The following is a 144,179-nucleotide window of genomic DNA, read 5'->3' as shown; positions in this document are numbered from 1 at the left end:
CAACTTGAACTTACATAGGGTCCCAGATATACTGTAAAGTGGATTGACAACATGGCAGCACAGTGGCGCACAGCAATGTCCCACAAACAGCCGTGGAGTGTGAGTGACCAATTTTATTTGGGTGATTGTTGGCCAGGACACCGGGAGAGAGAAACTCCCTCTCTTTTCGAATAGCGCTGCTATTCTTGAATGGAATGGTTGAGGCCGGGCTGCTGTTTTCATTTAAGAAATGGCTCGATGATGGACTAGGAATAGAAAGACAGTAGGGACGTATTCCAGTAGGCTGAAATCAAATGGGGCCAACAGGCTTCCTTCATCTGACCTCCCATGTGATCCGGTGAAAGGCTCCCACTCATTCAGTAAGACCTCCGGGGATCAGTTTTGTTGCTCTTAAATGAAGACCTTTGGGTTAACTGTTGTCACAATGAGAACAGATGTCACCAGTGACTCACCACCGACCTCAATAGGTTAGTCCAGCAAACACGGCTCGTGCCAAATCCCTTCACTGAGGTCTGGAGGGCACAGGCACAGCTTTGGCCTGGCTCACTGTCCGCATCCTCCAACTCGTCCCACAGCCCAAAACCTGTCATGTCTCAGCCAGCATTGCCTCAGTCCTTACCGCAACTTTATTATTGCAGCAACCAAACCACAATACTTTGCCGAACCTGATGTGTGGCTTAACTTGTAAGGATGTTCCTTGAGACACAGCCAGAGGAGGCAGGTAACAGGTAAGGCTGTCTTGATAACAATCTCCCTTATTAATTACTAGTTTATTTATAGAGTTATTTCCACATAATTGCCTCCAAATACACAGTGGCTCCACTTGATAATAAATCTTGTAATCTGCTTTGAGACTTCCCCCTGATGTGAAAGGTGCTATAGCAAGTGCAATGATTAATTATTATCATTATTATTTACAGGTGATTTATATTCACTTCTGTAAAGCATTTCAAAGACATTTCTTTTTATAATAATAATAATCCTAGCATTTGATATAGCGCCTTATCGCATCTTCTAGCCATATCAAAGCGCTGCACAGGATATACTGTAAAGCGCATTGACTGTATATGAGTGGGCAAACCCCCAATTTTCAGCCTTGAGCACAATAATAATAATAATCCTTGCATTTGATATAGCGCTTTTCATGTCTTCTAGACGTCTCACAGCGCTTCAATGACTTGATATTAATGGTTTCTGGTGATATTAATTACAACCTTGTTATTAATGGTTGTGAATTTCCCATTGTAAGCCGGTCTGCTCTGCCATGAACCAAAGCTGTGTGACAGTCAGTGATGAAGAGATGAAGCTCAATAAAGCCAAGCCCTGATAATGACAATAAGCACTCTGTCCATCCTCGTACACTTATGTACAACCAGGTCCGATTAAATGCTCCAAGACGCTACCACAGGTGAAGGGCCATATATAAATGCAAGTTGTTGTTGTTGTTGCACATTGAAATGACCGAGCTTGGGTCAGGCATTATTGAAAGGCAGGCAATGTAAAATAATAATGTTATAACGACAATCCTTGCACTATATCGATGTCGTGCCTATAACATTGACATGCCTCAAAGCATGGTTAGTTATGTCATGGGATTGACATGGATAACCGTGGGCACTTAGCCCAACCCGCATTTTGGACCCCAATGAAGATAGGTGTGTTCCACGGTTGGCGCTCTTGCATCCTACTTTGGCAAAGCCTCTCCTCCTCCTGTCACGCAACAGGATGCTACCTCATGTGAAAGGCGCTACATAAATGCAAGTCGTCGTTGTTGTGGCATCATGTTGGCCATGTAGGAGGTGGCAACGGACGATGCCAGGAAGGAATTAAAAACAATGCCAGGAAAAGGAGCCCATTAGATCCACAAAACACAAACGCTGTTTTGGAAACACATACAAGACTATCCAGGAGTCTTGATTGATATTAATATGCTCTTCGAGCTTGGCTCTGCACTGTTTATAGTGTCACCCAAACTCCTTGCAACACACTTTCAGCTGATGTTTATTTTCCAAGCAATAATGAGTTTCCACTGTAATGGGATACGGGTGCCTGCAAATACCCATGCCAAATAGAGCAATCAACTACCCCCTTGTATTCGGCAGCACCTGTCAGTGTTGTTGCCTTACCCAGGGCAGGCTTGCTCACCAAATTCCCAGTTGGACCACAGGGCTGTTTGCGTCTGTATAAGAACATAGACTAAGAAAAGAAAGCCCATCAATGTGAGGCAGATGTTCCGAGAGCTGCTGAAAAGCTATCAAGGACACTGACACTCCCTGACCGAACCCAAAGGTCAACAGCCCTCAGGAACACAATCTGAGGCAGTTTCCATTTAAGAGGGAGATTTCCTCGCATTTGATAAGCATCTATAACATTAAAATATCTCAAAGACATTGAATACAATTATGGATGGCACCAACTCCTCCCAGCCCTTCACTGGAGTGTCAACCAACCTTTAAATGCAGTCTACGCCAACTGTATTTTTTAGGAAATATCAAACTGGTTCACATCCAGCAAGCCATAAAGTCAATGGCCAATTTAAACTGGGCATTAGCTAGCCAGGATACAATATTCTTTCTTCCAATCTTATCACAGGATCGCTATAGAAATGTAATTTTGTTGTTGTTGTTTAACATTCACCTGAAGGCTTCAGAAGTCACCGATTCGCATATACAGCAGTCACTCCCTGACTCTTGCCTAGAGCTCTCCCCCCATTCCCTTCTCTCCATCATCAGATGCTGAGCCTTCAGTCACCAAGCTGAATCCTCCAATACCGCTTTGTTCTTTGCCTCCTAAACCATCCTATAACATATAAGAACGGGAGGAGGCCATTCGGCCCATCAAGACTGTTCCGACAGTTTATTAGATCATGACAGATCTCTATAATGCCTTACAACAACAACCACAACAAGATTTAATTTGTATAGCGCCTTTCACATCAGGACGATGTCCCAAACACCTTAATCCCCTCTTCCCCAGTATCTATAGGTGTCAGCCTGGCTCAGTCAATAGCATTCTCACCTCTGAGTCAGAAGGTTGTGAGTTCAAACCCCCATATAAAGACTTTGAACTCCTCTGGACCAGGCTGACAGTGTTGGGGCAGTGATGCATTGTCAGTCACTACAATTCACAGTAAAAAAAAAAGCCGTGAAGCACTTTGAGACGTTCGGTGACGTGATAAGGTGGTATATGAAACACAAGGATTATTATTATATTCTTATTTTCCAATCTCATGTTCCATTTCTTGACATTTTTCAGCATGGAAGGTAAGACGTGGGCACTTTTTACTTTTAGTTAAGCAGAATTGAAGTGTTTATTAAAAAACGATGCTGTGTTTCAAACAATTAAACAAGACTATAAAATACTACTGGAGATGGACTTAAAACTAACAGCTGCTTCAATTTAGAGATGTGATGAGGAGGGGTGCCAAGTCCAAAGAACAATGAGTTCTGAGGTGCAAAAGATTTTCTCAGCACTGACAGAAGGGAAAGTACTGTTGCTCATCGGTCATAATAATCACGTAATAATAACCTTCGCATTTGATTAAGTGTCTTATCGTGTCTTCAAGATATCTCAAAGTGATTCACAGGATTCACTGTGAAGTGTAGTGACTGTGAAGTATAGTGACTGTTTAAGCGCTCTGAGATGCTGCCCTATATCAGGGGCGCTATATAAATGCAAGTTGTTATTGTGTTTTTTGTAGGCGAATATGGCAGCCAACTTGCGCACAGCAATGTGATACAAACAGCCATGAAATGAGTGTCCAATTTTATGTGGAGATTAAATTTGCTAGGACATCGGGAGAAATTCCCCTTTTCTTTTTGAATAGCATCATGGGATCAGGCACAGACCGGGACCTCAGTTTAATGTGTCATTTGAAAGAAGGAACCTCCACCCAGTACTGCATTGAAGGGTCAGTCAACCTGGTCTGGGAGTTCAAAGTCCCTATGTGCGGGCTTCTGATTCAGAGACGTGAGGGCTATCAACTGAGCCAGGCACACCCCGCATTATTACAGAACCATTCGCAGCACAGTCAAAGGCCATTTTGTCCATCATGTCCGAGCTGGCTTTGAAAGTGCGATAGAGCATTGATTTCAAGTAGAGCCAGGCTGACTACAGCGGGTCCTTTCTGATACAGCTCTAATGTCGCCACTGTCTCTATCATCCCCATCTGTATAACCTGTTAACCGATTAATATAGGAAATGAGCCATCTTTCTATCAATCGCTCATTAAACCGGGGCTGAAAGTGGTCCCAAAACAGTCTTTGAAGCCCCTGGGAGAGACCTTGGGATGGTTAGTACAGCCTATGAGACTGACCAGAGGAAGTGAGAAAAATGCATTAGTCGGATAGGCAGCACTATGATCATTCTATAACATAGGAAATGAAGGCTCACATTATGAATGATTTATTACACAGTGCGCCATTAGGTCAACTCAAGTCTTTCATGGCAAGAGACAAGGCAGACCAATGAAGGATCGAGATTCCACCCAGTATCAGCCCGGAAGTCTGTTTTTTTCTTAAAGTTTAATATTAGGTAAAATTCTTAGATTCTTGTAGGGCCAGCCAACTGTCTCCCGAGCTGTAACTCTTCCACTGATTTAAAGTTAAAACTCCAGTGTTTAGATCTGGATCGAAACCACAAAAACAGACAAAATGTACAATGTACGACACTGCATTAGGCCATTCAATTGCGCGTTTGCTCCATCAGATTTGTCCGCGTTGATCCTAACGCCCCGCTCCTTTTCCTCTAATTCCCTGCCTCTGCAGGTGCTAATTTGATTCTCTCTTAAACGCGTAGCAGTCTTGGAATCTCCCGAGGATCAAAATGGGGACCTTGCAACATCTGCACAGCTGAGATGTCAAGAAGTTGCTGGCAAGTGCTAGATGATTGAATAGGCTGATTGCTTAAGTGGAAAGCTACAAGTGTCCTCTTCTGCCATGCACAATGGGATAGTGATTGGCATCTATTTGCTTTGCTGCATCCGCTCTTTTTATACATCGATGCAAATCTGTGAACCGTTTTGCTAATAGGAATCATTACATTTGAATACAGTGCCTTTCTTGTTGGAAGGACGTCTCAAAGCGCTTCATAGGATTTGCTGCGAGTGTTTCATAAGAGAAAGCGGCCGCAAACAGTGAGTGGACAGCAACATCCCGCAAACTGCCTTGAGGTGAACGACCAGTTTGGAATGTCGGCCAGGACGCTGGGAGAAAGCAGCTCCCTTTTCTTTTCAAAAAGTGGCACCGGAGTTGCATCCGAACATGGGGCCGGAAAAATTATTACTGTAAATCACTCTCAACAACATCCGAACAGAATACCAGGTGTTTCTTTACCCAGAGAGTAATTAACACCCGGAACAAGCTACCAGGCAGGGTGCTTGATGCCAGGATTCTGGGATTCATTAGCGTAATGGGAAGACGGTAGATAGATAGGCAGGCAGGCCAACAGGGTGTGTGCAATGGGAGAGGTGAGATAAAATGCGCCAACTGATCTTCTTCATCCGCTCTCTTGTTGCTATCTTGTGATCTCGTAAAGTAACACAAAGCTAACCCGAACCACCCATTAGAAGTCCTTCACTGAATGACTGCCTTGTGTCACTGTGCAGGGCTCTGATCCTGTAACGTAGTGGTTTGCTATCAATCGCTTCAGAACTGGAGATGGGATCCAAGAAATCTAATCCTGTACAAACTAGAACTCCAGCTGCCTGCCCTTTTACTTTAATGGACTGACTATACTGTAGCATAAATTCCCCGAGAACATTCACTTCTTAATGGACTCTGCTGTGGCATGCACCTCGCTGCAGCACACCACTTGGATGCTTTCCAAGCGCTACAATATGTCAGGGGTCTTAGCACTGTGTTGTGTTGTTTTAAACCGAGGTATAAATCTTACATTCAGAGGGGCACATCAGGCGTCGTGAATGGTCACCGGGACGAAATGGGCGAAGCTTTCAGCTGTTAACCAAGTGGGAATCCTGGTCCGTTGTTAATAATATATATCAAAAAAGAAACTAAATTGGAGAGAAACCGAGTGCGTTTGAGATGCCGAGAGTCGCAGAAGTGGCCGTTTGATTGAAGAACAGCCAATTACTAACATGAGGTCAATGGAAAAGCACAGTCTGCTTTCACTTTTATCTGCAGATCTGTTAAGGGGAAGTGAAAAAGCAGATGGCCACAAATCAGACAACTGTACAAGCTAGTTAAACGCACGAGAGTACCACATACTTGGCACCAACAGATCTTCCATTTTTATTTATGGGCTGCGTGAAAGCGTAGAGCCACGAGATAATCGTGATAATTGGGGAATTTGACCTCCGTTTGTCGGAGACCTGTGACAACTGATCGTTTGCTCTGAGGGAATGTCGGCCTCCTGTCCGCGGTTAGGCCCAAACCTCACATTGCTGCACTCTGTATGTGGAGTCCTGTAGCTCAGTGGTAGCTTCTGATGGCTTCGCTACTGATAGAATATATCGGTAGGTAAGGGTACCAAGGGATATGGACCAAAGGCGGGTAAATGGAGTTGAGGTACAGATCGGCCATGATCTAAAGGCTCGAGGGGCTGAGTGGCCTACTCCTGTTCCGATGTTCCTATGAGCAATATATTTTATATCAAAGGGTCATTGTGCATTAGGGAATGCTCCAGTAAATGGCAATGCACATGTGTACCTTAAAAGCTTCTTTAATTGTTGTCAAATAATTTAGTGCATTTTCCCAACCATTGCCATTCCATTGTGCAACCGCATAGCAAAGCGGCTAAATCAAAGGTCCCTGGATGGTTAGCTCTAAGAGGGTAAGGGTGGATTTACGGCTCAGTTCAAAGCAGTAATAAACCAGGGTTAGCTTTACACATCTCTAACCTGAACAGACTGTTCTTGCGATGAATTATTAAACAAAGGGGAAAAGCTTCCACGTTCCTTCCATGCTAACCTGCTCCAGAATTTGAGCATTTTTAGTGTCACTATAACAGAAGGTCACAGCACATTCGGCGCATCGTGTCTGTGCTAGGTCTTTGAAAGAAGCAATTGATTCAATCCCACTTTCCTGTCCACCAATCTGTCACTTCATGGCTGATTTTTGGGTCAACTGCTATGCCCAAATTGGCTGCCGAGTTGGCCTACGAAATACACAGTCACTGCACTTTCACAGTAAATAATTCACGTGAAGTGCTTTGAGACATGTCGGCGAAGTTATAAGGCGTTATATCAAACAAGAGGATTATTATCATTGCGATCTCTCTAGTAAAGTACCAATGCAATGCAACAGTCTGCTCCTTCAAAGCCAATTGGCCACAACTGCTCACAATGTGTTGTTGGTGTCTATTATCTGTTCCAATTGAAGCAATAACCAGTATAATCTCCTTTGATTAGATAAATTGTGATGAAGATAGGAACTAAGTGGTTGTAAATGCTTACAATCTGCCATTTCTTATATTAATCCTTGCTTTTGATACCTACCTCTTAGACCGGACTTCCAGCCATCTTTTCCCCTCCTCATTACCACTCACTCTCAGCCGGAATTGTCAAGTGCTTTGGGATGTCTCCCAACGTGAAATGCACTGTATAAGTGTAAATTTTATTGTAACAGCATCCTCTAATGGAGAATCCTTTGAGTGATCCACTCTTCCATTATCAACCGTCCCGAGATCAACAGTTAGTGCTGTGTACTTGCACTCATTGGCAACTGGACTGGGTCTTCCTAAAGTCAATCAAAATGGGGCCTTACAGCCATCAGACTAAGACGGAATGTTTTTTGGTCAGCCGGATATCTGACACACGTGGATCAGTATTCTTAAGACTATTCCAAACCAACTTGAGAATTCCATGCACCCCACCTACACATGGAAATCCCAGAGACGGGTTGTTAGAATGGAATGCACACCCTCCCCAACCATCCTGCTTACCTAATTCCAGAAAGTATTAGACGCAGGTTGGCAAGAGCCAAGGCTTGCAGACTCCAGAGTGTGCTTTGGGGTAACTGCTGGAGTCTAACCAGTTGAGAGTGAGAGGAAAGATTTATCCTTCCAGCCTATGATTCAACTCCAGCTCCTACACGTGAAATGTCAGTATTGCATCTGCCTACATGACTAAGCCTTGCCTTACCTTCTTTATTTGAGCAAAGCAGGAACATTATGTGATTCAATTGCAACACCCAATAGTGTTGCAATTGATTCACATAATGTTAATTATGAACTTTAAATGAGATACATAGTCTTGATGATGTCTCTCATTTCAAGACCTGAATCATGTCTTTGAATCACTGCCAACACCTGCTCTAGTTGCATTGTTGCTTTACTGGAGAGATGGCAATGATAATAATCCTCTCTTTCAATATAACGCTTGATCACATCGCTGACATGTCTCAAAGCACTTCACGTGAATTTACTGTGAAAGTGCAGTGACAATGCCTCGGTTAAAAAATTGTTCATTCACTTCACGACTGTTTATCGGGCATTGCTGTCCAGAAAAACACAAGTTTCGCAAAATCCTCAACAGTAAAAAGTCCAAATAACTGGAGGGGAACAATTTAGGCTGGAAATAGCATTCGAAATTTAAGAATCTTACCTGGTTTCACGCACTCTGTACAGTGGAAGTGAATAGGGAAATAACTCAATGCATAGAATTCTAAAGTCAGATTAGATGCTGGTAACTGAAGCCAGTTGTATTCATTTTAAACTGTACAGGATCTGCCAATTGTGTGTACCAACCAATTTTAATAAAGGAGCAAAAACAAACAGTTCTTGGTTCCTGCAAAATTAGGTTTTAACCTTTAGACTTGTTTTCCGACCACCCTGGAAATGGCAGCATACACACAGCATATATTCACAGTAAACAGTTTAAAGGTTAATGCGGTTCCTGCAACTGCTCCCCATTCCCGAGCTCAAACCGTTCGCTGCAGAGGAATGGGGAGCATTGGAAAGGAAACAAAACGCTGTTCTAGTCATGAAGTGATCAACATGCATCAATAATAATAATAAATCTTGCATTTGATATAGCGCCTTATCATGTCTTTGAAACGTCTCAAAGCACTTCACAGAATATGCAGTAGAACCTCACTACTCAAGTGACTGGGCAAATGTAACCTACTTAGTGAGGTAACCGGATTACTGAAAAAGGATTGCATAGGACGAACATAGTGTGCTTTAAAATGACATACGATAAACATTCAACGACCATACTTTGCAATCTCACTGAAATAAAGGCATTGTCACATTTAAAACAGATCTTAGGTTTCATTATTCAAAGTTCACATGAGAAGTTAAAATCACACAAAATGTTCATTTCTTGAAGAAAGAGTCCAGTGTTGTTTGTCTGGCTGCTGATTTAACCTGCACTGCCTTGGCCTGCAGCTAAACTTTAGCATCAACCAAAGTCTGCCACACATTGAATCCATGATCAAGGCAAAAGTCCTTCACTTGTCCCAACATACTCAGTGCATCAGCATAAGTGAGAGGCGTCTTTGATGTTGTTGGTTGCTCTTCCTGTTCCTTCTCCTGTGGGTCCTGTTCCTCCACCCACAGTAGCAGCGTCGAGCAACCAGTGCGAGTGACCCGAGGACTCGTGCACTGTGTACGGGTTAGTAGCGGACGGGGGTGTTTGTACCGGAGGACGGTGCCTGTAGTGGCCACAATCAATGACCGTTGTCCTGCATGGTGAGGTGCTCGTTTTACTGAAGCAGCCAGACTACCTTTTAACATAGAAAATGAAAGAGACTGTGAAAATGTTCTTGCAACTGTGAGGTGGCTGGATTACTGAGGTGACCCCAAACCGGGTTTCTACTGTACTGTAAAGTGAATTGACTCTATATTTTGTGGGCGAAATGCGGCAGCCAATTGCGCGCAGCAGCGTCCCACAAACAGTCGTGGATTGAAGTGACCAATTTAGTATTATTACTTTTTTTGAAAGAATTATTACCCCTGGAAAACCAAGTAACAACCACCAATCGACTAACAACCAGGTTCCTACTTACTGCTAGGTAAACAGAGACTTGTGGAGTAAGGAAGCTTGCCCAACATTCTGCCCTGGCGGGAATCAAACCTGTACAGCCAGACTACCTTTTAACATAGAAACTGAAAGAGACTGTCTCACTTGCGAGGCGCGTGCTCCGAGCTACAGGACTCCACGCATTCAATCATCATCATCGTCGTAACAATAACAATAATCTTTGCATTTGATACAGCGCCTTTCACGTCCCATAATCAGACACATTTTCTGGGGGATTGTGGGCTAGGACACCGGGAGAAAGAAACTCCCTTCTCTTTTCAAGTAGCGCCATGAATCTTTAAATTTAACATCCGTCCACCTGTGCGGGCAGCATTTGAGAGCACCTAAAATTTGGGAAGTTCTTAAACACAGCCTTAATTTTGAAAGCCTTTTTTTCCCCCTGCGAAGTTTCCTTTAAGAGCTGCAGAGAAACTGGCTTCAAAGTTCCGACTGACTTCAATAATGTTCCAAATTCTGGGCACTATAAATTGCTGCAAAAAATCTTCACCAAGCTGGAAATTTTCCCTCGCACCCCCCCCCCCCAATCCCCTTCCCCATCGACCATTACATCTCCTCTTTATAATGGGTAATGGCTTTCTAAAAACACACAGCAAAGCTGGTCAGCGGTGTCAGAGATTGGAATAAAACACAATGCAAATCAAAAAGCTTGGAGAAGGGACAGTGTGTCATACATAGGGCTGAATGGACAGCAATAAGCACTCTGCAATTTTGCTTCCTGCTAACTGAATTCCAATAATCTCATAAACTGGACGAAAGGATTAAGTCTATTATTGAACTCCTTTGAGATTTGAGTTAGTCCCTTCACTGCACTTGAGGTTACTTATTGCCTTTGTACAGCCCATCAATGTTAGAGACTCATTTCCAGTTGGCGCACTCTCTCCTGTAGCCACCCATACCCTTTCCGGATGTTTTACGGTAATGTTTGAAAGAGGAAGTGGCAAAGGTCAGCGTGCCAGTGCGTTGGTTCACAACTCTACCCCCCCCCCCCCCCGCCACTTCCTGTGACCCAACTGCTGCCGGACGCTCCCACTGCTCAGCAAACACAGCCCTCATTTACGTTCCTTGGTCCCTTCTGTCGCCACCATTGACCATTCAAACCTTCTGCTTCCCCTGCTCACTAGAAGTGTCTCTGCCTTATCCCCTTGCTGAACAGTCTTCAAATCCTATCTCACTTTGAGATGTCCTCCTGATGTGAAATAACAGTGAGGAGTCATGAGGAAAGTCAATTTAACAGAGACAGCAACAACATGCATTTATATAGCACCCCTCACACACAGGGTAGCGCCCCAGATTCCTCGGATTTGGTTTCACACACTGACCAGTTTCGAGATATGCCAGGGCAGCACCTTGCGATTAGATTCTAACAATCTCTGAATGGATATGGGGTGGGGAGGAAGAGAGAAAGGCGGAAGGACTCTGGGATGGAGTCCCAGCGAGCGGGGGCAGAACGGTTGAAAATCCACAGCAACTAGAAATGGGAAAAAACGGGTGCGATTAGCAATTCCCACGCCTTTTTTGCACGCATTGCAAGTTTGGACGGTGGAGATCCAGACTTTGTTTTTAAGAATCAATATGCTTCACAAATTTGCGATTGCAAGGCTTCACACGCTGGGGTGACAGCAGCGACTACTGAAATACACAGCCCGTCTCTGTCTGCCTCGCTCACTGCAATTTATTCATCCGTACTTTTATACAAGCAAATGGCAGAACTCATCAAACTTTAATGCGCTTCACCGTGAAACATCTCCAACCAGGCAGCGATGGAGGCAGCAGAGTTCGAAGGGTTTCCGTGCTTAGTTCCTCTGGCTTTCTCCTGTTCTTAAGGTGCACCACAGGGATTGACCATCCTGTCCATACAGTGCCACCAGAAAGACTTTCCTTCAGTGTATCAGCCTGGACATTTGGGAACTAGCAGGTTATTTAATGGAAGTAGGGGCAAGAAAGAAGTAGAATTGAACTTTATATTGTCCTTGCCTGACCTCCAAAACGTCTGCACTGTTGTGAAGCAATATTCTGTGTTAAGCGTTAGGTTGCAGTGCGTTGTGGTATTTTAACACCATTTGGACAGAAAGCGTGAGAGATCCACTTGAGTGGTTTATGGGTATAAACCGTGGAATAAGAGTAACAATCCTTGCATTTTATATAGTGCCCTTCCCGTCAGAAGGAGTCTTGAAGCGCGATACGGGGTTCCCTTGCAGGCAATGTATTGGTGAAGGACTGGGAAGCGTTCGGATGGGGAGCAAATGTAACCCAGAGTCACCAGGAGAAAAACTCTCCTTTTACTCTCAAATAATAATATAATAATAATAATCCTTGCATTTGCTACAGTGCCTTATCATGTCTTCGAGAGATCTCAAACGGCTTCACATAATAAAGTGAATTGACTATATTTTATGGGCGAAACCTGGCAGCCAATTGTGCACAGCAGCGTCCCACAAACAGTTGTGGACTGAGTGACCAAATTAGTATTATTTTATTTTCAAGGAATTATTACCCCCGGAAAAGCGATCTGCCAAGTGACAAACATCCGGGTTCCTACTCACTGCTTATGAAGTGTATGGAGTAAGGAAACTTGCCTAACGTTTTGTGCTGCCAGGAATTGAACCCAGGTCCTCTCGCTTGTGAGGCGAGTGTTCTAACCACTAAGCTACAACACTCCAAATAGCCCAGTGGAAGGGGAGACATGAAGTTGGTGGGGGAGGTGGGGAAGGGGTGGTGGGGGGGAGGGAGCGAGAAAGGGGAAGGACTCCCTTAACATCCGCTTGAATCACAAAACAGACCACGGGAGCTATTTTAATAAAGCTTTCACTGCCCTTGTGATGTCAGACTGCTACTTAATGACCCATTCAAGAAGCTATATATAGCTGAAGGATCTCTCCACGTTAATATTTCACGGGTAAAATAAAAGGTTCATCGTGTTTTTAACATTTATCCTGAACTCATCTATGCAGGGGTTGGCTGTCCCTGCACTAAAATACATTGCTTTCCAACATCATAACCTACCACTCAATTCTACGGAATGTGATGAATCAATTGAAATTATTTGCAGTGGATTGTACACGATTCCTTTCCATGACTGAACCGGGTAATTGGCTTTTTACTGGTCTAGACTGCAATAATGCTGCAGCGTTTCTACCCACAGTCAATCCTTCCACCTCATATATTTCTGATCAAATTATTGAGCCATTAAAGTCAAGCTAAGCATATCTCGATTCAGCCACTATTTAAGGAAACCATCAGTCTCGCTCCTAGTTGCCACCAATAAGGTTCTGTTATCTGAAACAAGAAATGTTTAAGTCCCGCAAGCATAAGTTTCATTAAATATGATGAAATAGAGACATATTTGTTCCAAAAGTATCTGTTTTACCGAGTCTATTCACAACCACCCAATCCATTCATCATTGACCATGTGGGGTTGGCCCCATTGTTTGCGCTAACCATGATTGTCACAACTTTGAATGCTACGAATTAGAAGAGATTTGTACATCAGGCCCAAATCTATAGGGTGCTCAGTCCAATGGTCTGGTCAGTCATGATTTAGGAAATGGTTTACTCATTAAAAGATTCCTGGTGCCTTGCTCTGATGGCTCAGTTGGTGAGTTCACTGCGCCAGGATGTACCTCAGTCACAATGGCTGGGAAGGTCACAGATTTGATCCCTGACCTGCTAATCAAAGCAGGGATGGCAGTTTAGAACCACTGCAGTTGGCCTTATTGCCTCCAGGGTGAAGAGAAGGTGGGGGAAGGAAGCACCCAAGGTTTTCTTTGTCGATCGCTATTTGGTGAGCACTGCTGAAATGTGTGGATTTTGGGATAGGATGTGATCGCTACCCTCTGGCTAAGAGTATAAGAATTTGCTGGCAAAAGAAGACCAAGGTCCATCTTTCGCCTTCCACCATCCTAGCAGTCTCTTGACATGTAATGTCCCAAACTATATACCGTATCCCGAGATACTATTTTCTAGCAGGAATCTATCTAATTTATTCTTCAAACAAACAACATTTTCTGCTTCCACCGTCTCCCTAGGGAGCCTGTTCCATATGTTTACTACTCGCTCATTGAAGTAATCTTTCTGCAGGTTTGTTCTGAATTTACCCCCCTTCAATTGCAGGCTGTATCCTCTGGTTCTACTGTTCAGTACAAGATAAAACAATTTAACATGGTCTACATTACCTAGTCCTTTCTTAAAGACCGCAATCATATCGTCCCTCAATGTTCCCTTCGCCAGTGTGAACATGCCCAGTTTATCTAATTGCTCCTTGGAGTCCAATCCCTCCATTCCCTTAATCATTTTAGTTGCCCTTCTCTCTATCCTCTCAGTCGCTTCAATATCCTTTTTATATTGCGGTGACCAGAACTGCACATAGTATTCCAAATGTGATTGCACCAATGATTTATAAAGTGGTGGGATTACCCCAATATTTCGGCTCAATATTACCCTTTTATTCCAGCCTAGAATCTGGTTTGCCTTACTCACTGCTGCCAAGCACTGTTGGGATAGTTTAAGTTTATTATTAATCAGGATCCCCAGGTCCTTTTTATATTCCACACAGATTGTTTTCTTACCATTTAAATAGTAATCCCTTCCTGGATTTTTTGTTCCCATGTGAAGCACTTTGCATTTCTCTATATTAAATTTCACCTGCCATCGATCTGCCCAATTCCCAAGAATGATCAAGTCCTCCTGTAACCTATCCGGCTCATCTTTGCAGTCTACCACCTTCATTAGCTTTGGTTTCCACCTTTCCCTGCGGCTAATATCAATTGCTGGCGCTCACTGCCAAGGTATTGAAGAGCTGCACAGAATGTTCACATGTTAAAGATCCCGTGGCACTACTCGTAAAGAGAAGGGAGTTACTCCGAGTGTCCTGGCTAACAATCCCCCAGATAAATGTGGTCATTCATTGCATGGTCATTCATGAGATGTTGCTGTGTACAAATGGGCTACTGCAAGTGCGAGACACCCGGCTGTCTAAAAAAAGAAAGAAATGCAAGGATTATTTTATTATAATAATGAACTGCAGAATGTTCTCTTTTACTTGTAAATAGACACCCGAAACACATGATTTCTATTTTGCAACATCGGACTTTGGTAGTGGGTTTGTCAAAGTATAGGCCAGTCGTTGGACGCTTGGATTTTGCATAGCCAATGAAATAGGAACAGGAGTCCAATTGCTTGCGTAGACCCATTGATTATGAAAAAAGGCTTTGGACTCCCCGGTGCCAGATTAAGAGGGGAGTGGGGGGTTGGGGGGAATGGGGGGGAAGGGATGGGAGATAGGAGGGCAAAGGGCAACAAGCTCCAACCCTGAGAAAACAGTTACCATCTCACGTGTTGGGCAAGATGAGCATCAGGTATCCTGGGAATGTAAATCTACAGGACGATCTTTACAGTCAGCAATTCCGTCCTGTGTACATTCTGGCAATCGATCAGCGGTGACGACTGTTCAGAAGAGATGTTCCCTGCCCCCAGGGATGGTGCCCATTAACAGGCTTGTTCCATCTGCGTCTAAGCATCTGAGCACTAATGAACTTTGCTTTGAAATGGACAGCGTGAATATCACTCGCAGCCAAAGTGGTTTCTGCTGCCTCTCGCACGACCTTCGGTTCAGGATAATCTCAAAATAGTTAATAATAAAGCCCGTCGTCAGCAAAACATAACGGACATTGCTGTTAACCAGCCCCTGCAACCCGAGTGCCAGTTAATTGGTCTGTATAAGGAATCAATAACTCAGCAGAGTACAAGGACGTAAGAGTTCAGAGAAGTTATGAAATTGCACATTTTAAACAAAGGTCCCTTTTTTTCATTTTAAAAGCGTTGCAATTAACTGTTCCGTGCTTTATAGAGCCCTGAGATACAGTACGTTCCTGAGGTTTATGGTTGTCCACTGTTTGGGTAATGTAGGAGGGAGCCCTGCCCTTTATTTTAGCCAAGCTAGAAAGGCTTGATGTGATCACTGGATGCAAGTTAAACCAATTCATAACTTTGCAACATTTTGATTAGTACTAACACAACACACGCAAGTCTCTGACAGGAAACCCAGGGAGAACACGACTGGATCCACACGTTACACGGCCCCTCCATTTGCCCCACCATCAGTGGATGAGCTTTCAGCCATTCTGCCCCCATTGGCTGAACCTCCTTCACTGAGTCGTCCCTACAACACTCCTCACATTTTAAAGCCTGCTTTAAGACTGATGTCTTTGACTGCGTTTTCGGTCATCTTTCCGCTCCATCCCAACCAATCGGTTTGGGTGCCCAACCAACTGTGTAAAGCTCTTTAATAATAATAATCCTTGCATTCGATAGAGCGCCTTATCACATCATTGCAACGTCTCAAAGTGCTTCACAGAATACGGTATATGGTAAAGTGGATTGACTGTATTTTGTGCGCAAATCATTTAAGCCTTAAATTGTGTTGTATAACAGTACCAGTGCCACCCCTTTCACTGGCCATTCACAATGTGTTAATGGAGTTTACTTTGTGTTATTTCTTAACGTGATTTCTTATAGAGTAAACCCCTCTATCCCCGCTCCACTTTGCTCCACATATGTGCATGGACCAGGAGGGGGATATCGGATATCGGCGATTTTCAAACGTAAAGGTTCCAGTTACACCACGACACGTGTCAGCGCCACCTCTTGAATGCCACAAGTATTGCGATCGGAGACCAAATATTTATTATTAGTAATAATCCTTGCAGTTTATATGGTGTCTTTCACGTAGGGAGGACACCTCTGAGAGCTTCACGATATGTGAGTGTAACGTGTAGCAACTGTATATTTCAACAGCAATGTGCCACAAACAGCCATGGAGTGAACGATCATTTTATCTGAGGGATTGTTAGCCAGGACACTGGGAGAAAGAAACTCCCTTCTTTTTTTGAGTAGTGCCCTGGGATCTTCAACATCCAACTAAACAGACAGACTGGCCTTTGGTTTAACATCTCATCCGAGAGACAGACAACACAAAGCTTACTGCCTCCCAGAGATTGACTCAGTGCCGAAGCTTAAAGCCTGAATTGAGGCTCATAACCTCATAACCTTTGAACACATGAGACCCCACCCTGAGTTTGCAGTCTGGGGAGACCGGCGATGGATTCTACCTGTAGGCTCGGCTCAGCTGGCATCACTCTCGCCTCTGGGGTCAAAAAGGTTCCGGGTTCAAGCCCCCCAAAGTCGGGAGCTGAGTGTTGTCGGAGGTGCCGCCCTCCAGATGAGATGAAACTTTAAACCTGTTTGCCTGTCTGCTTGGTCTTCAGATACATGGTAACGATCCCATATTTTAAGCCTCGAGTTTAAACAGGCTCGGCTGCTTGCGGGACCTTGCCATGTGCAAAATGCCTGCGGCGTTCGTTTGCTTAAAATAAAACCCACAGTCACTACACCTGACAGTAATTAGTTACAAAGCATGTTTCGACGTGATAAGACTGTACGAAAATAAAAATTCCTTCTGTGGTCAGTGGCACAAACAAGGAGTTGCAACCCAAGTCCCAAATTCAGAGGAGATAAGCTCTGCTTTGAATCAAATTACCTCAGGAGCGTCAGTGTATTTTCGGAAGAATCCGTCCCAGACATATTAAGGCTCCAAGTCACACACAACGCTGTGACAACAGGAAACAAGTTACAGCTTGGCAAGAAGATTGCAAGTGGAGCAGCGCCAGAGAGATGCAAGTGGCACCAAACACATTTGCTGTGGTGGCACGGAGGGCAAATGTTTCTATAAATTCCAATGGTCTCACAGACACACAGACGCACACATGCACGCACACGCAAAAAACAACATGCTAAATAAGTCAACAAAGATCATCTAGAACGTCAGCGCTCAAAATACACACGGAGACATTCGCTCGCATCAGGCCTCAAATTCCATCTAGTCTTACCCTACGAGACCATTCTGTCATAAAATGTAAGATCACGCCAGAATCTTTGGTTGTGGGAGGTGGGGGAGTGGGGTAATCTTCAATACTGTCCTCATTTGGAAACCGGTTGTTTTTAAGAACTACGGTGTGGGGCCAGTGGAACAGCTTTCTAATTAAAGCAGGATTCCGTAATTCCGATCCTTAATCCTGATCCGTAATCCTGATTCGATTGAGTTCATCCCGACTGTACTGCACTATGTTATTATATTGGTTAGAGCACTCGCCTCGCAAGCGAGAGGACCCAGGTTAGATTCCCGGGCAGTACAAAACCTTAGACAAGTTGTGTTACTCCACATGCCTCTGTTTACCTAGCAATAGTTGTTAGTTGATTGGCAGATCACTTTCCAGGGGTAATAATCCATTTAAAAAAACATTTTGGACACTCAATCCATGAACGTTTCTGGGACACTGCTCTGTGTAATTGGCTGCCACGTTTCACCCACAAAATACACAGTCAATCCACATTACAGTATATTCTGTGAAGCGCTTTGAGACGCCTCAACGACGTGACAAGGAGCTCTATTAAATGCAAGGATTATTATTATGATGATCAATAGCTGTAAAGTTATCATGATTATTAATAATAATTTGTATAAAATGAAGCATTTGAGTGGTTAAATTATTATTTATATAAAAAAAGAGATTAAATAAAGGTACGAGGTCACCCCAGGTGGAGGGCGATCGGAAAGGACTGTGGTTTATGTCTCTGGGAGTCGGAGCCATACAGCACCAGCCAGAACATGTCCGACTGGGGTGGGTGCCAGGGAATGGTGTTTGATCCGCTGAAGGATGCCAGCAAGTGAAATAAAAAAAGGGACATGATCTATAACTCCATCAAGCGAGTCTGCATGTAAACAAGTGTGTGTATGGGGCGCGGGGGGGTGCGCAGGGGGAGGGGAGGGGCACATTCCTGCTTTGCCTATACACTTTGGATGTGTAAATGTGATGTCGGCTTTTCTTTTAATCTGTTTTCACAGCTGCTCTGGACATTGAGTCTTCTCTACCTTTGGAGGTGGGGAGGGTGAGGGATTTCCAAAACGTTAAAATGCAGAAGGGGAAAAAGGCCACTTAGCCCCATCCCCGTTTCCCCCGCGCTCCCCCCATTTTTTTTTGTCACACTTTGGTTGATATCAGAGGTTACCATGAGCAGTTTTGTGGGTGTCGCAGATTTCTGGAGTGATGAGAGTGAGAAAGAGAGTGTGTGAGTGAGTGAGCAAGTGAAAGAAGTAGAGAAATTGAGAGAGAGTAACTGAAAGAAAGGGAGAAAATACAGATAGAGAGAGAAAGTGAGTGAAAAATTGTGAGGGAAAGTGCGAGAAAGATAGAGAGCGAGTGATTGAGTGAGCGAGTCAGAGAGAAAGATAATAATAACTTTGCATTTGATGTAGTGCCTCATCACGTCTTCGAGACATCTCAAAGCGCTTCACAGAATATACCTCAAAAAGGTCCTGCTTCCAAAGTTAGACTGACTTTATGAATTTTTCTTGCAAATCTGCAGCAATCTTAAACCTTAAGCCTAAGCGATCTCAGGGGTTATTGAAATTTCTGGTCTGAAGTTGCCAATGTGAGAAGGAGATGGAGGAGTCTGGAGACAAGACGAGAGGTTAGTACCTGGTTAATACAAATTATAAATGATCAGAATTTCCCCAAAAAAGAGAGAAAAAAATGCCCCAACTGCTATCTTCGTTCACCAATTATCGGGGGGCAAGGGGGGAAAGAAACAGAAAAGAATTTGGAAGTGGGAGTGGGCACGTTATTTACATTTACAAGCAATTGTCCTTGTCTTTGTGGGCAGGATGATTCTCTCAATTAATTTCAAAGTATTCGTCTAAAAGTTAGGACCACATTTAACAGGAGAAAGACAGTTGGCCCATGTGGAGTCCTGTAGCTCAGTGGTTAGAGCACTCGCTTTGCAAGTGAGAGACCTGAGTTCAATTCCAGGCAGAGGGCGAAACCTTGGGCAAGTTTCCTTACTCCACACAGAGCCTAATAATAATCCCTCCAAAAACAAAAAACAATAATAATTTGGTCATTTTCAATCTACGACTGTTTGTGGGACATTGCTGTGCGCAATTGGCTGCCGCGTTCGCCCACAAATATACAGTCAATTCACTTTACAGCGTGTTCTGTGAAGCACTTTGGGACGTCCTCCCGACGTGAAAAGCGCTATATCAAATGCAAGGATTATTATTATTATTATCGAACCTGCATGTTATGTTATGTTAGGCTGTCGCTCCAACAGCGCTGGGGGGTGCGGGGGAAGCAGCACATTGTCCGAGATGCTTTTCTTTGGGGTGAGATGTTAAACCGTAATCCGTTCTGCGCCCTGTTTGAGTTGGACGTCAAAGATCCCGCGACGCTCCTTGACAAAAGAAGGGAGTTTCTCCCAGTGTCCTGACCACCCAGCCACACAGCTAGATAGCAAGATTGGTCATTCGCTTCGCGGAGTTTGTGGGACGTGGCTGACTACAAAATAGCTGCTGTGTTCCCCTGCAAAAAATAAACGCCATATTCTACACCAAAGCGCTCTGGGACGTCCTCCCGACGTGAAAGTCAACTCGCAAAACGCTTTGAGGGGGAGCTTTTACACGAAAGGCCTGGAGTACGTGTGAGGTTAAAGCCTCGGCTTCGAAAATAACATTCGATGTCGTCACCGGGGCTCGGAGGAAACCATTCTCCTTGACATGAAATTCCTCCCAGTAAACAAGCCAATCGGTGCTTGTAAAGTTGAGCAATGCGGTTTGTAAATGGGAGCAGACACGTGCAGGTATCTCAGGTGAAAAGCTACATCAAAAGCCCTCAGTGTGTATGTGTCGGGGGGGCGGGGAGGTGGGGGGAGGGCAGAAAATAGTCTTCTCATCAAGTCAAAGCATTTCACACAATAAGTTACTTCTTATTAATAAGCGACTGCTGTTATATCAAAATAATAATTTGGTCTCTCGATGTTTACGGGACACGGCTGAGGACAATTGGCTGCTGCGTGAAGCGAGTCAAGTCGCCTTGAAGATGTGATAAAGCGCTATATCAAGCGCAAGGATTATTATTGCAATACAGCTAATCCACAGCAGAAAACATCCACAAACAGCAGAGAGATGAACGGCCGAAGGTTTTTGCCTGGAAAACACGCAGTCGTTACAGCAAAATGCTGTGAAGTGCTTTGAGACGTCCTCTTGTAGTAAAAGGCGCTGTGCCAATTGCGAGGTTTACTATGATTACCAATAGGTAATCTGTTCCCTGTTTGGGAGTTTGGATGAGACACACATATTGGCCAAGACCACAGATTTTACATGTATATAAAAATTCCTTGTGTGCCTTTAAACTATTTGCGCCAGCTTAATAATATGTGTGACTGTATTTGTGGGAAGCAATGCGGTAATGCATTGTGTTTGAGAGATGAATGAGCTGTGTAGGTGGACTCCTGTTCTCTAACAGATTAGTGACGGCACATCACAGGGCTTTGGCTGGCAGTGAGTGGCAATGAAAAAAAAACCTCAAACTTGTTTGAAACTCTTCCAAATGTCAGTGGCGATGGGAGGGTGCGATTAGATCAAGGCGAAGGTGCCTGCGTTTGATGAGTGTTTGCTCCGGGTTGCCACCGTTGATCTGTCTCAACAATGCAGGGTAAGAGCTCAAAGGCATTGGGACTGACTATTAATAGCCTAGCTTTGTGTTCTTACTGTGTCAAGAGAGCGTGAGCTGGACCCCTCTGTGCTCTGGTGCAGCGATCCAACATTGAGCAACACTGTCATTGTAAAAAGCACACAACAACAAGAGTTCGACAATTAATAAAGAGCTTTTCGCTTCAGGAGGATGTCTCAAAGCGCTGCACAGAGCTGGCTGGGAGTCGTAGCGAGTAGTGCGATGTGGGGGGTTTCGGGGGTGGCAGCTGAAAAAGGAGGCAGAGGAGAAACATGACCAAAGCCATTGAAAGCAAAGGTCTTTAGTTGGCCGTTAAGGTGGGGAGAGAGTAGGTGAGGCGGGGAGATGTTCGACCCTACTTTAGCAAATCCCTGCAACCCTCCTGCCTAGTCGCTCCCCTCGACCTGTCTTTATGAATGTTATTTTTATGAATGCGTTAACTCTTTGTAACTCAGAGAGTTACAGATACTGTGAAATTCAACATCCAGTGAAAGCGAGATTTGGTTTCAGAACAAACAAAATGTGCCAATAACATCCGTCTGTTTAACTTTACTCAATCTGAGACTATTTCTGAAAATACTCAACACCCATCAACTGCGAGCTCTGCTTTCCTAAACTCAAGATCTAACTGGTACCCATTTTTGAGAAGGGAATAGAGATGTTGGTGTGGGGGGGGGGTGGGAGGGAATTAGGATGGGTGGATGGAGGCTCATGTGGAGTATACCACAGGTACTGACTAGTTGGGTCAAATGGCATGTTTCCGTGCTTTACAGTGTATGTAATTCTATGCCATACTTGAGTAAAAGCTATTCTTTTTCTTTCAGTCCCATGCTGGGGCTTTATTTTACTCCATCTGTGGGGCTATTTTGCGATATTTCTTAACAAATGTGACAATGCCACCCAGTTACTGTGTTGCCTTCCCACCGCCACACTCAGATTTCCAGAAATAGTGCAAAATTGTTTTCATTGTGGAATCCTGTAGCTCAGTGATTAGACTACTCGCCTCGCAAGTGAGAGATTCTGGGTTCGATTCCCGGCAGGGCGAAATGTTGGGTAAGTTTCCTTACTCCACACACACGCCTCTGTTTACCTAGCAGTAACAAGGAATCCGGTTGTTAGTCGATTGGCAGATCGCTTTTCCGGGGATAATAATTCCTTCCCCCCAAAAAATAATAATAATTTGGTCACTTCAATCCACGACTGTTTATGGGACCCCGCTATACGCAATTGGCTGATGCATTTCGCCCACAAAATATACAGTCATTATCATTATCAGTGTATCCTGTGAAGCGCTTTGAGATGTCTCAAAGACGTGATAAGGCACTATATCAAATGCAAGGATTATTATTATTGTTTCCTCCCCTGGTGTTCCCAGGCTCTGTCTCCACTTGGCATCGTCAGCGAATATAATATGGCATTCCATCAGGAGGACTGAGAGGCCTCAGTGACTGCTGTGATCCCCCGCGTGAGGGGGTGGGGAGGTTTCCAACCCCTGCTGGAGGTTTCCAACCTCTTGAGCTATGCTCAACAGCAACACCCTCCAGGGAAAGGAAAGGATCCAGGAGCTGTTCTTGTGCACCTTCTAGTGACCGATATGCAGAACGACACTCTCAAAGACATTGGGCGCTTGCTTACTTGCTTGTTCCACGCCAGCACCGCAGGAAAGATACACGGAAGAGGCAGGTGAAAAGAGAAAGAGGTGCAATAATTTAAGAGCTCGAGCCGGGATGATGTAGCCAGATGCAATGGAACTTTTAAGTAGAGCAGACATAGCGACAATGATAGCGTGAATGCCCAATCAGATATCACCCGATTATATCAGGTTATATCACTTACAATGGCGTTTGAACTGCAGAATGGTGGGGGGGGGGGGGGGGGATGAAGAGGATGGATAAAATCACATATTACGTTAGATCCTAATTTCTCTTCCCCAGTCGCGACAAGCGAGATGCTATCCTTTGCTGACTGATGTGCGGTTATAAAACAAACAAAACTCGCTACACCGTCTGCGATGGAGAGGCTGATTTGAGTCTTGTTATTTTGCAGACCGAAGTACCAATGGGTACCATAGACATCGAGGCAATTCTCTGCCAGGCCTCCACCCAACAAGCCTCAAATCGGTTCACTACAACAACAACAACTTGCATTTATATAGCGCCCTTCATGTGGGGTAGTGTCCCGGATCGCTTAGGCACTAGGCACAGACCATCAGAATACCCACAGGTTGTTCAGTCCAACTAGTCCATGCCAGGGTTTAAACTCTTTCTCTCTGCACAATGAGACTATACCCTGCATGAGGGGTGCTATATAAATGCAAGTTGTTGTTGTTGCTGTTGTTGTAAACCACATGTTAGACTCCCTCCCGAGCCTCACCCTTTTCAATGTTTTTTTTTGGCCAGCCGGGTGTCTGACACGTCACCACGCTTAAGAATATCCGACCCCAAATCAGAATTCCATGCACCCCACCTACACATGGGAATTCCAGAGAGAGATTGCTTTCAATGGGATTGAGAAAGTAAACCCAGAACAATGCTGTTGGATGCACCAAGACAGCAGAATGAGAGGACGCAGGTTCAGAGTTGCAAAGGGACAATTTCAGGACAGACACCAGGAAGTGTGTCTAGGTCACTGTTGTATTTAACATTCAGATTCCTTCTGGATTGCAAACAACCGTGCATCCCATAGAAATATCTCAACTCATTCCTCAGGAGTCCCAGAGTGTGGAATATATGAATCAGTCCTGATTCTAACTGCTGAACTCCCACATGTGGTACAGGAGGAACATATAGACTGTCGGGCTTCATTCCCTGACCCTTCACATTTACAGTTTATGGTTGAACGAAGGCACATTTAATTTTGCAGACACTTTTTACAGGGCTTCTCTCTGGGGTATTTTAATGGGGAGGACCAGGTGTATACGCTCACGTCATTGCATGTTTAGTCTACCCAACCGAAGAAAAGCACTTGTATCTCGGTGGCATCTTATTCCGCGTGCAGCTAATGGCTGCTGAGTGTAGTGACTGTTTCTGTAAGAAAGCTTAACAGCCAGCACTATCTCACAAACATTCCGGAGAGGAATGATGAAACAATGCAAACTAACTCAAACTGAAGAATTATTATTAATATAATCATCATAGTATTATGCGCTACTGGATCCCACGAAACAGTAACAGCAAGGTCTGACCATTAACTTGACCTGAACCAACCCCCTATAGTTTTGCGTTTACCTACAAACACACAGTCACTTCACAGGGACTTCCTCAGCGATGATGAGACGCTACCACATCAAACATGAGGATTATTATTAGTATCAGTTTGAAACCAGTGTAGCCATATGCGGTTTGAGAATTAATAATTCATACCCTACAGAATTTATATCAGAGAAAATACAACAACAACAACCTGCACTTATACAGCTCATGTCATGTGGGGTAGAGCGTCCTGGAGTGATTGACAGTGGCAGAGTCTGACAACGAGCCAAGGAGAGAGGGAGTGGGGAGGTGAGCGTAGGCATGATCAAAATGGAAGGTCTTTAGGTGGGATTTGAAAGTGGGGAGGGAGGGGGCAAGGCGGACAGATTGCGGGAGAGAGTTCCAGAGTTTCGGGGTGCAGTGGCTGAAGGCACAGCCGCCGATGGTGGAGCGGAGGGGGACGAGGGACAAACAGGAGGCCAGAGCCAGGCGAGCGGAGGCAGCAGGTGATGGAGTGGAGGATAAGCAGATTGGATAGAAAGGGAGGTGCCGGGTTATGAAGGGATTTGAAAATGAGTGAGAGGATCTTGAAATCGATCCATTCGGTAATCGGGATCCAGTGGAGCCTGGCAAGGACTGGTGCGATGGGGGTCCGGAGTTTTGTTCGGGTGAGTAAATAAAAGTAACTACGATTCCCATTAGCCTTGAAAGTTAATTTCTGCTCCGAGTGCCAACTATCTTTGTGAAGTGCTTGGCTGGAAATCCATCCGGACTCCTTCACCACAACATAGTAGAAATTGGAATGAAATGAGACGAGAACAATGGGTGTCTTTTCTGTCTCTTTGTCTTCTCTAAAGAACCAAAGTGGCACTAAGGGGAACACATTGTCCTAACTCCAGAAATTGGGAATGAACTCTGCTCCAGATAGAGGGAGCAGTGGGGGGGGGGGGGGGGTTGGGTGGATGGGAAGAAAATAGTGGTATTCACTGAGGGGGGTCACGTATGGAGAGTGTTTGCACAGCCTCATGAAGTTCGTACTGGACAGGACTCGGTAGAAAAGCGTTGCCCTGAGACTGGTACAAATTTGCTACTCCTCCCACCCCACCCCCTCGCCACCACCATGACCCCTCCCTTCGCACCAACCTCCACCGCAGTGGCCATAAAGATAGAAACATGTGGGAAAGGCAAATACAGTATCACATTGGTGGTGGGATGGGAGGGGAAGATGTGCGCTCCCTTGGTCTGCGGGTGGGCTGGATATAAAGCATGTCTTGCACTGCACCCAAGTTGCGCAACACCTGATCTTGATACCATCACTGGAGCCGAGTCAGAAAAAGATGCCATTCACCAGCGTTGACTTCCCCTGCCTGAGTGAGAGACAGAGCGAGCAACCACAACACTGCCTGTCTTACTGACGTACAGCAACTATAACAACAACAACCAAAACAAAATTACATTTGTATTGGGCCTTTCATGACCGGAAAATGTCACAAGGTGCTTGAAAACTATTGTCTGAATAGCCCCCCGACTCTGAGAAAATAGTCCATTAAAACAGCGATGATTAAAAAGCCCCGGAGATGCCTTTTTTTTGAAAGGAAGAACTATTTGAGTACAATTAAAGGTAATGGTAACCCTTAATAATAGTAATCCTTGCGTTTGATAAAGCGCCTTATCAACTTATTGAGTCATCTCAAAGTGCTTCACAGAATATTCTGTCAAGTGAATTGACTGTGTATTTTGTGGGCGAAACACGGCAAGCAATCGTGCACTGCGGTGTCCCACAAACAGTCGTGGTTTTGAATGAATTCTTAAATAACCCTTGCATTCGGAATCTTCAAGCGCAGTGAGTGCTGAGTTCACCTACAAACCCACAGTCACTATACTTTGCAGTAAAATCCCATGAAGCACTTTGAGACGACATGGCAAAACTCCACATCAAAAGCAAGTATTGCTGTTATTACTCGCCAACCTGGGTCTTTCAGCAAACAGTCCAGTCACTGCCAGCTTTTATCGAGACTGCACGTAAATCTGAGAGCAAGGAGTGTGCGTGAAAGCCAGATTGGAATACAGTGACCCAAAATGATTTGCAGTGAATTATGATAAGAGGCAAAACTGAAGACAAGGGGAGAGATGCACTCAAACAGTTATAACAAAGGCCTGTGAAAGGAATGAACAGTTTGACCTTGATCCCAAACATAATGCTTGTAATTTTCAAGTCGATAAGCACACCATTCCTTTGAATTCGCTTTGCTTTGAGTCTCATTGGTTTTGTTTTCCCCATCCCTCAAGAACACAACTCACCCCCTCCTCCATGTCCTCCAAAATTGGGAGGATCCTCTGGAGGTGTGGGAGGTGGGGTGGGGGGATGTTGGGGTGGGGGGGGCGAAGGAGATGGTTGTGGGGGGGAGAGAGGCGTGGGGGTGGTGGACATAATCCATTCCAGTTGCAGACTATTTAAAGTAGGCTTTATGCCAATTGTTAACATGCCTGAATTATCACGTTGTGTCAAAGTGTTCCTTCAACTTTTAGTTGAAGCCGGGGGGAAGTGGGGGGGGGGGCACGTAAGTGTGGGGAAGAACAAAGAAGGGATTGGGGGTCCAGTGGGTGGGGGAAGTGTGGGGAGGAACACAAAATTTGTTTAAAACCATACTTCCCGTATAATCTAGCTGCAACCAACCCAACATTTAATTTAAATGGAGCTCTCCCGGACTTTTCCCCAATCCTAAATAATAGTAACAAGTAGATTATTACTAATAAGCCTTGCATTTTGATAGCACTTCAACATGTTGAAAGGTCGCAAAGTGTATCGACCATGTGTTTCATCTACAGATGCTTTGAGATGTCTCCTCCCAACCTGCAAGGCGCTATAGAAATATAAATTATACTGTACAAAATATAAAGCTGTTACACTTCACTGTAAGTCCTGTGAAGCACTTTGAGATGTCCTCCCCACGTGAAAGGCACAGTATGAATGTAATTCTGTTGTTGTTGATGTTGTATTTAATTGATTTCTCTACAGTGAACCCGGCAGCCAATTTGTACAACAGCAGTGTCCCCACAAACAGCTACGAAGTGAATGACCAACTTTTTATCTGGGGAATTGTCAGCCAGGACACCCACCAGAAGAGAGAAATTCCCTTTTCTTTCCGAACAGCGCCGCGTGAGATCTTTGACGTCCACCCGAACAGGGCACCTGGGGAACTCAGGTGTAAACTTCTGACGTCTTTCCAAAAAAAACCCTAGAAATGGTGACGGCAGAATTGAAATGATAAATAAAAAGTTTCACTTTTTATTTTTGCACGTTGCAGGTCAAGGGAAGGTTGGTTAGACTATTTTTACATCTCTCTTTAATGAATAACTACACTCACGGAGTTCTTTCGAGATGCACGTGTGCTTTTCTGCCCCCACTCCCCCCTCAAAAAAAATTCTTATCTGGAATACGTGCCACTTGACAAATCGTTATCGTCTCTACATATCACGAGCGGTTAAGTAATAGTGTTTGTTGCTAAAGCTCTCGCTGGGCAGAATAGAACATCGCCTTCCAACCCCCACCCCCGCCAGTCTCTCCAGTCAACCAACGACCAAGGTGATAAGTGAATGCCACAAACTGAACCAAACAAACAGGTCGCTAGCTCCACCAATCTGCTGAAAGGGGAACGGATGGCAAGTGCTGGTCTCGACCAGGCTCAGGAGCAGCCCCGCATCCAATCCATCTCAGCCGTCCCAAACAGGAGACGTTAAACTGTGATCCTCTGTCTGTGGCTGTTCAGGTGCTCGTGCTTCCAAGCGCTCTGAGACCTTAACCCGCGTTTCGACCTTAATACGAAATGCAAGTTGTCGTTGTGGTCGGTGGATGTTAAAGTTCCCACGGCACCCGAAGGAATTTCTCCCGGCGTCCTGGCCGGCAATCACCCAGATAAAAATGGATCGTTCACTGTGTGATTGTCTTGTGCGCAAATTGGCTGCTGGGTTCGCCCACAAAAACGTACAGTTTGAGACATTTTGATGGCGTGATGAGGCGCTGTATCGAATGCAAGGCTTGTTATTGTTATTAATTCTCATTCTGGAGCTGGGACACAATGCAAAGACTTGCTGTGTGTAATTCTATGTTTGTTCACTAGCGTCCAGCCTGAAGCTAGGCATTGGCTTGTGTAATTAAGGTGTAATGACGGAACGTGCTTTGTAATGGTAGGGACATGGTGTCTCCATTAGCGTGAATCATCTGCACTACTTGTGCCCTGAAGAAAGGTGGGGTGGGGGTGGGCGAGTGGGGGGAGGTGGGTGGGGGTGGCGAGAAGAGAGAAACGAGAGGGTGAGGGTGAGGGAAAAAGCAATTAAAAAAAAGGAAATAAAGTAAATTGCAAATAAATGAAGTGGGAGGTCAGAGGTAACCCAGAATAAAAAATTTGGAATAAAAAGTAAAAATAGAATAAAAAACTCCTTGAGGGAAAGGTTGGCCTTCATCCTCAAGTGCTTGAAAGACGCAAGTTTGCATTGAATTAAAAGAACAATTATTTATAAAGGGATATTCCTTTTAAGAGATCGTCGTGTGCCAATCGAGGCTGTTTCTCCCCCACCCAATACACGTTCCGGAGGCCAGTCAGCTCCGAGATGCCACCATCACATTGAGACGTCTCCTAGGTATGCCTAGATGAGCATTTAAATGTGCTTTGAGACATCTAGAAGACGTGAAAAGCGCTATATCAAATGCAAGGATTATTATTATATATAACACCTGCTCCACCCCCACCATCGCCTATCACCATGTAAGGCTTAAGCTCACAGCCTAAGTGAAGCTTCAGAGCCAGGGTTGAGGGTGCTACTACCTACGAAGCCAAGCTGATAAACAGCAGAAGACAAGGAAAATGCAGAGGCCAGGTCACCGTGCCCTCCTCTCCTGCTCCTGCCAGCAGATAGAGAGAGGCTGACGAGCAATATTGTTGGAGCTGTACAGTACTTGAGAAGAAGGACAGCCTTTGGAGTTGGCTCATTAAAAGTCTTGAAGAGGGATTTACTATGGAAGGGATAGAGTGTTTAACAACGCAGTGCATTTAGTCTGTGTTAACACTGTAGGAAACTTGCAGAGCTGAGCAGAAAAGGTAATGATCTACACAGAGCTTCAAAGCTGGGTGTGTTTTTTGGTACAAAAATTCTCCTTATTTAACTCCCCCGTTAAACAGACTGGTGTGTGGGAAGCAAGGTGGGAAGGGGTGTAGCGGCCGTATGGAGGAAGGGAAGGAAATACACTTTCTTGAGCAAGGCATAAAGGTAAAGCACCCTAAGACTTCAATTCAGAGCCCACAGGTAAACAATGACCATAGTGGTCACAACTGTCTACAAACAAGGTCCGTGGATAACAGAGGATTGTGTGGTGCTAGCGATGACTGCCAGGGCCTAGAGAAGTAACAGGTCTCCTTCTTTTTGTGTGTGTGTGTGTGAGAGATAGAACCATTCACCCTATGAAACACACAACCATTTAATTTTTAGTGGAGTTTCCCTCACTTCCTCTATTTCCCCTCCTCTCCCAGCCACCGCTCGCTCTGAGCATCAGCCGGTTGCTGAGGTATGCATCTGGCTTTCACGTTGCGATTTCACGGTGACTGACAACCTGGTATTCCTTTGGCAACTGCAATGAATACTGCCTTTTCTGTTTACTTATTGAAATTCAGGCGGTGACAGTTTCAAGACACCGGTGACCATGAGCGGCACTCAAATAGATAGATAGATAGATAGATAGATAGATAGATAGATAGATAGATAGATAGATAGATAGATAGATAGATAGATAGATAGATAGATAGATAGATAGATAGATAGATAGATAGATAGATAGATAGATAGATAGATAGATAGATAGATAGATAGATAGATAGATAGATAGATAGATAGATAGATAGATAGATAGATAGATAGATAGATAGATAGATAGATAGATAGATAGATAGATAGATAGATAGATAGATAGATAGATAGATAGATAGCTGGCAGGCAGGCAGGTAGGTAGGTAGGTAGGTAGGTAGAGGCCACGGCATCCTGATTTCCCCCCCGCCCCCCCACAAACCTGCAAAGATTCTTGCTAACACATGTAAACACTGTGTGCTGTCAGCTAGCGGGGGATAGGGTTGGGGGAAGAAATTAGTGCTCCATTCCACCCACAAAATACACAAGTCAATCCACCTTGCAGTATATCCTGCAAAGCGCTTTGGGACGTCTCAATGATGTGATAAGGCGCTATATCATGCAAGGATTATTATTATTGTTATCATCTCTGGCCTCCATCCTACAGTCCCTGTGCCTCACCCCCTCCCTTGCCTCCTTCAAGAACCGTCTCAAGACCTCCTCTTCGACCATGCCTTCGGTCACCCTCTCACCTCTATCCTCCCCGTCCTCCACCCCTCCTGATCCCAACCACCAGCTCGGGTGCTGATCCCTGACTGTCCAACATCTTGGGACGTCTTCCTGACGTGAAAGGCGCTGCATAAATATAATTTGCTGTTGTTGTTCTGAGTGAATCGGCTCACACAACAGCAATCTCGCTTTAGAAAATCCACCAATGTGTCATGGACACTCGTTCAGATTCCATTCATGCGGATGCCGCCATGTGACAGGAGAGCAGTGTTTAAGAAACCCCCAGTCTTCTTGGAATGGGATTTCTCTATCACAGCCTATTGTCGCTGGGTGATCGCGGAGGGTCTGTCTGTCAAACCCTCATCCCCACACTCACAAGTATCGAACCCAAACAATCCATCAGTCTCCACTGTTCTTTTGTGAAGTCACCTGGGAATCACTTCAAAGTTGTAATCTCATCTCAATATTAAGACCACCATAAACCACTCAGAGCTTCTCTCTCTCTCTCTCTGTCTGTCTGTCTCTCTCTCTCTCTCAGATCTCCACGCAGCCTGAACTCTGCAGTCAGATTGGGATCCTGGAAGGACGCCAAGGTAAGCTGTATTCTCCAATTGACAATAATTCTCGCATGTAACATCGTTCTCCAATAAATAATAATAATTAATAATAATTCCCGGATATGCCACACCTATCAGACCAAGGTGTGGCAAAGAGTTTCACACGTAATCGCAGTCAAGTGTAGCGACCGTGTATTCGTAGGGAAACACGACAGCCGTATTGCACATATTGCCCCACAGCTATATTGCCCCACGGATATTGAATCACCAAATTTATCTGTGTGGGGTGTGGGTGGGATTGTCAACCAGGACACCAGAAGAAACTCCCTTCTCTTTTCGAAAGCGTTGCAGGATCTTTAACGTCCACCTGCCCACCTGAACGGGCACAGACAGGACTTCAGTTTAGCGTCTCTTGGTAATATATCAAGATTGTGTCTCTTGATAATATATCTCCCCCCCTACCCCAGCCCCCCCCATCCTCGAATACCCGCAACTGCACAGGAGCATCAATCTGGGCTCCGTTAATTTCAAGCTGACAGAAAATCTAATTCAGAATTTGCTTGTGCCGGAGTAAAGGTGCTTGTTCTCTTGCATTTGTTTAAAACACAAGCGTAACATTAGTTAGTGTGTGCCAGGATACTCGATGAGATGGGCACTGTGATTCCTTCGGTGTCGTTCTGTAACCATTTTGTCCGCTTTAGACGTTAGGTTGCATCCGGAATCGGCTGGAAGCCTCCACTAACTCTCTCTTCCCATCGCGCTTTACAGCATTTGCCTGGGTTCCGTTACTTTGTTTTCTCAAAGGATCTAACAGCCTTTTCGACCCAGCTGCTGGTCGGGGTGGGGGTGGTAGGGGGTTGGGGGGTGTTCGTTAACAAGTGCAAGGAAACTCCCGGCGTCAACAACTCGGTGTCCAGCCTCTGCACTGACGCTCAAGTCACCTTTGGCCCAGTTTGAAAGTGGCCGACGAGGAGACTGAGGCTCGGGTTCGCTCCTGCGATGGGAACAAGCTTGCATTTTTCGACCCACTCAACTCACTCCAAGTCTATCTGCAGAAAAAGCAAGCTAAGGGTGTTCGTTCAGCAGTTTCTTGATCTCCGGTGTTAAATGTCAAGCCAGACATTAATTCCCAGCAAACCCCCCACCCCATTGAAAGCAGCTGTAGAAATAAAAGCTTCAGCTCCCAGAAGATGGGTTCATAAGCACAATTCTTTTTAAAGTTATTGAGTGATTCTTTAACCTTACCTGAGTCTAACATGTAAAAATCCTCCCCCCAACCACCCCTGCTCCCCCATACTTCCCCTCACTGCTTTATTCCCCAAGGAAGGTGCAAAATAACAGGCACAATACTGGGTTGCTGTGGTTTACCCCGGAAGCTCAGAGATACTCAAGAGATTTGAACACCTAGTTAATGCTGAGTTATCTGATCTGTCAGGGAAAATGGGAGAGGTGCTACAATTGGCCTCAGTAACCCAGGGACTAGCGGAGGGAGGGAGGGAGGAAGGGAGAGAGAGGGGAATAACCAGTCAGGGATTCTACTCCAGCTCTATAACTTTTAATTCCCCCCCCACCTCCCAACGTTCATCCACAAAATACACAGTCATTCCACTTTACAATACGTCCTGTGAAGCACTTTGAGACGTCTCAATGACGTGACTTTTCTACGTCAAGCGCAAAGGTTATTATTTAGCACAGATACAAGTGGTGAGGAACTAGCATGAGCCATAGGTTGCACAAGGCATAGAACACTTCTCGCAGCTCTCTCTCTCTCTCTCTCTCGCGCGCTCTCTCTTAAGTGCAAAGGAGCCCGAGCGAACTGGCCAGTTCACTCCGGGTATTATTTGACGTGTTGCCCTAGCCCCAGAGTGGGTAGGTATTTTGCTGTAATTCTAGCGCCTGTGAGTCTCCTGTGCCGTGCTCCTTCCCACGAGATGTTCCGCAGCACATTCCCTTTTAGAACTTGTTCGGTGGTTGCTGAGAGAAGCAAGTCAGACCACACAGGCACTCGCCCCTCGGCTGCCGTGAAGCCATTTGACCTGATCAATCATAACCCTCTTGTTAAACAAACTTAAGCCGTATCATGTTCATCCGGCACTGGGACCCTGCAGTGAGGCATTAAACAAATTGGATGCAGAGGGCAACATCCATCAGGAATATCTTGACTTGAGAGAAAACAGAATGTCTCAGATCTATCAAAAAGGGCTTGTTTTATTAATATTAATACCAATGATAAATAATAATAATCATCATCGTCCTTGCATCTGATGTAGCGTCTTATCACATCATCGAGCTGTCCCAAAGTGCTTCAAAAGATATACTGTAAATGAACAATGGAGTGACTGCATTTTGTGGGCAAAACACTGCAGACATTTTGCACACAACCGTGGACTAACGATTAATAGCTCGGGGCCTCAGTCTGTTTGGACCAGTAAGCATTGCTGAATGATGGCGGCTTGAGTTTGATATGGCTGATATGGCTTAAGTTTGTTTAACGAGAGGGTTATGATGGTCAGTTCCAAACCACACCACGGCCATCGTTCCTCCAAATGCCTTACCATCTATTTCCCTCCACAAGCAGGCGATGGAACCAGCACGGACAGAGCCCTGGGACAACCCTTGTTCCCCTAGTTCTCACAAACAGGATTGACCAATTCTGTCTGGAGGTGTGTCAGGACACCAGGAGAAACTCCCATCTCTTATCCCATCTCTGAGCGAGCACACCGGGACCTCGATTTAATGTCTTATCTGAAGGTTGGTACCTCCAACAAAGCAATGCTCTCCCTCCCTCCCTCCCTATCTCTTGCTCTCTCCCCATCAACATTGCATTGGAGACATCAACCCAGACTGTGAGCAAAAATGTTCCTGATATAGAGGGAGGGTGGAGAGGCTTGAATCTACACAATGTCCTGTTACCCCCGTTACAACCATCGTATGTGAGACTACGGAGGAGCTGAAACAAGCTGTCACAGATGCTCTTCGCCTCATCACTGACTCCATCCATGTTACGGAAGACTTGACACTGAACATGGTGATGGATCATTATCTGCCATGAAAATGATGGCCCTCACACTCACACTCACACACACACACATCACACACACCGATCCTCTGGACGTCTAAATACAGTTAAGCGCTTGAACTGAATACAATGAAGCTCTTCTAGTTACAATGATCACCACTCTTCCACATGTTTCAGTTGATGGTCAGTGCACTGTATAAAAGAAAGACATGACGCTAACAGGACTTTGTGGACCCCTCTATACAATCTTCTGACCAGCAGAGCACAACTGACTGCAAAAGATCATTGATTTCAAAAAGCTAAAGAGGGATAGAACTCTAACTTGCATTTATATAGCGCCCCTCACGCAGGATAGCATCCCAGGGCGCTTGATGGGGGTAAGGGAGAAGGTGGGTCGAATAAGAAGGTCGGATAGAGGATAGATGACAGTGAATCATTCGAGAGCAGGCAAGGCAGCATCATAAACATAGCAAGGGCAAGGCTCAAGTGCTTGAAACATGGCATTTGAATCGTGAGAGCACATTCCTGGTTCCTAGGTATCTATTATATTTTTTTACTGCAAGCAGAAATCTGATGTCTAGTGTTGCAGCTTTACAATTCCCAGTGGGGTTCAGGGTCTCAGGAGGGCTTCAGTTTTTATGTAGAGAAAACAAGGGTCAGTGACGTCAAAGAGTGCCTGTTAAAAGTCATTCTGATTAAGCGAATGCATGATAGCAGATCGCATGGCTGGCAAGTGTGTGTGGTGCGGGTGGGTGGGAGGGGGTGGAATAAAGTGTTCTTCACTCTCGTAAACGACTTTTTTGCTATTTTCGTCCGAAATTAAGATACGCTGTGAAATTACTTCAATGATCGAAATATTCACTTTGAGTAGGGGTGGGGTGGGGGGGGAAAGGGGGGGAAAAGAGGAGGTAGAGAAAGTAGGGGTGGGCGGTCGGTGTACATGGGAGTAGATAAACAAGATCAAACACGTACTTTTGAGTTGTAAACAAAGGTTTAGGGTTTTTTACATTGTCTGAGAATGCCGAAACGGAGGTTAGGTTTCTGCAAAAACATTTTCAAGCCAAATTAAATATAATTGTGTTTTCTGCTCAGCGCCTTTGGACTTTGGATTGCTCACTGCCTCAAAACAGACACTGTGCCTTTTTGACCTATGGTGTAATTAAAATTGCCCAAAAGAAAGTATGCCACGTACCTTTCAGGGTGACGGCCCTTAAAGGGGCACCGTCCTCCAAAGAGGGCAGCTAGGAAAGTCGTTGAGGAGCAAAAATCCGAGAGGGATAGTTTGCCATTAAACAGGGAGAGAGGGAGAGGTTGGGGGAGAGGGTGGAGGGGGCAAGGGAGAGGGGAGGTTTGGGGAAGCAGGGCAGGGAGAGGCAAGGGGAGGAGGGGGAGGGCAAAGGGGAGGGCAAGGGGGAGAAGAGAAGGGGCCCGCACATGATGGACACTAGCCTAGGCAAGCTTTTGATTCTGAACTCCTTCCCCACCCACTGGGCAACGTAATGAAGCATTCACGAGCATAATGCAGGGCCGAGCATTAGAGAAACGCCAATAAGCTGGAATCGATGGGTGAGATTCACTGGGAAACTCATGCGGAGATAAAGACAACAACGGCGACAACAACTTGCACTTATATAGCGCCCTTCATGCCAGACGGCGTCTCGGAGCACTTAAAGGCCCAGTCCGGAGGTTACCGGCCCATTATGTCTCTGGCACTAACAGTACAGATCCGAGGACGAGGAGTGCTTGAAGGAGTGCAATGAAGGTCGCCAGAACAAAAGTATTAAAGGAGCATCGGAGTCGGGGTCACCTTACCAGGGTGGTACTGTCCCTTTAAGCCCAAACCACAAGTTGTCCGAGGCAGAAAAGGAGGAACCCTGATCCCTATTGCCCCCCTCGGCTTTGGGGCTGGGAGGAGGAGGTAAGCAAGATTTTTTTTATTTTCATGAGATTCTGTCTCTTCCCCCCCCCACCACCCCCATCATGTCGGAAAACAACAGCACGTTTGAGGGTTGAGTCACATTACAAAGCAAACTTGCGTGTCATTTCACCCGACAGACACAGGAAAAAATCTCTGAGGCTCTGCCAATCAAAGCAATGGTGTTATGCATCAGTGTGGGACAGGAATTCCAACCCAACATTCACCACTGAAGTCCAGCCAAACCACTTAACACAACCACTGAATTTTATGCATCCGAGAAGTCATTCTGACACTAAAAGGAACTGAGGCACAAGAGCTTTGAGACTAAACAAGTCCTTTTCTCCTCTCTCACTCTCTCTTTCTCTTTAATACCAAAGTCTCAACCCATCACAAGGACATTGCCAAAGGTCTTATTTTGCCCAGAAAGGTTTCTCAAGATGTTACTTCTGGATATGAGACGATTGAGTGCGGACTTGATGGAGGCATTTAAGGTTATAAAAGGATTCAAAAGGATTCCAATTGTTGGTTGGTTCAAAACCGGAGGAGGGCATAAATATAAGATAGCCATTAGCAGATTAATAGGGAGTTTAGGAAGAACTTCTTCTCACAGAGGGTGGTAAGAATGTGGAACTCACTGCCGGAAGCTGTGGTAGAAGCAAAAACCATCAACGTATTTAAGAGGAAACTTGATGCCGACACGAGGGATAAGGGAATAGAGGAAGATAGCACAGGCGAATAGGAGGGGTGGGGGCACATGTGGAGTATAAACACTGGCACGGACTATACTTGGGCTGAGTGGCCCATTTCCATGCCGTGTCATTCTATGTAACTGTTATGAAAAAACTATAATAATAATCCTAGCATTTAATACAGCGCCCTATCACATCGTTGAGACGTCTCAAAGCACTTCACAGAATATACTGTAAAATGAATTGACTGTATATTTTTGTGAGAGAAATGCGGCAGCCAATTGTGCACAGCAGCGTCCCACAAACAGTGGTGGATTGAGTGACCCAATTATTAGTGTTTCATTTATTTATTTTGAAGGGATTATTACCCCCGGAAAGCAATCCGCCAATTGACTAACAACCGGGTTCCTATTTACTGCTGGGTAAACAGAGGAAGGAAACTAGTCTATCGAACCCGTGTCCTTTCGCTTGCGAGGCAAGCCCGCCAACTACTACGCTACAGTACTCCACAGTGTAATTAGAGAAGGAGAAAAAGCTGAAATTAATATTGGTGCTAAACGGGAAAGGGCGAAACAGAACAAAGCGACATAACGAATGGCCTCCAGGCGCGATGCACAGTAGCACAATGCATTGTGCAAGAGCCACAAATAAAGACAAACTCGCCTTGTTTGGCTCCAAAGCCAAAACCACTGAAAGACGATCGCTCACTTTGCTCCTGGCACGAAACAGGTCATTTTCAGCACCTGCAAAGTGACCTTTCTCCTGGCACAAAGTGGGGAAGCTGCCTCGCGGTGACATCCGGGAGCTGGTCACGCAATACTCAAAGAGTCCCATAGCACAGTGATTAACTCGCTCGCCTCGCAAGCGAAAGGATCCGGGTTTGATTCCTAGGGGCAGGGCGAATCCTCAGGCAAGTTTCCTTACTCCGCCCGCCTCTGATTACCTAGCGGTAAGTAGGAACCCGGTTGTTCGTCAGATTGGCAGATCGCTTTCCGAGGGTAATAATCCCTCCAAAAAAAAATGGGTCCCTCAATCTGTTTGTGGGACACTGCTGGGCGCAATTGGTTGCTGTGTTTCACCCATAAATTACAGTCAATCTAGAGCTTTGATTCATCTCAACGATTTGATAAATGTCAAATGCAAGTATTATTATTATTACAGTGTTTATTATCCCCTTGTGAACCTCCCTCCACTCAGCAGCCTCCGGCCTGCACCAGGTACCCTGCCAGGCCCATCTCACCATTGGCGGCGGTCGGGCCTTCAGCCTCTCAGCCTCCACCCTTTGGAACTCCATCCCACATTCCTCTTTGACTTCGGCCACCCTCCTACTCTCTCTGCCCTCCACGGTTCCTGATCCCAACCGCCCCCCAACCGCTCGGGTCCTAATCCCTGACTGTTCAGCGCCTTGGGACGTCCTCACGACATGAAAGGCGCTTTACAAATGTCATTTTGTATTGTATTGTTTTATCTTCCAAACGGGAATTCAGTTGACAGGTGATGCTCAGCAGGCAGGACCCAAATAGGCACATTTTATATCTCAGAGTGGAGAGACACCAATAGGTTCACGCTTCTAACTCACATCAGTGCTTATGAAACGCTTTGGGTGGTTTTGTTAAGGTGCTGTATCAAATGCAAGATTATTATTAATAATAATAATAATAATAATATAAGTATATTAAGCAAGATGGAGCAGGTCAGCACATGAGGCAGTTGCTGAGAGAGAGAGAGAGAGAGGAGAGAGGTGAGGAGTGCTCCACTTGTTGTTTCAGGGCAGGAAATCAAACCTTTCAGCTGTATCTCAAGTCAAATACAGCACCTGGGCAATAATAATCATAGAATAGAATCATAGAATTATACAGCACAGAAATCAACCCCACTCCCCCGCGCTCTCCCCATAGCCCTGCAAACTTGTCGACCCCAAATAATTCTCTCTTAAAACGTATTATCAAATCAGCTTCCACCACACCGTCAGGCAATGCATTCCAGATCTGAACAACTCGCTGTGTGAAAAAATTTCTCCTCACTTCCCTTCTGTTTCTTTTAACAACTATTTTAAATCGGTGTCCTCGGGTTACCAATCCACCCACCAGTGGAAATAGTTTCTCCTTGTTCACCTTATCAAGTCCCCTCATAATTTTGAAAACTTCTATTAAGTCTCCTCTTAACCTTCTCTGCTCCAAGGAGAATAATCCTAGCTTCTCTAGTCTCTCCTGATAACTGAAGTCCCTCATTCCTGGTACCATCCTGGTAAACCTTCTTTCCACCCTCTCCAATGCCTTGACATCCTTCCTAAAGTGTGGTGGCCAGAACTGAGCACAATCTCTAGCTGAGGCCTAACCAGTGTTTTATAAACAACAACAAAATTACATTTACATTTCAGCGTCTTTTACGTCGGGAGGATATCCTAAAGCGCTGAACATTCAGGTGTCAGGGGTGGGGTGGTGTAGGGGTGAGGGAAGGCAGAGAGGTGGAGGGCGATCAAAGGCACAGTCGAAGAGAAGGGTCTTGAGACCAGCCTTGAAGGAGGCAAGGGAGGAAGCGAGGTGAAGGGACCGTACGATGGCGTTCCAGAGTGTGGGGTCAGAGAGGCTGAAAGCCCGGCCTCCGATGGTAGGGCGGGTCAGGCGGGAGATATGGAGCAGGATGGAGTCTGCTGAATGGAGGGAGTGGGCAAGTTGGTAGGCAGTCAGCAGGTCAGAGAGATAGGAGGGGGCAAGGCCATGGATGCCCTTGAAAGTGAGGACGAGGATCTTGAACGCGATCCTCTGGGGGATGGGGAGCCAGTGGAGTCAGGCGAGGGTGGGAGTGACAGGAATATAAAGGTTCATCATAACTTCCTGACTTTTGTATTCTATGCCCCTATTTATAAAGCCTAGTATCCCAAATGCATTTTTAACAACTTTATCTACCTGTCCTGCCATCTTCAAAGATTTACTTATGTGAACCCCCAGGTCTCTCTGTTCCTTCACTCCCTTTAAGATTGTACCATCAGCTTATATTGCTCTCCTCAATTCTTTCTCCCAAAAAGGAATCACTTCACATTAAACTTCATCTGCCACATGTCTGCCCATTTTACCAGTCTGTCTATATCCTCTTGCAGTCTGCTACTATCCTCCACACTGTTTATTACTTTTCCTAGCCAGGTATCATCTGCAAAATTGGGTACGCCCTATACCCAAATTCAGATCATTTATATAGATCAAAATAATGATAATAATAATAATCCTTGCATTTGATATAGCGCCTTATCACGTCTTTGAGATGTCTCAAAGCGCTTCACAGAATATATATGTAAAGTGAATTGCCTGAATATATTTTGTTGGTGAAATGCAGCAACGAATTGTGCACAGCAGTGTACCACAAACAGTCGTGGATTGAGTGACCAGTTTATTATTTTTTTCTTAAGGAATTATTATCCCCAGAAAAGCAATCCGCCAATTGGCTAACAACCAGGTTCCTACTTACTACTAAGTAAACAGAGGTGTGTGGAGTAAGGAAACTTGACAATGTTTCGACCTGTCAGGAATCGAACCCAGGTCCTCTCACTTGCAAGGCGAGTTCTCTAACAACTGAACTATAGGACTCCAATAGCCATGAAGAAACCTATAACCTGGAGTTGCGTTTGCAGAACGGGACTCAGACCTGTCTGAGACAAGAGAGGAAAATGTGTGGAGGAAAGGACTTGGTGCGAGGTTGTTTTAAAACAACATCCACTTCTTATCATTTCCTTTTTTAATTATATCCATCAATTCAGAGGTGCGATCTGGTTTCGGCTATTGTACTGCAGGAAATAAGATCAACTGGAGATGATTATATTATTGTTGGTGACTGGCCCGTCAACCGTTGAGCTTTCCAGCTAGCAAGAGAAAACAAGTGGATGAATGATTCATTCTGCCCTGGTGCTAAATTTATGTTTGCCCTCACTGTAGTCTGGAGATAGGAAGCCATGTGCATTGGGACCATGGCTCTTTCACCTCTGACACCTGGCTTGGAATCCCGGAAAGACAGACAATATGAATGCTCGCACACCTCCCTGTGTTGGCAAGGAGGGTGGATGGGAAGAGACAAAAATACGAGTCGCAAACAAATAGGTTCTGAACAGGTTCGTTCCAGTTTCGCGAAGGATTTTCAGAAGGTTTCGACGAGGGCAGAACTTTATTCGCTCTTAAACGGCGACAGTTTGTAGAGACCTTGGCAACAAATCAATACTTTCCTGATGCGAACTCAAGTCAAGACTTCACTCTGCCTGCATGAAGTGAATATCCACATTGCAGTGTAGACCTCACAAAAGCACCCACTTGCTATCAGAAGGCAGGCATGCCAGAGAGAGCAACTGAACCCAACCCACCATCACTGAGGACCACTGAGGCCAATTAGAGTATCCTACCATTGTCCTGGCTCAGCTCAGCTCATTCAACCAGGACTGGGGATTAAACCTCAAGCCTTCTTTGTCGACCCATCCGTGATGGGTTCGGCTGTCTGGTTCCTGAGCCAGGCAAGTCTGTGGTATTCCAGGGCACTGCTGATAACAGGACCATGGCTCAACAGCTAACTCAACACAGACTTGGGATCTTTACCTACTAAACCCATCAGAACCTGATACGAACTTAATGAGCCTAATCAAAGCCTACAATTGTGCCACAAATACATATATATACAAAATATACAATACAACCACATAAATGTCTCAGGAAATGTTTCCAATATTTGAGTACTGTATTCAATGGATATCAGTAAGGTGTCACTGATGGTGCATTAAGCTACTGAGGGACAGAGCTCTGCTGTGCAAAGGCCTGTACAATTCTTAAACTGGCGACTATGTATTGTCAGAGAGAGCTTGAGGCTAAATCACAAGGCTGGGTTGGGATCAAGAAGACCCTTCGGCCCATTTGATCTCATCCCTACCATCTTCCCATCATAGCATCAGGCTGTTTTCATAAACAAGTCCAACATTTTGCCTCTCCCCCTCTACCTTCCACTCGTCTTTAGTGTTGAATGCTCCTACAACTGCTATTGACTTAAGGCAAATGGTATTGAGTCAATGGTCTCCTGTTCCTAAGTTCCTAACAGAACTCAGACAGGAGCTCAGTGTGTCGCTGTTCCTACATTCACCACTAGGGGCTGCCAGATGGCGACAAAGATCTCCTCACCCTCTGAGTTCCTATCCGGGAAAGAGGTGAGAGGAGAGAGATGAGGGGGGAAAGAGAGAGTTTTGGGGTGGGGGCGCGTGGGGGAGAAGAAGTTTCCTCTCTATCAGCTAACTGGACTGTGAAAAAGACCTGTGTGTGTGAGTGTGGGTAATACACTCTTCAAACGACAATATTCAAGTAGTCTTAAGAAAAAAAATAATAAATCCCATCATCACTGGTGCCAAGCCACTTGAGGAAAACAAACAGTGACTCTAATCATGTGCTTAGAGAGAGAGTGAGACTCAAGAGAAAAGGAATAACATTTTAATTCTTAAAATAAATTGCGGGAAGGAAATTGCTGTCGTTCCAAAATTTCTTGTTCGCCTTCGAACAAAAATGTTTGCTCAGAGCTGACTTCCCCCGATCTTGTCAGCTTCTACCTTGCGTGAACTGGAGTCCAGTGCTTTCTGAGGACAAAACTGTTCTCAGGCTCCACTGCTGGGAGAGAAGGATGTGTTGAAGAGTTTGTACAGAAAGCAAACAAATGTCACATGGGCTAGACACGAAGCAGCGTTTGGAACGGAGCAAGCACCTCGCTGCCAGATTGGTGAGGTTGTGTTATGTTAAAGGGGAATGGATTGGATCAACATTTGTGTGTAGTCCTCTGCTCAACACTAAGCACAATACACACAACAATGGCAGGACTCAGTTTCTCTCAACCTCGCACTCCAGGTGGCCAGATTGATCTATTAGTTTGCAAAATCCATCTCTTTTTTTTTGCATTCATCAGGTTTTTAACGTTGGAAAGATTAAAGCGAGTACAAACTGTTTTTTGTCTGCCTGCTTGTTTTTTTATTACATTGTGTTTGTGTGTGTGTGTCTTCCTTAAGCCCAACACAATGCAAAATGGAGGAAGTATTCTGAAAGGCATTCAAGCAATTTCTATTGAGGCTGGAATGTGACTTTTATGTCACAAATACAATCAAAAAAAAGGCAAAGGGTCTTCAACCTTCCTCCTAAACTGATCCAAGTTCCTGATATCAACTTGTAAAAAGGGAATTTCTCTCTCCTGGTGTCCCGGCTAACAATCCCCAGTATAAAAAGCAGTCATTTGCTTCCTGGCAGTTTGTGGGATGTCACTGTGTACAAACTGGCTGCCACGTTCATCTACGTAGTCACTACACATCACAGTCAATACTGTGAAGAGCTTCAAGGCTTTCCAATGACATAAGGTGCCATATCAAATGCAAGGATTATTATTATTATTTATTATTATTAATGCAAATTCTCTGGTCACAAGGAACTTGTTTGACCAAAGCTTTGATGATAATTATTTACCTTGCAACTGATGTAACACCTAATCTCAAAAGATCTCAAAGATAATTGCTTCAAAGTGTTAATGATGTTGCATTTGTAGGCAAACATGGCAACCAATCTGAGCTCAGTAATGTCTCACAAACAGCCGTGAAGTGAATAACCAATTTATCTGGAGGCTGTTGGCCGGGACCAGGAGAAACCTCCTTCACTTTTGGAAGATCAACAGGGAACCTTTAATGTCCGCTTAAACAGCCAGACATTAAAGATCCCACAGCAAAGGGAATAGGTTAGCCCATACATAGATGAACAGACAGAGATGGGAGACTTCACTGTACATTAGGCGATACACCAATTCTGGGATGATTCCTGTAGGATTTAAGTGACAAATTTATCAGACAGTCTTCAAACAGGATGGGGGGGGGGAGTGGTGGGAAGGAGAGGGTAAGACGTCCTGAGCAAAGATAAACAGATTATGAAAACAAGTCTATAAATTAGTCATTCTATTTACTGGCAGAAAAANTAGCCCCTTGTGTTTACGAATGGCAATTATTGGAAATTCGTCATTCAACCAATAAGCAGACCTCGTTTGTGAGGTGCATTAGCCAGGAGTCCTGGGTTGTGTGGACACCAGATGCTGGAAATTCTCGGGTCACGCACTGTTTTTACATTTGTTGACAGAGTATGCACGTGGAGCCCATGTGCACGGGGTCTGGGCATGTAGACTGCGGCAGTGTCACAATTACAGTGATACGGCGGGCAAACAGGCCATTTGGCCCATCTAGTCCGTGCCAATACAATACAAATTACACTTGTATAGCGCCTTTCACATCGGGAGGACGCGCCACTGTTTAAACTCCGCACATTCTACTCTGTTTTCGTCAAAGTAACAAATGACGTTCTCTCTCTCTGTGACGTCCTGTCTCTCTGTGACCAGGGCTCCTTCTGCCTCACCGGTCTCCTGGACAGTCGATCACGCCATCCTCCTCCACTGCCTCTCCTCCCTCATCCATCTTAGTGGGACCTCACTCGCTTGGTTCAAGTCTTACTTAAGAAACCACAAACAATACATCTCAGCCAATGGTTTTTCGTCCCACTTCCACCCGGACACCTACGGGGTATTTCAAGGCTCCATCCTTGACCCCACTTTTTTCCTTATCTACATGCTCCCTCTTGGCGATGTCATCTGCAGACCTGGGGTCAACTTCCACACTTATGTGGATGACATACAAATCTACTTCTCCTCCTTCCAGCACCCAGCAATGTCCCCACAAGCAGCAGACCTTCTATTCACTGTGTGGCCACTTCTGATCATAAAAGCTTCCCATTCCCGGGTTATCACTGTCCCCATAAGAAACCAGCAGAGAAGCAAATGGTTCACCTGATCTTGGAGCAGCACCTTGTCTCTACCTAAGTCAATCCGAGTGAGCTACCAGCGAGATTAGGACTTTACCAGCTTGGACCAAGATACACATTGTGTTGCAAAAATGCTATGCATTCAGACTCTTGACAACAACAACAACAACAAGATTCCATTTATTGAGCACCTTTCACGTCGGGAGGACGTCCCAAGGCGCTGTACAGTTGGGTCAGGACCCGAGCAAGGGGAAATTGGTCAGGGTGAGGGGAGGGAAGGGAGGGAGCGAGGAAGGGGTAGAGAGTCGAGAGGGGAGCTGAAGGCACGGTCAAAGAGAAAGGTCTTGAGACCGGCCTTGAAGGAGGAAAGGGAGGAGGCGGCGAAGGCACTGGGGGATAGAGTTCCAGAGCCTCGGGGCTGAGAGGCTGAAGGCCCGGCCACCGATAGTAGGGCGGTTGGGGCGGGGGATGTGGAGGAGACCGGAGCCAGAGGAACGGAGGGTACGGGCGGGTAGGTAGGGGGATAGTAGGTCGGAGAGGTAGGAGGGAGCAAGGCCGTGAATGGCCTTGTAGGTGAGGGTGAGGATCTTGAATTCGATCCTCTGGGGGATGGGGAGCCAGTGGAGGTGAGCGAGGGTGGGAGTGATGTGGTCGCGAAGCCTGGTGCGGGACAGCACACGAGCTACAGAGTTCTGAATGACCTGCAGCTTGTGGAGGGAGGTGCCGGGAAGGCCGGTGAGGAGAGAGTTCCCATAGTCCAGCCTTGAGGTGATGAAGGCGTGGACCAGAGTTTCAGCAGCGTGAGGGGTGAGGTAGTGCCGTAGTCTGGCGACATTCCGGAGATGATGGAAGGCGGTGCCAGTTGTGGCGCGGATATGGGGGAGAAAGGACAGCTCAGGGTCGAACAGAACCCCGAGGTTCCTGACTGGCTTTGAGAGGTGGAGAGTGCAGCCTTGGATGCTGATGCTGTCAGCGCCTGAGGTGCGGACGCGCTGACGCGAGCCAATCAGGAGGGCCTCAGTTTTGCGTACATTGAGCTGGAGAAAGTTATCTCTCGTCCAGGACTCGATGTAAGATCTAAGACAAGATCTAAGATACACAAGTTGGAGGAGCCACAGTAAGAGACTTGTGGAAGATCTCCAGCATCTATTACTAGTAACAAATGTCTTCACTCTTCAGACCCTTCCAACTTGCTCTGCCATCTGCTGTGGGATGTGTCTCGCTTCAGGACTATTGAAGGGGGAAGAGGGAAAATGTGCTAATCAGCACAAGGAAGGGGTTAAAAAATCCATCCCCGGTGGAGTCTGTAGTGTAGTGGTTGGTGCGCTCACCTCGCAAGCATGAGGACTTGGGTTTCATTCCTGGGCAGCGCGAAACCTTAGGCAAGTTTCCTTACTCCGTTTACCTAGCAGTACGTAGAAACATGGTTGTTAGTCGATTGGCAGATCGCTTTCCAGGGGCAATAATCCTTTCCCAAAAAAAATTTGTCACCATGACTGTTTGTGGAAGCACAATTGACTGCCGCATCTCACCTCCAAAATACAGTCAATTCACCCTACAATATATTCTGTAAATCGCTTTGAAACATCTCAACCATATAAAGCGCTATATCATATATCTTATCGTAATAATCCTTGCATCCTTACGAGCAGTAGTTTTTCTTTTTGGACGTGATGAATTTTTGAGCTCCTCAGGGTGAATAATGTGACTAATGGGAAATGCAACACTTTTTCACACTTGATATCGGTTATAAGCTTAATGCCGTCTTCCTTCCTCCTCCCACCCCACCCCACTCCCAGGCTTATTATAATAATAATAATCCTTGAATTTGCTATAGTGCCTTATCACATCTTTGAGACGTCTCAAAGCGCTTTACAGGATATACTGCAAACGTGTAGTGACTGTATATTTTGTATGTAGCAAATTGCTCCAATTGTTAGACCTACATGCGATGTAAAGTGCCAAAAATGTCCTTTACCCCAACTTCACAAGTGAACCAGCGTGACTGTATATCTCTTACGCCTTCTTGCCTTCCGATCCGAGAGGGGTTTGGCAACTGAGTGAGAATCCGAGTGAGAGCCCTGGATGTGTCACACTTCGACCCTTTGCAAATTCCGCTGCTTCAAAGGTAATTCCAGAGACTCATCCCTGAGTGTTACCTGGGATTTGCTTGTTAGAAATTATTTTTTTAGGAAATTCACAATTTAACCCTCCCAACACTAATCCCCAACACACCCACCCCAGGGAGAAAAATCTTTCATTAGTAATGGACCATATAACCATGAGGGTCAATCCCTGATTCTCTCCACCCACCCACCCTGGTTCTCGCCCGCACGCTATTTAAACACATTCGTGCTGACTGCTCAAAGCCTTTGAAACCTATAGCTGAGAGCTGAATATCCAGAGAAGAAGCAGAGGCGCTGACTGGGGCCATTTCCTGCCTCCATCCAACATGGAACGAAGCACACATGGATATAATCAGGAAGCGATTTGAGCACACCAGGCTCCTGTTTACTATAAAACCAGAAGAAACCATGCGGTCGCTGGGCTGTGACAGAGGCAAAGCCCCAGCAAAGGAGGGGGAAAACTGCCGAGTATCAAAGCAAATAAGCTGCAAGGAAACACCGAGGAAGTTAACAGCCGCTGGTTCTGTTGATGTGAGTTATGACCTGGCTTGGCTGGTGCAAGATGATGGAGAGCTTGGGAATAGCAGCTGAACCTCTGCATCCGTCTTATTAAAGAGAACCTCGATGCCGGAGAGGCACCGAAAGGTATTTAAGGCTTGGTAATTACAAACATCTGGCAATTGGAGTGATGTGACTATCCTGTTGGCACGGACACTGGGAATCACAACTATTCAGGTTTACCATTGAAGAAAGTTTTTCACCCCTCTCTCCCCCCTCCACCCTGCAACCCCCACACCCCACACCCTGCCCTCCCCACACCCCTGTCCCCACCATGACACCAAGTGTCTCATCCGAAGGACAGTACCTCTGGCAACACAGAGCTTCCCCCTCACTGTACCTCCTTCCCCTCTCGCAGTACAATACTGCAGTGAGTATCAGCCTATTCTGTGAGCTCAAAGTCCCGACGTGAGGCTTGAACCACACAAGGTTCTGACTCAAACCGATTGGTGTGAGCGCTACCAACTGAGCTAAGGTCACACCTTAGCAGAAGTACTCCTGAGCAAGGAATCTGACAATCCGACAGTAACTCTGCTTCGAACATTTGTTCTTCGTGAACGACTTTCCTGGCCTGTGGCTGGGAATTCTAACTTAACACAGAATTCTGTTAAGAAACACCATCGCAAAGTAGACTCCATTTGCAGCATATTCTGTGAAGCGCCTTGAGGCGTCTCGGAGATGTGATAAGGCACTATATCAAATGCAATATTATTATTATGTGCACAGCTCAACTGGGAAGCGCCACCCCTTTAAAGGACAGCTCAACAGGAATGTAACGTCACTTTAAGTTAACGTCAGAAGCTTCTCTCTGTTAAGAACAGTTATTGTACTGTTAAGAAGACACTGGTATATTGTTTAGGGTCAAATAGCAGGTCAGAGTACAATTAGTTTTTATTGTCCGAATAAAATGCCCCGGTTAGGCCACAAGGCTCTCTGTAGCCACCAACAGCTGGTCCACATTTTTCTTGCTCTTAATCTTTACAGTAGTGTGTCCCGTGAACCATAGATAGTCTCCAAAGATCACCAACGTGCGCGGCTGCTTTCTGTTCACTATGTAGTTTGTATAGCATTCCAGGCGCTTCACCACCAAAAAGAACAACTTATCAAGTAAGAGATGTTTCCCCCCCCTTCCCTTCCCTCACTCACTCTTTCACTCACTCACTCACTCAATTCCCTTCTTCCCTGGGAGTTGTGGGTGGTCATTTCTGACAAATGCACGGTACAAACCCGTCAGCGTGCACCTAAATGAGAGGAGATCCAAGAAATTGGATGTATTGACTGATTCACTCACTCACTCATCCATAGAATATTGGTTAGCACGCTCGACTCGCGAGCGCGAAGACTCCCGGACGGGGCGAAACCTTAGGCGATTCTCTTTACATCGTTGCGACGTCTCAAAGCGCTTCACAGAATATATTTCAAAGTGGGATGACTGAGTATTTTGTGGACGAAATACGGCAGCCAATCGTGCACAGCGGTTTTGTCCCCACAAACAGTGGTGGATTGAGCGGTAGCCTAACACTGCCAGATAGATTCTTGCCGTTGTAATTCTGGTTTGGGCTCTCGGGGAGAGACCTCGTCTGTCCCACGAGTCCATCCAAGCCTGAGTGCATCCCAAGTTCACGTTTGTAAGAACACACAGTGCAGCTGAATTCGCTGAGTCGCACTAATAGATTTATACTCTTGGCAGGTCCGTACCACTGCAAATGAGCAGAATCATATGGTGAGAAGTGGCAGGAAACGGGCCTTGCTGGTGGCAGGGGAGAAATTCATTTGGAAGGAGAGGAATGCAAAGGTGTATTATTTTTTGTTTGTTTCTCTCCCCTGCTTGAAACACCATTGCAAAAAATGTGTGATGGGTCGCTGTTGTGGCGGGAGAGGGAAAGGTTGGAGCAAGGGAGAGAGTGTGGCTGCAATATATTTAGAAACCTCACATTTTGAGGTCGGATGAGTGTGAGTGTTGTGGCTCACACGAGGGTGGGGATGAGGTGAGCCAGAACCCGACTGAGAATAACACACAGCAAATATGACTTTATTCGTGTGAGTGACTCGTGGTCTCACTCGGGGCAGTGTGGGGGGGTTTCTACCAGACTCCAGCCTCTATAAATAGTTGCCTTTCCATCATTTGTTTGTAATGGGAAACCTATTTTTAGAAGAAAACAAGGCAACTATTCCTATTTTTAGCAATCGGGGGCATAATGACCAAAGCCACAGAACTGTGCAGTCATTGAGTGCTATACTGGTTCTCAGTAAGAGTTTTCCATTGAGTTTCTCCCCTCCTCTGCCCTTTCCTCCCGAATATTTCTGAATATTTTGTTTTATTCCCTTTTAAAGCTTATCTGTAAGAATCCTGCAGTGTAGTGATTAGTGCACTCGCCTCGCAAACAAGAGGACCCCGGGCGGTTGGGGCGAAACCTTAGGCAAGTTTCCTTACTCGACACGCCTCTGTTTACCTAGCAGTAAGCTGGAACTGTGTTGTTAGTCGATTGGCGGATCGCTTTCCCGGAGTAATAATCCCTTCAAAAAAAATAAAAATAAATAATGATTTGGTTACACAATCCACGACTGTTGGTGGGACACTGCTATACACAATTGGCTGCCATGTTTCGCCCACAAAATATACAGTCAATCCAAGGCTCTGGGTGTGTGAGGCAGTGGTGGACTAGTCGATCCTCAAAAGGCCTCAGGATTTTCAGGTAAAATGGGGTGAGTCGGGCGATTTATCATAAACCCTCCACCCATTTAAAAACTTTGTTGGGGTTTAAACTGGAGGGCTGGTGGTGATGATTGGCTATCGTAGCTGTCTGATCATGGAGGGAGGGTGAGCTCTGGGCGATGATTGACTGCTCTGAGCAGTCACTCACCTGAATGTTGGGCTCGGGGTTGGTAGGTATCAGGAGCCGATCAAGGGGGAAGCTCAGGGACCAGTCATGTGGGCACTTGGGAAATTTCCCAATTTCCCATGAAGCCAGTCTAGTTTGCCCCTGGTCTGGAGTGAGGTGTGGGGTTCCGCATGACGAGAGCGGCTGGTTCTCCCCTCACCAACCGTGGGAATTTCCAGGGCTAATTTAGCCTCCCCCCACCCTACCACCCCCATTTGACGACCTATTTCCCCTGTCCCAGAGCGGGTGAGAACGATGCAGTACTCCAAGGCGCTGTTGCGAGGATTAAAGAGTTAAAATAAAGTGGTCAGCGCAGGGTTGGAATTTTCCATCATGAGTGAATGAAGGAAACTTTCCATTCGAGATCCCGCGCATTTCAGAGCAAACGAACAGACAATCTCACTGAAAAAATAACATTAGCTGCAGCGAGAGAGCCATTTCAGAAACCCTCTACCAACACTCTCCCACTCCCTCCCACCCCCCCCCCCCCAACAACAACCCACAGATATAAAGGAGACATCCCTAATGTCAATCTAGTACTTGTATCGTTAATTATTCATATACACAAAGTGAAAGTCTGTGTAACACTTGCACGGAATCTTAGACCAAGGCGCAGTTAACTTTTAATAACCCACCTTCCCTTTCGTCAGTCTCCTTCCTTGGGCAGCTCTGTGCTCATAGCGGGAACAATGAGAGAAAGAGGGAGGGGAAACGTATTCATTATTCATACGCGATAAGGAGGAAAACATTAATAGCCCGGAGGTAAATGTGCCATTACAGTTACTTTGTAGTTCTTGCGCTAAAATCGACTTGTGCCATCAGGTATCTGTAACCTGCCTTCGGGTGAGTAGAGCCTTATTGCTATCGATTTGCCCGGAGATGACAGGCCTGAAATTCCCCCCAGTCTTAGTCTGCGAGATAATGGTCTTAAGCAATGTGGAGACCCATAGAGTAGTGGTTAGTAGGCTCGCTTCACAAGCAAGAGGACCCGGGTTCGATTCCCGGGCGTAGTGAAACCTTAGGCAAGTTTCCCTACTCCACACGCCTCTGTTTACCTATCAGTGAGTAGGAACCCGGTTGTCAGTCAATGGACGGATCACTTTCCTGGGTAATAATGCCACCAAAACAATTTAAAATGTGGTCACTCAACCCATGACTGTTTGTGGGACATCACTTTTGTGCAATTGATGCATTTTGCCCATACAATACACAGTCTTTACACTTTACAATATATCCTGCAAAGCGCCTTGAGATGTCTCAATGATGTGATAAGGGGCTATATAATATGCAAGTGTTATTATTAACTACAAATCGCACCAAATTGTTGAACGTTCTTAAATTCAGTCTTAATTTGGAAACTTTCTTCAGTGGAAAAAAACGGCTTCCAAATTAAGACTGCGTTTAAGATTTTGCACCATCTTCAGTCTTGAGGTAGATGACCTAGCAGACTAGGACTGACTGGAATTTTAGGGCTGAAAGGGCTTTTTGCATCTCAGGATGGGAAAGGGTGGTGGTGGTGGGGGGCGGTGAAGGAAAACAAGTATAATAGCCTTTTCTGATCGGATGGAAACGGCAAAGCAACTTTGCGAGTGAGTCGTTCACCACATCCAAACAGTGGGAGACAGCAATGAAGAGCAAACAGGATAGTGGGTCACATTGCCATATCAGTTGAAATCAGACCCTCAGGAATCCTTCTTCAAGCTTTATGGTGCTCTGTTCAGGCCATACCTGCTGTACTGTACTGAGTACTGTACAATCCTGGTCACCGTGACATAATGGGAGGCTGTCCAGGCCTGAAGCGGTTGTGGCCAACCTTTATGGTCAGCCAACAAAATAAATTTTCTTGATTTAAGCTGTAAATCACTTCTTGATGCCTCCCTGGGCCACTTCTGGCCCGCGGGCCATGGGTTGGCCACCACTGCCATAGAGATTGTGTCGGAGAGAGTATCAAGGCTGATCCCCAGTGTTTTGAGAGAGAATCTAACAGGACTGAGTAGTTATCTTCACCCCTGAAGAGAGATGACTCCAAGGGCACTTTATGGAACAATATATGCTTAACAGGCCCAGAATAATACTTTCACAAACCCCAAGTTGCAGGGTGTAAGGCAACAGGTTCAAGGTTGTCAAGGGCACTATTGGGACAGACACCAGGAAGTGTATCTCTACACAGAGGATAATCAACTGCTTGAGGGAGTTATTATCAGGAATGGATCTAGCAGTCAGGGCACTGAAAATGGTTACAACAGGACAACATTTGCTGGAAGAATGAAATCAAAGGGCCCAGAGGGCATTTTTTATCTGATCCTCTTTGTGCAATCGTGTGTGCTGAAAAAAAACACTAGAGAAAGAAACAAGTCAAAGACAGGGGAAGTGCAAAGAGTGGCAGCTCTGCTTAGAAATTACGCCACAGGTATCTTAATAATAATAGTCCTCGCATTTGATATAGCGCCTTATCACGTCGACGACGCATCTCAAAGCGTTTCACAGAATACACTGTAAAATTATGGCTGTGTATTTTGAGGGAAAAACACGGCAGCCAATTGCGCACAGCAGCGTCCCACAAACAGTTGTGGATTTAGTGACCAAATTATTTTTTTTGGAGGGTTTATTATCCCCAGAAAAGCAATCCGCCAATCGACTAACAACCGGGCTCCTATTTACTTAATCCAGATAATCTTGAAATTCCTGAGATCCATGTCATGAAGCCGACACAATGTACAGTACTTAAACAGAACACTCGGAATTAAAGCAAGAGGATTCGTTTGCCGTAGATTTATAGAATGAGTGACTTTGGTCCGTTTGGGTAAACAAGGCTGCAGATTATATCTCAAACTGTGCATCTGTAGTGAAGGAGCCTTATTGTTGCTCCACGCTGGAGTGTGCTCTGATGGTTATCTTATACTGCGATCTGCAGAGGACAAAGTGAACTCAAATCTAATGTTAAAATTTATCAGTTTACAAGATTATGGGTTGAATCGACTGTTTATATTAAAAGTTCTGTGCATGATGAGAGATTAATCATTTCCTATCTATATTATTTGGCATTTAATATAACTGCTCTCGTTTTAATAACAGAAATTGGCAATATATCAGCAATTTAGATTTGAGAAAACTAAAATGAAAGTTTATAAACTGGGCCTTCATTGTTTTGGCTCAGTTCACCCCAACCACTGCAATACAGCTCATCTACATCTGGCCTGCTCTTCTAAGATACATTCCTGATGTCTTGCACTGCGGCAGGCTCCTGTCAGTGAAGAAGATTCTCATCTCACTCTGTGGAGTCCTGTAGCTTAGTGGTTAGCACACTCGCCTCACAAGCGAGAGAGGACCTGGGTTCAATTCCCGGGCAGGGCGAAACCTTAGGCAAGTTTCCTTTCTCCACACACCTCTGTTTGCCGAGCAGTAAGTAGGAACCTGGTTGTCAGTCGATTGGTGGATCGCTTTTCCGGGAATAATCGCTTAAAAAAAACTAAATAATAATTTGGTCACTCAATCCATGACTGTTTGTGTGATACTGCTGAGCACAATTAACTTGACCCACAAAAATAGTCAATTCACTTTACAGTATACACTGAAGCGCTTTGATAAGGCCCTGTATCAAATGTAAAGATTATTATTATTAGCTCTGTTTCCTTTTCTTATTCCCAGTTGAAAATCGCTCCAGCCCAGCCACGCGGAATAGCCCCTTAGATCATGCATCACCTCTCTCTCTCTCTCCTAATTCTAAAGTGACTTTGAAGTGCAGTCTATAAATATTAATAGTAAATACATTGCAACAGACTGAAAAATGCGAGATACAAAATTGCAGCTTATTCTTCAAGTCAGCTAATGTTTCCCAACAACAACAACCACTTGAATTTCTATAAGACTCTCCACACTGCGTAGCACTTACAATGGGTGAGAAATTCCACCTGGGTCTAGATTTTCTCTATTGTCTTACTATTTCAAAGTGTCCGGTATTTGGCAAATTGTTGAGTCAAGTCTTAATTTCCTAACTAAGAGGTTTTTATCACAAAAATCTTATGTAAAGTCATAAATCCACTCCCCCACCCACTCCGCCTCCTCCCCCTGGTATTCTTTAAGCATTCCAAAAGTGGACAAATGTGATAACACCAACCTTTCACCTAGAATGGAACCCGAGGTTGGATAAGATTTATTTGAATTTCACTCACTCACGTCCAATTTGAAGTGGGAGGACTATTCCACTGGGATGTTTTTTAAAAGTACTTCATCACTTTCTAAATCCATCAATGTTGAAACGTCCAAAATGGACCAAGGTAGCCATTAATAGTGAGCCAAGATCATAAGAACAATTTGGATGAAGAGGGTCCATTGGATCTCATCCTTGCCAGAGTACTCACTCTACCATCAAACTGTTTTCCTAACTACATCTATTGGCAGGGCTCAGATAGACATTCTCAGCCTGGACAACGGCTGGGGCCGCAATCCACCGCATTGTTTACTTGAGACATACGGGTGCTTTGGGAAGAACGAGAATATGGAGTAAAGGCGGGGAAATAGGATTAAAATATCTGCTGCAATCGAGTAAAATGGCAAGGAGAGTTCAGACGAGCCAAATGGCTTACTCCTAAAATTCCTGGTAACCCGTTCCAGCCATTGATTATCCTATCCTCTGAGTAAAGAAAGGACAGACTATAAAGTGAGGCTTGGGTCAGTTCCCAAAACATGTGTACGCACACACACACATATGAAGTTAATCTAGCTCCAAATTATTCATAATCATAATCTAAGCGCTTTGAGATTGAGCCATTTAAAACACAAGGGTTCTGATAAGAGTTTGGTGCAGTATTGCAACAACACAGGGGAAGGAGCTATGTGTCTATCTGTCCTCGGAGTGCACAGTCATCACAGCATTTGTGCGCTGACATTTTTAGCCTACCGGAATATATATTTTTTTCTGCAAAGTATTTCCAAGACAGCTGAAACAGACTGTTCTGGGAATTCTAGAGTCATGAGCTAAAACTGGCAAAAAAATATGAATCATACCGCCTCTCTCTGTTGATGCTCATATTTGGCCAAGGAGAATCATTCTCTGAAATAGACTCAAAGAGAGAAAAAAAAATCATCTTTAAGGTTGCTGAGGTATTGCTCCAATTTCATGGAAAGTTTTCTGGGCACGATGAAAGTGTTCAACTTACAGCAATAGGAATGAATGTCACAGGAAGGCAGTACGTGCTTATCATGTCCAGCATACGACACAAAAGAATAATAATACCCCTTGTATTCGATATAAGAACATAAGAAATGCTAAACGAAGAAAGGTCCATCCAGTTCGCCTTCCACCATCCTGGCAGTCGCAGGCACATGCATATCCCAAACTATAAACTGTATCCCAAGATATTATTTCCTAAAAGCAGTCTATCTCATTTGCTTTTCAAAGAATCAACACTTTCTGCTTCTACCATCTCCCTTGGGAGCCTGTTCCATACATTTACTACACGCTCAGTGAAATAGTGTTTCCACAGATTTGTTTTGAATTCACCCCCTTTAATCGGAGGCCATGTCCTCTGGTTCTAATCATATAGTGCTTTATCACACTATCGAGACATCACAAAGCTCTTCACAGGATTTGCCTGTGAAGTACAGCGCTGTGTATTTAGAGGCTAGCCAATTTGCAGACAGATAATGTCCCACAAACAGCCATGAAGTGAGTGACCAATCTTCTTTGAATTTGTTTTTTAACGTCCACCTGAACCAGCAGACGGTGCCTTGGTTTAACGTCTCACACAAAGGTCGGCATCTCCAACTACGCAGCATATACTCATTCCTTAATACCCTTCTCAACTTATCTATCGATTGCCCTTTTAGACATCTCAATCTACAGCCAAAAAGCCGACTCCTGATTTGCAAAGGTTGCAAATGTTAGACCTGGTGTCACTGTCACAAACTGGTGGAATTCACATTGGCACATGTGAACAACAATAAGAGGCCATTGTCCTGTAGCTCAGTGGTTAGAGCAAGTGAAAGGACATGGGTTTGATTCCTGGGCAGGGCAAAACATCGGGCAATTTTCCTTACCCCTCGCATCTCCGTTTACCTAACTGTAAGTAGGAACCCGGTTGTTGTCACAAACGGCATCTTTCTATCTGTGACCAGGGCTCCCTCTGCCTCCTTGTCCTCCTGGACCTCTCTGCCGCGTTCGACACAGTCGATCACGCCATCCTCCTCCACCGCCTTTCCTCCGTCATCTATCTCAGTGGGACCACACTCGCCTGGTTTGAGTCCTACCTCACAAACCACCAGGAGTACATCTGTACAACCGGCTTCTCCTCCCACTCTCACCCGGTCACCTGCGGGGTACCCCAAAGATCCATCCTTGGCCCCTTCATTTTTCTGATCTATATGCTCCCTCTTGGGGACGTCTCAAAGTCATGATAAGGCGCTACATCAAATGCAAGTTTATTAAATGTAAGGATTATTATTGTTTGCCTCAGTGAAACTTGAACTCTGGCCACAGCACTGTTAAGAGTCATAGAGAGTATTCATGTCAGTTTCGTCATCCCACCCCCCCTGGTTGACTCAGAATAAGCCTCAAAACACATCATCATTGGAAACCCATAACTGAGCCTTCACAGTCACTGACACCCAGCTCCAACGTGTAGCTAACGAGTGAGTCACCGTCACATTCCAGTGGACGCAACAGTTAGTCAATTTTGGATGAGGTGGTGTGTGTGCGTTTGCTGATTCCAGGATGAGTTATGGGCTGAAGTAAGTGCAAACAAGCTGTGTTAATAGGAGAAAAGCACAGCTAATTTTAGCCGTGCCAGACTGTGGTATCTGTTGTACCAACACATCAAACCATACCGGGCAACTGAAGTCATGCAATTAGGCAACAGCAATTACATTGCATCAGTTTAGCTCAGTTGGTGGCACTCTGGATCAGAAGGTTGTGGGTTCAAGCACCTCATTCGTATTTGAGGTTTTACGTCAAGGCTGTTACTCTGGTGCAGCACTAGGGGAGCGCTGCATTGTTGGAGGGTTTATCTTACCACAAGCACCTAGGAAAACACAGAGTGAAGCCATGTTCAAGGAGCCTGCTTAAAAACTTCTGAAAATAACACTGCCAGAGTGGACAACCTGCGCTGTGTCCACCAGCCCCAACTTGGGGCTTGAGCCTACAACCTTCTGAGGCGAGAACGCTACCAACTGAACCAAGCTGAGTGTACCCATTGCTGATACCAAATGCCAACAATAGAAGTGTTTTGTTAGCCATTAATATGACCTAAGGAAATTCACTTGTTGTGACCTGGCTTAAAAAAAATCAAATGAACTTATTTATTATTGGGGACAAATACTTATGTTTCGGCTTCAGGGTTGGTCAAAAAGTCCGACAGTCATCTTTCACCAATTGACCACTTGAACTAGGGAAACGTAAATCACCAAACTGCCAGGGAATTGGGAACATGTCCTCCCACTCGACCACTCATAAAACACCCATATTCTGCTCGCTGGGCCGCGAGACATCAGACACGCAGTCACCACGGGACTGCCAAAAAATTAATAAAGGACAAGAACATTTTGCTCCTCTCCACAAACATGCCACGACATTTTCAAGTCTTAGATCTGCCGTCATTCCACAATATTTCACATCTCCCCAGGGCCTTCTGTAAAGACCTCACAACGGCCCTGTTGGAATATTTGCTACATTAAGTCTTTTGGTGAACCGCCCAACAACTTGCACAAAAGTCTGTTTGTGCCAAATTGGGTGGAGGGAGCGAGAGGGGAGTCTAACTCACAAAGGACAAGAGCATCCATCTTTGACCTGAGAGTCAACTTTTCGTCAGGTTAGCAATCAAAGAATGTTACTCTCTACATGTTATAATGAAATAATATGATACAGAGCCTGTCAAGTCAGGAGAATGCCTCAAAGCACGTCACAGGTATTTTGTAGGTGAACGTTAATCTGTGTCAACCAGTAACACTGGGCAAACAGACTCCTGCCGAAGTGGCTCATTTTTGTCCAAACAAGATTTAATTTCAAGAGTTCTATTTTTACGAGACAAATTGCTCTAGAAATTTTAATTTTTGTATAAAAATTGTAATGAAAATCCAATTTTTTGCGGTGATTATTTTGAACCAGGGTACCCAGAAAAGGGCATTGAGCACAGCGGGGGGTGGATGGGTTTAAAGTTAATGCCATATTTCGGCAGTGTGTTTTTCACGTTACATCATGGAAGAGTACATTGCTGGTTTTCAAGAAACGATTATTCTAAGAGATGTCAAGTAAAAATTCTAGGAAAATGTATTTGTTTGTGATAAAAGGTTGCAAGGGGAAAATTTCTACTGCAGTTTCCCCTGATTTTACCTGTACATCCTTCGCCAGTCAAGGATTATATTTCATCTGAATAGCTACATGTTAAAGAGGTTTTATTTTCTTAGGGCCATGAAAAGGCCTTGCCGTGCCAAAGTACGCATGTGGAAACATTTACTCTTACCCAAATCTACGTTTAGGAAATTCATATTTTGACATCAATGTTAGGGGTTTCTGTATCCTGTTTCATTGAGATTTAAGCTCCCTTTCTTGAGCATGACTGACTGAAGACAATGTATTTTGTCTCGCTCACTTTATTCGTACGCCCGTTTTTCTAAATGACTCGATAATCACAGTCTGAACACCTTTGTTCCACGGTTTATTAGTCTCAACATGTGCTGCTTCCATTGTGGCTTTGGGTATTTTCCAAACAGTTTATAAATTGTTCCTGTGTGCTGGTTCACTTTCTTGGACTTGACTTTCCTGTAAGGAAACCTTCCTGTGCCCCCATAGGAATAATGAAGGGCATGATTGTATCAGTATGAGCATGTCAGGATCTGAAATGACCTTTTAGGTTTAAGCAAAGTGCTGAACAGAGAGAGCGAGAGAGAGCGAGAGAGAGGAATAGGAGTTTTCTATTAACTCCGTGTTTGTGTATGTTTCCACACATTTTCCATTTGATTTCTATGATTTTCCTTTATTCTGTAAATATTACAACCTGGTTCTTGGCTAGACTGTGAGTTGCCTTCTGTGCTATTAAAAAAAAACATGAGTGAACTTCTTGGTGAACAATCTGTGTGTTCTTGAGTATTTGACTAAATGATTGTACTTTTTTGATGAAGCCTGACAGCGTTCACTACTAAATCACCTCCGTCTGTTTCCATATTACTGCCTATGTAATAGGTGCCCAATAAGGTCTTAATAAAAAGAAATTGGCTTCCAACTTTCCGTCAGTGATTTCAGTTGTCGCAACCGTTTCTAACATGAGCAATGCCCTTTGGCCTTGTTTTTCCTTGTTTTTTTTAAAAAAAGAAACACACAAAAAAAAGATTTGCTCCCTAGTGTGAAGGTGGTTCAATTGGTAGGGTTCTTGCCTCAGGGTCAGAAGTTTGTGGGATCAAGCCCCGCTTATGCCATCCTTCGGATGTGACTTTATAATAGTAATAATCCTTGCATTTGATATAGCGCCTTATCATGTCTTCGAGACGTTCTCAAAGCGCTTCACAGAATATTTTGTAGGTGAAGCGTGGCTGCCAATTGCGCACAGCGGTGTCCCATAAACAGTCGTGGATTGAGTGACCAAATTATTATTATTTTTTACCCCTGGAAAAATGATCCGCCAATCGGCTAACAACTTACTTACTGCTAGGTGAACAGAGACGTTAGGAGTAAGGAAACTTGTCCAACATTTTGCCTTGCACGGGAATCGAACCCACATCCTCTCGCCTGCGAGACGAGTGCCCTAACCATTGACTGGACTCCACCTGGGTTTTTAATGAATGAAAATCTCACATTCCATTACTTTTTGATGCCTGTACTGACACGTGAACAAGAAGTACCCACTATGCAGCTCTGTTGGGGAGGCTTTTAATAGGAACTACTTATCTTTGGTCAACCACCGCCTCTGGGGAGGGATAGTGGGGGAGAGAGAGTTCCTTCCCATTTATTATCAGTCAATAAAATGTGTGCACTTTCTTGAAATGACTGGATACCCGATCAACATGAGAACTCCAGGGATCAGACTCGCATTGAACTCTAACTCGCCACAGGTCGCACACATGCTCCCTCTGTGCTCTCTTCCAGCGGGGGATAGGAATAGAATCTCAACACACAATGAACATCAAACAGGCTATTCATCACAAAGTGCCTTAGTTGGAAGTGGAGGGGCCTAACACGCGCTGGTTACAAAGGTACCAAATGGTTCCTCCATCTTGTGAGTTGCAGTCGAAAGACAGTCAAGTTACCGATCATGTGAAGAGAGCAATAACTTCACCCCTTCAAGCACGTGCTTGCACAAAAGGGGAACAGGATTAATCGGCCATTGTGCGAGGATAGCATAAACACAGCTGAAGCAGTTCCGATTGAACACAAGGTTACAAAAATATAATTACAATAATTGCACAAATCACCACTGCTCAGATGGAGCTAATTGGAGCTGTTCACAATGGCTGACTGAGTGATCCTTAAGGATCAATCTGGTGCGTCACGTGAATTTACGGCGACATGTGGACGGATCTTGATTCAGCATCAACTCAGCGTTTGTTTTTGAGTGTGATATTAGCCATTTGATTCGCGTATATTTATTCCTGAATTGCCATTTAATCTTTCCCTGTACTAACCGTGAAAGTCCTTTTATTCACATCTCTCATACGCGAACATTATAAAGCCTACAAAAGGAAACTAAGCACTCTCAAATCTCTGGGTATCGAAATGCAGGGGAAAGTATTTAATACCGCAGAAGAGCTATTGAGAGGGGCATGTTGAGTTGTTCAGCCATGATACAAAGGTGAGACGCTTAATAATGAAAATAAGGTTCAGTGTGCATTCCTTCATCCATCACGGAATAGGCCTGTCAGAATATTTCACATTAAACCCATTTCACTGCATTACCTATCTGTCTGATCTTCTCCTATCCACTTGTCTACTCACCCCCAGCTAAGCTAAACTAAACCAGGCTCTTGCCCCATCACATCTTTCAGCCTCACAGTACCCTCGGTGATCAAGCTTTAGATTCTACTCTTAACCTCTGAAATCCCTCCATCTTGCCCGCCCCTCTCTATCTATCGCCTTGCGTCTATCTCTGGAATTTCCATGTGTAGGTGGGATGCATGGAATTCTCAGCTTGGTTTGGATACTCTTAAGCACTGTGATGGGATTAACGCATGTGTCAGACATCCGGCTGATCAATCCAAAAAAGTCCAGCCTCAAAAGAACATGCCTCTTCTATCTCTGGTTGCCCTATGGCCTTCTCACCTTTCCCCCCTGCTCGGAACTCATCTTTGCAAATCGCTCCGAGACTTTAAGCCAGAGATAGTTTCCCTCTGTGTTTGACATTCTCCCATGCATCCAGCTGGCATTTGATGTGAAGCTCTGCACGTGGGGAGACATTCTCCCTGGAGACGTTCTCTAGATTGCCTCTGCTCCACGTAGCATTTTAGAGCCTCCAAAATTTGGCCAATCCTTAAGATGCAGCTTCAATTTTTAAGCCGTTTTTCTTTCTAGGAGTCTCTTTAAGAACCACGGGGGGGTGTCGGGTGGGAAACATTGAGGCTGATAGATTCTGGAGCTTCGGAAATGCTGCACAAGTGAAGTATTCTAAGTGCTCCAAGACACCGCCCACCATGAAGGGCTCTATAAAAATGCAAGTTGTTGTTGTTAAACTCAGACGCGGGTTCAATCCTGCCACCATCACCCCCCCTTCCCTCCCACTCAGAGCCAAATAGCCCGTAGAGACTGAACGCGAAAGGTCACACATGAAGTATGGCCACTTGGGCCAAATAGTTGGGGAGGGGGCGATGAGCTCCTATGGAATTGCACTCTAATGCCTTTAGGAAAGAGGGGGGTGGAAAGGAAAGAAAATTGGCAGCGCTATAGCACAACACCGCTGCACTCAATTCCCTTGTACCAACAGAACTTTAAGAGCCGACTGTGATCCACTTTTCCCAGAGGTCAGGTTCTTGGAGGCGGCCAGTTACAACTGCACTTCCCAGACTTTCTACTCTCACGCTGATGTGTGTGTGAGTGTGTTTGTGTGTGTGTGTGCGGACGTGAGTGTGTTGCGTGTGTGTGTGTGTGTACTTCTAACACACGTTCACAAAGAAATGAACCAATGGACCCAAGTGGCAATGTATTTTCCGAAGTTGTTCGATATGGATTTTAACATTTGCAGTCGATATTATTCTTGTACTCGAATACACAGCCTTTCGCGTCAGTAGGACGGCTCACAACTGTGAAGTGTAGTGACTGTGTAATCTGAAGGTAAATGCCTTCAAGTCTTGAATGACGATGGGGGGGGGGCAACGAGAGAGATACCCTTGCAGGTATTGGAGACAGTTATATAGATGCAAGGCCTTTCTCCTAGTTTCGTATATATTTATACAAATAAAACAGGAAACATAGCAGTATAAAATGGTCGTCACTCTAGTTTAGGAGAGCCTACTGTAACGTTACAGGAATCAATCATCCCTTTCTCTGTAACTCTAATACAAACTGCAGAATAACGGTTCATCTGGAGGGATTTGGAAGGTTGTAATTAATCATGGACAATGTTGATATCATAATTCATAAAGCATGAAAGTTAGTTCAGGCATTTATAAACAATCGCAGAATTGAGTTACACCCCATAGCTCCTTCTGCACCTTAGCCTGCTGGGCACCTAAACACCGTTACAACAAAACAGTTAAAAGGGGAATGATTTCTGTCTGTGATCACTCCAACTGCAACGCAGGGTCTCTAACTGAGGCAAAAGGAAAGGCTTGTCTTTTCGAGAGGTTTAATAATAATTATAATAATAATAATCATCGAATCACGCTTCTGACACGTCTCAAAGCGCTTTGCAGAATATCCTGTAAAGTGGATTGACTGTGCCTTTTGTGTTTCCGTTTGGGCAATGTGGCGTGCAATAGCAGGGTTTCCCACTCTATACAACGAGCTACATATGACAATCAGAACTCACGACCTTTCCTCCTCCATTCTGAAACCTGTTTAACAGATAACATTAATAAGGCTTGCATTTGATGGAGCGCCTTATCACATTGTTGAGATGTCTCAAGGCAATACAATTGTATTACTACAATACAATTCTGTTCAGCCAGCTATTGTCAAGTGCTTCGGGATGTCCTCCCGATGTGAAAGGCACTATACTGTATAAGTGTAAATTGTATTGTAACATATTAGTGCCATTTGGAACAAGGGGAGCAAACAAATGTGTTAATATTGCATACAGTTGTGCTCCTGTAGAAAAGTCCCCTAACTACCCGCCCGTACCCTCCGTTCCTCTGGCTCCGGTCTGCTCCACATCCCCCGCCCCAACCGCCCTACCATCGGTGGCCGGGCCTTCAGCCTCAGCCCCGAGGCTCTGGAACTCTATCCCCCAATGCCTTCGCCGCCTCCTCCCTTTCCTCCTTCAAGGCCGGTCTCAAGACCTTTCTCTTTGACCGTGCCTTCAGCTCTCCTCTCGACTCTCTACCCCCTCCTCGCTCCCTCCCTTCCCTCCCCTCACCCTGACCATTTCCCCCTTGCTCGGGTCCTGACCCAACTGTACAGCGCCTTGGGACGTCCTCCCGACGTGAAAGGCGCTCAATAAATGGAATCTTGTTGTTGTTGTTGTTGTATATTTGCTACTGGGGTCTTAAGGATGGATGACATTTTCAAAGACCATATTTTGCTTGTTTGCAGTTTCCCGCTCAGGTATATTGCTGTTGGAGGAAAAAGGTCCCGTGAATCATCTTGTTAAGGAATCCCGATAGCAACTGTTCCGTATCAGAGGCTCAACATTTACTCACAAATGTCAAAATTAAGTAAGTAATAGAACGACGGTCGAGATGTACCGAATGAGGAGGTTCCAGGCCCTGGTTTGTGGAGGATTTACCAAGGATGTGATGGGAGTGCAATATCTGGTCTTAGGATCAACGGGCTAGTGAGGAGAACAACAGGTGGATTTCCTACTTCTGATCACTACTCAGTGAGCCTGGATAACACAGAAATGTGTACATGAGAGATGGTGAGTGAGTGAGGGAAAGAATGCGAGGGAGAAAGAGAGAGAAGTGTAAGAGAGAGGCGAGTGAGTGGAGTGGGTGAAAGCAAAGATTCGAAGAAGGGAGGAAGGGAAAAGAGTGAGAAAGAAGAGAGTGACAGAAGTGAGTGTGAGAGGGAGCTCGAGAAAAGGGACCGGGGAAGGGAGTGAGAGAAAAGAGAGTGAAAGAGAGGAGAGAAGAGTGAGAGAATGAGGGAGGGAGGGAGGGAGGGAGGAAGGGAGGGAGTGAGGGAGCGAGGGGGGTGAGAGGGAGCGGACAGATAGACTCTGATGAACATGAATGGGCTTGTGTTCAAACTTTCACAGGCTGCCGTTTACTACCTCTCCTCACAATGCGAAGGGCTTTCACTTGGGGCAAAGGACTAGGTTGCCATTCCCTTCACTGAAGCTGAACCCAGCGTCAACAAGTGGGGTTGGCTGGAGAGGAAGGAGAGAGAAACCTGGGAAAAAATAAACACATGAACTGAACTAATCTTCTCTGACCTTAACTATGTCAAGGCATATACGAACAAACACGAGACAAATGCTGCCAATCCAAATGGAAACTTAAGCTCTTAACACCAGCCAGCGACCAAGCTTTCGAAATTAGATGTATTAGTCTTTTTTATTATTATTTCCAACAAATATTTCAAGTCCCTGTAGAAATGTGACCACAAACATAAAAAAAACGAAATTAACAGATATATTCTTTATGCCCGGAGTATTCAAAAGCACAATTGCTGTATGCATCGAGCTTGTTTCTGAAGTGAAGCCTTTGGAATCACCACAGTGCCTGGCATTCATGACGGATTATTTGGTGGATGTAATGTGGGAAAAGTCCTCCCCGTTAATTTCAGGGATAAAGATTCATGTTACTAGCTGGAAAATCCGTGACATCATGTGTAGTAACATTTAGAGTTGAAAAACAGCATTTCATCCCCCTCCCTCTCTCCCCTCCCCATGTCTATGCCTCTCCCTTTACCCCCACCCCCCTTCCTCCGCCACCAAATTAACTCAGTATTTCCTGGCACAATCAGGGCTGTGTTTCTCCCGGAGTCAATGAGTTACATGGGCCGTCTGCTTTACACAAAAAAGCCAGCAGGTTTCTCTCACCAGCTGGACCGAGCAAAGAAAACAATTATGTAACTGCGTTGAGGGAAGGGGGAAGGAAATACAAGACAGCATAGAGAAAGTGTGCGCGGGGTGGAGGGTTGGGGAGGTGTATGGTGGTAGGGGGAGGGGCGTGTGGTGGAGGGGTTTGTGGGGAGGGGGAGCTGTGGTGAGGGGGTTGTGGGGGTTGGGGGGGGGTGTCTGCTCCTAGCTATGTGTTGGCGTGGGTTAGAGAAAGCCGAGAGGCAAAACAGACAGTCGCTACACTTTACGGTAAATCCCAGGAAGCGCTTTGAGACGCCCTCCTGACGCGAAAAGTGGTGTGTATCAAAGCAAAGGACTATTGGTGTTGGAGATGGATGCGGCAGCCAATGCTGGCTCAGCCAGGAATGACAGGGAGGAAGGAAGGAGCTGTATTTCCGCTTTGATGCCGGTGTCCGTCCAGGAATTGAACCAAACCTGACAGCGGCAGAATGACACTGGTGATCAAACCCACCGGATTTCAAAGGGGAATTTAACCAGTTGTACCCGACACCGTTCTCACACACTCCATTCCAATTCTGACTTGAATGCATTCGCTGGAAACTCAGGAGTAATGTTCACTCACTGGTAGTTGAAATTAAGAATGATGTCGAGGTGCGAGGGAGAAAGAAAAAAGTCCCCTTCGACACGGATCATTCACATTCAATGGTTTAGCAATCTCTAAAGTTATAAACACATTAGATGTCACTGATTGTTAACTCCAGTGTCTCATAAATGTGGCTATTCTTGAATATTTGAGCTGAGGCACTGACCATTCGCAGAGCCATTGAGGGCATCACAACTAAGTCCGTCCTTGCCCCCACTCAACATCTAACCTCTTTCCAACAGAGGCCATTAGGTAGCAAAGCAATCTTCTGTCCAATACGCTCCGGTTGAAAATAGTTTAAGAGGGCTGTCTAGGCCCTAGGGGCAGTGGAGAGGGGAGCAACGAGGCTGGTCTTCAGTGTTAGAAGGTTGAAGAACAATGAGATGAGATAGGGAACTCCAGCTTTAAACAGTGGGTACTCACATATATATATATATGATGCTAAATGGAATAGTCAATTCAAACCAATACTCTAAGGTTTGCCAAAACCAGCAGGGAGAGAGAGAGAGCACAGTTGCGAAAGCTAATTTTAAGACAGGTACCATTCAGAGAATGTATTCAATTTACAGGGGAATCCACAGCTGGAACAGGATACTCGGAAAGGTGGCAAAGACCAGGGCTACTTAATGCTGTTTAAGAAGCTTCTCTTCTAATGTTGTTGCTGTTGTTGATGGGAAGATGATAAAGTGGGGATTCTGGAAGCGAGAAATCGAATATCAAATGAACCGAACGGCCTTGATCATCCGAATCTCTGGTGTGAAGCGAGCAGTGTCGGGCAGTGCATTGTGCTGTGTTGCGTGCTCTAGCCACACAGCAGTGTGATGTGGGACAGTTGCATTGCTCTGTGCTTCAGTGCAGTGTGATATCGCGATGTACGACAGCGTGGTGTATCTGTTACAACATATTTATAAACTAATTTCCCCGAAGCTTCAAATGTACTAGCGAGCTTTTTTTTTNAAAGAGGAGTTTACAAATCCCAAAACGTGGACTGCGAATATTTGCTGAAATCGTGGCTTATATTTGATACGTTTTACATCTGCACGAGGGAAAGCTGAACAGAAGAGGTACGGGGAGAGTTCAGCCGTGGTTTAACACTTCCATTTCCAAACCTCCTTGAAGCTTTCGAAACACAGCGGCCAAGCCAGCTTTTCCATCCCGCAACATCTACAACTGAAATGTCCCTGCGATGTAAAGTTCCAAGACAGATGTTCCAAAGGCAGAGCTTTCATGAGAAAGCATTTGGCAACTTTCTTCTTCAGAGACCCCGAAGGAACATTAAGAATCCACTCTCGTCACAACAATGTCATGCATGAGTGATGACATTACGGACTTGGCACGTCTTTTAAGCTGTTGGATCATCCCCGACTGTTTACGAGGAAGAGTTTGACAAACGCTCTTTCGCAAGGACATTGCTCCTTTAAGCAGAGCCGTTTGTTTTTCCGGGCAACAGACATGGATTCTCACACTCACTCAGCAGGCAAAGAGAGTGTGCGTGTACGTGTGTTTGTGTGTGAGGGTATTTAGTTCATCAGAGCTGTGTGCTTAGGTCTTCCCTGTGCACAACATTGGCCCACAACAAACACAGCTAGTCCAGTTGACACAATTACAACAAATAACACTTCGACAGCAGATTTCTAGTGGAACATCTCAAAAACGGAAGGAGATCCCAAGCTGAGATAAGGTTTTAGCCTGGTTTCGAAAGAGGAGGAAGAGGGAGCCGGGGTGGAGGGATTTTGGGAGAGAGTTCTAGAGAGTGGGAGCAAATTGGCTGAAAGTTCGCCCTGTGGTGGTGGGGCTCAGATGGTGGGGGGGGGGGGGTGCGCTTCAAGCAGCCCAAGGATGGTGGAATGCAGAGTGTTGGTGGAGTGGGGGGCCTGGCAGGGAAGAGGGAGGAGGTTAGTAAGGCCACAGGAGATCACACAGAGATAGGACAAGAGCAAACCACTGGAGGCACTTAATATAATTCCTTCAAAACAAATAAAAATAATTTGGTCATTTAACCACGACTGTTTGTGGGACACTGCTGTGCGCTAAATTTCTGCTGCGTTTCTCCCAAAAAATGTACAGGGTTAATTCACTTTGCAGTAAATTCTGTGAAGCGTTTTGAGACGTCTCGGAGAAGTGATAAGGCACTGCATCAAATGCAGGATTATTATTATTATAAGTGCTTCACAGGATTACTGTAAAGTGTAGTGACTGTGTATTATGCAGGTGGATTTATGGTAATTGTGGTAACATTTTGACCTGATGAGGGATACACCAATTCTGTTTGGAGCACCTCTGTACAAACATGTGCCTTTAAGGATTACCCAGCGAATCCATGTTACCGCCCCAACAAATGGTTCCCAGTGGTGGTACCAGCGAGCCTACATTATCCACTCTTAATCTATTCAGGCTGCTTTTGTTGCCTCGATGGCTGTTAAATTATAAAGCTTCCCACACTACAGAAAAATGTGGGCAGATTTTGTTCCACCGGCTTCCGACAAATGAGCAGCTTAAACATTTTGATTTAATCACGGGACATCGCCTCGACCCGACAGAACTATTCTTTGTGCTCCTTCCCAGACAATATTCAAATCATTCTCAGTGTTATAATTATACGCCACCTCCATTCATGTGCTGAAATGCTGTTGTGCATTTTAATCTGCAGCGGCTTGGGTAACCCACTTCATCGGAGCATTAACTGAGCCTGGAAAAATAGGGTTATTTTCCTTAATGGGGTAAGTGCAAACATGCAAACACTCCCCCCACACCGACCCACACACCCCCCCGCCCCACACACACACACACCCGAGCCATGATCATTAACGTAAGATCTTTACCTCCCTTTCACTGGAGTCTCGTAAGAGCCTTGATCACTTTTTATCTTAAGAGCTCGCATTGAAAATGATTGCAAATGACAGCTGGTTAAATAATAATAATCCTTGCATTTGATATAGTGCCTGTAAATGCCAAAATGTCTCAGAGCGCTTTCCAGGTAATTTCTGTCCTATGTGGTGATTGCATTTTGTAGGCAATCGCAGCAGCCAGTTTGCACATAGCGACGTCCCAGAAAAAGCCACTGGGTATCAGGCCAGGCAGAGCAAAGACATAGAGACTGTCTCTGAACTTTAAACACGCTAGAGGTCGACAACACTAAGAATCTACGAGAAACATGAAATCTTGCAAAACCTCACCAAAAAATCCGAGCTGCCACCCCTTTTGTTGGATCCATGTGTGACTTCCAACACACCGTTTCACACGGATGCGAAGAATGCAACGTTTCAAAGCAGATTGTGTGTGCTAATATCCCAGGCAGCACCTCCCTACTTCCAGGGCGTTAGCTGGCGAGGTTGAACCCGTGTCCTCAACTACCGTAGTCAACCTCCAGCACTGCATTGGACGAGTGTAGTGCTGCAGTTCCTGCTTAGTCAGATATGATAACTCATGCCCCGTCATGAAACGTCACGTTACGCATGTCAGTGCCATACTATTCACTCCCGCCAGCCAATTAACTTGTGATTCAGGATCGAATGCCATGTTATTTAGCATTTTGGCTCCGATGCATTAATACATCACAACACGAGAATGCACTTCCAAGGCCAATGTATACAGGTCGTGAACTCTGCCCAGCACATTTTAGAGAGGAACAACTTGGCTAATTCAGTGGATTTACTCATTTATATTTCCTGCAAGACTTGGAGGGGCAACTGGTCACTGGGAGATGAGATTTTTCCACTCAACTCCTCCTCTTGCAAGCCAAAGTTCCAATAGACTCCAGCAGTTACCCCAATTCACTCTCCAGAGTACCTAAAGTCTGGGCTCTTGCCAACCTGCGCCTAGTACTCTTCGTAATTTAGAGGATGAGTCGCTCGGGGGAAGAGAGTGTGAACTCCATTCCAGACACAGGGACATTTCCAAATGTAGGTGGCATACTTATGTGGAGCTCAGTCTGGTCTGGAAACTCTTAACCACAGTAATGGGTTTCCTCATGTGTTAGACACCAACCAGGCTGTCCAAAACAAAATATTTTCAAGGTCAGTTTAGCGACGATGGTTGATGTCACATTGACCACAGAAATGTGAAATGCCGTCACCTTGTTAACATGTTTAGTCTGTGTGACACTCGAGATGAGTCATTGTAAGTCTACACATATATTTCAAGCATGATATTCCATGTGTTGGTTGTGCTGAGCAAAGTGACTACAATACAATGCAGATTTACATTTATATTGCACCTTTCACGTCGGGAGGATGTCCCAAGGCGCTTAACAGCCCTGGCTTGACAGCAACTATTTTTTCAATAAATAACTAAAAAAAAATAATTCCACAACGCATAAAGGCGAAAGCTGATTCTTTGTTGGAAGAATACATCTGACTATTTAATTCTGGTCAAACAAGTTTACAATTCATTCAACGCCGAAAGAAGGTTTATAAAAGTGACTGGGTGTTTGTTTGGCAATAGAGTAGTTTTGAAATCACCTGAATTAACTTTTCACTCGCCGAAACTTTTACTGTAACTTTAAACCGCTGGGAAAAAAAATCTTAAAGTGCAATACAACATCGTTGAACACAGAAAAACTGGGCAGTAAGACAGGGAACAGCTGGCAAAGCCTACAGGAAAGCTGGGAAACAAGGAAGGATTGAGGCGGAAGGTAAACCCAGTGAAAAATTGACGAGTGAGGGTTAAACACACGAATGAATGATGAGGAATTAACATGGTGAAGATCCGGAGATGTTGGAACAAACACAATGAAGAACTGGAATATGCAATGGTGAAGGATTGGGAATCACATGTCAACTTGATTCAGTTGTTAGCACTGTCACTTCTGAGTGGCTTGTGGGTTCAATTCCAACATCAGGACTTGAACTTAGCACATTGCCGACGGTGGATGAGATGCTAACTCGAGGTCCTGACTGCCTGTTGTACGTACGTTAAAGGCCCCGTGACAGTATTGCAAAAGGGAAGGTTGTTTTTCCTGGTGTCCTGGCCAACAATTAACTTCATAGTTGTTCGTGGGAACCTTGCTGAGAGCAAACTGGCTGCCCCGCTTACCTGCAGAACAGTCACTACACTCGACAGCAATTGCCTGCAAAATGCTTTATGATGTTCTGATGTTAAAAGCGCTGCATCAAATGCATGAGTTACAAGCAAATATGGGGCTGCAGGGATGATACAGAGAGCTTCAGTCAGCTGGGGTTGCAGTGTGGTTCATCACAGGTACACAATACCTAGCCAGGCTGATGCTCTTATCCGATAAACGGGAGGAAATCATTCAGGGCCCTGTTGGAATGTATCAGACATTGGCGGACTGTCAGACCAATTCTGTGCTGTGGGACTGTCTGATTTGAACTTCACATTAATTCCTTTTTTATACGGCCAGAGAGAGAAAATATTATTAATAAATAGTTAATTCATTCAGTCAAACGCAGAGGAATTCTCGTTCCTATCTTTTAATAAAGAAGAAGCTTATTTATGTCCTACCCTCTGCTTGGGCGCGGTGTTTCCTTTCTGTAGTGTCTGAGCCAATGTTAAATTTAATCGATGCTACATTCCAGCTCCTCATGCCATGCAGACCTGACAGAAAGCATGAGGCATTGTGAACCGTCAGTAGATTCACAAAGGATTGCGTGCGACCTGAATCTGAATCATGACTAGTCTGGCCTTCGTGACAAACTCAGGTCTTACACATGGCAGGAAAGGATTGCTGTAAATTTTCCGTAGCTAATGGGAATAATACTGGCAACTGACTCACACTGCTTTCCTTCCTTCCCAGCCAGACATCTCCTTACCTTAATAATAATGATAATCCTTGCATTTGATATAGCGCCTTATCGCGTCTTGGGAGACGTTTGATAGCACTTCACAGAATATACTGCAAAGTGGATTGACTGTGTATTTTGTGGGCGAAACGCGGCAGCCAATTGCGCACAGCAGTGGCCCACAAACAGTCATGGATTGAGTGGCCAAATTATCCTTATTTATTTATTTATTTATTATTATTAAGGTTTCGCCCGGATCAAACCCGATCTTCTCGCTTGCGAGGCGAGCACATTAATCACTATGCTACGGGGACCCACCATACCCTGCCTCTGGAGCTTTCTCTCAGATGTTGGTCTCATCGAGGCAGAAAGGAAGGCACAGAGATCAAACAACAAAACACAAACCAGCATTGTTTGGCTGAGACAGAGGCAAGTTCTACTTCTGCCTATTGTTATCAGTGTGCAATGGAGGAAGCCACAGGCAGCAGACAGACGGATAGGCAGGCACGCAAGCAGACATGTATCTCCTGTCTGTAATTGTGTGGAGAGCGCGGGTGCTACAAAAGGAATGACATTTACCGAAAGATTAATTATAACCAGAAACCCTATTCCAGTCTGTGTGACAGTCTCGCCTTGTCATTTAAAAAGAGGGATTCACACTCGGAGGAGGGACAGATCTGGCGACCTTCCAGAGCAGAACAGAAAGTTGTGAATAATTATTATTATTTTCTAAGAGATTATGATTAATAATATTAATAGTATAATTATTAATAATCCCTTTTTTAAAAAAAGGGTTACTCAATCTAAGACTGGTTGTGGGACACTGCTGTGCGCAATTGGCTGCCGTGTTTCATCCACAATGTTTACAGCATATTCTGTGAAGCTCTTTGACACGTCTCGAAGATGTGATAAGGCGCTGTATCAAATGCAAGGATTAATATTATATGAAAAAAATCCTTAGCCCTGATGCCATTTCTCCCTTTCCCCTCCTCCACCTCGAAACGGGGAGAACATTCTACAGAATTTTTCCAATGCACCAACTACACAACTCAATCGACTGCCAGTGTTCTATCAAATACTGATCTAGACGCGTTGCTTTGACAATCCCTGTCAAAGCAGTTTATTGTCCTGGCTATTCTGAATAAATGCCTGAAAAAACCTCCGTCGGGTCATCTGAGGGCTTGGGCTGCCCTGACTTTGATCATTTGGGTGAAGTTGATCAGACATGTTTATGTTGCAGTCTGGAAGCGGTCTTAAATATTAAACGCATCAGCATACTGCGTTATGGATGGGAAGGTAACAATTCGTTCTCAGCGCTCAGCCTATGGCGCGCTTTTACACTAGCTCAGACAAGTGAGGCAAGTGAGACTCGAGGCTCAGTCTCGGTCAGTCTGTTGGTGGACACAGTGTCCTGGCCTCAACTCGACCGCCCTCCCCGGTAACCCCAGCTGTGGATCACTCTCTGTGCAAAGAAACGTTCTCCTGTAAATTGCGCCTCCCCACACACGACTCTCCCCTCTTTCGCAGACATGTAGCTCTGCCAGGTATCTGGGCACAATAGAGGCTCGTGCCAATGTAACCATACCCCCCCACCCATTCACTCCCACACAAAAGTCAGCGCCATCAGGCTATAATAATAATAATCCTTGCATTTGATATAGCCCCTTATCATGCTGTTGAGACGACTCAAAGCGCTTCACAGATTATACTTCAAAAAGTATTGACTGTGTATTTTGTGGGCAAAATGTTCCTCCTTACAGATAGGTAAAAAGAGGCGTGTGGAGTAAGGAAACTTACTTGTGGAGTCCTGTAGCTCAGTGGTTAGAGCACTTGCTTTGCAAGCGAGAGACCTGAGTTCAATCCCAGGCAGGTCAGGGCGAAACCTTGGGCAAGTTTCCTTACTCCACACAGAGCCTAATAATAATCCCTCCAAAACAAAAAACAATAATAAATTGGTCATTTTCAATCCACGACTGTTTGTGGGACATTGCTGTGCGCAATTGGCTGCCGCGTTCGCCCACAAATATAGTCAATTCACTTTACAGTGTGTTCTGTGAAGCGCTTTGGGACGTCCTCCCGACGTGAAAAGCGCTATATCAAATGCAAGGATTATTATTATTATTAAACTTGCCTAAGGTTTTGCCTTGCCCGGGAATCAAAACTGGGTCATCTCGCTTGCGAGGTGAGCACACTAACCACTAGGCTACAGGTCTCCACGGAGTGGGGGAGGGGATAAAATCTGATTAGAACATTTTCCCTCTTCCCCTTCAATAGTCCTGAAGCGAGACACATCCCTCAGCAGATGGCAGAGCAAGTTGGCAAGCGCCTGAAGAGTGAAGTCATTTGTCACTAGTAATAGGTGATGGAGATCTTCCACAAGTCTCTCACCGTGGCTTCTCCAACTTGTGTATCTTAGATCTTGTCTCTTGTCAAGAGTCCGAATGAATGACCATTTTACAACACTTGCGATGCAAGTGCTCTAACGACGGGATTCCAGGCTTGTAGGGGAGAGGCAACAAATTGTCGACAGGGAAGCAAAGTGAGAAACAACAATAATAATCCTGGCAACCCTCAAAACACCTTCACAAATGAGGTGATTGTATTTCTAGGGAAACGCGGCAGCCAATTTCAGCAAGATCCCAGAAGGTGGCCAATGGCCACGAGGTGACCATTGTGTCTGAGGGATTGTTGGCTGGCCAGGAGAAACTCCACCCTTCTCTTTTCAAATACTCTTACAGGATATTTGATATCCGCCCAGACAGATTTGTCAGGAGCTCGGTTTAAACATCTCATCCGAAGGAAAGTGCCTCCGACAATGCAGCGCTTCCCCCCCAGTGGAGCGTCAATCTGGACTGTGAGCTGGAAGTCCCGCCAAGGACATGAACCCACAACCTTGTGACCCAGAGGCGAGAGTGCTACTGACTGAGCCAAGTAACTTCTAAGCAACGCTGCTGATTCCTTATTAGTTCTTGGCTGTTTTTTCCTTTCGTCCCATGGGATGTGGTGGGTGTGTAGCGAACTTGGAGGAAGCACCGAGATAAGTCACAATAATTAGTCACTCGTCTGCCTCCAAAGGCTCTCCTTTGTAATAAAACGACAGGCTGGATAATGCATTTCAATGTGAAGTGTTGCAAACAGGCAGATCTTATTAAAGTGATCGCATTATTTCATTGAGGGTATTTGCACCTCTGACTTGACTCAGGACATGGGAGCCATAAGGTTCTGACCCAGAGATGAGAGTTCTCCCAAATAAGCCAGGCTAATACTGCCTATCTAGTTATGAGAGCTAAGAAAAAATTACACTCAGCTTCAGTTGAAAAATTTTCCAGTTCAGCTTGGGGAAATATCACCCCAGATGTACGCCAAAGAAACAACAATAAATGGTGCGATTTGGTCCATAGAATAACACAAGGGCATCACGGTAAAATGGATTCACCGCAGAGAGAGGTAGAAAAGCGTCACTTGGTCTGAAAGTGGCGAGGGAATGGCGAGTGATCATTTTGTTTCTTCTGAAGGTCTCAGCGATCATTCATCTCAAGTGCAGGCCATGCTGGGCGCGGGGGTTGGGTGCTACATGCTTACTCAGGCATGTTGGTCACCTGCATATACCACATACAGACGGATTGCAGGCTTTAGTTTTATTTCTCTTCCTTTGGGGGTTTCGGGGCGGGGGGGGGGGGGGGGTGGAAGGGTTTTGCTCTCTCCGCCCGCTACTGGCTCCGCCTTACTTTGAGCTAAAAGAAAGACATCAGCAATAAATCAGGTCGATAGCAGGATTCGACAGGGAAAGCCCCAAGCGACAGCACACAACGCATCCCTCACAGAGCAGCCATCGTCCTATGCATTAGCTTTACAGTAAATCTCAATGCAGTTTGATTAATAGCACCATTGCCGCTAACATTAAACATCTAGCCACCAACTTTGTCACAAAGGCAATGCAGCAGGTAACGCCAGTCATCTCAGTCCATCGGTTACCGTCGGAAGGGGGGGAAAGCTCTCACATGGTCAATAATTGAAAGAGGTCAATAATAAGCGAGAGGACCAGGGTTCGATTCCCAGGCTAGGCAAACCTTAGGCAACTTTGCTTTCTCCGCACGCTTTTGTTTACTGAGCAGTAAGTAGGAACCCGGTCGTTAGTCGATTGGCGGATCGCTTTCTGGGGGTAATAATCCCTTCAAAAAAAAAAATTTGGAACACTCAATTCACGACTATTTGTGGAACACTGTTGAGCACAATTGGCTGCCACGTTTCGCCCACAAAATAGTCAATCCACTTTACAATATATTCTGTGAAACGCTTCGAGACGTCTCAATGATGTGGTAAGGCGCTATATCAAATGCAAGTATTATTATTGGTAAAAATAATTGGTAATAATTATTATTATTGGTAATAATAACCCTGGGGAGATAACATACTGATTGTGGAATGGAGTAGGACCTCCTCCTCCCCACTCACTTGCCACAAAGTGAATTCCCAATCTCAGTCGTGCCACTGAATGCAGAGCAGACGCCCAGGTTAGTTTGCTTCTAGGGATAGGGGAGCCCCCATTCTCTGGTGAAAGGACAAACAACTGGGAGTCACACACACCCTCGCTCACCTTGACCGGCAAGTGACGTTTCGAGACCTGAAGGAGATCCAAAACGAGAAGGAAATACAGTACTTTGAAAACAGGAAATAATTACCCAAGTCACTCAGTAAGCTATTATGGTATCACTCGCCTCACAACCAACAACAAGTTGTAGCAGGGTTTTTGTTAACACATCTTCGAAAAAACAAAGGTGATTCCCTCTTGACATGCGGCAGTATTAAGTTTCACTTGACTGCCCAAGTTGTGACTTCAATGAGTTCATTAAAAACCCAACGATTTATTTAACTGCCTTATAACCATGTTTACAGATTCCCCCTTTAATAAGTTTGTTTTTCCTGCAGTCTTTTGAGAGCAGTCCGGTTTCTCTGCTCATTATTTTCCCCTTGTAAAATCCGACTGTTCCTAGGCTCAAAGGGTTATCAACCGAGGCTGTCTGGTGTCAGAAAACATGTCAGTAGCCTTGCAGGTCCCAGGTCTGTAACGCAACCCATATGGTGCATTTCACTCGTTGTTGTGGTGGTCAGAGCATTGAGAACTGATAAGGGGGAATCCTTTGTAATGAGAAAAGAGCTTTAAAATGATCTATTGGTGTGTGTTTGCGTGTTCCCACGGCAACCCATCAAATCAATCACCTCACAATTACTCCCTGGTCCTTTTGCTCCTAATTACGGGTTGTGGGGAATTCAGGCTGCAGTGGATAATGCGGGCGGTGAAAAATGTCAACAATGTGAAACATGCTTCGGAATCTTTGATATCTAATCATACACTGGGCGGCTGCGTGAGTCAGAGGTAAACTCAGAAAGCTAAATATTCAAAAACAGACTCGGCATTTGAAAGCCTGATTCATTCTGCTGCGCTCCACTGTTCCTCACGCGTGTCAGACCAGGAGCATAGAAACAGGGGGCCATTCAACACTTCCGAGCCTGCTTCACCCAGTTTATGACACCATGGCAGATCTTTTAAACTAATTTCCCTGCCTTTTCTCCATACCCCTTTACCAAATATCCATTTATCTATCTCTCTTTTACAGTTGAGAATGACGCTCCAATACTGTGCTGGAGGAGGGGGGAAATCGCTGTAATTGTCGGACTTGCCCTCCTTGCGGATGAGACGTTAAACCGAGCTCCTGTCTGTTTCTGTTAATGTGGAAATTAAAGATCCTGCGGGAACTTGCTTTCCTAACTTTAGAAAAGCCTCCAGGAGGCAGAGGCCGGTGAAGGCAGCTCAACACGCCCGTTTAAGCAAGCACTAGGCTTTCCTGAGTGCTGTGAGCGAGCAAGCAAAAGAGAGAGGGAGGGAGCACAGCCATCACACAGTACGGAACAAGCGAGGGCAATGGAAGCCTATCGAAAGGAATCGTCTTTTGGCAACCTTGCATGCAGCAGACAACCAAGGCAATTGGCTTTAGGGGGCCGCCTGCTTAAGGCAGTTAAAACTCTATTGGAATATGGCACGAGAGAGGAGCAGGACGGCCGTTTGGAAAGCAGGCAAGTACTTACACTTTGTAGTTTAGATGCCATTTTATTGACTCTCCATCAAAAACACAGTGTACACAGCAACCCAATAAATTCCACGGCAGGCATGATCCTGGTTAGAACGCTTTATTGCCATTCTTTCTCTGCCCCCCCACCACGTTTGGTATACGTTTTTAATAGATTAACCCAGGCTGAGGACGGGGGGGGGGGGGGAGAGGACGGGAAGAGGGCAACAGGGAACACATATATTCCTATGTTGAAGGGCCCCAACATAACGCTGCTCTCTCAATCCTGGTTGATCAATCCTCAGTGATTCGCCTGATAACTGGAAACCAATTAAATGAAGTAACAAACCTGTCTCGGGCCGCTGTGTGACAAGGGCCGCTTGAATTACTTGGTGAAGGACAGCTCTGGCTCAGTAAACATTGCACAAGATAGACAAACGTCCACAGGGGGGTGCCCTTGAGGTGAACTGCATGAGGAAGTCTTAAACCTTACGGGGCTGAAATTCCTTCAAAACACAAGTGTTGTCTGCTTCGTTTAGTGAGAGAACCGGCCCGCTGCAATCTGCAAAACAATCTCCCATTCCGCACCCCCCTCTTAAATTAAGATGTGAAAAACAAAACGTTTTGTCTTAAAGTCCAAACCAGTTGGTGACGTCTCCTCTTCGTGGGTCTGATATATGCTTCTGCCTCTCTTCCTCCATGAACTTCTGTTGGATTTCTTCCATGGAGCCCGGTTCAGGAGTTGGATCCTTTTGAGGGAAGAGATCTGGGAAACTGAAAGTCTGACCCTGGGTCTGAACGAAGAAGTGAAACAAGTAAAATCAACTTGTGTTCCCTGGAAGCATTGAAGGCCATTGAGAGGAGGCCTCATTCAACAACAACAACAAATTACAATTGTATAGCTGGCTCCTTTCATGTTGGGAGGACCTCCCAAGGCGCCCAGCTCTTGCCTTCATAAAATCATAGAATTATATAGCACAGAAGGAGGCCATCATATCTGTACCGGCTATTCAGATGAATCCCACTCCCCCGTGCTCTTACCATAGCCCTGCAAACTTATCCTCCCCAAATAATAACCATGAGCACACACGGTTTGTAGATACACTAGAACCCAGTTTGCTTATCGTGTGGACCCCGACTTTTATTTACTCAAACAATCCAGCGCGCAGATGTAACGTCAGCAACAACAACTTAGATTTATGTGGCGCCCCTCACACAAGGTAGCATCTCGGGAGTGCTTAATAGCGGCATAGCTTGTTGCCGTGCCAAGGAGAGAGGGGAGATGACTGCGGACATGGTTGAAGAGGAAGGCACTTCAGATGCGATGTGAAGACGGGCAAAGAGGGGGCAAGGCGGGAGTTGAAACCTCATGAACCCAGAAGTTGACCATTTTGGCTTCTTGTGTGCCACTGAAGCTGGCTGTCTTTCTGGGCAAAGTATTGGGGGGGAGCTGACCAACAATCTTATCCTGTTATAGCGCTAGTTGAAACTTTACTGTGTAATAACAGGGCTCGACTGTACAGTGCAATTCAGGAATACACTGGACAATTAGCTAAGGGTTCATAGTCAGACAGGGATGTGCTGCTCTCCTGTCTCTGGGGCCTTGGGCATTACATCCCCTTTATATAACAGCCGGAATAGGTTAGTGAATGATGGGATGTTTGGTTTCAAACATGACCAGAATTCTTGTGCGCTGTGGTGGATAGTAATTTTAACCTCTGGGATTTAATTCCAAGCCTTTTATTTTTCCTTCAGGCCCTGCCAAATCTTCACTCACCAAAGACTGTGAAGAATAGAAAGTCAACCACCTTGCAATCTGTCTGAGACCAAGTCTAGCTTGGACAAACTAAGCGTGTTAGTGTTTTCTGCTGTTTTAACATTAATGCTGCGTCCCGCAGCACTGAGACTGGTGCAAAACCACAACAGCTCCATGTGGGGTAAAATAGAGACCAATTCAATGAGTCAAAACCTTACTTTCTCTGGTCAAGCAGGTGTTCAGGGTTTCGTTTCAGTTGAGGGATAAGAAAGCTTTGTCAAGGAGATGCGGAAACAACCAAATTCACGGCCTCAACACAAGAATAAACATACCATGTCATGCCAAGGGCCAGTAGGTCACATATACTGTATATTGTCAATGAAGTTAGCCATTTAGTAATGATAATCAACCATTCGTGCATTTGATGTGGTCAGAACTCTGACAAAAGGTCATGGACTTGAAATGTTAACTCACTTTCTTCTCTCCATAGATGCTGCCTGACCTGTTGAGTGTTCCCAGCAACTTCTGTTTTTATTTCTGATTTCCAGCATCTGCAATATTTTGCCTTTTGTTTTCTGCATATGATATAGTGCCTAGAACGATGACAACTCTCAAAGTGCTTCACAGTTAATTGCTGTCAAGTAACTGAAGGCAAACACAGAGGCCAGTTAACACACACAAGGTCCCGCAAACAGCCATGAAGTGAATGACCAATTTAACTAGCAGACTGTCAGCCAAGGAAGACACCAAACTTCCTTCCCTTTTCAAATGGCCCTAAATAAAATGCAGTGTCAAGGGCGCAATCCTTGAAAGTTAAGAAAAGGTGCAATTCAATTGAAAACTAAGAGTTAAGTGCTAGCTGTTTCTAGGCTGCATCATGCTTTGTCCACCACTTGCTCTGACCTCCTCTTGTATTTGGGTTGTTTTCATGTCGGGGTGGCTCAGAGCCAAAAATTACAAGTTCATCATAGAACAATTAATTCTAGATGCAAATTCCGAATCAATCTTTCCTGCACACATTAATGCTTCAGTAAGAACAGGGGCCGGGGGGGGGGGCGGGGTGGGGGAGCTGGGGTTGGAGGAGAGGAACCAATTTACCCTCCAGCAGGCTTGGTACTAACCCAATGCGTGCAGAATTTCACAAAAAAACAGATCTCTTAAAAGCTAAGACCCGAGAGGTACCCACTAAGGGAGGGAGTGCTTATCCTTATGTAATTGGAAAGCCTAAGGCTGTAGAACAAAAGGCATGCTTTGCACTAAAGGGAAAAGCAATGTCTTCCAATGTATTTCATTACATCCTGTCTGCTCTCACTCCATCACTATCCAACCCCAAATTGGCTGCCCCGTTTGGCCCACAAAATATAGTCAATCCACTTTACAGATTATTCTGTGAAGCACTTTGAGACGTATCAACGATGTGATAAGGCGCTGTATCGAATGTAAGGATTTATTATTATTATGCTTACTGTTGCTTCCCTTCCACCACCCCACCTATCTCTCACGGCTTGTGTAACTTGCATACATAAGAGAGAAGGGAATGGAGGAGTATATGAGAGGGAAATAAGAGGGGTGGAGGCTTCTGTGGAGTATAAATACTGCCATGGACTGGCGGGGGCGACTGGCCCGTTTCCGTGCCTTATCACTCTGCGTACCTCGTACAATTTCAATCAATGCTAAATTCCATGTTTCTTGTCAGCTCTTGCACACCGTACAACTCCTGCACCCGCTTAACAACCGCAGAACCATCAACTTGTTGTGTTTCTGCCTGAAGAATCTGTTGTGGAAAATTGGCTTTGCCGACCGAGCTCTTAATCTCCCAGGCTTTCTCCAAGAGACAGTGATGGGCTGACGCAACAAAAGATAAGGACAGAAATCTCCTTTCATTCTCAGGAGCAACAGGATTAAGGTCTACAAATCAATAGGACAACAGGATCAATAGCTGTCTGCCTGGTTTCCTAAAGCACTTATCAGGCTGAGATAAACAATAGGGCTAAAATTAGATTTCGCAACGAATTGGCTCGAAATGCCAGCGAAAATGATGGATAAATAGGCTCTAAATGGATATTGTTATACTTTTGTATGGTCGGCGGATCCTAGTCTCACACAGCACCATTTTTCTAAGACGGTAATAAGATCAACAGTGACTCTGTGCGACATTTTCTGCACGATATCTCAAGCTACCGATCTGAAGATGCTAACAGGTTTCCGAGTTTGCAGGCAGAGAAGGTGGACTGCAGCCAAGATCACTTGAGGCAACATCAAGCCCAGACCTGCCGTAACGCAAGGGTCCATAGGTTTAAATCTAGTGACACAAAGGACTGCTGGAAGGGGAACAGATGCAGAACATGTTGACTGCAGATTAATCGTAGTTAAAAGATGGTCAACGTTTCCAAGTCAACCGGTAAGCAACAGCTGTGACGGTATTGCTTAGCTGCCCAATTTACAGGTTTAAACCTCAAGAGAACTGTATGTCTGTACTGACGTATAGATTCTGGTAAATGCTCTGCAGATTATTGCTAAATAAACCTGCGGGGATGACATCACCATGGTTTGTTCTTCAGTGCAAGCTTAACACTGGCTTTCAAGGTTCTCCATCCCCTTGTCCCATCCCTACCTCCGCAATCATCTCCAACCTAATCTCCACACGCAAACTCCAGCCTGCTGCACGTCCCTCAGCCCAAGCTCTCAGCCACTAAGTTCCTCGCTTTCTGGAACTCATTCCCAAATCCACTCACACCTCTCTTTCAGGCTTCCAAATCCTTCTATAAAACCTTTACCTCTTTGTTTCCCACCTTGCTCAGTGATCCACGCACCCCTGTAAAGCATATTTAGATGTCGACCGAGGTAAAAGATGCTGCATTAAGTGCAAGCCCATCACACACTGGGGACATGTAAAATCCTCATCCATACATGCAGCACGGCCAAGCCACCCACTGTAAAACTGCCCACATCAACTCCCAAATACACATAATGGACATCAGTCATTTCCAGACAGTAATCTCAATTATAAAGTGTGAAAGAGTGCTGTTAGCTGAACCCCTTGATAAAATGACTGGTAAAGTAATTACTCCCACATGGCCATTATCCTCTTTACGGTAGTTACTCATCCCAGTGAACCCCCCCTTCCCAAGTTATGCAATGCTTATACCAGTCGTGTTTGTCTCACTCACAACCACTGTAATATCTGACTCAGCTCAAAGAATGCAGCAGGGGACGAATGACGCATAACAATACTATCACACTTTCACTCATACGTTCAGGTGTTGGTTAATATAGAATACACAAGGGGATTCAGCAGTTTCCTAATAACAAAACACAAAAAAAGGTCATCGAGTGTTTCAGTCTCTTCCAACCGCCCCCCACCTCCTCTCTCACGTCCCCTCATCAACCAGGTCACCCCCAAAAGGTGGAAGTGTTTTTAAGGAGAGCAATGAAGATGTGGTGTGAATGAGTGCACATCAGCAGTCTGAGAGGCGCCAGATGTTGAAATGGTCTGCGATGTCCAGCTGTACACACAGCCTTGTTCTAACCAGCATGACAGGCTGCACAGAGGAGCTGGGAAACCAAGGGTCAACCAACAGGAGGCTGAAGCAACCGATGGCAGACAGAAGATCAGGGTAGAGAGAACTAGCTGATTTGATGTTAATGTAGATAGACACTCGGGGAGTAAAAATATGAAGGGTTACGGTGGGAAGCCAGATTTAGGGGAGGTTGTAGCATGTGGGTGATGGAACTGTGGTGACACATGCTCAATGACTGGATCCCCTGTTCTTAAATTCTTATTATTTCAGCCAAGATTGCGCAAAGGAGCTGTAATTACCCTCCTAGTGAGACGTTCGTTCAGGGTTGCTGCTCCTGATCTCTATCCAAGAATTCATGTTGGGTTCAGAGAATAGTCTCGTAGAACGCTAGTGCTCAGAAACAGGCCAGTCGGCCTGTCAAGTCTGCTCTGTTGCCCATCTCTGCAACTCCAACCTACACATCTCCTCCTCTTATACATTTTAATTAACATGGAGCTGCACATTTGTGAATTGCATCAGGATTTGGCTATGTTGCAAGATCTCTCTCTTCCCTTTGATCAAATCACTTGACAGAAAGAAATTCCTTCACAAGATGCATACAACGTAAGCTGCTGATCACCTTTCACTGGTTGAATGCAGTTCGTTTCCCCTGAAACAGCCTCATTGTTGAAAGAATAAAGGACATTAAGGATAAATTCTTCCAGCGTGTCAGTGCTACACACCAACTCCAGCTTCTGTTTACCGGGGAGGGTGTTGGTTGTGGACTCTTTCCAAGAACCAAAGAGTGATTTAGAAGCTGAAATATTACCACTGTTGAGAGAAAAATAAAGCTTTGGATTAAAGGTAAAATCTGCATCGCCCAAGATCTGAAATATAAAAGAAGGTGGAATCAGACTTGCTAGTTTGCGATATTTGCAAGAGAGATAGGAAGTGCTAATCTGAACCTCTACAGTTGGTGATCTCTAAAAGCAACAACACAATTATATTTATACCGTGCCTCTCACATCGGAAGGACTTCCAGTTAAGGGTTTGCAGCTAAAGTGAGGAGCCCAGAGGGTGTGAAAAAAAGTCTCGGAGGGCGAAAACGTTAGTTTTTCTTTGCGCTTTGGGGCAAAGAAATCAGGAGCAAAGATCTGGAAGGCAAAGAACCAAATGTAGTAAAATGGTTACGTATTTGCGTCCAAAGCAAAACAGACATGATGAGTTGGGACAAACCAAAGGCCACAATTTGTGCCCCGCAAGTTGGCTGAGCCAGTAAGTCGATTGAGCAATGAAGTTGTAACAGGCGATGCAAATTATATTTCATGGATCTTAATAATATTTATATCATGAGTTAAAAATGAACAGATGAAGAATTAGGTAAAAAAAATTGGCTTGATGGGGTTTCTTTGTGGTTTTGATTTAGTGCAGCTGAAGGCAGTGCAAATGCCAATTAGTCTAGTGTTGTGTCGTGTGGGTGTATTTATATGAATTATGAAAGGAAAAACAGTTCCAGTAATTAGAATGTAATATGATGTCGACAGTGTCTTACAGCATCAACATACAGTGCCAGGGAGCAGTAGGACAGTTCAACTCTTCCCACTCCTTCCAACTTTGCTACACTGCTGAACTCAGATGTAGTAAGAGCAAGAAGAATGGAGAGGGAGGAAGAGAGAGAGAGAGAGAGAGACATGGTGAGAGAGAGACACGGGGAGAGAGAAACATAGAGAGAGAGAGAGAGAGAGAGACAGACAGACACATATATACACACACACACAGAAAGAGAGAGTTCTTTACCGTGGTGCTCTCGGATTGCTATACATCTTGTTGGTGGGCAGCCAACAAAGTACTCTTGTACGCGAGGTAAGTTATCCCATTAGGGGGTAAAGAAAGCTAAAAGAAGAATGTTATCCCTATGAAATATTAAATATATTTCACTGAAATGACGTATGGTGCGAGTCCCATTCGTGTGGGAACTCTGCATTACTATCTTCAATCTACTGTACAACAGATGTGTGAGCACTGCAATGTCACATGCAGAATAAGAAGCATATTGCACACCCTGTTAGGGAAGGTTTCAATTACATGAGTAGATTAGTCAATTATTTTCACAGAAACACATAAAGGCAAAGCAGAAAAACAATGCCATAACCAGTGACATTATTGGTGAGACATTATTATAAACATGATGTTTAGGATATAGACAGAGGGAAAGAACAGGGAAATTGGGATTAATGTAGTTTACTCCATTGAAAAAGCTAAGACTAGATTGGCCAAATGGGCTCAACACAAGACATTATAAGAGTTGGGGTTTGAGCCACATGGGTAAAGTAGATTCATTTGCCCTCATCTTTACCATTAATTCCATTGTCCACCAATACATGCTATCACATCCGGTTTTATTTCTCACCTAAAATACAGCAGCAGTCCGCCAATACTGACAATCTCCATTGAAAAAGTCACCTTAACATTGCCAAAGTTAAAAGCTTCCCCGTGAAGAGACAAAAGTGTCAGCCGTGCAGACATCTCACACGGCTGACCGTAAACAGGGGCAACTGGCAGCTCAAATCTTCATTGCTTAGAGCAATGACTGCTTCAATTGGGTACATGTGACTCAAATGGATTCTCAACCTAGGATTCCCCTGTTCATTTGGGATTTGCCTTAAACAATGCTAGCCTAGACACCAGAAGGGCGTGTGAATAGGTCATCAACAAGCACATCACCTCAGTTTAATGTCTCATCCAAAGGATAGCACCTCCAACAATGAGATCCAGCTCTAACGGTGGGTGACTTTGATGCAAAACTATTTTTTTCACTAGCTGCAGTAGATATTAACAAAGTTGCCTGAATACTGCGTAAATATGGAAAAACATTCGCACTGCCATCCATTGCTGGGGCTGAAATAAGACCAGCGTTTAATAGAAAGCACATGATGGTTGGGGCAATACTGCCACCTGGAGGATAGCATGCCAATGGTCGCAGTGGTGGCCTGGCTGGCTTTGCTTTGCTTCCATTCATCGGCTGAGAGACAAACACGGGGTGCCTGAAAGTGACTCAATGAGTGTCCGGGAAAGCATGCAGAAGCTTTTCCAGTTATGTTTGGATTCCTTCCCCTTTCGGGATGTGCATTGCTTGACTGCACTACGATTCACAAAAATGACAGCCCCATATTTTGCAAGTCTAGCCTCATAACGATGGTCCCTCATTCCCAGTAACATCTGTGTGTACCTACACTGTACTTGCTCCACGGCTCTGAAGTTATTCCTAGAATGATTAATTCTCCTCTGAAATTGTTTCTAGAATGATCAATGTGATTGCAGCCTACCAAATGTCTGCTGTAAGGATTCATTTATCCAGAGAGCTTGTGGTTTCTGAACTGAGGAACAGGTTCATTGTGATTAAAGGTAGTGTGAACTCAGATCCCAGGCTCCACAAACTGGTTACCTCAATACGTATGGTCGGATCAATTTAGCTCTCACTGAGACAGCTCACATGGTTTAATAAAGCAGAGCAACACTGCTAGCAAATCACTAGGATTACTCCACAGCTACAGTCAGGGACAACACATGCATATGAACAACAGAACATTGCTTAATTCTAGGGATTAAAGGGGAATGTTTGAATGTGTAGGCCAAGTACACACCATTCCTAGTATTTGGCATCTTAAAAGCAATCTGCCACATGGAGTGAACACAACTGGCCTGGACTTGCCAAAGAAAGCAAATGCTCCAAGAGATCAAAAAGAGATGTTCAAAACACCCGTGATTGTCCACAAATGGACGGAGGCTCTGTGCCAGTAGCACCCCGCCTATCCGCATGCTGGATAGCCACACGCCCTCGCAGCATTCATATGAAGAAGTAAAGTCGGGTTGCCATGTCAGCAAGACATTTTAGTTGCGCTTCTGCACACTGTTTCAGGGTATACAATTTTACTTAAGGACTACCGGGGGGTGAGATCCAATCCAAGTAAATACTGTATATGGACAGACAGAGAGATACACACACTACACACACAGATACAAGAACTCAAAGACAATTGTACGCACAAAAACACATAGGAATCTGATATCCACAGTGGAAACGTAGCACTCTAAGACATAGTAAGAGGCCATTTGACCCACTATGTTAGTGCCAGTGTTTGCTCCTCCAATGAAACCATCTATCCTAATCGCAATTCCTTGCTCTTGTTCCCTATTCTCTATTCTTCCTATCGAGTGCAGATTCTGTACGGGGCTCGCTACTGTATTCAGTGTGAGGGAACCACATATGCCCTAGTTCCCTGGCTCCACTGTAGGAACTGATGCAGGTCTCCGATCAGGGCAAAGGTTTGTCAATGAAATCTAGGCGGGGTAAGAACAAGCTCCTTACACCTGCAGGACCACTCCAAAGGCTCCTACTGTTAGTCCAAACCTATGACATATCCACCTACATCACAACAAGAATACACAATGTCATTCCCACCACTAGCTTGTTCCGAGAGGCAAGCTTCCATTCAGTTCGTTGCAGATCAAAGCAGGTTTTTCTCCTCAAGAAACAAACCCACCGGAGCCAAAACAAATTACAAAGCCACTGAACACAACAAAGATTTGTTTTAATGCTGTAAGAAAGTTTAGTAGTTAATATAAAACATGTGGGGGTGGGGGGTTTAACAATCTTTATTTGAATGCACAACAATGAATGAGTTTGGCTCCCACACAGCAGCTGTGGGACTGGGCAGGGACACTGTGACATTGCAAAATAATGGGAGCTTGTGTCAGTGTGCACTTTCTTGGTCGGGCAGACTGGAGATTGCATCCAGTGCAATTCGCATAGCGGAGGTCCTGAACAGTCAAAATGCTCCACAGCAGGGTACAGAAGGGGAGTCATTAAAACATACAGATGTACCTAACCGAGGATCAATTCTTTACTTCACTGCAAATCCGGGAAGTCGCAAGTCATGGGAAACACCAAGATTCAAATTACAGAAAGCGAACTGTTTTAAAAGCTGAGCCACTTGGACATAGAGAGCCGAGAGGAGAATGGATACAGGCATCTGTAACTATCAGAAGTTTTGATAAGGTAACTAGCGAGAAATTCTTTCCACTGGTCAGTGAGGTGTTACCTGGAGACTGAACGTTTTATATACAAGTATAGTTGCCAAAATAACAGGCGAAGTGGTCAGAGACAAATCCATAACACAGAGGGTGACTAGGATACAAGAAACACCCTGTCAAAAGCAACCACCACAACAACTTGCATTGATATAGCGCCCTTCGCGCATGATAGCATCTCGGAGTGCTGAACAGTGGGAGGGTTGGACACCAAGCAAGGGAGAAGGAGGCGGTCGGGAGGTGACCATAGGTACAGACGGAGAGGTAGATCTTAAGGTGGCATTTGAAGAGAGCTTGGGGCGAAGTGAAGCAGAGGGATTGAGGCAGGGAGCTCCAGAGGTTAGGTACGTAATGGCTAAAGGCATGGCCACGGGTGGTGGGCTGGAGGGATTGGGGATTGCATTGCATTTTGGCATAATGCATAATAGCTTTCCAAAAGGAATCCGACAAATATGAGAAACAGAAAAACATAAAAACGTGTGGGGAAAGGGGAATGTAAAATTCTGTAAGCCTCCCTATGCATCTGCATGTTTCCCTCTGTGCCTATCAGGCCTCTATACCATCTCTTGCATTGTGATACGAGCGTTGAACCCCATCTCAGAAGGAGTCAGGAACCAGCGGGACAGGTAGAGTCAGAATGCCAATGGAGGGCTTGGTGTTAACCCTGCTCGGTGCAATGCCAGTACGTGAACAGTAAACAATAACAACTTGTATTTATATAGTGTATTTATATAGTAGTTTCCCGGACCGCTTGACAGTGGCAGAGTCTAAGCCCCAAGCCAGGAGGAGAGGGAGAGAGGAGGTGACCGTAAGACCAAAAAGGAAGGTCTTAGGAGAGATTTAAAGGTGGGGAGGGAGGGCGCAAGGCGAATGGATCAAAGTAACGGAGGTGGATGAGGTGCAGCAGCCAATTGCGCACAGCAGTGTTCCCCAAAACAGCCGTGGAGTGAACCCTTATACAGGGAAATTTAGCAAGTAAACCGGATTGATGAGAAGCGTGCACTTACCAATTGAACGTAAGCCACTTTGTAATCAGGACGCTTCACTCTCTGATTCATGTGATTTCTCTTTTTGTTGGTGCCTGGGGAAGCAAGTGTGAAAAGAGAACATGAGCAATGAACAATCTACAGGGTATCACCACAGAATACTGTTACACTCTCTCAATCACTCCTTCCCTCGCTCTGTTTCTTTCTTTCTCTCTCTCAATCTCCCCACCTCTCTTTCTCTCGCTCTCCTTTCTCACACTCACGCACAGGCACACTCTCTCTCCCCTCTTTCGATCACTCTCTTACCCCCTCTCACACTCTCTCTCATAACTCTCTCTCTGCTCTCCCCCTTTATGTGAATCACTCTCTCCCCCTTCTCTCAATCCCCCTCTTCCCTCCCTTTCTGTTGCCCTCCTCTTCCTCTCTCTCTCCCCCACCTCACCTCTCTCAATCTCTCTCTCCCAATCAGCCGCACAATTCACTATCTGCAGCGGGAGGACCCAGTGGTTGCTAAGGGCACGGTAGATAAGGACACACGCTTGTTTTCTCCCAACCGCTGGCTCCTGCCGCTTCCATCGGAGGACACAGGGAGGGAGGGTTGGAATGTTGGAAATGGTCTCAGACTGGATAAAATCACCTGCTGGGCTAGATGCGGCCCGCGGGCCGCCTGTTGGACCACCCCAGTCTGGGTCATTGGGCGTCAAGGACACGGATGGTATGAGCACAAACAATAAACAAAAATCCCACTTCTTGTTGCATTCTGGTGACCTCTGCTGGAAAGTGCAAGCATATACCGGGTGAAGACGAGGAGGGTCGAGATTAAGCCAGCTAACAAGAGGAATACCAGAAGCAATAAAAAACAAAGGGGAGATTATATATCAGAGGTTTGTTCAAATATATGGAATACTTTCCCACAAATAGCTTTGAAGGACAAATTTCTTTTTGGTCAGCCGGTGTCTGACACATGTGGAAACCCATCACCGTCCTTAAAGAGTTTCCAAACCAAGCTGAGAATTCCATGCGTGCAACCTACACATGGAAATTCCAGAGATAGATTGCTGAAGGCTGAATCTATAACAACATCCAAAAGTGAATTGGGCAAATAAACAAAGAAAAATACTTAAAAGGGATGGGATTGGGGCGAGAGGGCTCCAACCAGGGAAGCAAACATCAGCGCATTTCATGGCAAGTCAAACAATAATAATAATCCTTGCATTTGATATAGCTTTTTTCACGTCTTCTAACTATCTCAACACGCTTCACAGAATATACTGTAAAGTGAAATGACTATATTTGTGGGCGAAACACGGCATAATAGCATAAAAATTAAAAAAAATTTTTTAAAAAAAGAAGGCATAAAAATAGCCTCCTTTCTGCACCATAAACCTAGCTGGCTGGTTGAGTGGGCAGTATTCCTGCCTCCAAGTCAAGAGGTTTTTGGGTTCAAGCCTCATGTCAGGACTTTGAGCTTACCTTCTAAGCTGACACTCCATTTCAGTACAGGGGGTGGGGGGGGGGGAGTGGAGACACTGCATTGGCAGAGGTGCCGTCCTTCAAATGAGACATGCCAGATCAATGCCCTTTCTCTCTCGGGCCAGGCAACCGGTTACTTACAGTACTGTATTCGGGTCCTCACGGTGGCCACAGGAACGTCATAAATGCTCTGCAAGTAGTTTTTCACGTCATATTTTGTCATCCTGCAAGGAGATGGGGTAGAAAGAGTGAGCGACGGAGGGGCCTGCAGTCAATGCAATACAATGACAACGTACAGCGCAGAAAAGAACAGCAAACTCTCAGTGCGAGGGCAGATCAGTGTCAATTCATGTCCCAGCAATTCTTTTGATATCTGAGCTTTTTCAGCTCCGACAGATCGTGGATACTATGGGTGGCAATCTATGGGAACTCTCTGGGTGGCTCAGTGTGCTCCTGTTATCAGTATGATGTGGGCTCCCTGACACAGTCAGTCTCCTCTTCCTGCTCTAAAAACATGTTATTTGTAAACTCCGAGATGAAAAGAAAGCTCACTGTTACGTAGCTCACTCAGGGCATCTAGTGACAGAAACCTAGCACTGCAGCATAATGCAGGTGGATAAGAATTTGAATAATGCTAGGCTCTCAATACACACTAATTTATAAAGACTGTCAACAGTGTCTTGTGTCTATGTAAGCAGAACGCATTACACTCATTGCGGTGATGACCTGGATAATCAGTTCAAGTTCCTGCTTACACCCTACTCCTCTACCCACCCTTTTTGCTCAGCTAGCTCCTCCAGCACACAACTCGTCCCTGCCGATCCACCATCGGTGTCCATGTTTTCAACTACTATGCCCTGAGACTCTGGAACTCTGCCTCAATCCCCCGCCTTGTCCCCTTCTTGTCCATCTTCAGATGACACCTGAAAACTCTCTTATTCAACGATAAACATGGTCACAGCCCCTCTCTCCCTGGCTCAGCATAAAACTCTGCCACTGTTAAGCGCTCCGAGATGCTACCCTGCATGAAGGACGCTATATAAATGTGAGTTCAGTTCAGGACTATCCCCTGCCAACTGCACTTACTCAATGGGAATTCTGAACTGCACTGTATCCTCCGGTTGCTCCTTTCCAGGTCTCACGAGGGTCATAAAGAAGTTTGTTCGAAATATTCTAAGTTGAGGGTTTCCAAACTGATATAATGGGTACCTGTGGAACAAAAAGGTTTCAAACGTACAGTAAATCAGACACTATCAGTTCAATTACCTTGGAACATAGCAAATGGTCTGGTCAAAGTTAAAGACAATATTCTTTTTCTTAGTCAACTGGGTGTCTGACACGTGCGGAGACCAATCATCATGCTTAAGGGTCTCCAAACCAGACTGAGAGTTTCACATCCCATTCCAGACACGGAAACTTCCCTGTGTCTTGAATGGGATGCGCACACTCTCCCTGGAGTGATGCACCGTGCTTACCTAATTCCAGAGAGTATTAGTCCCAGCATACAACATACACATACAGGACAACCCCCTAGATAAAATCTCTTGCTTGATTTAAGGCTATTTATGCGGCATTGCTGTGTGCAAATCAGCTACCGCATAAACCTACAAATATACAGTCACTAAACTTTGCAGTGAATCCCGTGAAGCGCTTTGAGGCCTCCTCCTGAGGTGATTGGTGCCATAACAAATGTAAGAATTGTTATATTATTATTATACTAACAAATTATAATATTATTACCATAATAATGTATATTATTGGCTCCCGTGTTTCGCCAACAAAATACAGTCAATTTACTTTAGATTATATTCTGTGAAGTGCTTCCAAGACGTGACAAGGCGCTATATTAAATGCAAGAATTATTATATTTATAAATATATTATTTATTCTTACAATAACAGTAAATCTTGCATTTGATACAGCAACTTACAGCGACATGCCTTCGAGATGTCTCAAAGCACGTCACGGAATATACTGTAAATATGTATTTTGTGGGCGAAACTCAGCAGCCAATTGCGCACAGCGATCTCTTACAAACAGTCGTGGATTGAGTGACTTTTTTTAAGAGATTATTACCCTCCACCGGGAAAAGCGATCCGCCAATCGACTAACAACCGGGTTCCTACCTACTGCTGGGTAAACAGAGGTGCGTGCGTGTAGTAAGGTAACTCGCCTGAGGTTTTGCCCCGGCTGGGAATCGAACCCGGGTCCTCTCGCTTTCGAGGCGAGCGCTCTAACAACGACAACTTGGATTTATATAGCGCCCTCCACGCCGGACGGCATCTCAGAGCGCTTCACAGTAACGGATCCCGGGGCCGAGCCAAGGGGAGTGTGGTGGTGGTGGGGGGGGGGGAAGGTGACCAAAGGCGCGGTCGAAGAGAAAGACCTTCAGCAGAATAGGAAGGCAGGGAGCCAGGCGAGGCGAGGGGAGGGGGGAAGGGAGTTCCAGAGCCTCGGGGCGTAGCGCCTGGAGACACAGCCGCCGAGGCTGGAGCGGAGGACTCGGGGGACGAGGAGGGAGGCCAGACCCGGAGGAACGAACCGATACGACCTATATAACCGCTACGCTCCGGTTCACCGCGCCATTTCAGCTCCAAGGAGACCCCGCTTTACCCCCCCCACCCCCCCCGCCGCGAGGAAAGACAGCCACTGGCTTCGCCCACCACAGAACGCACGGGCGGTACACGTCGCAGCGCGGCCGGCCAAGCGCTCGGCGGCGTCTCCGAGACCTGAGGAGGCCCTGTATCAGAGGCCAGGATTATTATCATTAATTATTATTATTATTATTAATACAGTTGGGGTCTGAGCCGTCACTGGGTGGGTGGGTGGGTGGGTGGGTGGGTTGGCAGTGACCAGGAACACATACCCCCCACACACACACCTCCCCCCCCAGTGGGCAACACAGCTCAGCATTAGTGGCTCAGGGCCTGGCTCAGGGTCAGCCAGAGGTGCCTCTTCCCTCCCTCCCCCCCTCGCTCCCTCCCTCTCTCCCTCCCTCCCTCGCCCCACCCCGCTCCCTCCTTCCCCGGCCTCAGGCAGGGCCTGGTCGCTCACATCACTTTCCGCGCCATTCTTTGGCCTCTTCAGAGCGGCCACCGAGCGACCCTCCCGCGCACCCGCTCGGCGACGAGCAGCTGCTCACACACACACACCCCACAGACACGCACACGCACAGCGACACCGAGCGGCACCAGGGGCTCACTGCACCCGCTCTCTCTCTCACACACACACACACGCACACAGCGACACCCGGCGGCACCAGGGGCTCACTGCACCCCCCACTGGGGCTACAATTGGCCTCAGTGTCCATGGGTCAGGGAGATGTAACAGCCAAGTTTCCTGCTCTAGTTGGCAATGCAGACCTAACCCCCCCCCCCACCACCCCCCACACCCCTCCCCGCCTCGCCCGCCTCGCCCCCTCCTTGTGCGAGGACGGGATTGGGGTTCAGAGGCGAGGACGCCCCTCCGCAGCCGACGCTCACTGGCGACAACTCACACCAGAACAATAATATAGTCAATACACCGGCAACAACTTGCATTTACACAGCGCCCTTCGCGCGGGGTAGGGTCCCCCGGGGGTGTTGACGGTGTGACCCCGAGCCGGGGGGGGGAGGGGGCGGGAGAAGGAGGGAGGGGGGGAGGTGACCGTAAGCGCGATCAAAAAGGAAGGTCTTTAGTCAGCATTTGAAGGTGGGGAGGGAGGGGACGAGGCAGAGGGATCGTGACAGAGAATTCCAGAGTCTCGGGGCGTAGCGGCTGAAGGCACAGCCACCGACGGCGGAGCGGAGCGGAGGGCGCGTGGTGGCGCCGGAGCCAACCGAGCGGAGGCAGCGGGTGGTGGAGTGGGGGAGTAAGCGGGTCGGAGGGGCCGGGGGGGGGGGGCACGAAGGGACTTGGAAAGGAGTGAGAGGATCTCGAAGTGGATCCGTTGGGTGATCGGGAGGCGGTGGGGCCGGCGATGACTGGTGCGACGGGGGTAGGGAGTGTCGTGGGGGTGAGTGTCCGGGGTTGCGGAGTTTTGAATCAATTGGGTTTTGTGTGCGGTGGAGCCGGGGAGACCGGCCAGGAGGCCATTGGAATAGTCCTGATAACTTGTCGCTCCAAGGGTAAAGGTCTCAGTGATGAGGTAGTCAGTGATGAGTGGCGAGTTGGGCATACGGATGAATAAATACGTAAATAAGGTGTGGCTGGGATATTGACAGCATGATGTGACAGTGACAAGTTAAGCCAGGGTCGAGTTATCAGGAGTTACTATCCTTGCATTTGATGCAGCGGCGTCTCATGTCGGAAGAACGCCTCAAAGTGCTTCACGGTTTAGCGTAAGGTCCAGCGACTGCGTGTTTTTGCAGGGCGAACGCAGCAGCCGACTTGTGCACGTCGACCCCACCGCCCCCCCCCCCCCCCCCGACCAATTGGTGAACGACCGATTCTAACCGCCAAGTATCGGGCACAGGTCGACTCAGAATGTGGGAAGGGCTGAGTCTTAAAGAAACATATCACATTGAACCTTTGTGAAATTATGGTTATTTTATTGAATTACAGGCCGAGAGCAACCCGACAGTCAGACTCTTAAATATACGCCTATGTACAGTGTAAAGAATACATACAGTAGTTCAAATACACTACATCAGTCAGCCAGTCTTAACTAAGTGCTTAGAAGCTAAATACAACACTTATAAATAACAAGTGTCCCGAGTATGTGGTTATAGGAGTGGGTTACAATAATAGCAGCATGGGTCACACTGTGCACAGCTAATCTATAATATTAACTCTCAACTAGTAGTTTGTTTTCTTAAATCTTAGCTGTTTTATTGCATGTATACGCTTGTTTTAAGTCAAAGTAAAATGTGACATTGTCAGTGTAATTAAATAGTGGGCCCAGGACAAATCACATAGGGAACTTGACTAGTAACTTCTAGAGGAAATGGAAGTTCGAAGGTGGAATTGGAGTCATATTGCATTCGCAGTTTTTAAATCCTTGTCTTTTTTATTGTTTATTGAAGGGGAAATTAAAAGACCAGGTTAGGAAATACCGGTTGGGTGAAAACATCTTCTTTAATAGTCAACGGAGTAAGAACTAAAAGCAGTGTTCGGATTCGTCAACAAACAAACAAAAAGCTTTGTGTGTCTTGTTTATAATTATAATAATGTTTACATTTGATATCGACCTGCGACATTAAAATGCTGGCTCACAGGATAACTGTCAAGTCGTAATTGTTTGCCTGCAAAACCCACAGTCGCTACGCTTTGCAGTACATCCTGTGAAGCTCTTTGAGACGTCCTCCTGACGTGAAAGGTCACCATACCAAATGCAAGGGTGATTATTATTAAGTGTAGTGACTGTGTATTTGTAGGTAAATGCAACAGCCAATACGTGCAGCAAGGTCAGACAAACTGTTCCTTCCACAAATTGACTCCACTGACTGTTGAGACAGCCCTCCCTCTCTCTCTCCCTTATCTCCTCCCATCCCGACCCCCACAAATAAAAAGATATTGTTAGCTTCACTCAGGAGTGGACCTGGAAACCAGCTACCATCTCACTGCATCCCATTCCTACCCCACCCCAGGCCTTCCTGACCCCTGTTATCTCTTCCGAGAGAGGCAATGACCCAATTAAAGGCAACGTTCTTTTTGCAATGTGCTGTTCGATGGAGGGCATCGATTGGAGTGAACAAGGGAATATGGGGATGCAGAAAGGGGGCCCAGGGAACTGTTCACATGCTGCGGAAAATACATCTTCTGTTTTATCTGCTAGAGGAAAAGGAGTTACTCTTACAACGATCCCTACTGGAGCATACGACGCACACCTAGCGCCTACAGGGGACTAGATTATTACTAGTTACTATTAAGGTTCGTGAAAGGACTAAGAAGCTAGCGTGGGGACAAGTGTGGCCCATTTAACAATGCGATAGGTTTTGTAGGCAAGACGGTGGGGGAGATAGATACACAATCCAGTTTTACAACGTACCGAGTTATGGTAGCGGAGTTCAGTGGGATGTGGAAGGACACTGCGGTTTCAACAGCGCTACTTGGACCGGAAAACTAATTGGCGTCAAGGGAGGGTCTGAACTTTCTCCCCAAACACCCCCCCCCCCGACCCACCCCCAACCCTGCCACCCCAACCCTATCCCTTTCCAATTTACACGCATGCAGAAAATGAGTGGCGTTTTGCTATAGTTTTTTTTTGTACATCTCATTCATTTCCTCTGGAGCATGAAGGCCACGGTGATGGCGAGGGCCAGGCCAGCGATGACTGCCCCTCCCAGGATGTAGGGCTTCATGTTATCGTACGCGCTGCGGGGCTGCCCCTCCGAGCTCTCCTCCTTGCCCTCCTCCTCGGGCTCCGCCTGGGCGTCCGTCGCCTTCTTGCCCTCGGAGGAGGGCTTGGCTGCGGGGGCTTTGGCCGAGTTGTCCGCGGGAGCGGGGGTCTCGCTGGTCAGGGTGGTCTCCGCCAGTGCCGCCGATATCACCGGCTTCTTCACCGACTCGGCTTGTTTGCCCGACGACTCCTTCTTGTCTCCCGCCGCTGAGCTGGCCTTGGAGCTCGCAGGCTTGGGTGATTCCTTACCCTCTGCCTTGGCCCCAGCACCTCGGTTTCTCGTCTCCATCACTGCTCTCTCTCTCTCTCTCTTTCTCTCTGCCTTCCTTACCCGCTCCGACCTCTCTCTCTCTTTCTCTCTCTCTCTCTCTCTGCTCCACCGAGCCTCCAGATGCCTTCGATGGTGTTCAGTCCGGCCTCTGATCCACAAAGGCAAAGCCTCTCGCACGATCGTTTGATCTTCTAACAAATCTTCGTCGCTAATTAAGGAGTCGCCTTTTCAGGTCTGTCTTCGCCTTTCATATTCCACAGTCTCCACCGAAGACCTGCCACAGAGGGCACATAACATAGAGGTCAATGGCTCGATCATTTACCAGATTATTATTATTAATTATTATTATTATTATTATGATGTTGAAATCACTCAACAACTTTCAAAAGGGAATTGGATATGTTCTTGAAAAGGAAACATTTGTAGGGGCATAGGGAATGAACGGGATTGATTGGATGGCTCTTCCAAAGAGCTGGCACAGGCACAATGGGCTGAATGGCCTCCTTCTGTGCTGTACGATTCTATGATTCACTCTGCGGAGGTAATTTCTAAATGGTTTTCAGTGATGGAGGAGCCAGAACAATAACACTGCCATGTTACATATGAATGAATGTCACTTTTCTGAATGTATTTGAGCTTCCTAAAATAGCTACTTTTGCAGGAAGATGATATTTTATTCACCAGGTATTTTGTCAAGCCATTTCTGAATGGTCTTATTAACAGTCCCAGTTGCAGAGATGCTTATAGGAACTATGTTGTTTTATCCTGCCACATACGTATTATTATTATTATTAATTTTTTCTTCAAGGAAAGGAAACCTTCCGAATGGGGGAGAGACATGGGGTGGGGGGAAAGAGAGAGACGGAGAAGGGGAGAGAGAGAAGGAGGAGGGGGGCGTGGAGAGAGGAAGAGAAAGAGAGGGGAGAGCAAGAAGGGGAGAGGGAGAGGGGAGAGAGAGATGGGGGGGTGGTGGAGAGAGGAAGGGCGTGAGGGGGGGAGAGAGAGAGAGAGAGTGGGGTTGAGAGAGGGAGGAGAGATAGAAGGGGAAGAGAGAAAAGCAGGAGGAAAGGGAGTGGGAGATCAAAAGGTAGGGGGAGACAGGAGGGGGAGTGGGGGAAAGAAAGGAGAGAGAGAAGGGGGAGGGAGAGGGTGGGGGGGGGAGAGATTGAGGGGGGGGAGAGAGAGGGAGGGAGAGGGCGAGATATAGAGGGGGAAGGGAGTGGTAGACAGGAGGTGGGGGAGGGGTGGGGAAGAGAAAAGGAGAGAGAGAGAAGGGGGGAGAGAGAGGGGGGGAGAGAAAGAGGGAGGGAGAGGAGGGGACGCGAGAGGGGGTAGGGAGAGAGTCGGGGAGAGAGGAGAGCGCGTGGGAGAGGGGGGGTATAGAGAGAGAGAGAGAGAAGATAGAGAAAAGGGGGAGAGAGAAGAGAGAGGGGGGGGCAGGGAGGAGAGAGAGAGGGGGGAGAGGCGAGTGAGTGGGGGTGCGGGGAGAGAGGGGGGGGGGAGGAAAGGGAGCGGGAGAGGAGAAGCAAGCCTGCCCTTCTGTTGAAGTAAAGTCATTCGATGATGAAGTGGATGCCATGTTAAGACTCAGCAAACGCTGTACCCTGGGGACTGCCAGGCTGCTTGGCTGCCCAGTGAAAGGGAATTAGCTCAATTGATTATACAGGTAAGGAAGCCGATGTGTAACAAGAGAAGCTTTTCCACGAGGCTTCCTTTTCTTTTTTGCAGCACATCCGCTGCTGCTCGTCCGGGGAATTGACAAGCCAACCTTCGAGACGGTTTGCGATTCACATCGATTCCAACGGCAGCTTTCACCCCAGTGAAACGGACGAGAGGACGCCTTTGTTTGTGGGGTTCGCCTGGAGACCCTTCAAGGAAACAGGAGTAGGTTATTCACCCACACTCAAGCCTGTTCCGCCGTTTTATAAGATCATGGTCGATCTGTACCTCGAGTCAAATTACCCGCCCATAATGCCTTGACCTAACAAATATCTATCCACAAGAAGATGCTGGAAATCTGTAATAAAAACAGAAGTTGCTGGGAACATGCAACGGGTCAGGCAGCATCTATGGAGAGAGGAAAATGAGTTATCGTTTCAGGTCCATGACCTTTCATCAGAACTGGGGGGATGTTGGTAGGGATATCTATCCACCTCAGTCTTGAAGCATCCACAGCTTTTTGGAGGGAGAGAGTTCCAGAGTTCCACTACCCTTTGGGTGAAAAACCGCCTCCTGATTTCACTCTGAAATGGCCTGGCTGTAATGTTCAGACTATTCCCCCTTGTTCTGGATTCCCCCACCAGAGGACATAGTTTCTCTGTATCTACTCTATTAAATCCCTTTATTATTTTAAAAATAATAATAATAATATAATGCCTCAATCAGATCACCCCTCAACCTTCTAAATTCAAGGGAATAGAGACCAAGTTTATGTAACCTTCAAGATGGGCTTCAATGACAGGAAACCTTCTCCTTGTCTCTCACGTCCTGGCCGGGCTTTGGATGCAATACCGTACAGTTTCCCTTTACACGGCGCCTGGCACGTCTCCGACCAACATGGGGCCTTTACCCACTCAGCCGTGGTGGTGTGTGGCGCGGGTGGGGGAGAGGAAGGGAGGGGAGTACGTTTCAGCCGTGTGCCTGACCTCCCTCACTGATTTTGGGATGTGGTGAGAGAGAGAGCCAGCCTGCTGCCATGTCTCTGCCAAACGCAACTATTGATCTTACAGCAAAAGATGTCAAGAACCAGCTCCCCCCAGAATTTCTCTCCTCCCCCAAGAGAGATGGAGAAGTGGGGAGAGAGGAAGACATGATAAGGCGTTATACCAAATACAAGGATTATTATTATAATCACGGCACTGACATTGAAGCCCATCTTGACAAACCTCCCCCCCCCCCCCCCCGCTTCCTTTCCCTTCCCCCTCCCCCCCTCCTCCCACCACCCCTTTTTGGTCTATTAAAGCAAATCTCAGGCATAAGTGCGTCAGCATTTCAGAGGGTAAGATTCTGGCCCCAGTGCAGTGCAGTTTTGCTGAGCAAATGTAATTCACGTCCCTCAAACCTCCGCCAAAGCGATTTGGGAGTCACAGCATCCAGCAGCCGGCCTGTCTCCCTCTCCCCATCCCTTTAACACTCCCCATGTTCATCTCCATCACAAGCAAAGCAAAGGCAGATGAGCGATTGATCTGAAAATATCTTTAAATCCCCTCTCCTCCCTCCTGCCTTCCTTCCACACACACATACACACACATGCATATAACCCAGTATTCAAGGTCAGACTGGTGCAGTTTAGAGCAATGACAAACTCTTGCCCTACACGCATCCTCCCTCTTCTCCATCCTCAGTCCAGTGAATGTTCATTTCAGACATCGACAAAGCAAAAAAAAAGAAAGCGAGAGAGAGATCAAATGCAAGGATTATTATTATTATTATCTATCGTTCCCTCCTGAGCTCTAGGAGACTGATACAAAAAGATGAACGCAGCTTTCGTTGCTTCAGATACAAACCAACATCCTCATATATTTATATATATATATATACAAAATAATTTTTTTAAATGGTTAATAAAATTGCACGTTTGGGTGGGTGATTTTTAAGTCTGGCGAGAAAGAGAGAGAGAGAGAGAAAACAAAGATGAAATATAAGCAATTAACAGTTTGGGAGGAATCGAGTCATCTAAAATAAGATCTCTTCTTTGTACAGTATTTAAATGCAGTATTTTTTTTTGCACTGTCCTTGCCCTGGAATTTTTCCAGCTGCCCGTCTGCTATTCTTTTTAAAAAGCAAACAAAAATGCTCCCTACTCCCTTATTTAAAGCTGAATCCAGTAATTCCTTCCCTCCCTGGGAGTCTGACCTTCGCGTTACAATTACATCCAATTTTGCAACCCCACAATGTACAGAGAGAGCGCTTTGTAGAGCTGCTCTGAATCATCTTCTTTTTTTTCCCTCTCTCTTTAACCAGGCTGTGTCCTGGAAAATAAGCAGCGGAACCCTTACCTGCGAGCGCTTCTCTGCTTTCCCTTCTCCTTCAGTGCTTCCTCGGAAAGGATGCCAAAGTCTTGTCGTCTATCCTGTAACCCTCCTCCCTTCTCCTCTTCCTCCTCCTCTGACGTTCTGTCTTGACTGCGATGAAGCTGGGCCTTGCCAGCTAGATCAAACAGAAGCAGTGTTAGAAAAGGGAGGTGAGATGCTTGTGAGGCAGCTTAAGAGATGGAGAATCGGAAGGTACCATTCCCATCACCCCCCCCCCCCCCTACCCCTCTGCCTTTTTTTCCCTCCCACCTCCAAAGGGTGACAGCCACAGTCATCAGAAACTGATCAATAAAACATTGTCAATTCTTCCATTATAAATGTGAGGGATGCACTAACACAGGCCATAGGGTGTTATACCCAGTCTCTTGCTGATGTGCTAGATAGAGAGTATTGCAATAAGGTCTGTATTTCCAACAGTTTCTCAAGGTCAGGTTGTGTGTACGGTTGCAGTCACTATATCCCAGTCAATTTCCAGAACGGCATGAGTCGTCTCAGCAGAGAGTGAGAATGCAGTGTACTGTTAGATGGTGGCACACAGCAATTATTGTACGGTATAGTTGCGGTGTGGCGATACTTGACCAATAAAACAACACTGCATTGTGCACTTACTGACAAGAACCGAAATTATTTCTTGCTGTAATGCTGTGTGTGTTTGTCAGTGTCTGTATGTATGAACATTTTATGTGTGTGGGGATATGTGTGTCTTGAGCTCCTTAGGACGTCCTCCTGACGTGAAAGGCACTATACAAATATCATTTGTTGTTGTCTGTATACCGTGTGAATATTGACAAAATTATCCCGAGTGCAGGGCCTGTACGTTATGTATGTGTGTGTATGTATCTGGCTATCTGTCTATCCATCTGTTTGTCTCTCTCTCTCTCTCTCTCTCTCACTCTCTGTTGGTCTGCATAGGTGTGTATGTGTGAATATGTGTGTGTGAGTTTACCTTGATATGTTGCCACTCTCTTCTGGGTGAGAAGATTATTGCTCAGGCCCCAAGTTGGGATTTGAAATGATGGTTTGGTTTGACAAGTCAGCGCAGTACAGTAATGGACATGCGCTGGATTGTCAAGAGTGACGTTTTACAGACCAGACCTTAAAGCGAGATGCCAGGGCAGTTCGGGAGGGGGATATGTGAGGGGTGGGGGGAGGTGGGAGGCTTGGAGACAGCTGAGCCACACGTTGATATAAGAGGCATCATTCGTTCATATGGAAATGTCGGGAAAGTTCACCCTAGCACCGAGGTTCACAGCTCAGTGAGGAACTATACCGAACAGTTGTTAAGGGGCTCACCAAGACAATGGAACACAGAGAGTTACTGCAGCGGACATGTATTTGTCCACCAGAGGGAATCAAGGTACACTTTCAAACCAAGCCGGATTCATTTGCTCAAGACTTGTGCACGATTACCGCAGCACACGGCTTTGAACAAAAGCGACCTCTTCACGCCAGGAAGGACCTCTGTGTCAAAGCGTTTCACGGGATGTACTGTAAAATGTAGTGACGGTATGTTTGGTCAGTGTTTTTCACCACCTTCCAGTGACCTTCAGTCACAGTCAGGAGGGGTTAAATATACCCTGTGTGGGTGTGGTTGCTCAGCTATAAATAGCTGCAGTCGGAGGTGGTGCAGAGCTAACCCTGTCACCTTTACATCAGCCTCGTTAAATCCCAAACCCACATTAGGTCATGGTAACTTCTACCATTGACAGGAACAAGGGAAACAGCTGGTGTATGAGAATGGGGTTGTCACCATTTATAATTGAACCCATTACCGACAGTCTCTGATAGACCTGGTGTAATATTGCTGCCACACGGCCTTTCTCCCTATGTATCTTGCCAACAAAGATATGTAGAAAGTGTTTAATACTAATAATAAATTGGTCATTTTAATCCACGACTGTTTGTGGGACGCTACTGTGTGCAATTGGCTGCTGCGTTTCGCCCACAAAATATACAGTTAATTCACTTTGCAGTATATTCAGTGAAGGGCTTTGAGACGTCCTAATGTGAAATGCGCTGTATCAAATGCAAGAATCATTATTATTAATTATTATTATTACTATTGAGAAGTGTGATGTTTTTATCAACACACTGTTGAAATAAGCAAGTGTGTAATAAGGCACTGGTTGGTTCCTGTGCTGGAGATAGAGGGCTTTTGATGATTCGGTCAGAAAGATTCAAAAGCCACGAGTAACAGGATCCGTCAGTGTGTAAAGAGTTGGGTGGAACAGCGAGGGTATATCACATTCCTGCTGCCGTTGAAACTGAAAGAACAGAAATGTGAGACATTCCTCTCACACGGGCTGAGAGACAATATTGCAATAGCAATAGCCATAGACATACAGCAAGGAAAAGCACAGGTGGCCATTTGGTCTCAGTAACCTTTATTATTTTGTCACATGACATAAATTACACGGAATTTGACAATTGTTTCTCTCAAAGGTTTCTCTTTTTTGCCAGTTTAAACAGCTTTTTTTGTGTAGCAGCCAAAGAATATAGTGTGTGTGTGTCTGAGAGAGAGAGAGAGAGAGGGGAACAGAGAGACAGAGATGAACACTTCAAATAACAGTGGTACAGTACTCACAACAGCACGGTACAGCATTACAGTTGTCTTGCCGTTAAGAAAAATTAATTTATATCTGACACAAGTTCAGAAAATACATCTTTTTTAAAAAAAACTTTTTTCGATCACGTTCCTACAAAGTGGGATGCAGAGAAGGTGTGAGGGTAAGACTGTGAGGGTCAGAGAACTAAAGACAAACAGGATTTCACTCGAAATTGACAGCTCTGGGTGAGGGGAGGGGGGGATGTTGGTGGGGGAATAAGCAGATGTTCCTATTTAACTGGCAGCTAAAGCAAACACTTGCTGCAGCTTTCCACAGTTTTGCATGTCATTAAAAAGTTCCTATTTCCATTGTTTTTGCAACAAATGCATGTTTTGCAACGCACGCGTGTACACATACACGTATATGCGCACACACATGTGGGCACACACGCACACCATTGCTCAAGTCGTCCAGCACACAACATTTTGGTTTTACAAAAAAAATATACATTTATATATACATATATATACACACACACACAGAATGGAGACATTTAAAATTGCACTCTGACTATACGGTCTGAAAGTTAGTGCTTGGTAATACACTATTTGTTTGTACTTCACGGAGCTGGTGGGAATTGCAAACATGCTATGTGTTTGTTCAAGTCCTGCCTTGTTGTGTTTGAGCGGTGGTCAAAGTGGAGCAGGAAGCTGAGAACGAGAGGGTCAAAGCATTTCCTCTGGAACCAGAAGAAAATAACGAGCTTCTAATGGAATTTATGTAAACAACATTCTCCCTTTCCTGAGGCCTTTGACTCTCCCCGTTCTTTCCCTGGGGTTACGGCTGCCAGTGGGGCTGAAGTCCAGCACTTTTACCAAATGCCCCGACCTTTACAATCACAATCGGGTGAAGATCTCATCTTTCCAGTGCTACCCTCCCTCTCAACAAAGCATCCTGGAGAGCTGAACACTACACGGCTCTTCCAAAGCTATGCCGGACCCTATCCTCACCTGGTGTTCCAACGCGTATTCCAACAGGGAGTCTGTGGATAGCGGCCAGCAATGGGAACATGTTAAAACGGCCAGCATTTTAACCACACAAAGGGTTTCACCCCCACCCTCACCACCGCCATTGCCCTCCACCCCTCGATTTCAACCCCCCCCCCCGCCCCAACCCCAGCTCAGGTGTAAAGTCCTCACTGTCCAGCACCTTGGGACATCCTCCCGGCGCGAAGGGCGCTTATGAATGCAATTTGTTGTTGTTTTGGATTCCTCCAATAATCTATGAAACCATAGTGATGTGTTAATGGTGCCAGGGAAAGGACCACAAGAAACATGCAATAAGCTGCAACACATGCCTCAACTTCACTTCAATTCACTGACCCACTCCCAAGTCTGTCCCTTTTTTTTTAATTGTATTCGGCTTAAAATTCCAGAGAAATGCTTTTTATTCAAGAAAAATCCAGATTAAAAAGTAAGTCTTTTGAAAGTTCCCCCTATTTTGAATTACTCCTTGTTCCGTGTTTTAAGAGCCTTGCTCTCCGTCTCGCTCGCTCTAATTCGCATGATGCCCATTCTCTACCCTTCGGAGGAAACTAAGGTTAAGGTGTAACCGGTTAGCTGGTCCTATCAGCAAATGGTGCTTGTTGCAGTTCAGTAGAGGATACTGACCGAGGTCATGCATTGGAGCAAAACATTTCGCTCCTGAACTGAAGGAAGCTTCACACAAGATCCATTTGGATGAAGAAGGCTCTTCAGCCTATCCAAACTCACCCCTTCCTGTCCGCTCATCCCACCCTCCGCCCATCACAGAATCGCACTGATTTTTATATCAGTCCCAGTGTCCTGGCCTCAACCACCCTTCCCTCGACTTAAATAGAGACTTGACAGCAATGACCAGGCTTAACACAGTGATTGTCCAATTACAAAAAACCCATCTCTAACGTTCTGAGGACGATCCCAGCCATAGAGGCTTCTGGAGTGAGTCTGTGTCTCCAACGCTCACCTGATGAGCCAGTCTAAACTTGGTCAAACATCAGAGTGCACTTGCATTCGACGCACTGAACTCATTTTATCCAGCGCCTTCGGGTGAAAGGGCAAGTGTTCCAACCTGACCCGAGACTCACCTGGGGGGCTTTTTCTCTCAACAGAGAAATACAGGCTTGAATCAAACCAGCATGATTGCAATCGATGCATAATACATTTCCTCCCCGCACCACCACATCATCCTGTCCTGCTATCAGACATTCACAGAATGTCACCACAATCTTTCGTTAACTACCGTTCATTCCGTTTGGGGATGGGAGTGGGGGGGTAATATTGCACAGAATTTACAGTGTGTTTTGATGAATGGAAGGAAGGGCATTCTTCCACCCCCGACACACACACACGTACACACACAAGATATGCATTGGATTCATTGAACATCGATCAGAAAGACTAACAACACAACGTCTAAACACTGAAATGCACGAGCACAGAAAGCACAATTCGTTCTGTGTATGGGGTTCAAGAAGGGACGCACCCACACACACACATACACACTTTTAACAGTGCAACATAGGGTTGACTGCACTTCAGTTAAAATGGGACGAGTAAGGTTTTCCAGCACTCGTAGCATCAAACCGCTCAGCAACAACAAAGTACATTCAATTCTCAAGGAAGTTCACCCTTTGCTCCTTTTACCACTGACTGTGCCTCGCTGTCTCTGACCAGCCTTCGCAAAGCCAGTTAGTTAGTTCTGTGCTGCTGCTTGTAATGATATCTCTCATCCACCATCTCGTATAACAGGCTCTGCCACAGAGACAGTGATTCCACTTTGCTTAGTGTTTTTTGTGTGTGTGTGCATGTAGACCTTCTCAATCCATGTTCTTCCAGGAATGTTATCGTTTCAGAACATTTTGTTCGGAACGAGATGATGGAGGGGAGGCTTTGAGAACTCAACCCAACGACCCTCTTCTGCTCCCCCCTCACTCTCGACACTCAATATCATTCAATATCAGCAGGGAAATAGCCCTGGAGCAAATTGTCATGTGAGCTTTCTGACAGCATCAGTATCCCCTCCAACCCCCACTAATGTTAAGCAATGCAGAATAGTGGATGAATTGGCAAGCTAGCAGCATTGGCAGCTGGTGATATTAACAAGCCAATAACTATATGTAGATTAAATATTAAAACACTGGAATAGAAAAGAATAGAGGCATTTCATAAGGGACTGATCTGCAGAGGTTATGGAATCATGAATCACTTTAACTTCACTCTACTGAACAAATGGTTTGCAAAGTAATCATCACAGTTAATACTTTGTGGGTTAATTCTTGTATAAGTTTATGACTCTACCTCCCTCCCCCTCTCTCTCTGGGGTTTCTCTCTCTCTCCTTCCCTTGCAAAACATGAAGCTCTGAAAGGTCTATGCCCCTGACTTGTGCTCACTGTTTGAGTCAAGGCAGACCTTGAAGCAAGAGATAGAACCAGGAAGTGGGACAATCCAAGGGACATATCTTGCTCTAAGGAAGTGAGCATGGTGTCATACTTTTATACAATCTATTCTTGCAGATAAGGATCAATCATCAAGTAACGATTCACACTTGACATCATTTGTACACACAGTACACTACACCAAACAGACAGCTACACGCCGCAAAACACAGCCAGTGCAAATCCGACTTAGTCACCTAACGGAGAGTATCACGAATGGTGACACTACCCCCTCCCTCCCAATCTAACCCTATGCATTCACCCCCAGGCTGCCACTTCAGTTCCCCCACACATGCTCAGAAGCGTATACTCAGTGCGTTACATCAATCGCACAGACCGAGCAAGTGAAAGGTTTGCGTGTGCTTCACGGGAGTAACAGGAGCTCAGCACTCACAGAGTGGCCTGCTCGCCCACTGGCCCCATCGCTTCTCACTCTGATGTTAGCGCTGTTGAGCTTTCACAGAGCTACGGCGCTGAGCGAGACCCATCACGGAAAATTCCCATTCTAAGCAAAGATGTCAAGTATTAATGACAAGTGCGAGCCACAAAGTCCAGAAGTGATAGCCGGCTAAAGCCATTGAGCCTGGCCTGCCGTCTGCTGAGAACACGGCAGATCTTCCGACCTTTCATCCGTGCAAGCCATCGCAGCGTTCCAAATCAGGAGTCAAAGCTTTATAGAGGTCGGTCAGGATTGTGCGGTTTATCTCAGTGGGAAAGGGAGAACCGTAGAACCATAGGAATTTACAGCACAGAAGAAGGCCATTCAGCGCATACCATCTGTGCTTCTGTGCTGACTCCTTTGAGAGCAATCCTATTTAACGGCCCTTTCCCTGTTCCCCAGAAGTGCAACAAGAGGTGAACTAGTATGGCTTGCAGTATAGCTTGTAAGTTGTTCCTCATTGTGTGGGAGGCAAGCTGGAACAGGAAGTTTTTCAGGTCCGAGTCCTTCAAGACAGCTGGTATTTTATATACATACACATACAGATATAAATACATACTCATGTTCTCCTTGGTCATTTGGTTATAGATCTCAATTGTGCTTGGTTGGTTCTTCCACACAGCCAGCGCTTGGCTCAAATCCCTGTTCAACCGATCGACAGATAGATATATAACGACATTGGTAATGTAGAATGCAAAAGAGCCTCAGTACCTCCAGAAGGATGGGAACTGCAACCCCTTAAGTCACGTAAATCAGAAGTCAATAATACTACATCAGTATCAGTACTGACACACCAGCGTACAATCACATTAAAATGCTCCCACGTTTCCACTTCCAAGGCAAGGATTTTGAAACTACAGGGTGTCCACAAAGTCCCGATAACCCCCACCCATCCCCCGGCCCACCCTTCCCCCCGTTACAACACAGCGATATGAGACTACGGAGGAGCTGAAGCAAGTTGTCAGAGATGCATTTCACCTCGTCACTGACTCCATCCCTGTTACGGAAGGTGTGGCAACGAATACGACGATAGATCACACGCACCGATCCTCTGGACATCTACAGTTAAACACTTGAACTGAACAGAATTAAGTACTTCTAAATACAATTAACATAATTCTTCCGCATGTTTCAGTTGTTTGGTCAATGCACTGTCGAAATAAATGGGCGGGGCGTTGGGTGACAGAACTTTGTGGACACCCTGTTAGAAAAGGAGAACGGGGTGGGGTGGGGGGAGGTAATGCCACCACTGCGCACAATTGGCTGCCGCGTTTCACCCCCAAAGCACACAGTCAATCTACTTTACAGTATATTCTGTGAAACCCTTTGAGATGTCTCAACAACTTGATAAGGCGCTATAGCAATGCAGGGATTATTATTATTACTTCTTCCCCAACCACCAACACCCTCCTCGTTCCTTTGTGCACATTGCGTTTGTCTCAGTTGGGTTTCGGCAGCATGGCTGTGACACGCGTGTGGGCTAGAGCCTCGCGTGTGGTCCCTCTCCCCAGCAGCTTGACTTGTTTCACGTCTGCGGTACTGACACGCAGGGTTTTGCTTTTAAATAAGATAAAAATCGAGGTTGAATTGGGAGATTTTTTGTCCCCCTTTTCCCCGTCCCTGTCCCAAAAGTCTTCCCCAAATTTTATAGGCAGAAACATTTTTTAATTTCAAATTTTAAAAAGATTTAAGCGTCGGTCTCCCCAACCCACCCACCCCCCCACCACCACCCCCCACTCCCTCCCCTCCCAAAAGGGTAAAATTCCTGGTCACTTCAAAGTCAGTTTGCAGGAAGGAAGTGCTTTGTGACGTCCTCCCAATGTGAAAGGCGCTATATAAATGTAATTCGTATTGCACCATAGCATAAACCCCTGAGGCACCGGGATTCCACCAAGCCTGTAAGACCCACTTTTATCTTATCATTTAACATCACCCAGAATTGAGCAACGATTCAGTTTTCATTCAGGAGCTGAATTTGAGAACTTTCATGTGACTCTGAGCAATCGCTAATTTTAATTCAGAATGGAGCTGAATTTTAGGCCTCCTATAATCTCTATACCCTCCACCTCAAGGCCGGGGGTTTAGCGTCAGACAATCAAAGAAAGCGTTGCAACACAAGACCAATAACAGTGACTGAGGGTGTGGTAGAAGGATGGACTGCACTGTGCAAACATGTCTTAGTGTCAGATAAAGGGCTCTCAAGTCACTGCAGCTGAGTTAGACTCTGATTCTCTATATATTCTGCACCTTTTGCTCCATTGGAATGGGACTCGCTGGGTCAATAGCATGCTGGTGAGTCAATACTGATCAACTTCACGGTTCAGAAGAACAATATACCTGGTACAATTTGGTACTGGTTCACAAACACGCACGCGCACGCACATACATACACACACACGCACGCACATACATATACACAGATACCCCCCCCCCCCCCCCCCCCACCACCCCAACCTCATGCTCCCAGGACACGTCTTCATCCTAGTGTTAAACATGAACGGCAATAAAAATCACAAGCCCCCAAATAATATATATAGAGAACAAGGTGGGGGGGGCTGGGGAAAAACACTGATCTGAGGAATTATCTGGAGGAGCAGAACAGGTTCTGCTTCTGGGCTGAGTGTTGCGTGTTGGTGAGGGTGGGGGGGTGGTGGGTGGGGTGAATTGGTGGTAGGGTGGGTGTGAAGGAGGGTGCAATGATTTTTGTGAGTTTTCACCTCCCAAACCTGTGCTGATGAGCTGACGCACTGAATGCCCGTAGCACAGAAGGGAGGGCATTAACTCCGCTTTGGGTTAATGTTGCCAGCTGGGGAGCATTTCTAACATGGTTTCCGCTATCCCCAGGAAGTACACAACCTGCGCGATGCCAAAGAGAGGGGCGATGACCAGGGCCCTGCAGTACGCCCCCTTCAGGAACGCCTTAGCTCCTTCGTTCCTCCAGATTTTCCTGCAAGAGGGAAGGCCGAGGGGGCACAAAACATAAAAACAAGGGAGACGAGGCAGGGAGTGAAAGAGGGGGAGGGAGGAAGAGAAGGGAGAACGGGAGAGAGAGGGAGGGCGAGGGAGGAAGGGAGGGAGGGAGAAAGAGAGGGTTGGCGGGAGAATGAGAGAGCAAGGGAGAAAGAGAGCAAGGGTGAGAGGGAGGGAGAGAGAGAGAGAGAGAGAGAGGAAAGGCCATTAAAATTGATAATAATAGTTTTACATTGAGACATCTCATGATGCTTCACAGGATTTCACTGCAACAACAACAACAACAAGATTCCATTTATAGAGCGCCTTTCACGTCGGGAGGACGTCCCAAGGCGCTGTACAGTTGGGTCAGGACCCGAGCATTGGGGGGAAATGGTCAGGGTGAGGGAAGGGAAGGAGCGAGGAGGGGGTAGAGAGTCGAGAGGAGAGCTGAAGGCACGGTCAAAGAGAAAGATCTTGAGACCGGCCTTGATGGAGGAAAGGGTGGAAGCGGCGAAGGCACTGGGGGATAGAGTTCCAGAGCCTAGGGGCTGAGAGGCTGAAGGCCCGGCCACCGATGGTAGGGCGGTTGGGGCGGGGGATGTGGAGCAGACCGGAGCCAGAGGAACGGAGGATACGGGCAGGTAGGTAGGGAGGATAGTAGGTCGGAGAGGTAGGAGGGAGCGAGGCCGTGAATGACCTTGTAGGTGAGGATGAGGATCTTGAATTCGAGGTGAGGATGAGGATCTTGAATTCGAAAGGTGTAGTGACTGTAAGGCATTTGTAAACAAAAATGGCAGCCAATGTTTCCCTACCAGATTGGGTTAGAGTCTGGGAGTTGTACGAGACAAACCAACTTAAAGAGTCCATTAAATATCTCATTTTATGCATAAGGGACTGAACTGAACTGACCCATTGAGGAGCGATTAGGAGATGGAACCTTGGCTAAGTTAACCCTAGATCAGGGACACTGAGGGGACGATCTGGAATGCAGATTCCTGTGTCAGCCCACCCCGGTCAGCCTCAATCCACCCGCCTCGCTGTGTAAATCAGTAGAGGACCTTAATTTGCGCTGAATGGTAAACGACCCCGGGATACAACAAAGACATCTCAACGGCAGAATTCAGGGGATAAAGTAAACTATGGCCTATTCTATATAATAATTATCGTTGCATTTGATATAGCGCCTTATCATGCCTTTGAGACGTCTCAAAGCGCTTCTCAAGTGACCTTGAGGGCACAACAGTACCCTCGACCTTTGGTCAGATCCCTTAATCCCAGGTTAATCATTCGCTGATTCAGGTAACACAGTGACAAATATTCCCGGCCTTGGTCACCTCTCACTGGGGTTGTGTTGCAACGCTGCAGGACCCTGAACTGGAACCCGGGGGCGTTGTTGGATTCCAGTCACTCCAGCAGCTTCAGCACCCCAGCACCAGCGAGCTCACAACAACAATAATAATCCTTGCATTTGGATAAAGTGCCTTATCACAGCATTGAGATGTCTCAAAGCATTTCACAGAATATAGCGTAAAGTGAATTGACTGTGTAGTTTGTGGGTGGAACGCGGAAGCCAATTGCACACAGCTGTATCCCACAATCAGTCGTAGATTGATTGACCAAATTTTTTGTTGAGGGATTATTACCTCCGGAAAAGCGATCCGCCAATTGACTAAGAACTGGGTTCCTACTTACTGCTGGGTATACAGAAACGCGTGGAGTAAAGAAACTTGCCTAAGGTTTAGCCTCGCCCAGGAATTGAACCAGGGTCCCCTTCGCTTGCGAGGCGAATGCACTAACCGCTACGCTATGGGACTCCCGCATTACAAAGTGGAGCACAGAACACAATGAGTAAGGCTTGTCATCATCCATTACCTGGTGCAATCTATTACTCCTGAGTACGTGTCTTCATTAATTCCCCGCTGAAGAGATTGTAGCCTTGTCTTTATCACTGGAGTAGGGAGAGGGGGAGGGGGACGTGGAGGGAATAAGAAAGAGAGAGAAAGGTTCTTAATAAAGGTAGCGATCCCTGAGGAAAAGAAAAACAGAGCCCCCACGGTACAGAACAAACTCTCTGCTCTGAAAATCCACAAGACTCGCACTCTTGCCGCAAGTTGCCGGAGGCCCACACAGTCAGCCTCGCTCGCTGTGTGTGCTCATTGCTAATGATTAACCAGAGAGAGAGAGAGCATGGTGCGATGAAAGGAACTGAGCATTCACATAGCAAAGCTGAAGCATGTCAGTGTCAACACACAGCTGGAGGGGTTTCCCTGCTGGCTCTCTGCTGTTGAGGTCATGGACCTGGAGTGTAACTGCACTGTACAGACTCGGAAGGTCTTAGGTTTTTTTGCAGGGATCAGCTGAGTGTCTGACGTGCACAGAAACCCACACCACCCCTCGCTTGGCTTCGCTGGCTCCCCAACCCCCAGAGGATTGAGTTTAAAATCCTCGTCCTCACTTTCAAAGCCCTCCGTGGTCTTGCTCCCCTACCCACCCGACCTACTAACACCTTACCATCCTTCCCAGTGTCCCCGCACAGCGGACACTGGACTGCTCCACATCCCACGCCAACCCCACCATTAGCAGTCGGCCCTTCAGCTTTTCTGCTGTTAACCTCTGGAACTCCATCCTGGAATCGCTCCTCCTCACCCCCTCTCTCGCCTCCTTCAAGGCCTGTCTTTAGACCTTCCTCTTTGACTGTGCCTTCGGTCAACCTCCCGCTAATCCCCTTTTACCCTCCAACCCTCTCGATTCCAACTCCCAGCTCGGGTGCAAACCCTGCTTACTACTGGGTAAACAGAGGCGTGTGAAGTAAGGAAACTTGCCTCACATTTCACTCTGCCGGGAATCGAACCCAGGTTCTCTCGCTTGCGAGGCGAGCGCTCTAATCTCTTGAGTTACAGGACGGAGGCATTTGGCCGTCACCGTGTCTCACCACCACTATACAAGCGGCCGGCAATGTCTCACCATCGCAGGGGTTGACGAGTACAGCGGCTGTGCTGCCGGCGATACAGCCGCTGAGGAAGGAGACGTAGAAGGGAGACTTCTCGCCAGGGTTCCTCTGACCCAGCTGGTTAAGGTTCGCAAAGAGTGGGAAGTAGATGATGGAGAACGGAACATCCCTTCGAACAAAGGAGAGAACATCAGCCAAGCAAATGCTCCCCCAACCCACCACCCCCACAACACATACACACACACACAAGTCCTTGATCAAGGTCAGTTTCTTCCTGTAAAGAGGAACAGCAGTGGTAAAATGCCAGAGCAGCACAGCACAACTAGTCAGACCCATGGAACCCAAACCCCTTTCACCTTCACCACCGTGACACAACACCTTGTCTCACTCTACAACTGTTTGTGGGACACTGCCGCGGGCAACTGGCTGCCGCCTTTCACTCACACTTGCCTGCCCGTGCGACAGAGCAGTCAATCCAGACAGACTGACGCACATTCAACATAGTGGTCAATTAGGAAAGATCGACATGCGCTCAATATAGTTTTCAATATGTTGCTCTTGCTTTCCTACCTTAGGATCGTGGCTCCGAGTCCTTTGTAGAGACCGGCGATTCCCTTGTTCCTCAACAGCTCTTTGGTGATCTGCGTGGCAGTCTGCTGGGATTTGACCGCAGAGGTAGCGTGACTTGAGCTGGAGACGGATCCCATGGGCACGGAGCCGGGCACAGCCTGGGCTGCCATGAGCTTCTCCTGGGCAGCTGCGTACGATCGCACATAGAGAAAGCAAGTCCGTCAGCCCAGCACTGAGCACACGTAGCAGCAGGGTCAACAATCTGCACCCGGCCCCCGCCTTTCACGTCTCAAAGCGTTTCAGGTGGCAAGCTGCGCGGGTTTTAGCTGGTTAGACGCAACGCACACTCTAGGGTACCCCAAGCCTCAGCTCTTGCCAACCTGGGCCCTAATACTCTCCAGAATTAGCTAAGCAGGCTGCATCCCTCCAGAGAGAGAGAAAGAGAGAGTGCGCCAACCGTGCTGAGGGGCTCCGCCACAAGTCCCGCATTGCGGTAAAATCCTGTGAAGCGCTTTTAAGCGCTTGTGGAGTCCTGTAGCTCAGTGGTTAGAGCACTCGCTTTGTAAGTGAGAGACCTGAGTTCAATTCCAGGCAGGTCAGGGCGAAACCTTGGGCAAGTTTCCTTACTCCACACAGAGCCTAATAATAATCCCTCCAAAACCAAAAACAATAATAAATTGGTCATTTTCAATCTACGACTGTTTGTGGGACATTGCTGTGCGCAATTGGCTGCCGCGTTCGCCCACAAATATACAGTCAATTCACTTTACATTGTGTTCTGTGAAGCGCTTTGGGACGTCCTCCCGACGTGAAAAGCGCTATATCAAATGCAAGGATTATTATTATTTAAGCGTTTCCACACCACGATGAGCCTTCGCCCTGTGTCCAACGCAAGGATCGTTCATCGTTACGCCAACCGCGGCTCCCCCCCACACCACCGCCCCCCCACCCCCCCCATCCACCCCCAACCAACCGCGTCGCCGCTTCACGCCGAGTCGGCCCACGTTTCAGACGGCCACTTACCCAGACGACCCGCGTCCTGCAGCTGAATCTTCAGCATCTCCATAGGGGTGGTGACCACAACCTGACAGGTGCCAGCCCCGCAGCCAGCCAGCATCTCTTTGAACAAGGTCAGTTTCTTCCTGTAAAGAGGAACAGCAGGGGTACAGTGCCATAACAGCACAGCACATCTGGTCAGACCCATGGAAACCAAGCCAAGCCCCTTTCGCCTTCACCCTCTTGACACAGCGTCCTGCCTCTCTCTCCACGACCGTCCACGGGATGCTGCTGTGCGCAATTGGCTGCCGCGTTTCACCCACCAAATGTACAGTCAATCCACTTCACAGTGTATCCTGGGAAGCGCTTTAAGATGTCTCAACGATGTGATAAGGCGCTATGCCAAATGCAAGGATTATTATCATTATTAATGAGCTGTATTCTTTTTCAATTCGTTATTTTTACATCATTTTTTTTAAAATCTCTTAAACGGGACCAGGTGAAGGACGTTTGCAATGAGGGAGGAGGGAGAGGAGGGAATGGGAAAGAGTCGGGAGAGGTGGGGGAGGGCGGGGAAAGAGTCAGAGTGCATTCACAGGCCAAAGTGCTTTGAACACAGATGGTATTCACACAACAGGGAGTGGGTGAAGCTCCGTCAATGAGGCACTGACCTTGACCTCCGAGTGAGCAGCTGACTATGGATGTATTGTTAAAAATAGACAGGATGAAAGATGCACAACAAGGGGGAAACCAATACCGTACAAACTGATGGTGGGACTTCTACACAGCTGAGTTTAATGAACTCAATCCGGCCTCTAGGGATTGATTTGTGTAATATTCCATGTCGCACTCAGCGAGTGGATGCGTTCCAAGCTATTGATCAAGCGTGTGGCGGATGTTGCAAGATGTGTTTCCATGTATTGGCTACTCGAACCCACTGACTTGGATCCAATTCTATCCTGTGCCCTTGAGATAGTGCTCTCAATGGGCAAGCTCTGTGGTGTTAGCCAGTTAATCGTCAGCAGTTACCTCAATACACCCCAGCCCCCACCCCCCACCGTCACCAAGCCATAGCTTATCGCACATACAGGATTCAAAATTAACACTGTATTCAAGGATTTTCCAAATTTCATTGAAATACCAGGTGTCACCCCGGCACAGTGGGTAGCACTCGCGCCTCTGAATCACAAGGTTGTGGGTTCAAGCCCCACGTCGGTTCTTGGAATCACATAGCCTAAGCTGACACTCCAATGCAGTGCTGGGCCGCGTCACATTGTCGGAGGTGCCGTCCTTCGGATGAGACATTAAACTGAGCTCCCGTCTGCCTGTTCAAGGGAACGTTAGAGATCCCACGGCACTATTCAGAAAGAGACGGGAGTTTGTTTCTCCCGGTGTTCTGGCCAACATTTCCCAAAGTAAAATTGGTCATTCACTCCACGACTGTTTGTGGGACGCTGCCGTGTGCAATTCATTGCCATGTTTCACCCACAAAATGCACAGATACTTCACTTTACAATATATCCTGTGAAGCGCTTTGAGACGTCTCAGCAATGTGATGAGGTGCTATATCAAATGCAAGGATTATTATTATTATAAATAGAGTAAATTTCGAATTCCAGGTGAAATTTTTCCCCACACTTTTGTACAATAATTTTTATTATGCGTTATGAAGTGACGTTGAGGCCCCGCATATCTATATTTTGAAATGACTCTTAATTAAAATTTAAAATGTAATAAGACTTAATAAAAAATGATGGGGCTTATGTGCAAGTAAATTCTGTGAAGCGCTTTGAGACGTCCTCCCGACATGAAAGGGTCTGTATTAAATGCAAGGATTATTATTATAATAAATCTATTATTATTTAATAATGTGTAATTGAATATGTGTGCGTCACATACACAGACATATTCGATTGCACAAACACTATGTGTGTGGGGGGGGGGGGATCTGAGGGAAGGGAGGGGGAGGTAACGTGCTTAGAAGCTACAAGCAAAACAACTGAGCCATCATAGACGTAGTCAGTGTGCTGGATGTGTGCGGTTTGCAATCCAGAGCTGGTTGCTAAGCTATGGTTGCTTGTTGCTTTGCTTAGGCAGTCGGGACCATTCAGGCAAATGTGAGCGCTCAGGCGGCCTGAAATAACTTCAGCAGTCACAGCGGGCGGCCAGTCACAGTGAGCCTTGGAATTCCGCCTAGCCTTAGCCTGCAAGATCACTCTGTCTTAAATCCTAAGGTCCAGTCGTGCAGAGTTTTAGGGGGGAAATTGGCGTTGGAAGTGGGTTTGTTAGTTCTTCCAAATGAAGACTGTATTTTCCACAATTCTGCAAATTTAAGATAAAATGGAGCTGGAGGTCACCAGCTGGTGTCCTGTTGGGCTCAGTGAAGCTGGCAAAGTGAGAAGATGGATGGTGCCTCGCCATGCTTGCGATTCTTCTGAAAACATCTTGCGTGTAAGCAAGTGTGCAGAGTTTTGTCTCACCAATAGGAAGGTCTCATTTATTTCCCGACTGCTAAATATATCCGTCTTTTCCACTAAATCTTTAATGCGGTAAAATCTCACTAAAGTGACCTTAACAGGAAAATAAAACATGAGTAGAGTTACAGCAATCAGTGTGCGACAATGGGTTCTAAGAGCAGCTTTATGAGCCCACTGGAAATTCCCCTGAATGGTTTCTATGCCCACAAAATACAATTCGCTTGATAGTGTATCCTGTGAAGCGCTTTGAGACATCTCAAAGACGTGATATGGCGCTGTATCAAATGCGAGGATTATCAATAGTAGTAGTAGAATTATATGCCAACATGGGACCAGAGAAAACAATACCATTGTTGAAAAGAGTACAGGAGAGAAGACATCGGGATCTATAATGCGGATTGGGCTAATAGCCCACGGGGCCAACCCATGTTCAAATGCATACCAGTCCTCTCCAATCATGCAATTAGCCACCAATGTTAAAGGATTTTAGGTGATTTTGTCATTCCTTTTGTGGGCAATTGACATAATTATGAACTTGTACATGTTTAGCACTATGGGCTATTAGCCCAAACCCACATTTTAGACCCAGCGCTTTCTTTTCTTTCCTTATTCGTAAAATCTAATATGGGGTGGGGGGGGCGGTAATTCAGCAGAGCCTAGATTTATTCTGGTTTCTAAGCATTTCGGAGCGACCAGAATCTGGCAAATTGTTGTATACAGTCTGTTTTCACAGTTCTTGAAGGAAACTTGACAGATTGCACAAAAGCAAGTCTTTATATTCAAGCACTTGCCAAATCCTGGGAAGCTCTGATATGCAAACAGTGTAAGTCTAGACCCAAGTGGAATCTGCCGCCTTTGCAATTGTTTTCTCTCAACAGTGTTATGAATGCAGATCAAATTGTAGAGTAGGATTTGTACATTACTAATGTGTTCAATGAGAAGCCTAAACATATGGGTCAAGCAAAAAGGTACTGAGCCAGTGTTAATTAATCCTCGGCTTGCTCCCCGGCGAGAGGTGGTATCTAATATCACATGGCTATTATTGAAGAAATCCTTTATTTTTGATCAGCCGGGTGTCTGAAGCATGCGGAAACTCATCACCATGCTTAATTGTTGGAATGGAATGCATGCTCTAACCCCGGGGGACGTATCTTGCTTACCTAATTCCAGAAAGTATTAGGCCCAGGTTAGCAAGAGCCAAGGCTTGGGGACCGCAGAGCATGCGTTGGGGTAATTGCTGGAGTCTAACCAGCTAAAATCACTTTGCCTATCCATCTTTCCCGCTGCAAGGACCTCTCTACCGGTTAGGGCTTTGGCTTACAGGGTTAAAAGAATTCTTACGCGAATTCTTTGGGTTTTGCTGAGAATCTTAAAGCCAAAGGGAGCAGTAAATAGAACGTCAGGACTTCTTTATAATTAAATGCATTGAATAAAATCTGCCATCCTATCTTTCTCTCCTGGATGCTTTCTTCATCATAGACTTAATCTGTCTAAACCCCTACCTGTAAGGATATCCTCTTACATATCCAATCAAAACCTCACCTGCAAGGGGCAGAATGAATAAATGAATGAATGAACGATTGAATGACTGGCTGGCTGAGAAACAGTCAGTGTGAACTGAAGGTGAGGCAGAGGGAGCGTGGAATGAGCCGTAAATTTACCTGAAGGTTAGGATCCGCGTGGTCAGTAGCAAACGCTCTGCTCACAAAGGGATCGCCCTTTGGTCTTGGGGTAAAAATGTGATGAATTTTTGAGGGTTGCATGAGTCAAAGCTTTGTACTGTGTGACGGTAGAACAGCTGATTCCCAGAAACCAGAGAAACCATCGCACAACTCTCATACGTGCAGTTACACTCCACTGCCTTTACTCCGTAACAGTGGAGGCTGCGGATGGATTACATGGAGGCTTTTCAATTATCATTTGCATCAGGTAAACAGGAAGAAATGATTTCCAGTGGGTGGTAACTGGAGGGCATCGATTTAACTTCATCAGAGAAAGAAAACCAAAGGGAGAGGCTGGGATTTTTTTTTGTTACAGCACACACATACAGACACACACACAGACGCGCATACACACAGGCACGCACACACAGGCACACACACAGAGGGTTATAAGGATACAGGATGAAAGACTGAAAACAGGCATCAAATGGCTTTTTAGAAGAGAATTAGAAAAATATTTGAGAAGGACAACCATAAAAGGGATGGGATGAGAGAAAAGGGCAGACAGTGGGACTAAATGGCGATATAGTACAAGACAATGGAGGCGATATGCAACAGAGTAAATAACCTCCATCTGCGTGTGTTGAAAGATTCTATGACTCGTATGGGACACAAGGCTGGTTCACTCGCCTGCCACAATAAAAAAACTGCCTGCATTTATTCCTGAACAGCAGGAGTTTACTGACTTGCCGTTCAGCTTGAAGGAAAACCACAAGGTGACTGATCCATTGAATTCTTTGATAGAGGAGAAACCTCCCCTGCTCTTCGCTGGCCGACAGCTTTGCTCTTAACCTTGCCGACGGCACAAAGTCACCGGAGGCTCTGCCAGTTCGGTTCCCCCCAGCACAGGAGATGGCAGCCACCAGATCCCACACAACCAAAGCGCTGGGTTCGTCCCGATCAGTGGCCGGGGAGATGGGGGGTGGCGGTCGAGCCAGCAGCTTTCTTGCTGCAGAAAAAGAAAGACCTTTCCTCTTTGACTGTGCCTACGGTCCCCTTCCCCCCCTCTCCCCGGCTCAGTATCGTGCTCTGCAACTGTCAAGCGTTCTCCGGGACGCTACTCTGCGGGAGGGGCACTAGCTATACAAACACATGCTTTGTTGTAAATGGACGGAGATATTCTGACACCCGACCAAGTCAGACAGAACCAACTCCCGACTTTCAGTTTATTGGTGAGATGGTGTCCTGCACTGCAGGACTGAACCACATCAATCCTCAATCTCACAGCGGAGGCAGTAGAAGTACAACAGAGGACAGGAGGAAGGGAGGGGACGGGGGAAGGAGGGGGAAGCACTACTTACTCTCTTCTATACTTGGAATCTTGAGGTGGAATTCCTAGGCCAAGTGCCCAAATGCTCAATAGATAATCCATTCATTTCATTCTTACATCAAAGTGTCTCCAACACAATGGGTTACTATACTACTAATCCTTGCATTTGGTACAGTGCCTTTCATGTCGGGAGGACATCTCAAAACGCTCCACGGGCTCTTAACTGTAACATAATAATAATTATTATTATTATAACTGTAACGTGTAGTGACTGTAGATTTTGTAGGCAATTTGTGCACAGCAATGTTCCACAAACAGCCTTAATGTGAATAACCAATTTTATCCGAGCGGGGGTGGTGGGGAGGAGGAATTGTCAACCAGAACACCGGGAGAGAGAAACTACCTTCTCTTTTCAAATAGGATGTTTAACGTATGCCTGAACAGGGCACAGACGGGACCTCAGTTTAACATCTCATCCAAAGTACGGCATGTGCCACATTGCCAGCCCTGTAATGAAGTATTAGCCTAGGACTATTTGAATTCAAAGGCTCGATGTAGAGGCTTGAAACTACAACCTTCTGACTCGGGAGTCAAAAGTGCGGCCAGCTGAACCAGGCTGACACACCCAGACACACTTTATAGGTATCAGATTCTTTGTTATTCTGTAGAAACCCAATGGAAGGCGAGTGTGAGGTGGTGGTGGTGTGGGGGAAGGGAGAGGGGGGAAAGAGAGGGAACAGATGTGCATTTTTATGCTGTTAGATCCACCGATCACTTAGCTGGTCACCAAAGTGTCACTCACCCGTCCCTGGAGAGCATTTGCCGAAAGAAATCATTTGCGGCCAGTTTTATAGCCTTTTCCGGGGTCACCAGGGTAAGATTGACGGCGGCTCCTGTAAAGGTCAGAAAGGTAGGGAGATGGGATGGGCAGGGTGGGCAGGGTGGGCAGGGTGGGCAGGGTGGAGGGAGGGGGAAGAGGTGGGGAAAGGCAAAAGGAATTCCATGTTACCACAGACGTACGCACGAGGTTAAAAAGATCTTCCGACTCACTAAAGCCTTAACCAAGAGCCCAGAAATGGCCGAAACACGAAGGGCATTTCAAAGAGCACAAGAAAGTACTGCTGGCAGCTAATCTACACTGTGACAGGTTTGCCAGCGTTACAGGTGGAACGCGAGACAGTTTGTGTTGAGGGCAGCGCTTAAGTCATTAGTGGAAAGCTTTGAAAGAGGCTGCAGTTCAATACAGGCCGACTCCCCTGCTACAAGGCGGTGGTTTGGGTCTGTCATCTCGAAGCTCGCGTTATAATGGGGGCGCGCGTAAAAATAAACAAAATGGCCACCAATCAACGCACCTAGATCGGCTGTGGCCGCTGAGGTCACTACCTTCGCAAACGAAGTGATGTCAGTGGGGCTTCCTGCCGTGCGCGCTGTGCGCAGTAAGACAGCCGAACAGCGACACAGGACACAATTGGGTCCACAGTGCAATACACGGGCCCACGCTATAGCTGGGCGTGTTATAATGGGGGTCGACCTGTATGTGGCAACACCAAAGAATTGGAGGGAACATGCAGGTGAACTGTGCGGAATAGAGTGGTTAGTACTGCATGCCACTGCATGCTCTCACATCCCCTCTCCGCGTGCCAGCGCTCTGTTAGTTATCAAGCACCCATCGTGGTTGGGGACGGGGCAGAGGGGGGTGATTTTAAGACAAGGTGGGGGTTTGGGAAGGAGGAAGCCCAGCCACACACATACAGAGACAGCGCTGTGTACAGGAGCATGGAATTAGAGCAGTCGTGAAATGTACATTTGATACAAACATCATGTAAATTTACATTTACACAGCGCCTTTCACATCAGTAAGACATCCCAAACAGTGGGCTTAATAGTGGGCACCGGAGCTGAGAGGGGGAGCCGATGGTGGGGGGAGTGGGACGGGGGAATGGTAAGAAGGAGAAAGATGACCCAAAAGCACGATCAAAGTGGTAGGGCTTGAGACAGACATTTGACCGACCTTGACCTCCCAAGGTGAGGCTGGGTCGGAGGGATTCCTGGATACTTTCCGTTCTTAGATTCAATTTAATTTCCTGGTTCCCCCCCCACTTCCCTCACCTCCTATCAGCATACATCTGTATTGGGCTTCATTCCTGCAGACTGCTGTACCTCAACACAAAGTGTCTGTTCCCCGATTTGCGGGCGAGGGTGTGCAGGACAGTGGATAGCAGGGAACGTCACAGTGTAACACACAGGACAGAATTCCAATGATCAAGGCCAGGGAACCTACACAAGTTTATTCCAGTATTCCCAACTCTTTGCCTTTACTTAGGAGTCGGGACCCCGGTTTAAGTTCTCACCCTTCACTTCCCATCGACCACCATGGCTCTGGTCAATCCCATCCCAGTTTTGAGTCAACTGACACCTAGTGGTTTCCTTTAACTTCTCTCCCAATCCCCCAAATGATTCCCCCAAGCCTGGATGTCTGTGTGGGGGAGGTGTGGGGGGGGTGGGGAGGTGGATGAAGCATGGAGGTTGGGTGTTGGTGGAGAAAGGGGTTGAAGAGTAAATGCCGATGCCATTCTCGAAGGGTTAATGGTTGAGGCACATGGCCTTTAGGGGACAGGCAGCATGCGGGCAGCCTTATAGGTAGGTAGCACCCTCTGTGTGTCAATGTGTCTCAAACCGGTGCTGAAATTCACCATCAAACTGACTTAGCCCCTTCCCACCCGGACCTCATTGACGCATCCACTACCAGCGCCTGAGGGGAGGCGCCATTAACGTTCTCACACCGTATAAATAAATAATAAAGAAATAAATCTTTTGCAAGCGTTCGAACCTGAAAAACCGTGAGTTCCATGCAAAAATACACGCGCGGACACACACATACGCACGCGCACGCACACACACACACACACACACATACACACTCGCACACACCCCACTGGTTAGTAGAAACATAACTGAGCCCCCTTCTCCAAAAGACCTTTCCCTTCACCACTAGGCACAAAAAGCATTTCATTTCTTCCAACATTCCTCCTATTTTCTTTTTAAACCGATTCGCACCCCCCCCCACCCGCATTCTCCCCGCTCTCCCCCCACCCCCCCAAGCACACACGCTTCCCCTCCGCTCCCAGAAAACGTGTGGCCCACCAAAGTCTTTCATTTACGCATTTACCGTACCATTAAAAGTGGCACTGGCCTTTTGAGTGCCCATATTGTCTCGTACTCTGTAAAAAAACAAATAAGGATTTTCACACCTACGTTCGAGTTCTTGCCTTGATCACAACTCTTTTTAACATCAATTCCAACATGCAGTTTTAAACAGAAATCTATAGTGCCCCTTCACTCAGATAAAGAAAGAACTTTTAAAAAGTATTTATATAGCATCTTATTGGTTCTAAAACCGCCAAAGTCGTGTAGTGACTGTTTTTGTGTGTGTGCATGTTGGGGGTGGGCGTGACAAGAGCTGATGAGTCATTTTTTCACTGCAAAACATCTCAATGATCTGATAAGGTGCTATATCAAATGCAAGGATTATTAATATTATTATTATTAAGAAGCGAATTGGAGAATTGTTGGCACTGGACACTTGGTGCAACTCACTTCTCTTTACAAACTGGAGTCCTGTAGCTCAGTAGTTAGAGCACTTGCCTCTTAAGCGAGAGGACCCAGGTTTCATTCCTGGGCAGGGGGAAACGTTGGGCAAGTTTCCTTACCCCACACGCCTCAGTTTACCTCGCAGTATGTAGGAACCCGGTTGTTAGTCAATTGGCAGATCGCTTTTCTGGGGGTAGTAAGCCCTTCAAAAAAGTTATAATAATAATAAATAATAATAATTTGGTCACTCAATCCACGACTGTTTGTGGGACGCTGCTGTGCGCATTGGCTGCCACGTTTTGTCCAAAAATTTTACAGTCAATTCACTTTACGGTATATTCTGCGAAGCGCTTTGAGACATCTCGAAGACGCTTTCTGCCAAATATCAAGTTTCTTGTGAACCCGTCTCTGTTTCGAGTCACTACCTAACACACACTGGTCTCTTTTAGTCTGTTCTCATCCCGAGATGGAGTTTTACTTTAAGCGCTCTGACACTCTACCCTACGTGGAGGGCGCTATGTTTAAGTGCAAGTTGTTGTTTTTTATACACCTGGTGCCTTGCATTTGGCTGCCTTCACACTAAACATGGTCGTGCCAGTGCTTTTTCCAGCCAAGTCGTTGAAATACCTTTACCCCATTCTCTTCATTTTCAGCTCCGACCCCCTCAGTACACAGAACTGGGCAGGGAACTGAGAGACCTCACAGTGAGCGAGACTCACACCGTCCCTGTACACTAGCAGGTCAGCTTTCTCTCACAGGAGACCTTTAAATTCTGGATCTATAATGAATATGTCACCTCTTGCGCTATGACCGTTGATGGAATCCTATACACATGTGGAGGGTTGGTGTCAAAGTCAGCTGATGTGTCACAGAAACAAACACATGTCACACAGCCTGATATCAGTCACCAGTAGCTCTGATTAGCTGACTCAGCCCAGATCGGAGATCGGTGGGAGAGTTCGAGGGCGCAGTCGGGAAGGTGTAGAAAACGCCAGAAAAAGGCACAATGGCAAGATCATGCATGAAGATGTCCTCACACACCTCAGACTGGAAAGCCTTGCATCATACATCGAGTGTGAAGTGATGATGTGGGCGAGCAAATTACATATACATAAAAAAAGGAACATAGGAACAGGAGGAGGCCATTCAGCCTCTCAAGCCTGTTCCGCCTTTCTATAAGATCATGGCTTATCTGTACCTCAACCCCAATTACTCGCCCTGGTCCCACATCCCTTGTTACCCTGACCTAAAAAAAAATCTATCCACCTCAGTCTTGAAAATTTTAATGAATCCAGTATCCATATTGTTTTGGGGAAGAGAGTTCCAGATTTCCACGACCCTTTGTGTGGGTGAAAAACTGAAAAACTGCCTCCTAATTTCACTCCTAAACGGCCTAGCTCTAATTTTAAAATGATGCCCCCTTGTTCTGAATTCCCCCACCAGGGGAAATAGTTTCTCTGTATCTTCCCTATCGAATCCTTTTATTATTTTAAAAACCTCAATTAAATCACCCCTTAACCTTCTAAACTCAAGGGAACAGAGACCAAGTTTATGCAACTGTTAAGAGAGAAACCTGGTTCCCTTTAATGGGTATCTCTGAACGAACGCTGTAAATGTATATAAACTAGAGGTGATCTATACAGGCCATCTTTCCCTTTTGCACAATCGCTGCTCAAGTTCCCTAAAACCCGATGGTGTGAGTTTTCTCTGTACGTGTTTAAATCAAACCACGCTGTCCTGTCAAAGAAAAATCTCACCACTGATCTCTCTCAGTAGAACAAACACACCATACCAGAGCGCTGGCCAAACCAGTTGCAATTCCTAACGTCAAGACGAGCTAGACTGAAATAGGATCACAACGCTGCTCTGTGATTTTCTTTATCGTTCGTTGAAGAACGTCAGTGGACAAATGTCCATGTGGTGCAAACCCACTCCTTGAAGACTCAAGGCACTGTTCCACCGATCAGCTTCAACTCCGAACTGTCCAAAGCCAACCAAACTTAACATGTTTTAAGGAACTGGAGTACCAAAGTGCACGATTCCTACCCCAGCATACAAACCCAACAGGTAAGAGGATGGAATCGTTGCCAAACCCGAAATGGCTGAGTGGGGTAAGTACAGATGGATATGAGCATTTACACAACATGGGGTTTGCATTACATTAGGAGAAACAAGCTCACATCAGTTGATAAACACCGGGGGCAGGCAGGGTGGGGGGGTGGTGGTCCTTTAAAACACCTACCTCGATACATCCCAAAATAGCCATCAGATCGGATTGTCTTAATCAGGCAGTCAGACCTGAAATCAAACACAGGGAACAATGACTCTTTTGGGCAGGTAGAACTTCAAGGGGAAGAGAACACACACAGCGTTACGCTCTGACGCACTGTGTCACACTTCAAACGCTTTCCAATATGATTGGAAACAAGAGGTCAGATGGGCCGAAGAACCTTCGTCACCTCCGACCCACCTTGTAAACCCACAAACCAAAAGGGGTGACTGTGAGATGTGAACAGTGAGATCTAATCAGTTAAGGCAGGGTGAAACTGCGTTCGTGAACTGACAGCTCTGTTTGATCCAGAACTGAAAGTGAATTCACTTAACCCGGGCGGAATTTGACCTTTTCCAAACTCGGACTCTTGACCTTGGCCCAGATAAAGGGTAATTCCAATACCAAGGAGCAGCGTTTGCTGTGAGGGCTCCACGCCCTTCCTCCTCTCCTATGACTATCCAACACAAACTCAACCAGAGCTGAGATGGGATGAGATTGAGATTCCCTCCCTCTCCCCACGCACCCCCACAACCTTGCGACCATCCTTGGCGACCGAGCCAGGCTGCCAGGATAGCGTTTCGGAGCACTGCACAGAGGCAGGGTTGCACTCTGAGCAAGGGCGAGCAGGGAGCGGGGAGGGTGAGCGTAGGTGCAGTCGAAGAGGTAGACAGATAAGGTGGATAAAGGGGGTGGGGTGGGGGAGAGATGGAGAGAGCGAGGCAGGGAGATCCCGAAGTGAGGGGCGCAGTGTTTGAAGCTCCCTGAGCGATCTACCGCCGTACTCACAGGCTGGTGTATATCCGCTGGCCATTCTGCTGGTTTTGAAGCCGAGTTTTTGCCAGGTCTATGGGGAACACACAGGTGACACCAATTAAGCCAGCAATGCCTCCATTCATCAGCTTCGCGGGTAAACTGCAACAGAGAGAACGAAGCTCAGACACCGCTTTCACACAGCACAGTGAGGTAAAGCGAGGCGATCAATGAACACCGGAAAGAGATCCGCCAATCGACTAACAACCGGGTTCCTATTTACTGCTAGATAAACAGAGGCGGGTCGAGTAAGGAAACTTGCCTAATGTTTCGCCCTGCCTGGGGAGGGGTCTTCTCGCTTGCAAGGTGAGCGGGCTAACCACTGTGCTACTAGTTTGGGGGAGGGGGGGACACGGAACCACACTCCACAAGGGAAGGACGGACTGGAACAGGGAGACGTACGTATTCCAGAGGGGCGAAATTAAGAAAAATAACTAGGTCACGCTAAAATCTTTCAACGGCTTAATCCCATTTTCCAGCTCTGTTTCTCTTTCTCTCTTCTCGCTCTCTTTCCTGTATCCCCTCAATGTTTGTTTTTGTTAAACGCAAAGCAAAACCTGACCGGGTTGAGAATTCCTGCAATAACTCAGGACACCCCAAGCCAAACAAAAAAAAAATAAGAGCCGTCTTTGCATACATTTCAGGAACAGGGCCCACTGAAGCTCCTGAGCTGTTTCACAAAGGCTGGGCTCCGTCAGGCGGAGACAGAGTTACACTGCGTAGATTCCTTAGACACAGCCCGCTCTGTTAGCAGACAAGAATTCCAAGCAGTTTCTATTCCACTTCCTTTCCTCGCTGGTTCCTGATCCCATTTAAACCCTAGGGATCAATTTTCTCCCAATCTACATTCCTGTGTGGGGTTGCTGCACACATAGTGCAGGTTCCTTGTAGCGATATGGACAACCTCTCCTCAACCTAATGGCTGAGCGACCATCTGGACTGAGCTGAACTATAAAAATAACAATAATAATCCTTGCATTTGATATAGCACCTGATCACGTTGTTGACACGTCTCAAAGCGCTTCACAGAATATACTGTAAAGTGAATTGATTGTGTATTCTGTGGTTCGAATTGACTGTTCAAGAGCGGTCATAATTTTTTTCGGGGTGGGGAGGGGGAAGCAAATGATCATTCATTCCCACTTCTCTCACTCCGACACAAATACCATTGAAGCTGGATCGGATTCAAGTTTCCGTTGCCAAGAAAAATCAGGGATTGTGTGAGCGATTGTAACGATAGGCGTTTGCAGTTTGGAGAGAGGCAGAAAGGGAAGGAAAATGACTCAGAAACGAGAGCCCATTTGTAGAGAGAAGGGAGTTTCTCCCTGTGTTCTGGCCAACAATCCTCCAGAGAAAACTCGGTCATTCACCTCACTGCAGGATGTTGCAAGTCAACTATATATCTATAGTCCTTGCATTTGATATAGCGCCTTACCACATCTTCGAGACGTCTCAAAGCGCTTCACAGAATATACTGTAAAGTGAATTAACCGTATATTTTGTGGGCGAAATGCAGCAGACACGCTTCTGTCAAACGTTGCATGTTAAAGCACTCACCCCTACCCAGGAGTGAGTCAGAACCTCACATATATACGCTGGAAATAATGTACCTGATTTTTTTATCAGCCATTTAATTCAAACTCGCTAGCCTTTTTCCACGTGGAAAATTGTTCTTCAATATCCAGTTGAAGCTCAAGTCCGTAAAGTGACCTCGTGCGTCTGCTCAGGCAGATGGAGGAACTGCTATCTTCTGTGACTTGGTTGACCTGCAACAGAAAGGACACGGATTTAGGGAGTATAGCACCTGAGGGAGAACCAATGGGGGATTTCAAAAATGTTTCGTAACAAGAATAAAAATCCTTGTGTTTGATATCCCCCCTAATCATGTCGTTGAAACGTCTCAAAGCACTTCACTGGATTGACGGTAAAGTGTAGTGACCGTGTATTTTGTAGGCAAACTGTCGTCGTTGCCTGCAAGACTTTCTGGCTTGAGAGAAACTCATTGGCTTCGAATTCAACAACAACATCAACAACTTGCACTTACATAGAGCCCTCCACGCAGGGTAGTGCCTCAGAGCACTTAATTCAAGGCTCTGATTGAGATATTTTACCAAATTCTTAAAGGCGACATAAATAAGAGTCAATCTGGACCCAGGTAGTTTCTCCTTACATGTGTTTTTTTTTAAAAAAAGGTGGCGGATCGCAGGATTATTCGCAAACTCCCTTCTCTTCTCCGATCGTGCCCGTGGGGTTTTTAAAACTCGCCTGATCAGACAGATGGCGAGACTTCAGTTTAACATCTAATCCTGAGGCACCTTCCATCAATGCAGAACTCAATCCTACACAGTTGCTCGTTTACTCCCTATCTGTTTGCTGTTTCTTGTTGTGTGTAAAATGGAGATTGCTTTAACTGACGAACGTACAGTCGTTGCACTTAACAAGCACTTTGCAATGTCTCAATGACGTGGTAAGGAGCTATATGAATTGCAAGGATTATTATTAACAGTAGTTGCTGTAAAGTGCTTTGAAACATTTGGAGAGTATGGGTGCTGCATCAAATGCAAGCATTCATTTTATTATTAGTAGTATTATTATTATTATTCATATCATTGAGCCTTAGTGTTTCCGGGCAGGAGAGTGAAAAATATATCAGCCAGGGCTCAACAAGACACTTATTTAATGGCCCGGCCCTCAATCCTACAATTTCAAGTTAAACTAATGCGAAGGAGTCGTCAATCCAACCTATTAATGAGAGTGTTTCCCAATTTAATCCCTGCTTCTGGGCTGTTCCCCCATCCAACAGCAGTGATCGCTGTTAACACAAAAAAATCCTTGCATTTGACACAGCGCCTTATCACATCGCAGAAGGCAGCTCAAAAAGCTTCACACGATTTCACCGCGGAGTGCAGGGACTGTGTATTTGCAGGCGAACGCACAGCCAATTTGCACAGGACAGCCATGAATTTATTTTATGATGAATGTGAATATGAGAGTCCCGTAGCGTAGTGGTCAGAGTGCTCGCCTTGCAAGCGAGAAGACCCAGGTTCGATTCCCGGACAGGGCGAAACCTTAGGCAAGTTTCCTTACTCCAGACTCTGTTCAGCAGTAACAACAACAACTTGCACTTGTGTAGCGCCCGGGAGCACCTGGGAGCGCCCCAGAGCGCTTGACAGTGGCGGAGTCCGACACCGAGACAGGGGGAAGAGGGTGGAAGCGGGAGGTGACCGTAAGCGCGATCAAAAAGGAAGTTCTTTAGGTGGGATTGGAAGGTGGGGAGGAAGGGGGCAAGGTGGAGGGATTGAGTGAGAGTTCCGGAGTTTCGGGGCGTAGCGGCTGAAGGCACAGCCACCCACTGTGGAACTCGTATGGGATAAAAGCAGCACCGCACGCTGATTTGATAGCGTTTTTAATAGAAGGTAAGCGTTGAGTTGCTGAGTGAGCCAGCGTGAGGTGCTCAGTGCTGCATTTCCTGTCGGTGTCTGCAGCATGTAGACTGTGACACACACACAGCCCACCACGCCAGCTGTACCAACGCATTCTCCTTCATCTTACGCCACTGCAGAGCTCTCCGTCCAACCTCTACACACGAATGTTATACCTGCGCTGTTATGAAGCATCGGCGGCTGAGCCATTCTGCATCCCCCCCAACCCCACTTCCCCCACCCCCAAAACTCACACCTGGAATCCCTCTGGCTGTCCACTCGCCATCACACTTGTAAAGCCCGCCACAAGACGTAGCAGTAATAATAATATAATATTAATAATCCTTGCATTTGATATAGCGCCTTATCACCTTATTGAGACATTTCGAAACGCTTCTGCAGAATATATCGTAAAGAGGAATGACTGCTTATTTTGTGGGAGAAACGACCTACCTCTTTGACCGTAATTACGGGCATCTTTTCCTTATCCCCCCCACCCCCACACACACATCCCACCACCACCTTCTGCTCTCTCTCCGTCCAGCACCTTCCTCCCTCTCCACCGCGGGCTTGGTTACTCAGCCAGCTGTATAACGCGCCTTGAGACGTCCTCCCATGATGTGAAAGGCGCTGTATGGACGCAAATTGTATGGCATTGGAAAAACACAGCCTCTGCTGAAACTGTCACAAAGGACCTTAACTGTTTCAGTCAGAATTGGGAGGCATTTGGGGGACATTTCTAGATGCAAACGTATTGAATTACAGCACATAGCCCGGGGTATAGTTATTTCCTGTGTCAACAGAACGGTTCCATGTCATTATAAGGTTATTCCAGTGGATGGATCGAGGCAGTGTGTCGAATTTTGGCTCAGCTGCAATGCTCTCATCTCTGAGTCACCGAGAATTTGGATTTTGGCCCCTGCACCAGAATGCAAGCTTCTAATCCAGGTTGTGGCTTCAGTGCAGAACTAGGATGGGAGGGGAGGTGTTGGGGGGTGGGGGGGTTGGGGAGAGAGTTCACTGTTTTTGCGGGGTTCAGCTGTGTGTTTTGACACATGCGGAAACCCATCACTATGCTTAAGAGTGTCCAAATTGCTGCCACATACAGTGATTGAGCTTTTTTTTTGTAGACAAACACGGCAGCTAGTTTTGCGCACAGCAACGTCCCACAAACAGTCAGGAGGTAGGTGACCCAATTTTATCCGGGTGCGGGGCATAGCCTGGATCTCCGTTTAACGTCTTGTCCAAAGGGCAGCAGTTTGACAATGCAGCGATACCTCGCTCTCCACCCCCCACCCCACCCAGCATGTGCAACTTGGAGAATTAACTCAAATTCCCAGGATGGGGGCTTGAACCCACAACCTTCTAACCCAGAGGTGAGAGCGCTACTAAATCATACAATTCCATTGCAACCCGAGACAAAACTCACCTGCAAGCTTAAAAAGAATACCCCTGTCTCTCCTGATTTGAGGGAATCTGGCTCAGTCACTGTGTGTCCGGCTCAGTCACTATGCGCAATTGGCTGCCGCGTTTTGCCCCACAAAATACAGTCACTACACTTTACAGTATATTCTGTGAAGAGCTTTGAGACATCTCAACAACGTGATAAGGAGCTATATCAAATGCAAAGATTATTATTATTTTGATATTCTTGATTTGCAGCATTGGGGGCTCTTAAGTCATCGGAACTGAAAATGCCTCTATTAACTAAAAATGTCCAAGTTTGGAATGGAAAACCTCAGAGAGAAGCTGTGTTCTGGAAATTCACATGACTGCCTGAATTTGTGTGAAGGAAACAGCCTTGATGAACCAGCTTGCCTGCTTGTCTATCACCGCTAACAACCCCCCCCCACCAAATCCTAGTTGTGGAGGAAGGATATGGAAATAAGGCTCAGAGGGGATTAAATGCTAAACACTTGCACACACACACACGGACCATGACTGCAAACACCTTTACTTGTAAACAAACGCAGTATAGAAGACGAGGAGACTTGGGTGGTGTGCTATTTTTTGAGGGGGGGGTGGAGGGGAGGGAGGAGGGTTATTACTTCAAAGGCGAAGCAAGAATTTTTTTTCGGAAAAAGAGAGGGAGATGAAAATAATATCTTGGACGTTACAGCAATGAAAGCAGAACAAACACTGTACCTTTCTGCAGAGACTCTACGAGCCGTTTCCCCGACGATCGATCACACTCGCTCACGGCTGTCACCAACCACACTGTGAAAATATCCCCAGGTTGCACAGGCTGAATTCCACACGGTATAATTGGGAAGCACCGACCAGCTGCCCAGCTCACTGCACCTACTTATCAGCAGTCGATTGTGTTTCGCAAACTCAGCTACTTGGCTCTTGGCTGTCTGTTCCTGGTCGCTCAGTGCTCCACGACGGAGGTGGGAGCCTGGAGGCACTTTGGTCTCTGCACAGCAGAGAGGAAAATCTAGTAACAGATAACGGTTCAATGGCCCGAGAGTCAGAGGGAGGGAGGAACTAACTGGAGTCAATTGGTCGGCATCCAGAATAGGTGGAGTCGACAACGAGCTCTGCTCCTGATAAGAGCCGGCGAATAGAGCGGTGGGATAGAGTCGTCCTATTCTCCCGCAACACCTTTTCCATTCAATGGCCACTCACCAGCAAATCATTGCAAATAACAGCGCCTGTTATGTCACAATACAGTGAATCCTTGGCAGCCAAGAGCAAGGTCTTTCATTTTTATTGTATGATTCTGGCAAAACAATTATTATTAGTAGTAATAATAATGGGATGTAGCCCCTTGTACTTCACGAGTACGTCTCGAAGCGCTCTGCGGGATACACTGTAAAATGTAATGATTGCACTTTGTGGGCAAACATGGCAGCCAGTTTGCGTATAGCAATGTCCCACAGACAGCAACAAAGTGGATGAGAGATTTGGGTGATGGGGGGGGATTTATCCTGGAGATTGTCGGCCAGGATAATGGGAGAGAGAAACTCCCTTCTCTTTTCAAACAGTGCCAAGGGATCTTTAATGTCCACCTTAACAGGCGGACAGGACCTCTGTTTATTTTTTATCCAAAAAACTATACCTCTGACAATGCAAATCTCCCCCCACCACCCCACTACATCTGCGTGTCAGAAGCCGCTGGGAACACTCAGTAGGTCTGGCAGCATCTATGGAGAGAGGCAAATGAGTTAAGGTTATCGACCTGAAACATTAACTTATTTTCCTCTCTTCATAGATGCTGCCTGACCAGTTAGAACTTACAACCTTCCCATCAAGCGGTGAGAGAGCTGCTGACTGAGCCAGGCTGACGCTGGAGACGGGGACAAAACATACTGCCATGTGCTGACCTGCTCATCTGCGTTCAGTTCATTAGCTTTTCAAGTTTTGCCACTTTGTCTTGGAAGGCGAAAAAATTTTATATCGATTATATTTTTTTGAAACTGGTCAATACAATTTTTTCTTCAAACGTATAGCTTTAAACTGGCAAATGATCTAGCAAGTGAGAGAACTGGTCGTTGAGGTCCCACAGTCATGGGAGTTGGGTTTCTAACCTCTCCACTTCTGGGACGACACAAGAATGACAAGCGATTTTCGTCCGTGCTCATTACATATTTATAAGAACATAACGTAGGGCACAACAATGCCTTTTCAGTGCTTTTAATTCACTCGAAACTTCATACCATGTTCAGCATTCACATAATGTGCCTTTTCATTACTCCCTCTCTTGTCACTAAGACCACACACCCACACTAAAACACACAAACACACATACACACATTATGTTTCAGCACACACACTGAAACATAGACACACGCACTAAAACGCATGCTAAAACATGCATACACTAAAATATATTCACACGCTCGGTAAAACACACACAGAAAAACACACCCACACTAAGACAAACACAGGCACACATTAAAACACACCCACCCACTGAAACATACACACACACTGAAACATACACACACACAAACACCCTAAAACACGGCATACGCTAAAATATATACACACATGCGCCCTAAAACACACACACAAAAATATATACACACACATTAAGACACATACACTAAAATACACACACCAATTAACACACACAACACAAAAACACACTCATGCAAACACGCGTTGGAAGATTTGATTATTATTGATTATAAAAGTTAGATTATTTGATTATAACAGAAAGCATTTTCAAGCTGGAAGGTCATCCAGAGACGGAAAGATTTTGCGCTGAGGCAATGGGAAATTTCAGGAATCAGGTGAGGATGGGATTGGCCAAGAAACTTGAATGGCATCAGTTCTGGGAGGACACGTTGTCGAATGCAAGATCTGGGGACGAATAAAACAGGACATCTCGCCAGGAAATTACTCGACAATGCCAATCGCTGATTTATTTCATAGATACAAAGGTCCTTTCCGTCCCATCGGAAAACGCTGTGATTACACAGGATCTAATCTTAAGCTGGAGCAGCAAGCTAGTGATGACAGACTTTGCCACAATACTCTCAACAGGCTCAGCAGATGGCATCGCTGTGGGAGGAGGGGCAAATGATCAGCCCGATGGCATGGCGGGCACTGGCGGGCTGCGGGAGATTAGGCCCACAAAAATATACAGTTCATTCACTTTACAGTATATTCTGTGAAGCTCTTTGAGACGCCTAGAAGCCGTGATCAGGCGCTATATCAAATGCAAGGATTATTATTGCAACAACAACAAAATTATATTTGTATAGCGCCTTTCATGTCAGGAGGACATCCCAAAGGTGCTGGACAATCAGTGTTTCAGACCCGAGATGGACGTTCGGGAGCCGGGAGGGTGGAGGCAGGGGGTAAAGGAGGGTGATCAAAGGCACGGTCGAAGAGAAGGGTCTTGAGACAGGTCTTGAAGGAGGCAAGGGAGGGGGCGAGGCAGAGTGACTGTGGGCTGAAGTTCCAGAGGGTGGGGGCAGGGTGGCTGAAGGCCCATCCGACAATGGTGGGGCGGGCGCGGCAGGGGACGTGTAGCAGGCTGGAGCCCATGGGGTGAAATGGCAGAGCCATGGAAATGTTGCGGTGGTGGGGGAAGGCAGAGCGGGTCATGGCACAGATGTGGGAAAGAAAGGACAGTTGAGGGTCAAACAAGACGCCAAGGTTCCAGACTGGTTTAGTAAGGTGGATGGTGACACTGTCGTCAGTGCCTGAGGTGTGGAGGTGCTGACGGAAGCCAATCAGGAGAGCCTCGGTCTTGTTGACATTCAACTGAAGAAATTAGCTCTCATCCAGGACTTGATGTCTGACAAAGTCGAGGGTGGAGGCAGAGAGGTACAGTTGGGTGTCATCCACGTACATGTGGAAGTTGACCCCACGTCTGCAAATGATGTCACTGATGATCACAGATGAGTCTTGAAGGAGGCAAGAAAGCGGGCGAGGCATTGGGGCTCCTGGATGGAGTTCCAGAGAGTGGGGGCCGAACGGCTGAAGGCCGACTGCTGATGGTGGAGTGGGCAGGGGACATGAGAAATACACACAGTATATCCTATAAACAAGGTGGTGAGCTGGGTCTACGGTGACATGCTTGGTAATAGAATCTCAGAATTGAGTCAAACCTCTGTGTTCCTGAGCCAGATGGGTGTGAAGTATTGCCAGGGCACTGCTGATGACAGACCAGCTAGCCTAGCTCATCCGCAAGATTTGGAGGAGCAGACTACTAGGAGCGTAGATTCTTCCCACTCGGCTCCTGTTGGCCTTGCAAGTTGGGAGATTGGGGGTGGGGGGGTAGTGGGCGAAGCAGAGTGTTCAAAAGCACAGTCGAAGAAGAGGGTCTTGAGATGGATCTTGAAGGAGGCAATAGAGGAGGCAAGACAGAGGGACTCCGGGATGGAGTTCCAGAGGGTTGGTAGCCCAATGATTAGTAACCCAATGGGTAGTAGCCCAATGGTTGGTAGCCCAATAGTTGGAAGCTGGAAAGATGTGGCGAAAATGAAAACAAACACTCTCAGCTTCCACATCACAAAAGCTCAAATAACCATAAGAACATAAGAATTAGCTAGGCGAAAGAACACCAAGGTCCAGCCAGGTCGCCTTCCACCATCCTGCCAGTCGCATGCAGATGTCATGTCCAAACTATATATCTGTATCCCGAGATATTTTTCCTAACAGAAATCTATCTAATTTGTTCTAGAAAGAATCAACTTTCTGTTTCCACCGTCACCTTAAGGAGCATGTTCCAAACCATTCCATCCCAGTGCAAAATACTGAATAAAATACACTTCCATCACAACAACACCACCAACAACAAAATTACATTTATAGAGTGCCTTTCACGTCTTTCAACTTGCATTTATACAGCATATAGCATTCTTCACTTGAGGTAGCTTCTCGGAGCGCTTAACGGACCAGCCAACCTAGCTCATCCGTAGGACTTGGAGGGGCAGCTCCTGGACTAGACGCATTCTCTCTAAAGAATATTTGTTACTTCGTAGGCACAAGTGTGATAGGATCCCAGACCTCACCTCATTCCCACAGACCCAACACCCAGGATACCCAAATGAGGCCCAGAGTCACTGTATCAGGTCACACTGAACCGAATGAGTAACTCAGCAGAAGAGAGGCGTGCTTTTACTTTGTGATTTTTTTCACCACATTGCGAGGTTCTTTTCCTCAGCTACTTTCACAGATCGAGTCTGTGGTTTACGGTTCGGGGATAAACCATGAATAACTGTGCGATCCAGTGATGAGACTTTAGCGAAAATCAAAGTTCATCAGTAGCTATAAAACTTGTGTTTTCTCCAAGAGCTCAAGACTAAAGGACACCTTCTTCAGTCTCTCCCCCAACTTATTTACAACAACAACTTGCATTCATATAATGCCCTTCACGGGGCAGCATCTCAGAGCGCTTAACAGTGGAGGAACCTGACCCCGAGCCAGGGGGAGGGAAGAAGTGACCAATAAGCACTGTCGAAGAGGAAGGTCTTCAGTTGTGATCTAAAAGAGGGGAAGGAGAGGGCAAGGCGGAGGCGTTATGGGAGATGGTTCCAAAGCTTCAGAGGCGTAGTGGCTGAAAGCATTTACAGACTGCAAGCTTTAGAGATCTAATCACATCCAGCTGACTTGACTCATAGCACGTTTACAAGACGGAAGGTCGCTATTCTATTCATTGTGTTCTGGGTTTGGTTTCCTGCCTTTAAACGATCGCTGGTGTCCATTTTTCCCTCCCATTCCCTTTTACTCAAAAAAAGGTGAACGTTATTTTACATGAGCTGAAGGCCTTACTTCATCTCAGCTTCCTTACGATCTTGACGTGCCCTTGACCTTGAAGCATATTGCTGGCTAGGTGTAACTCTATGTATAATATGAGCTGACCGGACTATTTCAAACTCATCAAATGTTGACCTATCAAGAGATATTCTTGGCAGTGATCAACCTGCAGTTACTAACCCTTCAATCCAGCAATACCACCATTACAAAGAAACATCACAGAGCTATCATGGGAAGAAACCAAGTCATGAGCTCTGAGATATCCAGCATGAAAGATAAGCACCATAAAATGGTTCAAAGATTATAATCTCATAATCCTTCAGACAGTTATAAATGTCTCAATCTTTGCTCTTGCTGCTCATTTCTTGGTACTGCCACAGCTCCTCAGCCCCATCACCCCCATCCCCCATCCCAGGTGAGGTTTTTGCATTGCAAGCCCTGTAAGATATCTACCATTGTCCCAACGTTTACTGCTTTCAGTTAAAGAGATAGTGTTTATTCAGGCATGAGAGCAATGTCCACAGCAAACATCTTCTGGTTACATTGCGGGATTGTAAAGGTTGCATTGCCATTGTAAAGGTGTATAATCTTCTCTCCTTTAGATATTGCATTATAACCAGTAACAAGGGTCACACACCGAGCACATAACTAGCTTAACATACCTAAAATGATGTGCCTAAAGGAAACCACAGCATTTCACACTTACTGTACAAAGCACCATTCACGAAGGGAGAATGTCTCAAGAGTGTGAGCCTAAGCTGCAGTTGGCGGGGAGAGATAGGAGGGAGGAGGAGGAGGAGGAATTGGCTGAAGGCACATCAATGAGAAAAGACTTTACGGGAGGATTTTAGAAGAATGGTGGGGGGCAAAGTGGTTGTAGCTTCACATCCTGATGGGACAGGGGCCGGGGTGGGGAATGGAGTGTGCAGGAGGGAGGGTGAGAGGCATGAAAGCTATCCAGAGTTGGCAGAGTTCCATAGAAACTTCCCAAACACTGTCTTCGTTCAGCAACCTCCCAGATCATTGGAGAAAAAAAGGAGGGTAGCATTTGCATAACACTTTGTATCTTACTCCCACTCCAATTTTTACAACTCCTAAGTTCCCCTCTCTTTTCTGTCGGCATCTTAACTCCTATTTGCTTCCGTTGCGAGACAGTTCCAAAAGCACCAATAATAATAAGAATAATCATTAGAGTTCTGTAGCTTCGTGGTTAGAGCACTCGCCTTGCAAGCAAGAGGACCTGGGTTTGATATCTAGGCAGGGCGAAACCTTAGGCAAGTTTCCTTACTCCACATTCTTCCATTTACCTAGCTGTAAGTAGGAACCCGGTTGTTAGTCGATTAGCGAATCGCTTTTCTGGGGATAATAATGCCTTCAAAAAAATAGTAATAATGATAATTTGATCACTCAATCCACGACTGTTTGTGGGACACTGCTGTCCGCATTTGGCTGCCATATTTCACCCACAAAATATACAGTCATTTTAACTTTACAGTATATTCTGTGAAGGGCTTTGAGACTCTTCAAAGACCTGATAAGGCGTTAAATTAAATGCAAGGATTATTTATATTATTATTTGATATGATGCTGAAACATCTCAAAACAATGCATAGGGAATTTGTTTGTGTAGTGACTGAATATTTTGTGGGCAAACATGGCAGTTAATTTGAGCACAGCAATGTCCTGCAAATAGCTATGAATTCAATTACTAATCTTGACCAATTCTGGGGGAAATTGTTGACCAGAACACCAGAAAAATAGCTCCCTTCTCTTTCAATAATGTTATGGGGTATTTAACATCAACACGAACACCCACAGACAGGGCTTCAGTTTGTCTCATCTACAGGATGGCACTGTCCTGCAGCCTCAGTGTTGGCAGTAATAGTGGGTTATCTGACTACAGGCAACACTTTGACTCTGTCCTCATTTGACAACCACACATGCATATCCACATAGACACAACTTCCAGCAGCCCTGTCCGCATAGCTTGCCATTGACATTCCTGTGTGACAAGGTTTTCCTGCTGCTTGTCCAGCTAGGACCACCCTACACCCATTAGGGCTTTGGCTTGCAAGGTTAACAGGAGCTGAGTGGGAGGATTCCCTGCCCCCAGTGACTGGTCTGCCCTTCCAAGTCCTGCCCATGATCCAGGCTGGTTGTGGTGTCATTAGCAGTGCCCTGGAATACTGCGAACCCCCCCTGACTCAGGAACCGGACTACCGAGACTGGCCCAGTGGGCTGACTCGATTCTGCCATTCCGTTGCCAAACGTGTCACCTTGACTGGAGCATCAGCTTCGACTATATGAGTTCAAAGTCCCGCCATGGGGCATGAACCCACAACCTTCTGACTCAAGAGGGTGAGAGAGTGCGGGCGACTGAACCTGGTTGATACACTCAACCGGGCAATTAATGGTGGGAGTGCAGGTTTGAACAATTCAAAGGTTTGAGTTATTTGGTCTTTGACACAAGATAATGCAATCCCTAATCTTATACATTCCAATCAGATACTCTCTCTGACTTTATTACACTGTTTGCTGAGGTGAACAAAGTGTAATGAGCCTGGGGGGCGAGGGGGGGTGAGGGAAGAGATAAGACTGTTAAATATTTATTTTTATTTTGCAATAGTTTTATTATTACTAAAGAGGCTAAATTAAACCCCACAGCAAACAAAACCAGACGGTAACATATTTACACTGTTCTATACGTAACCAAACTGCAGACCCATTGCCAAATAGCACATCAGAGGTAACATACATAGACACACACACAGAGACACTGATCTGCAGTGATGTCGAGTAATGTCTGGTCCCAATTCATCTTTCTCCCTCTCTCTCTCTCTCCTTCTCTGAGCCATGAAATAAAAACTGATCAACGAAAATGTCAAAAACACCTCTTTTGATGAACCGAGAAGTTACCTTTAGTTTCATTCAACGTCTCCTTTCTCTTTCTATTTCTCTCTCTCTCTCTCTCTCTACACATCCAAGTCAGTGGTCAGTTTCCCCTCTCCCTCTCCCTTGAAATCCGCCTCGATTCCCTCTTTAAACAAAAAGAATAATCGTCCACATTACAATTGCTTTGGACTCACACAAGTTCTGCTAAAATAATTTTTTTACCAAAATAAAAATGGGGAGTGTGGGTTTGAGACAGACAGACAGACACACACACACACACTCCACAAGCCACAAACTAGTCCATGGTATCTATTAAGGAACCCAAACCCACTCAAACTATGTGGTTAGTGTGTGTTAGTGTGTGTGTGTGTGTGTCAGTGTGTGTGTGTCAGTGTGTGTGTGTTAGTGTGTGTGTGTCAGTGTATGTATGTGTCAGTGTATGTGTGTGTGTGTGTTAGTGTGTGTGTGTTAATGTATGTGTGTGTGTGTGTGTTAGTGTGTGTGTGTGTGTGTTAGTGTGTGTGTCAGTGTATGTGTGTGTCAGTGTGTGTGTGTGTCAGTGTGTGTGTTAGTGTATGTGTGTGTGTTAGTGTGTGTGGTGTGTCAGTGTGTGTGTGTGTGTCAGTGTGTGTGTTAGTGTGTGTGTGTCAGTGTATGTGTTAGTGTGTGTGTCAGTGTGTGTGTGTCAGTGTGTGTCAGTGTGTGTGTGTCAGTGTGTGTGTCAGTGTATGTGTGTGTCAGTGTGTGTGTTAGTGTATGTGTGTGTGTTAGTGTGTGTGTGTCAGTGTGTGTGTGTGTGTGTCAGTCAGTGTGTGTGTGTGTGTGTCAGTGTGTGTGTGTGTGTGTGTCAGTGTGTGTGTGACTTCTTTTTTTTGTGAATGGCAACTGGATCGGATTTGTCAGGTTACAATGTATCAGAAGAGGGTGTGAGTAACCGAGTGGCGGCTGAGTGGGAATCTCTCCCTCTCCCCCTCTCCCCCACTCCCCACTCCCCGTTTGATACACTTTGCAATAACACACGTCGGTTTCATTGAACCTCCAGTTACACTGTCACAAACCTTCCTGATTTATAATCCCCATCAGCAATTAGCTCAGGCGATGTCCTCAAGTCTCCCTTTCTCTCACGCACATTCCTCATAGAATAAACCTTATACACACACACATACACACACATATATATATATAAAAAATTATAGTCGAATGAAACAATCTGCCAACTTGCCTGATTTGCACAATAACCTCTCGATGGAGAAGAGTTAAGATTAATATCTGGTTGGTGCAATGACCAGGTTATATTCTGTGTGTGTGTGTGTGTGAGTGTGTGTGTGAGTGTGTGTGAGTGTGTGTTGGTTACCACTCATCGCTTACGTTTCTGACTGTGACTCCCTTCATTTTAACAATTTGGCTTTATTCAGGGAACCGCTAAGTGATCAGGAGGAACCCCTCTCTCTCTCTCTCTCTCTCTCTCTGATCTCTCTCTCTCTCTGATCTCTCTCTCTCTCTCTCTCTCTGATCTGCACCCATTGCCAAAGGGTTAGCAATCTGCAAACAGAGGCAATGCAACCGCAGCGTTTCTTACCTCTCTGTCTGAGGGCTGTGTGTGTGTCTGTCTCCCATACAAACTCATACATAGGATTTTCTATGGCTTCTACGACGTTCACAGTCACGTCTCTCTCTCTCTCTCTCCCTCTCCCCTCTCTCTCTCTCTCTGCAGGGCCAGCAAATAGCGCGAGATTGCGTGAGCATCAGCACCAAAGCATTTTGAGGCTAGAAATTCCACCTAGTCTTAGCCTGGCAAACCGTTTTGCCTTCAAATTTAAAGACCCTCTGCCCCCCCCCCACCACCACACACACACACACACACAAACACACACAGCGGATTTTTTTAATTCTGCCCCCAAAATTGGGGTGAGGCGGGGATGGAGATGTGAGCGCTTCTTTTAAAGTCCCACCGCTGAAGCTACATGCGATATTTTAAATATAATCCTTGCATTTTGATATTGCACCTTGTTACTCTCCCCCCCACCGCGAGCCCCACCGCCCCCGGGGGTTGGCGTCAGGATCCGCCACCGTTAAGCGCTCCGAGGCTCTGACTCGCACGAAAGTCGCCTGAATAAATGCAAGTTGTGGTTGGACGTATCAAAGCGCTTCACTGGGTTTGCTGTAAAGTGTGGGGACTGCGTATTTGTTAGACGATAATGTCCGGATGTTTGTTGGCCAGGACACTGGGGAGGGAGACACTCCCTCTTTAGCGATCTTTAACGTCCACCTGAACAGACACGAACAGGACCTCGGTTTAACATCACATCCGAAGGACAGCACCTCTGACATAGCAGTGTTCCCCCCCCCCCACCCCCAGCACCGCATTGGAGTGGCAGCCTAGACTGTGAGTTCAAAGCCTCGACGTGGGACTTGAATCCACAAACTTCTGACTCCGAGGTGAGAATGCTAGCGGCCGAGCCAGGTTGGGCTGAATTTAAGAATTTTCTGCAATTCTGCAGAAAACCTTTTGAAGCTGAACTTAGCTTCTTTTAAGGGGGTAAACTAGCCTCTTGCGCTAAAAGCAGTTGGCATTTGAGGCAAGGGAGGTGTATGGCAGCCTGGAAGGCAGACTGACTGAATGTGACTCTCTGTCTGGCAGGAAGAAAGAGAGAGAGTGAAGGGGTCAGTTCATAACCTGGGCCAAACAGTACCTCTGCTTCCCTCATTATACATTCATTTTATTACCACTATTCTATATAAGGAATACAATGCGTCACAGCTAAAACAAATCAATCGAGGATTGTTTCCTCCTCTCCGCCTGTGCTGGCACTGGCTGTTTTTTGTTGTTACTGGCTCAGTTCCAATAAGTCCATTCTCCGATCAAATTGCATTGGAAAGGAGTAAACGAGAAGGAAGCATGACTAACACTGCGTCAGATGCTTTGTGAAACATGGAGACTAACTAAAC

General features: G+C 46.1%; 2 protein-coding genes across 2 annotated transcripts; both read right to left on the bottom strand.

The window, feature by feature from the left end:
* Window positions 1–78,226: 78,226 nt before the first annotated feature.
* Window positions 78,227–94,200, bottom strand: mrpl23 (mitochondrial ribosomal protein L23). Its single transcript, XM_042341664.1, has 5 exons — window positions 94,062–94,200; window positions 92,094–92,216; window positions 91,149–91,231; window positions 89,556–89,629; window positions 78,227–78,995 (listed from the first exon to the last, which is right to left on the bottom strand). Exons 1-5 carry the CDS (start codon window positions 94,076–94,078, stop codon window positions 78,831–78,833), a joined length of 462 nt encoding a protein of 153 aa, XP_042197598.1. The 5' UTR covers window positions 94,079–94,200; the 3' UTR covers window positions 78,227–78,830.
* Window positions 94,201–96,347: 2,147 nt separating this feature from the next.
* slc25a22a (solute carrier family 25 member 22a) lies at window positions 96,348–133,553 on the bottom strand. Its single transcript, XM_007904794.2, has 12 exons — window positions 133,269–133,553; window positions 129,312–129,467; window positions 127,678–127,803; window positions 126,862–126,917; window positions 121,831–121,921; window positions 115,588–115,706; window positions 114,565–114,751; window positions 114,009–114,163; window positions 112,917–112,992; window positions 110,819–111,039; window positions 101,596–101,746; window positions 96,348–97,871 (listed from the first exon to the last, which is right to left on the bottom strand). Exons 2-10 carry the CDS (start codon window positions 129,329–129,331, stop codon window positions 110,886–110,888), a joined length of 984 nt encoding a protein of 327 aa, XP_007902985.2. The 5' UTR covers window positions 129,332–129,467; window positions 133,269–133,553; the 3' UTR covers window positions 96,348–97,871; window positions 101,596–101,746; window positions 110,819–110,885.
* Window positions 133,554–144,179: the final 10,626 nt, after the last annotated feature.

This window comes from Callorhinchus milii, unplaced genomic scaffold (assembly GCF_018977255.1).
Source record: "Callorhinchus milii isolate IMCB2004 unplaced genomic scaffold, IMCB_Cmil_1.0 Scaffold17, whole genome shotgun sequence".
Classification (NCBI taxonomy): Eukaryota; Metazoa; Chordata; class Chondrichthyes; order Chimaeriformes; family Callorhinchidae; genus Callorhinchus; species Callorhinchus milii.
The sequence above is the reverse complement of the archived record's forward strand: the minus strand, read 5'-3'. Positions and strand labels throughout refer to the sequence as shown.

Excerpts from the sequence above, each read along its gene's own strand:
- slc25a22a (XM_007904794.2), bottom strand. The coding sequence starts at position 129,331 with ATGGCTGATAAAAAAATCAG. Across the intron at positions 127,804-129,311 it reads ATGGCTGATAAAAAAATCAG|TTTACCCGCGAAGCTGATGA; the intron begins GTACATTATTTC and ends TCTCTGTTGCAG. Across the intron at positions 112,993-114,008 it reads ACTCGTCAACCCCTGCGATG|TGATAAAGACAAGGCTACAA; the intron begins GTGAGACATTGC and ends TCCCTACTCCAG.
- mrpl23 (XM_042341664.1), bottom strand. Across the intron at positions 91,232-92,093 it reads CAGTTCAGAATTCCCATTGA|GATGACAAAATATGACGTGA; the intron begins GTAAGTGCAGTT and ends ATCTCCTTGCAG. Across the intron at positions 89,630-91,148 it reads GAGGACCCGAATACAGTACT|GCACCAACAAAAAGAGAAAT; the intron begins GTAAGTAACCGG and ends TTGCTTCCCCAG.